Source organism: Bos indicus x Bos taurus, chromosome X (assembly GCF_003369695.1).
Source record: "Bos indicus x Bos taurus breed Angus x Brahman F1 hybrid chromosome X, Bos_hybrid_MaternalHap_v2.0, whole genome shotgun sequence".
NCBI lineage: Eukaryota > Metazoa > Chordata > Mammalia > Artiodactyla > Bovidae > Bos > Bos indicus x Bos taurus.
Window position 1 is genome coordinate 48172373 of NC_040105.1, and position 116182 is coordinate 48288554.

At 38.8% G+C, this 116182-nt stretch overlaps 1 protein-coding gene and 1 long non-coding RNA gene across 5 annotated transcripts; one reads left to right on the plus strand and one right to left on the minus strand.

The window, feature by feature from the left end:
* Window positions 1–32608: 32608 nt before the first annotated feature.
* Window positions 32609–38757, plus strand: LOC113887328. The gene is made up of 2 exons (XR_003509705.1): window positions 32609–35302; window positions 36853–38757. It is a non-coding gene; the product is annotated as an uncharacterized LOC113887328 (long non-coding RNA).
* Window positions 38758–39461: 704 nt separating this feature from the next.
* Window positions 39462–82998, minus strand: VSIG4 (V-set and immunoglobulin domain containing 4). 4 transcript variants are annotated; one of them, XM_027534422.1, is made up of 7 exons: window positions 82824–82998; window positions 77375–77731; window positions 46784–46846; window positions 46053–46127; window positions 43504–43608; window positions 40754–40775; window positions 39462–40414 (listed from the first exon to the last, which is right to left on the minus strand). In XM_027534422.1, exons 1-7 carry the CDS (start codon window positions 82876–82878, stop codon window positions 40177–40179), a joined length of 915 nt encoding a protein of 304 aa, XP_027390223.1. In that variant the 5' UTR covers window positions 82879–82998; the 3' UTR covers window positions 39462–40176. The 4 variants fall into 4 exon arrangements, with proteins under 4 accessions (XP_027390223.1, XP_027390222.1, XP_027390225.1 ...); XM_027534421.1 differs by having other exon boundaries at window positions 46053–46130; window positions 82824–82997; XM_027534424.1 differs by lacking the exon at window positions 77375–77731 and having other exon boundaries at window positions 46053–46130.
* Window positions 82999–116182: the final 33184 nt, after the last annotated feature.

Genomic DNA, 116182 nt, shown 5'->3' on the forward strand with positions numbered 1-116182 from the left:
TGTTGGGCATACACACTGAGGAAACCAGAATTGAAAGAGACACGTGTACCCAATGTTCATTGCCGCACTGTTTATAATAGCCAGGATATGGAAGAAATCTAGATGTCCATCAGCAGATGAATGGATAAGAAAGCTGTGGTACATATACACAGTGGAGTATTACTCAGCCATTAAAAAGGATACATTTGAATCAGTTCTAATGAGGTGGATGAAACTGGAGCCTATTATACAGAGTGAAGCAAGCCAGAAGGAAAAACACCAATACAGTATACTAACACATAAATATGGAATTTAGAAAGATGGTAATGATAACCCTGTATGCGAGACAGCAAAACAGACACAAATGTATAGAGCAGTCTTTTGGACTCTGTGGGAGGTGGAGGCGGGGGATGAATTGGGAGAATGGCATTGAAACATGTATAATATCATATAAGAAACGAATCACCAGTCCAGGTTTGATGCATGATACATGATGCTTGGGGCTGGTGCACTGGGATGACCCAGAGGGATGGTATGGGGAGTGAGGTGGGAGGGGGGTTCAGGATTGGGAACACGTGTACACCCGTGGTGGATTCATGTTGATGTATGGCAAATCCAATATTGTAAAGTAATTAGCCTCTAATTAAAATAAATAAATTAAAAAAAATCCCCACTAAAAAAAAAATTGAATCAATGGTCAATTAAATAATCAATTGCCTTATCAGGTAATCATCTCATGTTTATCAGAATATTAGCAAATCTGTTACAGTAGGCAGGTAGCTAGATATGAGCAGAGAAAGGGCGTCAGGGGACAGGTAGCAAGAAACCATGCATCTTGTAAACAACAGGGATCCATGGGCAGACAGAAGTAGGAACCTCCATATTGACAAGAAACCATACATTTTGGGTGATAAGTGTCCTAGAAGAAAGTCAGGAATCTCCTGTGTCAGAATGTAATCTGTTGTTCATTATACTCTCATTACAATAAAATTAGCCTTGCAGATAAGAAGTACCTACCAATTGTGCACCAACACAGGGAAGCCTGGTGGGCTACAGTCCATGGGGCACAAAGAGCTGGAAACAACTCAGTGACTGAGCATATACACAGGCTCACACAATCAGCCTACCAAAGAAACCCAGGGCAGCTACTCTCTGTCTGCCTGTTCTCCCTCTGAGAGCATATTTTTGCTTAAATAAATCCTCACTTTACTTTCTTGACTTCACTGTCTGGTCTCTAAGTTATTTCTGTGACAGGGCAAGAACCTAAAATTCACTGGAACAGATTGAGCTACGGTATTGAGTACATACTATGTGCCAAGTACTGAACTGGGAAATGTCACATACCCTTTTCATATAACTTTCACAACAGCCCTGAGAATAATTTCCCACTTACAGGATGAGATAATCCTTAAGACTTCCATACAAAATCATTGTTACATGCCAGAGCACTTCCCATGGAGGAGGGTCTCACCAAGGATCAATCTTTGATTAGAAATATCCAAAGCAGGGCAGAGTTGAATTTTCTGTATAGTGCCAGAGCTTTGTGCCCTTTTCTACCAAAAGGTCTACAGACTTAGTCAGTGCCTTATTATAAATTAGGACAAAGATAGGTAGGGAATCTTAGGGTAATCTCTTTAATGTGAAATCAGTAAAAGGGCTTGGGTTTTTAACAAAAGTGTTTTATAGTCAATTAGCTACCTATACCTTTATATATAAGAATATATACTATATATATCTATATGCGTGTTAGTCACTCAGTCATGTCTGACTCTGCAACCCCATGGACTGTAGTTCACCAGGATCCTCTGTCCATGGAATTCTCCAGGTAAGAATACTGAAGTGGATTACCATTCCCTTCTCCAGGGGATCTTCCCAACCCAGGGATCGAACCCAGGTCTCCTGCATTACAGGCAGATTCTTTACTCTCTGAGCCACCAGAGAAGAAACCAGCGAGGTCATATACATCTATATTTACATCTATATACATATTTACAGCTATATCTATATAGAGATGAGGATCCTTAAATATGAGGTTCATGTCCTTTGACTCTATATTTTCACTTCTAGGATTCTATCATAAGGAAGTAATCTGACAAAGATGTATGTACCAGAATATTCATTGCTGCAGAGGTTATATTTTTGCCAATTCAGCAGACTGGGGACTGGAGATAGAAATTCAGTTATAAAAAATAAAGTTATTTTTCCTACTTACACACATTTATGGATTTACTGAAATTCATGCTTGAATAAGTACTTGATAGATTTATAAATTGATATATAGATATCTATATCTAGATATCTATAGAGATGAATGTTTATAATGGGCCACGTTAAATGTTCCAGGGAATGTCTAAATAAGTATGATATAGCTATAAGAGATGCTATTTAACCATTAAAAGTCATGACTTTAAAGAATATTTAGTAAGATGGGAAAATGTCACTTTTTTGGTGTTAAGTGAATAAAAGAAGACAAAACACAGTTATGAAGCTTATAATCCCAATTAAGAAAATCAACCATTGCACACACACAGGAAAAAGGTAAAAAATGTCGTTAAAAAGTTAGCTGTGTTTACTTCTTGATTCTAAAATTGTGGATTTTTTTCCTCTGCATATATTTAATTCTCCACACTTTTAAAGTTTTCTATTCTGAACATGTTTTACTTTTATAATAACAAAGAAAAAGTGTTTTGCAAAAAAGAAGGTTTGTATGTGTATGTTTCCTTGGGAGTGGGGATAGAAGAACACCAATGGGAGATAAGGAAAATAAATGGTACTTTCAGCTAGGGGGACAAGGAGCTAGAAGAGAAGGAATGCAGTCAAGGTTAGGATAGCCTATTGAAAGATGGGTTTCGCTATTTAGAAGAATTGTTCTCCTTTGTTGGTGTTCAGAAGGAAATTAGAACCTGAAGTGTCTGTATTGGAAGCAAAAGTTCTGTGTTGATATGTTCTATAATGGTGGGAGTTGGAGGAGAGGGGTCATGTGCAAAGCAGTAGCAGTGGGAAGTAAAGTGAAGGAGTCTCAATTCAACCTTAGAGCAGGAATTTGGTTTTAGTCCTTCCACTCCCACTCCCAATCCCATGGCCCTGCAATAGACCTGACACAGAATAAACTGCTCAGTGTTTCAGTGTTTTTTGACTGGACTTCTGAGTGGCAGAGATCGAGGCCCTTCTACCTAAAGATTTCCATCTAGGCTTTTCTTTTACATCACTGACTTCTTTTGTTTTAAGGGAGCCTGCATCTTTATAAAGGCAAATTCAGTGGCTATCATAATTTATTTTTCAGCTTATTTTTTATTATATAAATATTATATATTTATTATAGACAAATGAAAAAATACAGGTAAGCAAATCCACAGAAGATGTAAAATAAAACTATCTAAATTTCCACCACCGCCACAACCACATAAAGATAACTGTGTAAACATTTCAGTGTACATCCTTCCAGACATTTTTCTCTGTGTATATTTACCCTTATAATTCAATTATGTGTTTTGTAACCATGTCTTTCCACTTAACAATTTAACACAAACCACTTTTCAGGTTATTTTTATTTTGGGATCTTTAAAAAAATTTTTTTTAGCTACTCACATAATATTTTAATGTATTGTTCTTTCAAAAATGTAAGTATATAAAATTTACAGGTAAGATTAATATCTTATTTAATCAGCAGTCCCATCTTATCTTAGTCTTGGTCCCCTCCCCCACCCCTCAGAAATAACCACTATTATCATAGTATGTATATCTTCTTACAGGTGGTTCTCTAAAGATTTATGTGTAAGACATTATTTTGGTGATATACATGGTGTTTATTATCAACATAAGTTGTGACATACTGTACATATTAGTCTGCAATTTACTTTTTTCACTCAAAATCATGACTTCAATATCTAAACACATCTCATTTCATTAAGCTGATGTGTGGTATCATGTAGTAGAGATGCACCATTGTTTATTCAACTATGTCACTTATTGATGTAAGTTTAAGTTGTTTTCAATCTTTCACTGTTACAAACAGCACTGAAATAAATATGCTTGGCAAGACTCCTTGTGCACATGTGTACAAATGTTCCTTTAGGATAGATATGAGGAGAGTAATTAGTATGTCATGGGATGCATAGCCCTCAGCTTCAATAATTAACACATGGCCAAACTTGTTTCATTTATTCTCCACTTCCCCATATATATTAGATTATTTTAAAGTGAATTATATAATTTGGATGCCTATTTTAACATTTAGTGTATGTTGAAAAATCCCTTCCAAAATGACTGAACCAATTTAGATTCTCATTAGCAGTGCATGAGATTATTTTCAACAAGTTTGCCAAACTTGAAATTATCAAACTTTATTTTTTGGTGATTAGAAGTAGTATTTTATTATTGTTTTAATTTGCATTTCCCTGATTAGTAGTAAAATTGCCCAATTTCAAGTTATCATATGAAATATCTTTTCATATATTTGTTGGTGTATTTAATGTTGTCCTAGAGGACTCTTGAACTATCATCATTTCTTACATTTTTTTCTTTTTTAAAAATTACTTATTTTTAATTGATTGATGATTGCTTTATAATATTGATTTGATTTCTGTTATACATCAGCATGAATTAACCATCTGTGTACACTCTTTTTTAAAATTCTGTTCCACTGCAGTGATTTCTTCCATTTTGTCTTCCAGCTTGTTCTTCATTTATTTTTATTTTATTTTTTTAGCTATCATTCCTTTTAGGATATTTTTCATTTTAGTTATGGTATTCTGCAACTATCTTTGTTTGTTCCTTATGTCTTCTAGCCCTTTGTTCGGAGAAGGCAATGGCACCCCACTCCAGTACTCTTGCCTGGAGAATTCCATGGATGGAGGAGTCCATTGGGCTGCCATCTATGGGGTCACACAGAGTTGGACACAACTGACGCGACTTAGCAGCAGCAGCAGCAGCCCTTTGTTAAACATTTCTCATATCTTCTCAGTCTGTGTATCCATCTTTTTCCAAGATCTTGAATCATCTTTATTATAATCACTCTGAATTCTTTTTCAGGTAGATTGCCTATCTCTACTTCACTTAGATATTCTTCTGGGGTATTATCTTATTCCTTCATCCATAACATATTCCTCTGCTGTCTCATTTTGTCTAACTTTCTGAGTTTTCAGTCCCAAGCTTCAGGATAATAGTTCCTCTTGCATCTGGTGTCTTCACTCCAGTGGATGAGACTGGTCTAAGAGGCTTGTGCAGGCCTCCTGGTTGGGAGGGACTGGTGCCTTCCCATTGGTGAGTGTAACTGGGTCTTTTCCCTCTGGTGGGAAGAGCCATGTCAAGTGGTGTTTAGAGAAAGCTGTGGGCTCAGGAAAACTTTAAGTAGCCTGTCTGATGATGAGTGGGGCTATATCCCTGCCCTGTTGATTGTTTGGCCTGAAGCACCCCAGCACTGGAGCTTAATGTCTAGTGTTAGTTGCTCAGTCATGCCTGACTCTTTGTGACCCCAGGGACTGTAGCCTGCCAGGTTTCTCTGTACATGAGATTCTTCAGGCAAGAATACTGGAGTGGGTTGCCATTTCCTTCTCCAGTGGATCTCCCTGACACAGGGATTGAATCAGGTCTCCTGCATTGCAAGCAGATTCTTTACTATATGAGCCACCAGGGAAGCCCTCAGCACTGGAACCTATAGGCTATTGGGTGGGACCAGGTCTAGGAATCAAAATGGCAGCCTCCAGGATAGCTCATGGCAGCAAGTACTCTCCAGTATCTCTGCCACCAGTGTCCTGGTCCCTTCAGTGAGCCACAGCTATCCCTACTCCCTAGGAAATCCTTCAAGTTCACCATGTAGGTCTGGCCAAGGATTTTACGAAGTCACTACTTTTCCCCTGGGTTTCAGTACACATGAGACATTGTGTGCACTCTCTGAGAGTGGAGTTTCTACTTGCCCAGTCCTGTTGAATTCCTGCTACCAAGCTTCACTGACCTTCAAAACCAAATGCTCTGGAAGCCCTTCCTCTTGATTTCAGACTCCCAGGTTGGGAAGCCTGATGTGGGGCTTAGAACTAATTCCTGTGGGAGAACTTCTGCAATAAGGTTCTTTTCCAGGTTGTGGGTCACCCACCCGGTGGGTATAAGATTTGACTGTTTCACAAATGAACCTCTCCTACCATCTCATTGTGGCTTCTTCTTTGTCTCTGAAAGAAGAATATCATTTTTGGTAGGTTCAAATATTTTTTGCTGAAGGTTGTTTTGCAGGTAGTTGTGATTTTGATGTTTTTGTGAGATAACGTGAGCTCAGGTTTTTCTACTCTACCATCTTGTCCTCAGACCTGGTGTCCCAAACTAGAACAGCACCATCCTGTTGATCATGGGTCTTCATGGGGTGCAGCCAAGACTGATCTTGATACCAAGGTCACAGTCTTGGAGAGGCATCCATCCTCAGGTCCAAGCCATAGCAGCCCCAGCAGATCTTCTATATATTCTATATATTTAACAAACACTTGTTTTTCCCTTTCTGTGAAATATCTATTCAAACCCTTTGTTGATATTTCCATTTGGATTTCTCTTTTTTTAAATCACATTTAAGGTTTATATATAAAACACCACTGAATAAATACTTAATGTGTTAGCATTTTGAATGTTAAGAGGCAAGTGAACTTTTCTTAGCATCTGTTGATTCTTTTTTTCAACTATTTCAGCTACTTTTTGAGAGCCTGTTATCTTTCAGTCTCTAGAATATATAATGTTGAACAAAAGAGGACATGGGAGCCTGGTCTTCTGTAGTCCATGGAGTTGCAAAGAGTTGAACAGGACTTAGTGACTGAACGGCAACAACAAAAGAGATAATTCCTGCCCCCATGAAAATTATGATTAGTTAAATGGGATAGATAAATATTAATTAAATGACCATACATGCACTCATGGTAAGTTGCTTCAGCTGTGTCCGACTTTTTGCAACCCCATGGATCATAGTCTGCCAGGCTCCTCTGTCGATGTGCTTGTGTGCTTAGTTACTCAGTCATGTCTGACTCTTTGAGATCCCATGGACTGTAGTTCACCAGGCTCCTCTGTCCATGGGGATTCTCCAGGCAAGAATACTGGAGTGGGTTGCCATTCCCTTCTCCAGGGGATCTTCACAACCCAGGGATCAAACCCAGGTCTCCTGCATTGCAGGCCGATTCTTTACCATCTGAGCCATGAGGGAAGCTCTGTCTATATATATATTGTTGCTGTTCCCTAAGTCATTGTCTGACTCTTTGCAACCCCATGGACTGCAGCATGCCAGACTTCCCTGTCCTTCACCATCTCCCAGAGTTTGCTCAAATTCATGTCCATTGAGTCAGTGATGCCATCCATCTGTCGTCCCCTTCTCCTCCTGCTTTCAATGTTTCCCAGCATCAGGGTCTTTTCCAATGAGTCAGCTCTTAGCATCAGTTGGCCAAAGTATTGGAGCTTCAGCTTCAGCATCTGTCCTTTCAATAAATATTTAGGGTTGATTTCCTTTAGGATTGACTGGTTTGATTTCTTTGCTTTCCAAGGGACTCTCAAAAGTCTTCTCCATCACAATTCAAAAGTATCAGTTCTTTGGCACTCAGCCTTCTTTATGGTCCAACTCTCATGTCCATACATGACTACTGGAAAAATCATATCTTGACTATATGGACCTTTATATAAATAGTTACAAATAATTATAAGTTCTATGAAAGAAAAGTACCTTGACTAAAAGGATTGAGGAATCCAAGCTGGTGGGCCACTGGATAGGCTGCAATAGAGAAATGATGAGTAGTAGTGCTCCCATTCAAGCAGCCAGGACCAATTGGAAAGGATCTCTCATCCCCTAAAGGCTATTCAGTCTGCTTGAAAAGTATTGCTTTTTGAAATATAGTTAACTATAAAAGCACTGCTGCTGCTGCTAAGTCGTGTCAATTATGTCTGACTCTGTGCGACCCCATGGACTGCAGCCCACCAGGCTCCTCTGTTCATGGGATTCTCCAGGCAAGAACACTGGAGTGGGTTGCCATTGCCTTCTCCGATAAAAGCCCTGGCTGAATAGATAATCTAGCACTTAATTATTAATCTTTGGTCAAAAATGAGGCAAAGACTATCCTCTGTATCCCCAGGACAAGTCCACTACCAAAATCCTTCTAGGAAAACCAGCAGAAATAGATGATAGGTAGATCAAGTATTTTCTGAAGAAACTAGGGAAACTATGAATTCCTACTTGTGGGAATCCAGTAGGACTGTGCACTCCATTATAGCATTATCAACATGAGCAAGACCAATAACAGTAGCAACATCAAAACTCAGAGCAATAGCAAGAATATCCAGATCCATGAAAACAAGTGCAACAATATAAACAAGAACAACATTAATCACATCAACAGGCAGTGTAAGGACAGAGAATAATAAGAACACCTCAGACTTTTTTGTACTTATTCTTTCAAGAAGACAGTAAGATCACGCTTAAGGATGCTTGCCTCTTCTGTATGCTCTGCAGTAAGAAACCACCTTCAGCCTCAAGAAACATGGAATGGAGGACTAAGTGTGGCCCCAGAGTGTGATCCATCAAACTCCAATGATCCATTTGAGGGACACCATCAACTCTGAGAAAAACCACAATCCTGAACAAGAAATACTCCTAACAGTTATATGAGCAAGTCCAAAAAGTTTGGAAAAGTAGTCCATTTTATCTGACCTATGTGCCCACATTTCCACCCTTTTGGTTTACTGAGAAACCCATCTAGGCTTGGGACCTAGGAAAGTCTTCCTAACACACAAAACAGTTTGTGTTATGGTAGGTGGCAGTGGACTAAATAGTTCTTATTTATGAAGTTTTATAACAAAATAGAATGATCTTTAGTTGAATTAACTCATGCCTTTAAAAGCCAAAAGCTTAAGAAGCTGATGAATGTAAGACTTCAAATTCTCCAGGACTTATGGCTCTCTGGCTGATGAAAGTTATATGATATGGCTTGAAGTTAGTCTGTGATCAGGGCTTGGCTATAGTGAGCTTGGAGGTTAGGGATGCTCCAGGGGAATGTTTAAACCAGTAGCTACTTCAGGGAAATATTGGGGCCTCAACTGTCTCAGTTTGTCAGTGTACCTCTCAGAGCATGGTGCCCATAAGGGAAAACATTCAGTGGTCTGAGGAGTGTTAAGTAGAACAAGACTGCCACCTCCCTTGTTCTGGACACTGTATTTTTGTAAATACAGCCAAAGCAGCTTTAGTTTTTGGCCACCACATTTCACAATTGATGCACACTGAGCTCACTGTCCACTGAAATCTCAAAGCTGTATTACACATGCTGTTTCTAAACCACGTCTCCTCAGTGGCCCTTAGTGGATAGTGCCAGTAGCACATCAACACATTCATTTGTTTTTATCTCCTCTTTCTCTAGCCTCTATGGAGACAATTCCCCTCAACCTCCTCCCTGTTGTCACAACACAACAGAAACTTCAGCCAAATTACACATAATTGAATAGGTTACGGTTTTCTATATACCAAATTCCATTTCTGCTGCATCTTCCTCATCACTAGACTTGGAACACAACCTGTTCTCTTGATTGAGACTTGGGACATGTTCAGTTTACTTTCATACCAGTAGTTTGTGTCCAAATTATTTTTTAGGCTCAATTCTTTCTGCAAAAGGCTAAGCTCATATGTTTCTTGCTGATTATATTTGGTTCATTTTCCAAACAGAATCAAATTTGGTCTAATCTGGCCTCTATATGAACAAGTAGAGGATGTGGAGTTGGAAGGAGGATGTGATCTTTGTGAGATATGGCACAGCTTCAGGATGACTGTCCAAAATTCAACTACTCCAGATTTAAAAATAATCAGCTCTTACATATCATTTCATTTAGTCATTATAAGAGTCCAGGAAGATACATGTTGCCACCTGTTTATTGATGAAAAAGCCAAGGTTTAGAGAGATTAAAAGTTGTGTTTAAGAGTTACATAACTAGTTATGAGCAGAGCTGAACACAGAAACTCTCTTAACTAAAAATGCAGGGATCTTCTACCTTTCCATTTGGCTTTATCTAAAAGCTGATGGTATCTCCAACCTATGCTACTCTTGCCATGACTATCCTGTATCTGACTATTTCTGGGGACCTCACAGATGGGGACAAAATATGCCAGTGACAAAATCGCTTGGTACCTTGACCAGACTTGAAGTAGAAAATACAGGAAACTGGATTCATTGCTTGGGTGATGCTGCTGATGAGGTGACCTGGTCATAGTGGTTAAAAGAGGAAGTGGCAGACTACTAAGAAGAACTTCCTTTTCCAGGGACTCATAATGTCATGAGGAAGGCATCAGTGGACAGTGGACACAAAAAATAAAATAAAATCAGTCTCTGCAGATTAGTTTTCTAGGGTTGCCGTAATAACACAGACTGGGTGACTGAAAAAAAAAAAGTTTTTTTCTTACAACTCAGAAAGCTAGAACTTTAAGATGTCAGCAGATTTGTTTTTTCCTGAGGCCTCTCTCTTGGCTTAGAGGTGGCTACCTTCTCACTGTCCTCACATGGTCTTTACTCCACATGTACACATTCCTGGTGTCTCTTTTAGTGTCTAAATTTCCTCTTCTTATAAGGACACCAGTCAGGTTGTATTAGGGCCCATATTAATGACCAAATTTTAAGTTAATTGCCTCATTAAAAGCCTTATATGCAAATACAATTATCACATTCTGAGATGGTGTGAGTTCAACATATGAATTTTTGAAGGACACAACTCAGCCCTTGACATTATACTCTGTTTTTCAGAGCTTGGACTGAATCTAGTTCTCCTTTTAGTTTTCAATAAATAGAGAACAGCTACATAAAGTGACACATAAATAGGATATTCTTGAGAAGAAGGATGTGTGGTGAGAGGAGTCGAGATATTGATTGTCATTTAATATCTGTATCTATTACCCCAGGTTCCAAATATTTCACTCCAGGCCTAGAATTTCAAGGTTTCTTGGCAATCCCTCATTGTTCTCTTGCTGGCACAATCTTATTTTCCTTGCTGAACTCTTTTCCCTTTTTTGGCTAATATTTGATCCTTTGAGAAAGTTTGGGCTCTTGGCTTTCTGGAAATAAGTATACAAAATTAAAATTTGGTCTATATTTATAGACCTTTGATCCACAAATGGACATTCTATCTTTAGGCAGTGATAATCATAAATGTGGTAGACATAGATTTCAGATTTTCCAGCATAGTTTAAGATCTAAAACTCTGGTCTTATTGCTCTCATAATTACATGTTCATTTGTTAGACTGTTTGAATCTGCATTCAGAAAATATACTTCAAAGAGTTGCTAAATAAATTTTTGTATTCCCTTCAATAAGTTTCCATTATTTGGGGAGCAGATTCTAAACTCAGCATAACATTCTAGGTCCCCAGTGATGTGGAACTGCACATCTATTCAGTTTCATCTCCTGCCATTCCTCAACATAAATTCTGTCATAAAACCACACAGAATTTTAATCACTCCAAATTACCTGTTTTATATATATGTCTGCACATGTATTTTAGGATGATTTTCTAGAATGCCTATGATGCCCTTCTTTCTACCACTATCTATAAACTTCCTGCTATCATCTTATTTATCTTTCTAGTCTCATTTAAATTATTTTCTGTGAAACTGCTTCTGCCCTCCTCAGAAAGTTTATCACTCATGTTTTGCCATTGTAGTTTATACATACTAAATTACTTATTATATCATATATACTATAGTATAGCTCATACATATTATATTACATGTAAAAACTATGCTATATATCGTAGTGATGAGCACTTTGGTCTAATTGAGTCAGTTTATTTGGCTATCTTTCTCACTAGACAGGTACCTGACTCAGAGTAAGTACTCATGTGTTTGTTAAATTAGTGAATAAAAAAATATGAAAAGGACATTGCCAAGGATGTGTGTCTCTGCTTTCCCACCCTCCAACATGATCAATATGATTTTTGTGATTAAGATAGTGATATGGAAGTGAGGTAGAACTAGGAATAGCTAAACTTAGGCTTTTAACCTGTTTACCAGTTATGGGATCTGCTCTGATCTAAGTGTTGGGCCCTAAGAAGACCAATCCAAGTTGTCAGATTAACCTAAACTCCAAAAGGTTGAGAAGAAAGCAGGATGGCCTGACAGATATGTTCCCTGACAGACCAGGTGTCATGCTGAGGGGTTCAGAAAACCTGATTCCTCCTACCTCCATCTCCTGAGGCCCCCAACCCAGGGTCCTTAAAACTCTGAGAAACCAGAATATTGCCACAGTAGTGGGGAAATATTAGCATGGAAATTGCCACACATAGGCTTTGGGGAGGTTAGGGTGGAGGAAGAATGGTACAGAGGGACTGATGCAAAAGCCAACTGCCATTCTTGAGCAACTGAGGAGGTATGGGTTAGAAGTCCAGACTGTTGTTTCTGGGACTTCCTTTTCACAATGACTCTGCAATGAGTAACCGCTGGGGAGGCAGTTACAGAGGCCACCTCAGGCAAAGCCTGGACTAGGGGTGGTGACTGATAAGCCACCCACTTTTGAGTTCCCACCCCATCCTACTTTCCTCTTTCACACCTATTATTACATCAGATCTGACAAAAGTCCTGCAATGTATGCAAGGCAAAGATTATGACCTTTGTTTTACATTTGAGGATGTTGCCATTGGTGTTTATATATACTGTATTACTTATTATATTATACATACTCTAATATAGCTTATACATATTGAATTAATGAGGACCAGAGAAGTGGTCCATTAAGTAGCCTCTTTCCCTATTAAACTGCTAAACTACACTCACCTAGGAGAAGGTGATGGCACCCCACTCCAGTACTCTTGCCTGGAAAATCCCATGGATGGAGGAGCCTGGTGGGCTACAGTCCATGGGGTCACGAGGAGTCAGACACAACTGAGCGACTTCCCTTTCACTTTTCACTTTCATGCATTGGAGAAGGAAATGGCAACCCACTCCAGTGTTCTTGCCTGGAGAATCCCAGGGATGGGGGAGCCTGGTGGGTTGCCATCTATGGGGTCACACAGAGTCAGACACGACTGAAGTGACTTAGCAAGCAAGCACACTCACCTAATGGTTCCTCCATCCAAGACCTTGAGCTCTGCTCTTGCTGGAGCCTTTTGTCTATCCAACTTAATAGCTCTTTGGAATTTCCTACCTTCAAAATCTCCAATTCAGCATAACCATAACACTAACACCAGTAATGTCAACTTCTTTCATCTTGACTTATGTTGTGTCAGGGACAACAGCCATTTATTCACCAAGTATTATTTGATATCTCCTACCATATGCCAGAAAACACCCTCTTCCAACAACACAAGAGATGGCTCTATACATGGATGTCACCAGATGGTCAATAGCAAAATCAGATTGATTATATTCTTTGCAGACAAAGATGGAGAAGTTCTATATGGTCAGCAAAAACGACAAGGAGCTGGCTGTGGCTCAGATCATGAACTCCTTATTGCCAAATTCAGACATAAATTGAAGAAAGTAGAGAAAATCACTAGGCCATTTAGGTATGACCTAAATCAAATTCCTTACAATTATACAGTGGAAGTGACAAATACATCCAAGGGATTAAATATGATAGAGTGCCTGAAGAACTATGGACAGAGATTTGTAACATTGTGCAGGAAGCAGTGATCAAAACCATCCCCAAGAAGAAGAAATGCAAAATGACAAAATCGTTGTCTGAGAAAGCTTTACAAGTAGCTGAGGAAAGAAGAGAAATGAAAGACAAAGGAGAAAAGGAAAGATATATCCATCTGAATGCAGAGTTTCAAAGAAGAGCAAGGAGAGATAAGGAAGCCCTCCTAAGTGATCAGTGCAAAGAAATAGAGGAAAACATTAGGATGAGAAAGACTAGAGATCTCCTCAAGAAAATTAGAGATACCAAGAGAATAATTCATGCCATGATGGGCACAATGAAGGGCAGAAATAATATGGACCTAACATAAGCAGAAGATTATAAGAAGGGGTGGCAAGAATAAACAGAAAAACTATACAAAAAAGATCTTAAATACCCAGATAACCATGACATACTTAGAGCCAGACATCCTGGAGTGTGAATTCAAGTGGGCCTTAGAAAGTATCACTATGAACAAAGCTACTGGAGGTGATGGAACTCCAGTTGAGCTATTTCCAATCCTAAAAGATGAGGCTGTTAAAGTGCTTCACTCAATATGCCAGGAAATTTGGAAAACTCAGCAGTGGCCACAAGACTGGAAATAGTCAGTTTTCTTACAGTTGCCCTCATTTCACATACTAGCAAGATAATGCTTAAAATCCTCCAAGTTAGCCTTCAAAAGTATGTGAACCAAGAACTTCCAGATATTCAAGCTGGACTCAGAAAAGGCAGAGGAACCAGAGATCAAATTGCCAACGTATACTGGATCATAGAAAAAGCAAGAGAATTCCAGAAAAACATCTACTTCTTCATTGACTACATTAAAGCCTTTGACTGTGTGGATCACAACAAACTGTTGAAAATTCTTCAAGAGATGGGAATACCAGACCACCTTACCTGCTTCCTGAGAAAAATGTATGCATGTCAAGAAGTAACAGTTAGAACCGGACATGGAGCAATGGACTGGTTCCAAACTGGGAAAGGAGCACATCAAGGCTGTATATTGTCACCCTGCTTATTTAACTTATTATATGCAGAGTACATTATGTAAAATGCTGGGAAGGATAAAGCACAAGCTGGAGTCAAGACTGCCGGGAGAAATTTCAATAACCTCAGGTATGCAGACAACACCACCCTTATAGCAGAAAGTGAGGAGGAACTAAAGAGCTTCTTGGTTAAAGTGAAAGAAGAGACTGAAAACGCTGTCTTAAAGTTCAACATTCAAAAAACTAAGATAATGGCTTCCAGTCTCATCACTTCATGGCAAATAGACGGGGAAACAATGGAAACAGAGACATACTTTATTTTCTTGGGCTCCAAAATCACTGAAGAAGGTGACTGCAGTCATGAAATTAAAAGATGCTTGCTCCTTTAAGAAAAGCTTTGACCAACCTTGGAGAAGGCAATCCCACCCCAGTCCAGTACTCTTGCCTGGAAAATCCCATGGATGGAGGAGCCTGGTAGACTGCAGTCCATGGGGTTGCTAGGAGTCGGACACGACTGAAGAAACTTAGCAGTAGCATGACCAACCAGGATATTAAAAAGCAGAGACATAACTTAACTGACAAAGGTCCGTCTAGTCAAAGCTATGATTTTTCCAGTAGTCAAGTATGGATGTGAGAGTTGGACCATAAAGAAAGTTGAACGCCAAAGAATTTATGCTTTTGAACTGTGGTGTTGGAGAAGACTCTTGAGAGTCCCTTGGACTGCAAGGAGATCCAACCAGTCCATCCTAAAGGAAATCAGTCCTGAATATTCATTGGAAAGACTGGTGCTGAAGCTGAAGCTCCAATACTTTGGCCACCTGATGTGAAGAATGGACTCATTTGAAAAGACCCTGGTGCTGGGAAAGATTGAAGGCAGGAGAAGGGAACGACAGAGGACGAGATGGTTGGATGGCATCACTCATGCGAAGGACATGAGTTTGAGCAAGCTTCGGGAGTTGGTGATAGACAGGGAAGCCTGACGTTCTTCAGTCTATGGAGTCACAAAGTGTCGGGCACAACTGAGTGACTGAGCTGACTGACATATGCCAGGACTTTCCTGGTGGCTCAGTCAGTAAAGAATCTGCCTGCAATGCTAGAGACCTGGGTTTGATCCCTATGTTGGGAAGATCCTCTGCAAAGGGGTATGGCAAACCACTCCAGTATTGTTGCCTGGAGAATCCTCATGGACAAAGGAGCCTGGTAACATGCAGTCTATGTGGTCACAAATAGTTGGACACAACTGTGTGACTAAGCACACACGCCATATGCCAGGTACTAAGCACTAGTTAATATATTAGTGAATAAAACACAGTTTCCTTTTTATCACAGAGCTTACAATCACAAAATGCAGTATCCCAAACCAGGGAGGTTATCAACAGTAAGCATGTAAATTGACCAAATATTAAATTATTCCAAATCAGTCACCTAGAGCCAGACATACTGGAGTGTGAAGTCAAGGGGACCTTAGGAAGCATTACTATGAACAAAGCTAGTAGGGGTAATTGAAATCCAGCTGAACTATTTCAAATGCTAAAGATGATGCTGTTAAAGTGCTGCACTCAATATGCCAGCAAATTTGGAAAACAGTGGCCACAGGACTGGAAAAGTCAATTTTCATTTTAATCTCAAAGAAGGGCAATGCCAAAGAATGTTCAAACTACCACACAATTGCACTCATTTCACATGCTAACAAAGTAATGCTTAAAATCCTCCAAGCTAGGCTTCAACACTGTGTGAACCAAGAAATTTCAGATGCACAAGCTGAATTTACAAAAGACAGGGAAACCAGAGATCAAATTTCCAACATCTGTTGGATCATAGAAAAAGCAAGAGAATTCCAGAAAAACATCTACTTCTGCTTCATTGACTATGCTAAAGCCTTTGACTGTGTGGTTCACAACAAACAGTTGAAAATTCTTCAAAAGGTGGGAATCCCAGACTACCTCACCTGCCTCCTGTGAAACCTATATTCAAGTCAAGAAGCAACAGTTAGAGCTGGATATGAAACAATGGACTGGTTCCAAATTTGGAAAGGGATACGTCAAGGCTGTATATTGTCACCCTGCTTATTTAACTTATATGCAGAGTACATCATGCAAAGTGTTGGGCTGGATGAAGCACAGGCTGGAATCAAGATTGCTGGAAGAAATATCAATAACCGCAGATATGCAGATGACCCTACCCTTATGGTAGAAAGTGAAGAGGAACCAAAAAGCCTTTTGATGAAGGTGAAAGAGGAGAGTGGAAAAAGGTGGCTTAAGACTCAACATTCAAAAAACGAATATCATGGCTTCCAGTCCCATCACTTCGTGGAAAATAGATGGGAAACAATGAAAACAGTGAGAGACTTTATTTTGGGGGATCCAAAATCACTGCAGATGGTGATTGCAATCAGGAAATTAAAAGACACTTGCTTCTTGGAAGAAAAGCTATGACAAACATAGACAGTGTATTGAAAAGCAAAGAAATTACTTTGCCTACAAAGGTCCATATAGTCAAAACTATGGTTTTTCCAATAGTCATATATGGATATAAGAGCTGGACCATAAATAAAGTTGAGCACTGAAGAATTGGTGTCTTCAAACTGTGATGCTGATGAAGAGTCTTAAGAGTCTCTTGGACAGCAAGAGTTCAAACTAGTCAATCCGAAAGGCAATCAACTCTAAATATTCATTGGAAGAACTGATGCTGGAGCTGAAGTTCCAATATTTTTTCCACCTCATGTGAAGAGCCCACCCTGATGCTGGGAAAGATTGAAGGCATAAGAAGATGGGGATGACAGAAGATGATATAGTTGGATGGCATCACCCACTCAATGGACATGAATTTGAGCAAACTCAGGGAGATGGTGGTAGAGAGAGAAGGCTGGCATGCTGCAGTCCATGGTGTTGCAAAGAGCTGGACATGAATGAGCAACTGAATAACAACAGCAACAGCAACAACTGTGAAGGAAGGGCTTTCTAAATGGTTCTAGTGGTAAAGAACACTCCTGTCAATGCAGGAGAGACAGGAGATGCCAGTTTGATCCCTGAGTGGGGAAGATCTCCTGGAGAAGGGCATGGCAAGGCACTCCAGTATTCCTGCCTGGAGAATCAAATGGAAAGAGGAACCAGGCAGGCTACAGTCCATAGTGTCAGAAAAAATCAGACAGGAGTGAAGCAATTTAGCATGCATGCAGACACTATGAAGGAAATCAGTAGGATTTTTAAGGTGTGAGAGCAAAAGCATAAGAACAGTTACTTTAGCTTGGATTGGAAGGGAGAACATTCCATGAAGAGGCTATTTCAAGTTAAGACCTTAGAGCCAGAGGTGTATATAGTCCATCTGACTAGGGTTAATAGCCATCTGGAGGCAAAATAATATGCAGGAATGACACTGGATGCAACCCGAGGAATCCCTTTTAAGTGGCACAGAAAGGAACTGGCATTTGCTAAGTGTCTATTATGTGCCAGGCAGGAGCTAATCTCTTTCCCATATGATTTTTTAAAAAATTTTGTTCAGTCTCAGTATTCTCATCTGTATAAAAAGGAAGTGAAGATATTTGTCCTCTAAAGGCTCTTAAAGATTGGAGATATTAACTAGTCCATGATGCCATCTTTTTGTTAGAAAGTGAAGCCTGTGGATATGGATCACTTTTGCCTCAGCTTGTCCGATGGATAAGTACATCATTCTTTAACTCTAGGTCTGATCAACTTGGGCTGAGACAGTCTTATATAAACTAAAATCTAAAAGGGCACTTCAGACTCTTGACACTGCCCAGGAAGAATATGTGCATGGGGGAACTCCAACTTGGATGCAGAGGGAGGAAGTCATCTGTGAGCCCATTTACAGTATGGTTTTACCTTTGGATGATAGCAAAGCTTTTTGTAGCGTCAGATGTTTCCAGGAAGAGAAAAAACTGCAGTTCAATGTTTTGTGTAGATAAAACTTATTCTGGTTGCGGCAGACTTATTGGAAGAAGGTTAGGTATTAAGTCCAAAATCTTAATGCTTTCATGAAAAGAGATCTGATGAAAATTTCAAATCTATTTTCATTTCTTTTCTATAGCTCTCTTTTCTTCTTTCTCCTCCTCTGCTTTTGCCTCCTCCTCCTCCTCCCCCTCATCCTTCTTCTTCTCCTCCTTCCCTCCTACCCCTCCCCCTCCCCCTCTTCTTCTGTCTGGAAGTCAAATACCCAATTATAACCTCAGTCTCCATTTTACATTAGCACTGGTCCTAATATCTGTCCCAACTCCCAGCTTGAGGGAGAGGATAGAAGAAGATAAAGGAGAAGAGAGAAGAAAAAAGGAAAAAGAAAAAAGGATGAGAAGATGGGAGAGGAATGAGTAGAAATAAAAAAAAAGTAGAGGAGTGCAGGGGAAAGAAGGAGAGGATAACTTCTTCTCTTTGACTAGTATGTCCACCAATTCTGTCTCATCATGAGAATAACTTCAATGAAGCCTAGGGTTTTCCCCATGAAATAGTATTTCATCTTAATAACAATGGGCTTCCCTGGTGGTAAAGAATCTGCCTGCAATACAGGAGACTTGCAGGAGACATAGGTTCATTCCCTGGATCGGGAAGATCCCCTGAAGAAGGAAATGGCAATGCACTCCAGTATTCTTGCCTGGAAAATCCCACAAATACAGGAGACTTCCAGGCTACAGTCCATGGGTCCATGCATTGCAAAAGAGTCAGACATGACTGAGTGACTGAGCAACAAACTTGATAACAATGCAACACTTTGGTTACAAATTTCTCAAATCAATAACCTCAACAGAAATAAAGTACATCTGAAAATTATTTCTTCCAGAGTCCCTTGAACTCACTCCAATTTCTATCATAGGAGAGGGTGTATCTCTTTGTGCATAGGAATATGGGCAAAGTGAGATCCTTTTCCTCTTTCCCTCTGCCCAAAGGGAAAATCTCTGCTCCTCTGAGATTTTGCCCAGTAAAATCAGCATGTAATAGATCACAGTAAAATCAGCATGTAATAGATTACATGGAAAAGTCTTTAAGGGGAGAGAGGCCCTCACTAATCCATGTAGGAAAGAACAGTGCCTAACAGAAATCAGAAACCTAACTAAGGTGGAATCTTAAGAAGTCTGAAAAGTGAAAGTTGTTCAGTCGTGTCCTACACTTTGTGACCCCATGGACCCCATTCAGTCCATGGAATTCTCCATACCAGAATGCTAGAGTGGGTATCCTTTCCCTTCTCCATGGGATCTTCCCAACCCTGGGATCAAACCCAGGTCTCCTTCATTGCAGGTGGATTCTTTACCAGCTGAGCTACAAGAGAAGCCCAAAAACTGCTGGAGTGGTTAGCCTATCCCTTTTCCAGCAAATCTTCCCAACTCAGGAATTGAACAGGGGTCTCCTGCATTACAGGTGGATTCTTTACAAACTGAGCTATCAGGGAAGCCCTAAGAGGTCTGATGGGATATTAAAAAGAGGATCAGGGTTACTCATTTCTTTTCTCTGTCCCTTAGACATTACTATGGATAAAATGACCACTTTCAGCTCTTGATTCTGTTTTTTTTTTTTTTTTTCCCCCAGTGTTCATACAGAATTTCCACTTACCCCTCTGGGTTATTTCTGCAGATGAGTTAATCCTGTTGACGATGGAAAAAATCAGCTATTTGGGGATTATATTTGCTCTAGAATTAAAAAATATAACAAACAAGCAAACACAAACCCCTTGTTAATACATCCATTCTCTGTGAGTTTGGTTTGCATGAGATAGTTACAGACTATAGTCAGATCAACTCCAGATGTTTTCTCGAAAATGGTGTTTAGAGGTCAGGCAAAACTGAACCTTGTGCCCCAAGATGAGAGATCTCTGCTTGAGAAGTGTATGTGGCTGTTCTCTTGCTCTCTGTACATCCCCAGCTTGACCACTGCCTGCTTTACCTACACCCTACTCATATGATTGACCTTCCTATATACTTGCCCCAGGTCCAAGCTAGTGATTATTCTTATCAAAGGGGCAGTGAGGGATGTGCCCCTATTCTAGTTTCCCTGGTAAATGATGAGCGAACCCGACATAAATTCCCCCTATAACTGGCCATCTCTCCTCCCCACTAGGAGTGAGCCTGAGACTCTGACCTGCCTACCTTCCACTCCATATGGTGGGGTGCTGCTCCACCACCTTACTTCAGACATGTAAGATCCTTCATCTATTAAGCCATTAATGTCTCTGTCGTTGACTCTGGGCTCTTTCTTTCGTCTTGAAACTGAACAAGCACAGAGGCTTGTAGGCCTGTGGAGTGTAATCTAACAAGAAGAAAGACCTTATCCTTGCAGAGCATTTTTACCTCATTCTATAATGTCAAGAAACCAATTTATTTATTTTGAAGATAAGGAAAATGGAGCCCAGAGAGGGTAAGAATCTTGCCCAAGTGGGTCAATGACACAGCCAGGATCTAGGTTTAGGTCATAACCTTGTTCTACATAGGCTCTTGTCCTATTACAGTCTATGTCTGCATTCTGTAATCTCTCTCTTACCCTGTAAATAAGAATCAGGAGTTCTGTGAAATCTCAGAAAAGTAATCATTGAGTCAATTGAACCTAGTTACTTTTCTATTAAGTGGCCAAGAGAGAGAAATCTATTTATAGATTTTCTCCTTTTATCTTTATATGATAGATCTTTTCCTTCTCCTCTCCACTACGGTTTCCTTTTCTTTTGGATTTTAATTTCCTTATCTTCCTTACTTAAGGTGACAGAAATGTAACCCTGATTGTAACTTTGTTCATTTCTTTTCAAATTTTCTATCAGTATGTTCATAGAAAGAAAGTAGAGATTTGCAAGAAAACCCAATAGCTGTACAATTTTATCTTCACCTTGAGCCAGAATATGATTCTAGGTCTTTCATTAAGAGCCTACTGTGTGCTAGGTGTGGAGCCTATGAAAAGAGATAACCCTGCTATCTGAAGAGATTTTTGACTGGGGTAGGATTGGAGTTGGCAACTGAACCTGTGTGGAAAGGATCTTTCAATAGGTATTTTAATCAGATTTAACAAGAATTTACAGAAAGTCTGCTTCATGCAGACTTACCCTAAGGTTCTGGGAATCCCAAAGCAAATAAACCAAGGTCCCTGCCTGATTTCATCCTAGGTATGTTAACAGATAACTTAAATGCAATGTAATCAGGCAATAACTGCAAGATCAAACCAGTCAATCCTAAAGGAAAACAACCATTAATATTCTTTGGAAGGACTGATGCTGAGGTTGAAGCTCCAATACCATGGCCACAAGATGCAAAGAGATTACTCATTGGAAAAAACCCTGATGCTGGGAAAGTTTGAAGGCAAAAGGAGAAGAGGCAGCAGACAAACTCTGGGAGATAATGAAGGACAGGAGAGGCTGGTGTAATGCAGTTCATGGGGTTGCAAAGAGTCAGACATGATTTAGTGACTGAACAAAAATATGTAGTGTAGGACACTTTGTCTATGAAGCTAAGAGTGGTTTCCTAAAGATGATAATTGAGCTGAGCCTGAAGAACAAACACAAGGCCACCTTTCAGGATATATGTGAGGGGGCCAGGAAACTTTCCACATCTATAGAGAGGCATATAGACAGGTCAGAGATGTACTACTAGAGTATAAGGGATGTGATGTTGTAGTTAGAATACAGAATAGGTGGATAAGGATGAAGACATAGGTTGTGGACAAGTTGTGAAGGGTCCTGGCTAACTGGTTGAGTAATTTTCAACTTTCAGCTTCAGGCAATGGAGAGCCACTGATCCTTTTTAAGCACTAGAGTAAAAGACCATCCTGACGATAAATTCCAAACTTTAAAGAGAAACACATCATTGACTGAAAATAAGCATCATATTCATATGTATATTTTCATTTTCATCTTAATCATTAAGAACAAGATTATCCTCCCCCTTAAACAGGCACTATGGGAGCTAACCTCATTACTAGGTAACATTTCCTAAATAGTAACTTATTTTGTGCCTCAAACTGAGGATATAGAAATTATCCAAGAGACTCTTGTCCTTGAGGGAACTCCAGGCTATAATGAGAGAAAGTCAGGGGTATGAAATGTCATGATGAAAAGAAGTGTTCTAATGAGTATTAATAAAAATTTATAATTGTAGTCAAAGATGACTGATCTCTCTATCTCGGATTCCCTTTCATAGGGATGTGGATTCCCTTCAGGATTATTAAAAGGTTTGAGGTATAGGGTCAGGGATATGAGGACTTTGACATTCAGGGGGATATGCTCAGTATTCAATTGAATCTACAGATGTGAGTCTGAGTGAACTCCGGGAGTTGGTGATGGACAGGGAGGCCTGGTGTGCTGCGATTCATGGGGTCACAAAGAGTCGGACATGACTGAGCAACTGAACTGAACTGAATATGGAAGTGGGGGGCGGATATAGAGTGAACAAGCTGTAGACACAAGCACATACACACAGAGAAAGATACAGCACTCAAGAAAACAGTTAACATGTAATAAGGAGCAGGAAAAGAAAAGAATTCATAAAGAAAACCAAAAAGAGTGGTCAGGAAGATAAACAAATCAGAGAAAAGTAGGCACGCCAATTCAACTACTCTCATTGAATACTACTCTGGATTGGGTGCTGTGTTAGGCAGTAGGGAAACAAATGAAGAGGACAGTTCCTGCCATAAGCTATGATCTTCTGGCAGAAAGTTGATTTTTATATCTCATCTGAACCATGCTTGTGTGACTTTGATGACAGAATTCATTTTGAAGAGGGAGGTTAACTTATAAACCACAGGAATTTGAGAAAAAAGGAATGGATGACAGCATCATCAATTGCAGAGACAATGAAGGGAATGGGAGCTGGTAGGGAGGCTTTTGGTTTTGTTGAGAAAGAATTCATGCTAATTTGGTGACATCAGATAACAGGGTCAGTGCAGAGATGGGGACAGAAAAGAAAAAGCTTAAGTTATGGTGAATAAGGAAGATAAAAAATGAGACAATTTTTAAAAACTACTTAAACTTTGTGTAAAATGAAGAATGATGAGGTGAGCATTTTTTAAAAGTTGACTGTGATCAACATATGAAACACCAAATAGAATGACATCTGAGAAGAGGCCATTGGGTTGGTAAGCTTTGTGTAAGCAGAGCCAGTGGAGTAATGGAAGCAGGTGAAGTGAGAGTGGCCTTAACCTGAGTTCAGAAACCACTTTGTGTGGCTTAGGAGTAAAAGTGGGAGGTTCAAAATGGCATAAGAAGTTGGAGGCTTGCAACACAGGGACACATATTTGGAGGAGAAGTAGGATAAGGGGAGAGGAAGTTGACTTAAACCACAACAGGCATGGTTCAGATGAGATGAGAGGATCAACTTCCTGCCAGTGGAGCATAGCTCATGGCAAGAGAAGTGAGAGAAACTCTATATTTCCAATCCCCTCCCCAAATTTATAAATAATTCTCCCTATACTTTGCAATAAAAATTGTTACTATCCAGCCTGGAGGCAGTGGAAGTTACAGAAGTTACTAAAATGACTCTTTCAAGTGGCATTTGGTATAGAAGAAAGTAAGAGAATTGCTCAGCTGCTACTGAATGACTTGACATGAATCATTTTGAGCACTCTGAATTTCATTTTTCTCATTTGTAGAAAAGGAAGAACAACTCCTACCTTCTAGAATGATTGTGAAGGTTACTTGAGAGGATGTGCATAAAAGCATCCAGCACAGCGCCTGAGACATAACAGCCATTAGCCAACTGTTAGCTCCCTTCCCCCACTTCCTTTGTTTCCCTAGTCCTATCAACACAATGCTGGAGTCTCCAGATGTTGCTCCCCCTTTCTTCTCCCTATTTATACTTAATAGATAATGAAAATATGAGAAAACCTGTGGATGCTGGGAATCCATGCCACAATGTACAAGAGCTGAGGATGTCTTGGATAGAGTCAAACTATCCAGAGGAGCCCACAGAGCACCCCTCAACCTACCTCCTTTACCAAGCACTGAGTCAAACCAGGCAGCTTTCCAAGATGTCTGATAGCATCAGTGGGTCAGAGAAGTGGGCCTAACTAGTAGTTAGAGACTCTTAGGCTTCTGAATAGGTCTTTGCCTGTCAGACAGATGGCATTTGCTTTACACTACTAAAAGTAAGAGAAGATCCCCCTACAAGTCTCAGGGAGACTCAGGTTCAGCCTCAGGTTCAGCCTCAAAGGGTCTTAGAGTAAAGTCTCAAAACAGGTCTAGAGAAATCCCCAGCCACATGAAAAATGTCATCCTTCACATTCATAGTATCATTTTACAGTTTAGAAAACTTATTTCACATGTTAGGTTAGGATTTATGTGTATATGTTTGTGTTTAATATAAATATTGTTTATAATAAAATTTTAAATTATATAATAAATACATATAGTAAAGAATACAATATATACACAAAATAATTAATTTTAATGTATATGTGTATATTAAACAAGGACTTCCCAGGGGGCTCAGTGGTAAAAGAATCCTCCTGCCAATGCAGTAGACACAAGAGCTGCCAGTTTGATCCCTGGGTCAGGAAGATCCCCTAGTGGAGGAAATGGCACTCCATTCCAGTATTCTTGCCTGGAGAATCTCCTGGACAGAGGAGTCTGGCAGGCTACAGTCCACAGGGTTGCAAAGAGTCAGATATGACTGAACAGCTGAACACATACACACATATATATTAAATAAACAAAACCCAGAGAACTTTACTTAGTCTAGGTCATCCTCGAGATCTCAGTTTTAGACAGTTTGGAAGGAAGACTTACCTAAACTCATGCAAAATTAGATTTACTATTATTTTCTCTTATAAGGCTCTATATTTATCCTACATAAATCTTTATTTTTTATTGTAAGATTGTTTGGTGAGTGCCTATTTCTCTCACTAGAGCAAGAAATCTGGGAGTGTAGTGTCCTGGTCAATTGTATTATCTTTGATATCTCTATCACTCAGAGCATTTGAAAAATTCATAAATGAGAAAAGAGGGTTCTTGAAAACCATCTGTGCTTAGTTGCTCAGCCATGCCAGACTTTTTGTGACCCTGTGGACTGTAGCCCACCAGGCTCCTCTGTTCATGGGAATTCTCCAAGCAAGAATACTAGAGTGGGTTGCCATGCCCTCCTCCAGGGGATCGTCCCAACCCAGGGATCAAACCCAGGTCTCCAGCATGGCAGGCAGATTCTTTACTGACTGAGCCACCATGAAAGCCCTGAAGATAATCTAGTCTGCCAAATTTATAAACAAGAGCAAAGAAGGGAATTCCCTAAGTTCATACTATAAGCCATGGCATAGTTGAGCCTGGAACTCAGCTCTGCTGCCACTGTGTCCAGGACTTTCTTCAATGAATCTTTAATCTTGATTAATTAAGATCCCAGGTCATTAGGAACCAAGGTCAAGGGATGGTCAAGGCACTCAGTATTTACATGTCACCTCATTTTCAGGCCTATACAACATTAATAATTATTTTTCATTAACAAATATTTATTGAACGTTTACTATAAGCAAAGCACTAGAGTTATAGCTGTGAATAAGTTAAAATCACTGCCCTCCTGGAGTTTGGTAGAAGACACATACAATGAACAAAAACATGAAATGTTAGAAGGAAGGTCAAAAGACAAATGCTAAACTATTGACATTTGCAATTCTTATTACATACAAAGGGAGAAATCTAATATATAAAGAACTCTCAATCACAGGAAAAATAAATCAGCAACTTTATAGAAAAGTGGATATTACAGAGATGGTTCTTGACCTCATGGAACTTGTAATGTACTGGGAGAAACCCCTTTTCTCAAAGGTTAGGGAGAGTGGCTGGACTGCATGGTTTTAAGAGACCAAAGGAGATGGTGAGCTTTGAGTAGCCCTTCTCATGCTTTCTTAGGTGCACAGCTAATAAGAGTCTAAATCTCAGCTCTGTCACTTACTAAATATGTGACTCTAAGGGAAATTGCTTAATTTTTTTGAGCTTCTGTGTCTTCATTTTGTGAACAGGGAATAATTCTAATCCTACAAGTTTATTGAGAGGAGTGATAAAATAGATGTGAGAGTATGAAGTATATAATAAGCACTCAACAATACTTTTTTCCTTTCCATTTCCCACATCTCATTCTGCCTAGAACTGAGAATAGAGGAGCAGTGCCTTTTCTTCCATGAATATTTATCTTCTTTTTCTTCTTAACTTGTAATGTCTGGCCTTGAAGGAATTCTCAGCTATGTCATTCTGCTGAGTCCCATGAAGTACCTATTTATTAGTTTCATTTTGAGATGGGGAAATGCATAGTCAGAAACATTAGTAGTTTACCTACAGCTGTAAAGTGGCAAACTGAAGTTCAAATTCAGGTCTTTGAACTACAAACTCAATGCTCTTGTCACTATAATATAAGGCCTTAGGTGACAATCTTCAATGTCTGCCACCAATCAAGTGCCCACTTTTAGCATCTTTGTTGTCACTTAATCTAACTGTAACACTATTAGCAAGAGACATTTGACCATCTACATTATAACACCTTCTTAGGGGTTAGAAAAGTTCAGGATATTCATTGGAGATTCTGAACTACCTGTTATACTAATTGCTGACACTCCTTAGATAAGCCTGTGGAAACTAACTTGCCAATACGGGACAGGAACATTAACGAAAAGAGTTCATTCATCGTGATTATTAGCTGTGGTGTAAGCACAAAGGTTTGGCCTAAATTCTTTTTTTGTCCACAAAAATGCACCATTCTTGCCCTTTGTTTAGTCAGAGGAAACACTAGGAAGATGAAAATGGGGTGAACATGGTTTGCATGCCAAGTCAGTGATACCAGGGGCACCCATCTCAGTCTGAATTTAGAGATTATATATTTTAAAGAAATGCAATTTCATTCCTTCCAAATATATGCAATGGGCTATGACAAGTTTTTCCTCCTTCCTTCCTTCACTGTCCACAACTGTTGCCTATGGGGTTTACCTTTAGGTGAACCATTGTAGGAGTATTTGGCTAGTTTCTTCAGTTAGTTCTGTCATAAATGGAAGCTTCTGAAGAACTCTGATTGGTGGTAAGGTATCATCACAATAATGTAAAGTAATTATTGACCAATTAAATAAATTTTAAAAAGAAGAAGTGAAGAGTACAACCAACTTGCTTTTCTAAGTCTTAAACAACTCTCTAGAACTCCTATCTTATTTACTCTTTTTGACTGCACTGCGTGACTTGTGGAGTCTTAGTTTCCTTTTCAGGCATCGAACCTGCACCCTAGTCAGTGAAAGCATGCAGTCCTAACCACCAAACCACCAGGGAATTCCCATTCACACATATAATTTTTTCTTTCCAAGAAACTAAGCAAAGGTCAGCTCAGACCCTCTAATAGTCATAAATTGGAAATTAATTGAGATTTTTCTGGATATGACTACCCTTGTAGACTGAGATGATAACTGACTTGAGTTTGCTGTTTGTTAACCAGAGCCATATTAAATATTTTTGTATATTGCTTTAAAAATCTAACCCTTCATAAATTGTTGCATAGCCTTTGGGCAAATGACACGACCTCCTTGAACTTCAGCTCTTCATATGTCATATGAGGTTAATTTTAGTATCTTCCTCATAAGGTTGTTGTGAGGATATTGCATAAACTAATACATACAAAGGGCTTTAGACAGTGCCTGGCACTTAGTAAATTTTCTTGGTAAGTACAAGGCCTTTGCCTTGTTTCTCCCAGAACACGTTTGATGAGTTGGACAGGCTTTGGGGCTGCTCTTATTCTAGTATATCTATAGATATTCAAAGATATTCTTGGGCTATATTTACCCTGTTATATCAGTGGTCCCTCCATTCATACAAGCTCACCATGCTCTTTTTTACCTCTGCAATTTTACTTTTGTTCTTCTTTCTGCCTGGAATGTCCTTTTCTGACTATTAATCTTAATTATCTTTCAAGGCTGTTTTTAAATGCTGCCACTTCTGTGAAGTCTCCAAGCAGTTGGAATTAATTTTTCTTTCCACACCCTTGACTCCAGAGTTGCTTGTATTGAAGATGAAAGAGTATTGAACTACCTGCACCTTCTCTGGTTTCTCATGTCTCATTGGATAAATTTCAAACTCTCAACAGTATACAAGGGCTTCTTCAGTTTGATCTCTTTACTTCTCTTACATTGCTTTGAGCTATTCTTTCCTTTCCTTACTCTATTCTAGACCACATCAACCTCCTTATCTTCTTGGAATATGCCACATATTTTCCCACTTTAGAGATTTTACATAAGCTGTTTCTTCTGTCTAGAATAGCTTTTCACAATTATTTGCTTGGCTCATTCCTTCTTATTCTTCAGTCTCATTTCAAAATTTACTTCCTCTGAGGGGTTTTCTCGACCTATCCAAGCCTTGTGGATTAGGTTCCCTGTGTCCTAACTTTCTGAGATTCCCCCTTTCTTGTCATATTTACCTGTAACTATTTGTTCAATGACTATTTTTCACCACATTGAAAGTGCCAAGAAGGGAGGCATCTTATGTGTCTTGTTCTCTGTACTCCGAGTGCCTCACATCATGCCTGATATTAAAAAAAAAAAAAAAATTGTTGAGTGAATGCATCTATTCCAGCCTCGTTTTAGATATGGCTCATAGAGGGAGAGGGTTTTACTCAAAGTCACATAAAGAATCAGTGGCAGAGAAGACTGTAGTCTATGTCTCCTGACTTCAGGTGCAGTGCTCTTTTCCTTATATTCACTCCACTATAGTACTTGTTCTTCGTATTAATCTGGGTCCTAGGATAGGCTGTAAATTCCTTGAGAGCAGGGACTACATCTTGTACTTTTGCTGTCCAATTGTGGTAGCTACTAGCTACATGTGGTGATTGAATATTGTCATGAACTGTAGGTTTAAAATACACACAACATTTTAGAGTGTAGAATACCTCATTAAAACATGTTTTCATTGCTTACTGGTTAGGAAAACGTCTTGGATGCATTGGGTTAAATAAAATATACTATCAAAATTGCTTTCATCTATTTATTTTTTCAAATTTCTAATGTGGTTATTAGAAAATTTTTGGCTTATGTTACATTTCTATTAGATGTATACTACTGCTCTGTTGTGTGTGTGTGTGTGTGTGTGTGTGTGTATATATATATATATATATATATATATATATATATGTATTTTCCCCTTGGTACCACCTATAGAGCTTCGCAGCTGATAAGTACTCGACACACACATGTTGAATAAACTTGAGCTATAGTTGGTATATTAATTACTGCCATGTTGCTTGTTACTCTCACTGGGTTTTGGGGAACCTCACAGTGAACCATCTGCCCTCAAGCTTATGAGTACATGAAATTCTTCGATCTTGGCCTGAGGGTGCCCTATGCATTGCATCAGTCTTTGGGTTTCCTTTTGCAGGAAGCCCCAGTGCAATCATATACACAACAATCACCAAAGTTGAGGTGGAGTGTGTGGACACTGGCTTCTTGCACAGGAAGTGGCCTTAGCATTGCAATTGTTCCTGGGGCCTTTTCTTGACAGGCTTCCTATAGTGGGTGGGGGTAAATGAGCAGGGAGTTGAACTCAGTGTTGAGAGGGGCTTCTCATTTCTTTTATGGGGGTGAGGTAGGCTAAGGAATGTGGGGATCTTGGGCTCCTTCATTTGATTATGCACTGATGCATTCACTTATTCAACTCACAGTTATAGAGCAACTATTTCATTCTTGGTCCTGTGAAGAAAGGAAGGGATCAGGCACAGTCTCTATTTAGCAGTTTTTGGTCTGGCAAAGAGGCAGGCAAAGCCAGGAGCAATTAATTTTGTCAAGAGTGGGTGGTCACAGAAGGCTTTCCAAGGACAGTAATCATCATTACTTTCTCTATCCATCTTTAAAAATATAGGTTTTTACCTATTTTTTTTATCTTTTTTTATTTTATTTTATTTTTAAACTTTACATAATTGTATTAGTTTTGCCAAATATCGAAATGAATCTTTATCCTTCTTTTTCTAAGAACCTTTCTAATCACCACCACCTTCTTACTCTCTGCCCTGGAAGAATCATGGCTTTCTCACTCTTCTGATAGCATTTTGTACCTTCATCAAATCACTTGTCTCACACTGTAGAAATATTTATTTCCTTGGATGTATGCCTACATCCCTCTCCTCTTTAGCTTGAGAATTCCTTGATATGATGTGGTGGCTGGTGCTCAAACAAGCTGTGCATGATTTTTCAAAGACATAATTAATCAGTTTCAGAGATGGATCTATAACCCAGGGGCTATAACACAGTATCTAAGACATAAGAATTCTGACTCAAAATTTAGTGTTTTTTATTTTTTCATTTCAACACTGAGTGAATAAATGAATGCATCTACAGTGTGAGACTCCAGCACCTTCTGCCTGCTCCCTTTATCCACCTCACTTCCCCCATATCTTGTCTCATAAGTACAGTCAAGCCAAAGAACATCCAAAGTGAAAGAATTCTATGTCTTTTGGTTGGACAACAGACCTAAAGGAAAAGTCCCTTTTGTGTATTGCTGCAAATTTGGCCCTTCCCAGCATGCTTTGTGTTTATGAGGTAAAAAGAGGCTCTGATTTACTGTAGTTCAGACCTTTTGCACAGTAGGCATGAGTTGTAGATCCTCCTGACTCTAAACACTCTTTTTTCACGGACCTACTATGAAGCTCAAATTTGCCATCATGCAGAGTACATCATATGGAATTACAGGCTGGATGAATCTAAAGCTGAAATCAAGATTGCTGGGAGAAATATCAACAACCTCAGACATGTAGATGATATCACGCTAATATTAGAAAGTGAAGAGGAACCAAAGAGCATCTTGATGAGGGTGAAAGCGGAGAGTGAAAAAGTTGGCTTAAAACTCAACATTCAAAAAACTAACATTATGGCATCCAGTCCTATCACGTCATGGCAAATATAAGGGATAAAAGTGGAAGCAGTGACAGATTTTATTTTCTTAGCCTCCAAAATTACTGTGGATGGTGACTACAACCAGGAAATTAAAAGACATTTTCTCCTTGGAAAGAAAGCTATAACAAACCTAGACAGCATTAAAAAGCAGAGACAACTCCTTGCCAACAAAGGTCTGTATAGTCAAAGCTCTGGTTTTCCCAGTAGTCATGTATGGAAGTGAAGAGTTGGACCATAAAGAAGGTTGAATACTGAAGAATTGATGCTTTCAAATTGTGGTGCTGGAGAAGACTCTCTAGAGTCCCTTGGGCATCAAGGAGATCAAACCAGTCAATAGTAAAGAAAATCAACCCTGAATATTCATTGGAAAGGCTGATGCTGAAGCTGACGCTCTAATACTTTGACCACCTGATGTGAAGAGCTGACTCCTTGGAAAAGTCTCTGATGGGAAAGAATGAAGGCAAAAGAAGAGGGGGACAGTAGAGGATGAGATGGTTAGATAGCATCACCGACTCAATGGACATGAATCTGAGCAAACTACAAGAGATAGTGAAGGGCAGGGAAGCCTGTCATGCTGCAGTTCATCGGACAGAAAAGAGTCAAACATGAGTTAGCAACTCAGTAACAACAATTGCTACTTTAATTGAAGATGTTGTTTCCAGAGGGTCCCTGTTAAAAATCTAGGAGAGTACCTTAACTGATAAATGAGAAAAAAAAAAAAAAATAAAATAAAAGTGGGTAGCTGAAATTACTCAATCTCTAGGATATAAGAAGAGAGGAAGGGTCCCTCCCTAGGACAGTGCTCAAGGGACAACCCTGACTCCACCCCAAGTTTTAGTAAGAAACAACAACAACAACAACAAAAAAGGAACTGAATCTTTCTAGAAGATAGATCTGGGGAAACTAGTCTCAAGGACTAAGTCAATAAATTATTCTGGTAGAAGAAAGTTTTCTACAGAGCAGTGTGAATGTGAGTGAATCCCTATTCAAGCTATCCCCTACAGCCTCTAAGCCCTGCATATGCAGAGAAGACCATAGTGAGAGAGTGGCAGTGATGGAAGGGTTAAAAAGTAACCAGGGAATATTTGAGTTGGAGAGGCCACCAAGATCATCTAGTTCAATCTCTGTTGGCTAAATGGGAAAGTAAGATTAAGGGAGGGAATAGAGCTGACAGATCTGGGAGTAGGACACAAAACTCCTGGCTTCCAGGATGTTTTTTTTTTTTTTTTTTTTTTCTCTTGAACCTGAATTTATACTACTGTATGTGTCTTGGATAGATTATTCACTGAGTCTTGAGTACTGCAAAGAGTCCTATTTCTGCTCTATAGACTAAGGACTGAGACTTGGGCATTGCAATCATTGACAGTGATCATGCAAATATAGCCTGAAAGCATAGTAGGAATTGCCTCTATGACATGCCATCTGCCATGTCATCAGGTTTCATGATGTAGTGCCTGCATAGTGGGAATTCAGTCTTCCTGGCTGTGAATGGAAACTGCCCAAGGATTGCAAACAACAGGATCTAGGAAATCATTTACTTTCTTATATCTGTCATGTTCCTCATGAATCCTGAAGGTCATAGTTGAATTTAAGGGTCTGGCATTATCTTTTCCTTCTTAAGGTCAATTACTTTCTTTGTAATCAAAATGAGAGAGTAGAAAAAGCCTAATATTTGGAATCAGAAAGACCTGAGCACAAATTCTGCCTTCTCAATTATTTCCCAGTTTTGTTTCTTTAGAAAAGCCACTTTACTTCTATGTGTCTCAGTTTCTTCACCTATAAATAGGAAAAATGATAGTACCATACTAAATGGTTGTTGATTAAATAACACATGTAAAACACGTAATAAAAGCATTATGCAAAACATATAATAAATGCTTTGTAGGTATGACATTTCTTTTTTCATTCTGTCTTAAGTTCCCTAGATGCCAGAATGCAACCTGTGGGCAGAACTGTGCTACCAAGGCCAGCTTCAAAGGTATGTGATCTGTAAAGTTTCACAGGTCTTCATGCTTAAAAAAGACCCCAAATTTAGCTTAATGTTCTGCTGTCACCATCTTGATTTTCTTTTCTTTTTTTTTTTACAAGGATCCCTTCATTTTGTACCTGTAAATTTACTCCTGTAAATTATATTTTGTGCCAATGGACTTAAAATGAATGTTTTAGGAACAGGAAACATTCCGACAGGATGAGAGAACACATGAATTTGGAGTTGACAGAAATAGATTCAAGTTCTATGTATGCCACTATTTTGCTTTTTTATATCAGGCATTTCCTTTTATCCTTGAGAAGATCAGTTTCTAAATTTTGACAATTTTTGTTTGACAATGTCTTAGCTTTGACATTTCAGGACTCTTTCAATAATTCTAAGGAAACCTCTCTGGCCATAGGCAGAACCTAGGGCAGCCAGAGCTCTCTACTTCAACTTTATGAAGCTTGGGGAATTAGTTCCTGGTGGAGTTCAGTGGCAGTGGGCAAGGGCATAGCAGTGGGGACTGTTGCTGCAGTAGGAGACCCTTTCACAACGGCACTGTTTTGTCATTTTGCACTCAGATTTCCGTTGGCTAACCTCAGCCTTATCTTCCTCATTTCTGTTTCCTCTTGAAGACACCAAAGGCCCTTCAAAACATAGGACCTTCCTGCTCAAAGCATAAAGCCCAGTTCCCTTTGACTTCTGCAGGATGGCGCATCACCAGGGAACCTATGCCTCCTACAAGACGAAGGCACCAATTCAGTAACAGGTATAGTATCCACTTGCCCTCTCTGTTTGGGTTCCCAAACTAGGGCAGTGTCTATGGCTACTAAAGGTGGCTTGGATCTACTCATCTCATTCTCTTTGGACACTTATGAATCCTGGATCAAGGGTGGGGGAGAAGAAGGGTCCCATTGGTCCCCTTCTGTCCTGAATCCTAAAATGGTAATAACAGACAGTTTAGGAGACAGTCAAATGGGAGTGGAAAGTTCTCTGGAACCAGAAGTCAGGATATTTGAATAGCAGTTCTGGTTTTGCTGTTTACCCATTATGTATCTTTGAACAAGTCCTTTCTCTATTCTAGGACATATATTTTTGGCCTTTTCTGCAAAAAATGGGAGGGGAAAGATTAGATGAATTGTATCCAGAGACTCTTTTAATTTTTATATTTCTTATTTTGAAGGTTGTCAGCCCTCTGTTGAGAAGGGATGTGAAAGTGATGCTGAGTAAATATCTCTGGGTGAGGCTGAGCAGGGGGTTTAACTATGCCTAAAAAAAAAAAAAAAAAAAATCCATACTGCTCCCAGTGTGAGGATGCACAACTGGGTCAGTTGCAGGGCAAGTCTTACTACTTGGTATATTAGACCTCCCAGGGCAGGCAGAGAACAGATGATATTTTATGTAGTGTAACAGACCAAGAGAAAAGCTTTCAGTGTCCCTCAATACCGCTCCATGTAGATATCCACCTCTTCTTCCTATGGGTTTGGCTAGCTTTTCTCAGCTAAACTTGCTTTCATTATACTCTATGGGAGAGGCATGGACTAGAACATCAAAAGTGGAAATAAAACCAGTGTAGTTTCAGCTCAACTACTGACTCCATTAATACTGGGACGAAATGGTCTATAAGGCTCTTAAGTTTCATGTACTAAAAAAGAATCTTTAACCTCTTCAAATCTCTCTTCCTTTTTGATGAAGTCAGAAAGGGTGTTCAGAAGGCTGTGGGCACATCCAGTTTATCCAGGTCTTCTCACAAAAGCTGGTAGTCAATAACACTGATAATAGAAGAAAGGCATCAGTACAGTTCTCTCTCTCTGGCCACCCTGAACTCAAACTGTATTAATCAGCTTCCTTGGCTGGCTTCTCCAGGGACCGAGCTAAGGTGTCCGTGAACTCCTATATGAAAGGCTCTGGAAAGGTCACCAGACCCTTTTACAACAATTTTGCCAGGTAAGTTTTCTTGTTACCATTTCCAGGGGAGACAACTGAAGCTCAAAGGACAACTGAAACCTAAGGGAAAACTTTCCCAAAGCCACGGTTGGCTAATCGGTGCCCACAGCAACATTAGAAAAGTCTGTATAAAAGTTTGTCTTTGTTCTAAATCAGACAAAGTTTGTCTGATTCTTTCCACTATGGCCTATCTGGTGATCATGATTGTTGCTTTGGCTGAAAAAGCCACACTTCTGGGTCACTTGGAATGGATTGGATAGGTAGAGAGGGAAATGATTGGATAGGTAGAGAGGCAGAGGGTGGAAAATACTGTTTAGAGCTTTAAGTTTGAAGTTCCTCTCAGATATCAAATTGGAGGAGCATGTCACCCCTTTGAGGCTTCCTGGTGGTGCTAGTGGTAAAGAACCTGCCTGCCAATGCAGGAGACATGAAATGCAGGTTCAAACCATGGGGTGGGATGATCCCCTGGAGGAGGGCATGGCAACCCACTCCAGTATTATTGCCTGGAAAATCCCATGGACAGAGGAGCCTGGTGAGTTACAGTCCACAGGATTGCAAAGAGTCAGATTCAACTGAAGCAACATAGCACGCATGCACACACATCACCCCCTTACCAACATATATTCAACTGAAAGAGTTAAGGTTTATTTATTTTTTACAAAAATACACTCTGCTGTTTCATTGACAGAGAAGTCCCTCTGCCTTGTCTTATCTAGGATAAGGCCTTCTCACCTCATGGGGCAGTTTTATATTCTTTGGAATGTTTGCAATTTTCATGCCAGTATTTAATATAAGCCAGTTACTTTCTCATATATCAACTATCACACTTGGGGAGAGGAAGAATTTGACACAGACAACCCGGAACTTTTAGGAACAGGATTTGGGCATTGCTAAGGGAATTCTCTCAGAAGTTCCAGGCATGCATGATCATGCTCCTGGTAGCTTCTTTATTTTTCACATGACTGCATTGAATGATCCCAGTAACTGACTGCCAAGTCCACTGCCAACAATACTTACACCCATTTTGTGGATGTGGAAAACTAGAGTTCAAAGAGATGGAATGATTTATCCAAGATTTCTCAACTACTTAATAGAAGAGCCAGAATTCATGCCCAAGCTTAGCCTAAAAGCCTTTGTTCACAGTCATAACACTGTAAGAACATAACGTACTGAGTAGCACACATAGCACACATAGCATAGAACACTGTGTGAACTGTGAGAACACTGTGAGAACCATAGGAAGGCGAGACATGGACATTAACTCTGGGACCTGGTCTTTTCCTGCACAGAGAACCTCACTGTAGCTAAGGACCCCTAGAAATGCCATAGCTATAGGACTCAGGCCTGAGAACCCCCCAACTGGGCATTGGGACTTCACCTGCAGTATCAACTGGGCCTTCCACATATACCATAAAGATCCTTCTTCTTGTTAAAAGCCTTATTGCCTATTTCATTCACTTCCTTATTTTGATGATTCACCTAGTCCCTACAGCCTCTGCAGTTTCCCTGGTGCTCAGGGTGTGACTCCTTTCTCTCTCTTTCCCTCCAAGGTCACATCTTCCAGGATGATCTCGCCTCCCCACTGAAGCCCCTGGCCCAGCCTCCTGCAGTGCCATGCTCCGTGTATTTGACAAGCTGAGTTGGACACTCCATGTAGTAGTGTCAGTTTGTCAAATACCCCAAGTGTGGCATATGCCTAGCAGCTCCAGGCCGAGACACTTGAGATACAACAGAAGAGAGACAGTTGGATACAAGAACACTCAGCAAATACCAACTAAATTCTCAGAAGTTATTTTTGGTGACTTTGAGGGAAATAAACCATTATACATGAAGGTGTGGGGGAAAAATGAAGCAGCTCTGCTACACACAGTGGGAGCCCTAGGGGGACACAATAGTCTTGAAAAGGCATTTGGGCATTTTCAAGGGATGTAAACGTTCTTTGATTCATACTTTCTTCCTTCACACTCCCCTCCCAGAGTCACAGAGCAAGGACATCAGGACTTAGGAACCCAATTTCTTGACACTTTATCTTGACTTCTAAACACACTCTGACCTTACTTATCTCTCTCCTTTTCCTCATGCTGTTTCTCCTTCTGGGAATACCTTCTTTATTTCTCTCTTCTCAACTAATTCTTTCCCATAATTCCTGGCCCAGCCAAAGTCCAGCATCTCCAAAGACTTGAAAGTTAACTTATATTCTTTCCTGCTTCATTCTTCAACACACTCCTTGCCTGGGTGCTTGTATGTACCCATTTATCTCTTACTGGCCAATGGTACCTTTTGAATTGTTAGTGAACTTATTTCTGTTTTTTTTGGTTTGTCTTGTTTATTATTATTATTTTTTTAATGGCCGAATTCTCAACAACAACCTTGAAGGAGTTCTTAAACAAATTCAAGCTTTTCTGACACTCAATAATGGATATATTCTAAAGTCATATATTTTGGACAAAGTTTTCTAACAATATTTCAAATATTTCGTAATTTCTTTTTTAAATTTAAATTTATTTATTTTAATTAGAGGCTAATTACTTTACAATATTGTGTTGGTTTTGCCATACATCAACATGAATCCTAAGGGAAGTATTTTTTTAGTTCCCCACTAGATTGTGAACTCCTAGAGAACAATATTCTTTCCGTGATTGCTCTCTCCCCATTCCATCCCTACTCTAACCTCAGCACAGTGCTCTAGTTACAGAAAATACTTAATAAATTCTTATTGATAGAAAAATTTTCCACTAGTACCTTAACTTTGGACCTTTGGGTCAAATGCTACCCAGGAACTTTGTGAAAAACCAATTTTGGTAACTACAATGCTATAGGGTGTGTGAGGTAACTGCCAACATGGAGGGTTTTATCCCTGAGAAATAGGGTCAAGAGTCAGAGGATGAGAGCAAAAAAGTAGACTCAGAGAGCAAGTAAGTTTTGGAATTACTTGATAGCAAAAAGTTATATAGATACTTTATTGGAGGATTTTTCAGAGACTTTAATATTGAAATATTGCTTTGGAAATCTCCGAGAGAGAGCCATAGAGTGAAACATTTCCCATGCTTATCTGATTATGGAATTTTTTTCTGTGGTCCATTTCCTGGGTCTTGAATTTCATGGAACAAAATTTGAGAAACTACCTTAGAGGAACTTTATATTTTTCATCTTTTCTGGAGATCTTGTCTTTTTACCAAACAGCTACTTGCCTAAGACAGGTCCAATGTTATCGCATCATTTTTGTTTACTCTATACTGTATATTTGGACTAGGTCTATACTTAGGACTTTCTTACTGACTTATTTTATATGTAAAAAATTATCAGGTTTTGGACAGAGATGATCTCTGGAAGTTTCCTGCTGTAATATATATATGATCCTAGGTCTGTAACTTTATCTTTTGTGTGACATTTAATCAACTTGTAGCATCCATGTTAACTGGCATCATTAAAATAATTTAAATGTTTGCTTTCAATTTTTTCTACTCTGGAACAATTTATGTAGCAACAAAAAAATGCATACAGGCCCTGGTGATGGAAGTACTCCTTGATTCATTACTTTCATTCCTATAAAACAAAGGGCTCCTTGCTCACTTTTGTGTATAATTTTGACTTTTGTAATCAGTGTATGGGGGGCAGCTGTTGGTTAAATCTGAAATGACCTTGGAATTGCATTGTAATCAAAAGTGGTGCATATCAGCTTCCATAGAGGGTGAAGAAGTTGATTTGACATGAATTACCTGAGGAAAAGTTGAACTTGCCCAGAGCAGGTCTTCACTGAGGAGAATGATTTAAAAAGTACATTGCATGCACACATATTCAGAAAGATAAACACACACACACACACACACACACACACACACTCAGACTCCTAGTATCTATTCTGCTTGAGAAGAAAGACTTCCATGCTGTGACCTTTACCCCACATTATAAGAAGGGGTCAGGAGATAAAGATGACCTATGAAAAGTATAACTTTTCCAAAGATGTTATGAATCTAGGAAGTAAAAATCTGAGGGTGATGCATCTATAGTTTGGAAAGAAGGAGAGCTCTTTATCTGTCGACCCACAGTCCCTGAGACAGAAGAAAGACTCCTTTTTTTATGGTTTCCAATTAACCTGGGTAGAGTCACCCAGGTGGAGCTGGAAGGATGATTAAGAGAAGAATAGAAGGCAGTTGAGTACTCTTTTACCAAAGGTTTATTGTGTTTCAGTGAGCTCACTGCTGAAATGAAGTAAGGATAGCATGGGTGCAAGGGAAGAAAAAACAAAAAAGAAAAGGTTCTATCCATACTCCCAGGGCCTCAATCATCTCAACTAGTCTTACTTTAATCACTCTTGGTAGGTACTTGAGAGAGGACCAATATGACCAATGTTGTTATTATGCTTAGATATTTATTGAGCATCAAAAGAATATTAGAGCACTAGGCTCATAGTACAGGAGCAGATCTGATCCCTGGTCTGTTTCATGATAATCTTGATTCAGAGTTATCTGGCACTAGGGAAAGGGAAGTGACCTGAACCTAACTCATCCTCTGAGCTGGCAGAGCTGAGCCTCTCTCTGGTCGTTCAGTGGTAAGAGGACAAAGTTGAGTGGCATCTGGAGGCATGGTGACCAAGTCCTAGTGCTACGGGCACTTTTTTCTGATGTTTGGAGAAAAGCAATGGAAGCTGTAGGCAGGACAACTAGAAGGGTCTAGGGCATGGCCCAGCAGCAGGCTTGCTTGAGGTACATATGGCAACTTCTTAGGCAAAACCAATTACTCTTAGGAACCCCATTGTTGGCAAGGAAGACATGTTGGACTAACCAGGAAGAAACAGCAGGGAAAGGGGCCATGTAGAATTCCTGGGCTGAATAGGCAATTATGTCAATAGACATCACCTCAGTAGGACATTTTTAGCAGACATTCTTGACCTTGGTGGCTAGAAGCTCATAATCCAGGGAATCTGTATGCAGCAGATGAGCATAGTCACTGTTGATCTGGGTGATGATCTGGTACTCCTGGCCCAGGCAAGGCTCGTCAGAGTAGTCATTGCCCAGAGTCTGGGAAGCTGGCTCTTCATCGGAGCAGCCACTTGTGAAGAGGGCCACCCTCATTGTTTCACCAGAGTCACTGGCCTCCCTGGCATGAAACCTGTGGTCCAAGAGCCCACCACCCATGAGAAGAAACTTGAATCTGGTACCTTGGTTTCCCACTTTTCTGCCCCAATTATTGACAACTGACCATCAGGCACCTGCCACCCAAGGATTCTTGGAACAGAGGTCTAATGGACTTGGGTTATTTTGTGTGTTCACTGGGTCAGGACAGTACCACAGGAGGTGCTTCTGAGAGGGAAGAAAGTTGTGCCCTGACCTTGAAGGCCTCTGGGCTTAATATTGGGTCTGTACCAAACCCCCTTGCCTCTATGCCAATAATCAACAAACTTGAGGACAAGGAACAGGTCAGAAGATAGAAGATGAGAAGCTATCTTACCTGGCCACTTCATAGACATGATCTAGAAAAAAAAAAAGAAGAATCAAGTCAGAAGTCTCCATAGGGAATGGGTAAGGGCCAAATGCAAGTCCTTGTGAAAATAAAAGGGAAGAAGAGACAGAAAGGGGGAATCACAATATGTCTCAGCCTTCCAACAAATAGAAGCTGTTAGGAAGGTGGGTTGAAATACAGATTTACCTGTTTTTCAACAGATGCAGATTTATCTGGGAAAGGAAGAGGAAGCACACTTGATCACTGTCATCTTTGGCACAGTCTGACTCTGGACATTGGGCTAGAGCTTGGTGTGATGGGGGATGGACACTGGAACTGGATCCACTCTCCACCCAGGAGTCTTGCCAAATATCCTTCAGGGAGTCTTTATGAAAAACTTGGCAGCCATTCAGACCCCAGACAAAAGGGCCTGAATTATCAGTCTGATGCCCGAGACTATAGCTTGAGTCATTCGCAAGTGCATTTATCCCCATCCTGCAACCAGGAAGGATCTTGGAATAAATCACCATTGCCCCCTAGTGTCTGTGGAGAAGAAGTATCTACATTCCACGTAGGCTTAAAAGCTCTCTAAGTGAGTAAGTGAAGTCGCTCAGTTGTGTTCGACTCTTTGCAACCCCATGGACTGTAGCCTACCAGGCTTCTCTGCTCATGAGATTCTCCAGGCAAGAATCCTGGAGTGGGTTGCCATTTCCTTCTCCAGGGCATCTTCCCAACCCAGGGATCAAACCCAGTTCTCCCGCATTGCAGGAAGACACTTTAACCTCTGAGCCACCAGGGAAGCTCTATAGCCTGGTACAAAGATGGATGTACTGCCCTCTAGGTGCTTGTAATCTTTCAGAGATGCAACTGGAAATGTAAGCATTAAACCACAACAAAGCAAAAACAGAATGCTGCAGATCTTTTGTTTGGTGATAAAGCCTTAAATTTCCATGTCTTACCTCCCTGATTGGCTCTGCAGCTTTCATACTGTAGGATCTTTTTCATTTTTATATGCCTAGTGCATGGTACATAGTAGGTACTCAGAAGCTACATGTTAAATTGAGATGATGCCCTGAGGCTGTCTCCCTTATACAGAGATAGTATGCAGGAATTCTGGAAAGGCAATCTAGGGAGGAAAAAGTATAAAGACATGAGGTGTGTCACCTATTTGCCTGTTTGACTTCAGTGACTTGGAATGAAATTAGGTCTAAGAGAATGGTGGGGGTTGACAAGATAGGCCAGAGCCACATTACAGAGGGCCTTCAATGGGATGCTACATTTTGACCTCTGTCCTCTGAGTCATGGGGAGCCCTGGACTGTTTTTGAAAGGGAAATAATCTAGTATTGTTACAGTTTATACTTAGTCTTATTGAGACTATAATGAATGTTTTCCTTTTAGTACACCTAGGATTTGTGGCAAATTAAGATATCTCCACTTCCAAGTTTAGCTTCACGGATCATAGCCACGGTAATTGGCCAAGACAAGAGTTTTTACTTCAAACCCAGGACAAGGAGAAACCCAAGGCTTCCTCCTCTTTTTGGGTTGGAGAGACCTATGGTAGAAATCAGACTATTAGGGAGTAGGAGCTACTTCAAAGGAAGAGACACATAAATGCTAGTTAAAATGACTAGTGCAAAAGGAATTGAGATGTAGTTAGGCTTTACTTAGAAGTAAACATTAAGAGTCTCTTTTTCTTCTGTTGGCAAACAGATGTTAAATGACCCTGACAACTACAGTGTAATCATGTCACTGCCTGGCTTAAATTTTTTAAGTGATTTTTAATGCAAGGCTTAGAGAAGAAATTCCAAATTCCTTAACCTGTCATCCAAGACTTTCTAGAATCAGGAATGAACTTATCTTTTCCTTTGTATTTCTCTATTGCTTGGCTACATGAATTTTCTCTATTGATGACTCCACTCATATTTATCTTTTACAATTTCACCCCTTTATTCATGTAATTTCTTGTATTTGTAGAATATTGTCCCCTATCAATGGCTTTCATCCTCCAAGGCATGGTCTAAGTCCTGCCTCCTCCTGAAAGCCCTTGATAATTATTCTACCCCTAACTGATTCTCCTATCCTTTGGATCTTTTTAGCATTGATTATCTTCTCCAAGCTTTGAGTTCACAACCTTTATAGCTAGGTATTGTTATTGATAAACTCCATGACTCTACCTTGATTCCATTAATTAAACTGTAAATAACTTGAAGCAATAATTGTTACTTCTCCTTCTCTTGCATCCTCATTAAAAATCCACTATGTAGATGCTGTGCCAGGTTGAGTAAAAAGATTTGTGAATTAACTTTCATATGTTGTACTCTTATTGCATGTCTGTCTCCATGGATTTCCTATCCTCACTTTCAGGATAGGCTGGGGACCCTTTGAAGTGCCTAACATAGTGCTTGATGCAGAGTTTATGCTGGGGTTTCTTTGGAAGGAATGATGCTAAAGCTGAAACTCCAGTACTTTGGCCACCTCATGCGAAGAGTTGACTCATTGGAAAAGACTCTGATGCTGGGAGGGATTGGGGGCAAGAGGAGAAGGGGACGACAGAGGATGAGATGGCTGGATGGCATCACTGACTCGATGGACGTGAGTCTGAGTGAACTCCGGGAGTTGGTGATGGACAGGGAGGCCTGGTGTGCTGCGATTCATGGGGTCACAAAGAGTCGGACACGACTGAGTGACTGATCTGATCTGATCTGTACTGCTGAATGAAAGAATAAGCAAAAGCCACCCATTCATATTCATCACTCACCCTGTTGGGATGTCTTCCTGCAGACCATGATATAAGTCATGGTGATGAACACTATACAGCACAAGGAGATGATGAGAATTATGGCAAAGATAGACAGGCCTTTTCCTAGGGGGCAAAACAAGACCAAGTGGTATCTGGTTGAAAACAGTCCAGAAACAGAGACTCCAAGGATCAGTCTAGACTAGCTCACAGTTCTTTCTTTTCCATCTTCTCCTAACTTATTTAGCTAGCCAGAGAGACAAACAAAACCCTGGATCCATGAAAAAGACTTGAAAGAAGCTAGAGACTCCATGTACATGCAAGTTATTTCAGGTCCACTCATTGATGGCTGATTGGCCTGGACATTTGAACCAGTACTCCATGCTTTCCATGGGGCCAAGACAAGAGGTTTCTCACATTTTCTTAGGAGAAAGTGCTTCCCAGCTTCACAAAAATACTACCGTATTGAGATTATGATCAATTACTTCTCTGTCCAAGTATTCAGGTTTCTTAATCCTCAAAACATATTTCCACTGTCTCCTGGGTTACCTATCTAAATCATGAAGGAAACCCCTGGACTAGGCTTCTGGTCCTGGGTCTGTTATTTATTTGCTGTATGACTGTAGTAGGCAGAATAAGGGTCCTCCAAAGATGCTCATATTCATATCCCCAGTATGTTAGTTTACATTGTAGGGAAGAATTAAGATTGCAGATATATTTAAGATTGTTAATTCATTGACTTTGAAGTGGGGAGATTATCTTGAAATATCTGGGTGGGCTCAATGGAATCTCAAGGGTCTCCCCAAAGTGGAAGAAGGAAACAGAAGAGGGGATGATAGTGAGATATTTGAAGATACTACATTGCTAGTTTTGAAACTGGTGGAAGGCAATCAGAAGCCAAAGAAAGAAGGTAACCTCTAGGAACTGAAAGGAGGACAAAGAAACTGATTATCCCCAGTATCCAAAAATAACACAGCCCAATTATACCTTGATTTTAGCCCAGTATGTCAGACTTCTGATGTCCAGAAGTATAGGATAATACATTTGTGTTATTTTAAAGTGCTAAGTATGGGGTACTTTTTCAGTAGTCCTAGAAGGCTAAATACATAGAAGTCATAGAAGAATAAATACAGTGACTTTAATCAGATTTTTTTACTAATACCTTAGTTTCCCCATAAGTTCAATGAAAATATTGGATGATGTCTAATGCACTTGTAGCTATAATATTCTGAATCTAGGGAGTGAGGTCAGGGGATATGGATGGAGAGGGAAAGGAATCCCAGTGTCCTTAGGATTTACTGCTGCAACTGACTTTGTTTTCTCTAGATCCCAAAATATTATATCTTAGACATCTGGTATTTGTGGTCTTTAGAGCTCTGATTGGAGTTGAGAGAACCTAAGCTATAAAATGATACAGATCAAGGGAAGGTTCCTCATTGGAGAGAGTAAAGTTGTAAAATAATTAATAGAGGATGTAGGGCATAAACTCCAAATCTTAGAGTATCCAGTCTTCCAAAAGTTATTTTCCCATCTTCTCAAATCAACTGTCTTAAGAAGTATCTTCTAGCTCCCCTTCTTCTATGGATATTGCCATAGGAGAGACATGGAACTATGGAAGTCTTCAAGCCAAAAGTGACAACACAGAAATGGAACACAAAACAAGCTTAAGCTGTGACCTGAGACAACCAAGAAACTCTGCAACCAGGAGGGCAGAAGTACAGAGGCATTAAGAAGTCCACCATCAATGACACACAACCAGAGGGTAAGACCAGGAGTGATAGTCATTGAACTATTATGTACTTATCAATCAAAACAGATACCTACTGTAGACCTGGAGTCTTAGAGGTCTCCAGGCATCAACACTTTTGTTGCCGGACCATGGGGGTGGTCTAGAGAGTTCTGAGGGATGGGCCAAGGCAGCCAAGGTGATAATGGGAAACAGTGGTTAAGAGAAACATCTAGCATCAACTAGTATTGTTGATAAAATAAAATGATATAAAATATAAGTATTTCATTGTTTTAATAATCAATGTATTCAAACCACTGCATACCAGCTATTAGCTCCAGGTGAAAACCCAAAGAACTTATATTTGGGGTTTGCATCTCTGAGACTTTGACTTAGGGATCCTTGAAACTTTGAAGGAATCAGAAATCAGCTACAAGCTGCTTGGTGACCTCTGAAGAATAACTCAAGTAATGAAGCCTTGCCACTACCCTTACCTGGTCCAATGCCTGTCTCCCTGGGAGAGATGGCTGAAATCATAGTCCAATTCCAATTCTTACATAGAATGTTTAGGAAGTACATTATCATGCCAAAAGAGAAATAAGAACAAAGATATCACTACCCTTAAACCCATTCTGACTTTGAACATCCCTGTATCTGTATCTTTCCCTATCCTTTCTCCATTCTATCCATCTCATCTGTCTCTAGGACCTTTGATCATAGCCTGGAACATAGGAGGTAACAGTTTGCAGAGTAGAATGGCATAGAATAGTGTGTATAGTGGAAACTTTTTGTTGCAAAGTTAAGAGCCAAAAAGGAAGAATAGAAGTGTTAACATTTCCCTTACCTGGTCCAGCACTTGTCTTTCCAATATCACCATCCATTTCAGTTATTCTGCCCCAGGATATATTCACTGTGTATGTTGCTATAACAACAGGATTATTAGGGTCAGAGATCTCTCTTCCAGATAGGAAATTTCAAGATGGAGGGTGGCTACAAAGATTGCAGTTCTTCTATGGGTATCTGTGCTAAGATTTCCAGAATTCCTGGCCATGTCATTGACCACTATTATTGGGTTAGCCAAAAAGTTCATTTGGGTTTTTCCATAATATCTTACAGAAAAACTTGATTGAACTTTTTGGCCAATTCAATACAATAATGTGATAGCTTATTTTATTTTTTTACTGTTGGTGGGAAGAAGGCCCATAGAGGAGAGAAAATATACCTGAAGTCCCATAGCAATTCAGACTAGGAGCAGAGCAGAAGTCAGTTTTCTTTTTCCACTTTTCCTATAGGGTTATTCAAATTCTCTCCTTCTTTTTGCCTCAGACATTTTTACAGAGAAAAAAAAATTATATATATATATATATATATATATATATATATATATATATATATAGATGATTCACTTCTTCATGACCCTTAGGTCTTTTTATTTCCATGTCTTTATTACCATGTTCCTTCTGAAGAACCCAGTGACCTCTTATGACCTGTCTAATGGTATTGAGCCTCCTCCCTTGGCTTCCATGACACCATTTCAGACCTTCCCTATTCCCACAGAACCCCAGTAAAACTCACCTTCCAAGGGGGTTTGCATGGTTGGAAGTGACTTAGTCTTGGTCTCAAGTGGCTTTGAGGAATCTGCAAGGAAAAGGGAGTCCATTCAAGGGCCCTGGCACCCCTGAGTGAACAGTTGAATGTTTTAGGAAAAAATGGGAAATAAGTAATGGCCAGTCAGATACTTAATTAATCTGGATGGGGAAAATATTTTGTTTTGACTAACTTCCAGTTGAAATTTAGCTACTTATTCTCTTGAGAGGGTCTTAGAAGTATTACAAAGAAGGTGGCTGTAGTGAGTTAGTAAAGATAATAGAGTAATAACCTCCAAACACTTACTTCTTCACAAAAGCAGTGAAATGACTGACAATTTTTTTAACTTTTTTTTCTTTAAGATTTTGGAAAAATAGCCAAAGATTTGAATCAACCCGGGTAGCATTTATGGAAGAAAAACACTCCAATCTTGTTAAGTACAGCAAGTATTGTTGCATTTTAATTTACCCCAGCTTTATTACCCTGTCCCAGGCCAGTAGTAGCCTTGAAAATAAGCCTTGTTCAAGGTGCTAGACTGAACAGAACAGATTTAATTCCCCCCAAAATTGTCATTATTTGACTTCTGTGGCAGTTCCCTGAAAGACCTGATTCAAAAGGCTTATCTTCATTGATCATCTAGTGTTAAAACTCTTGCTAGGGAAGGGGTGTATTTGTCAGACAGATGCCTGGAGCATTAAACAACAACTAAGGTAAACAAGAGACTTGCCAAAAAGCTTTAAAAAAAAAGTAATTAAAAGTTCAGAGACTTTGAAAATCTCTGACACATTCATGAAATCTGGAAAGCCAAGACATGAATAGTATTGTGTGCATGCTCAGGAAAGACATGAGAATGTCATATGTTCTTATCTCTGACTAGCCTTGAGGCTCTGCATTAGCAGGAAATGAAGGCTACAGCATAGTTATAAACTTCCTGGGTAAGCATTGAAAACAGTTAAACAAGCAACAGAACCCTTGGAGTTTTATTGATTCCAACTATTTAAAGAAATATCTGTCCAATAAATATTTGACCACAAAATTGATCAGAGACTTAAGTGGCAATCCATGACAAAGAATAAAAGAGACTACATAGAATTAGCTCAGACAGTTATTGAACAAATAAATAGCAATTAATACAGAAAGCAGCAACAAAAGCAAGCCCTGGAGAGAGACAGAGACTCAGAATTCTAAATTTGTCACACTATATTATTTAAAAAGTCAAATTTTCAACAAAATATGAGACATGCAAAGAAACTAGAAAGTATGGAGCTTCTGGTTAAAGATGGCAGAGTAGAGCACCATCTCCTTCTGCGAGAAAACCAAAATTGAAACTAGCTATTGAACAATCATCAACAGGAGAATGTTGCAACCTACCAAAATAAGACACCCCACATCCAAAGACAAAGAAGCCATAGCAAGATAGGAGGAGGGGTACAATCACAATAAAATCAAATCCCTTTCCCACCGGGTGGGTGACCCACAATCTGGAGAAAAATCATACCAAAGAAGTTTTCCCACTGTTGTTAAGGTTCTGAACCCCATGTCAGGCTCCCCAGCCTGGGGACCCAACAAACAGACTGGGAATATACAGGGAATCTGACCTTGAAGGCCAGCAGTATTTGATCATAGGACTTCCACAGGACTGGGAGAAACAGAAACTCCAGTCTTAGAGGGCACAAACAAAAGCTTGTGTGCACTAAGCCTCAGAGGAAGGGAGCAGTGAGACCACAGGAGACTGAATCAAAACTACTTGCTAGTGTTGGAGGGTCTCCTGTGGAGGCATGTGTCTGCAGGGGATTACCACAGGGATGGGGACACTGGCAACATCAGTCTGGGAAGGTCCCCCTTGGTGTAAATCCTCTTGGGTTGCCATTAGCCAGACCACAGAACCTGTAGACCCAAGGGCTGGGTCACCTCTGGCCAAAAAACTACCAGGAAGGGAGTGCAACACCACTCATCAGCAGATAATTGGATTAAAACTTTACTGAGCAAGGCTCTGCCCACCAGAGCAAGACCCAGTTTTTCCCACCACCAGTCCCTCCCATCAGGAGGCTTACACAAGCCTCTTATAATCCTCCATCAGAGGGCAAACAGAGAAGAGAGAAGAGGCACAGTCTGACGGTGACCAAATTACAGAAAGTTAATCATCATGAAAAAAAATAGAAAGTTATGTCCCAGATGAAGGAACAAGATAAAACCCCAGAAAAACAGCTAAATGAAGTGGAGATAGGCAAACTTTCAGGAAAATAATTCAGAGTAATGATAGTGAAGATGATTCAGGATCTCAGGAAAAGAATGGAGGCAAAGATTGAGAAGATGCAAGAAATGTTTACCAAAGACCTACAAGAACTGAAGAACAAACAGGTGAATAATACACTAGAAGAAATCCATAGCAGAATAACTGAGGCAGAAGAACAGATAACTGGCCTGGAGGACAGAAAGGTGAAAATCACTGCAGGAGAACAGAATATAGAGAAAAGAATGAAAAGAAATGAAGATAGACAGACAAAAAAAAAATAAATAAAAGATATTTGCAATGTCAAGCCATAATGGGAACATGATTAGCCTAATAATATAAAATAATTACATACAACTCAGGGGGGAGGATCAAGCAGAGTGATAAGTGGAAGTACATACATGCACATATTTTCATCTACTCAGCCAGTCTATGTCTTTTGTTTGGTTCATTTAATTCATTTGCATTTAAGTGCAAAACTACAGTTTTCGTGTTTTAGGTTCATTTTCTGTAGATAGATCTTTTCCTTCTTTTGCTTCCTGCTTGGAGAAGTTCCTTTAGCATTTGTTGTAAAGTTGGTTTGGTGGTGATGAACTCTCTTAACTTTTGCTTGTCTGGAAAGCTTTTGATTACTCCATCAAATCTTAAGGAGAGAGTCTTGCTGGGTAGAGTATTCAGTTTTTCCCACCACCAGTCCCTCCCATCAGGAGGCTTGCACAACTGTAAATAATATGTATATATATTTTAGAAAACTTGAACTTTTGCCTAACTAAAAAAATGTGTGAGTTTGATTCCACTTATTTGATTTAGTATGAATAGAATGTTAGATTTGTAATTTAAGAAAATAGATAGGCAAGAAGCAGCAAAGGTTTACTATGTAGCAGAGGGAAATATAGTCAATATCTTATATTACCCTATAATGGAAAATAATTTCAAAGATAATATATGAATATATGCATAACTGAATCACACAAAATTTCTACATTTTGAAATTTAGTATTGTTTACCAGTTTTTCTAAATGTCCTATGGACATCTAATAGCAACATAAGAGATATAAAATTTTAAATACATTTTGTAGGATATAAAATTAATGTAAATGTATATAAATAGAAATCAATTGTATTTAAATTATTGACATCATCAAGATGCTCCTATTCTTATTTTTTTCTGCATTTGATAAAATATTCTCAGAGAAATGTTAATATGTCTCACTATGATTATATATTTTTTCTTTTCCCTTATATTTCTTCTGAGATTTTTGCTTTATGTATTTTTGTTTCTTTTCTGTTAGGTACCTCATGGTTTATGATATCTATCTTTGTGAATTGTACTTATCTTTAAAAATATTCATCTTTGTTTAATTTAAAAATAAATAAATTTATAAATTAAAAAAAATAAACTAGAAAATATAGTCCATAAACTTATTTAAAAAAGCAATGAATAGAAACTTTCTCTGAGGAAGTACAGATACTGGACTCATTAGAAAAAAATACTTTAAATCAACTAAATTTGTTATTAAAAAAAAAAAGAAACAAATCAAAGGAAACTATGTCCAAAAAACTAAAATAATGAGGGCAATTCAAACCAAGTTGTTCTGTCACTCAGTTGTGTCTGACTCTTTGTAAACCCATGGGCTGCAGCACACCAAATTTCCCTGTCCTTCACTATCTCCCAGGGTTTGCTCAAATTCATGTCCATTGAGTCAGTGATGCTATCTAACCATCTCATCTGTTGAAATGCTCTTCTTTTCTCTTCAAATTTTCCCCAGCATCAGGGTCTTTTCCAATGAGTTTGCTCTTTGTATCAGATAGCCAAAGTACTAGAGCTTCAGCGTCAGTCCTTCCAATGAATATTCCCATTACTTTAAGAATTTTCCACACTTTGTGGTGATGCACACAGTCAAAGGCTTTAGTGTAGTCAATGAAGCAGAAGTAGATATTTTCATGGAATTCCTTTGCTTTCTCTGTGATCCAACAAATGTTGGCAGTTTGATCTCTGGTTACTCTGCCTTTTCTAAACCCAGCTTGTGCATCTGGATATTATCAATTCAAGTACTGCTGAAGTCTAGCTTGAAGGATTTTGAGCATAACCTTACTAGTATGTGAAATGAGTGCAACTGTATGGTAGTTTGAACATTCTTTGTTATTGCCCTTCTTTGGGATTGGAATGAAAACTGGCCTTTCCTGTCCTGTGGCCACTGCTGAGTTTTCTATATTTGCTGACATATTGAGTGCAGAACTTTTACAGCATCATCTTTTAGGATTTTAAATAACTCAGCTAGAATCCCATCATATTCATTAGCTGTGTCTGTGGTCATGTTCTTAAGGCGACTTGACTTCACACTCCAGAATGTCTGGCTCTAGGTGAGTGACCACACCATCATAGTTATCTGGGTCATTAAGACCTCTTTTGTAGAGTTCTGCCACTTCTTAATTTATTCTGCTTCTGTTAACTTCCTACCGTTTATGTCATATATCATGCCAAACCTTGCAAGAAATGTTCCTTTGATCTCTCTGATTTTCTTGAAGAAATCTTAAGTCTTTCCCATTCTACTGTCATCTTATACTTCTTTGCATTGTTCTTAAGAAGACCTTCTTATGTCTCCGTGCTATTCTCTGGAACTCTGCATTCAGCTGGGTATATCTTTCCCTGTATCCCATGCCTTTCAGTTCTCTTCTTCCCTCAGCTATTTGGAAAGCCTCCTCAGACAAACATTTTGCCTTCTTGCATTTTTTTTTCTTTGGGATAGTTTTGGTTACATCTTCCTGTGCAATGTTACAAACTTCAAACCAAGTAGAAAATGTCAGTAAACAAAAATTATAAAACAGGAAAAAACTAGAAATCCTGGAGATGAAAGATACAACAACTGAACAAAATGCATGCATGCTAAGTTGCTTCAGTCATGTATGACGCTTTGCAATCTTATGGACTGTGGCCTGCCAGGTTCTTCCCTCCATGAGGTTTTCCATGCAAGAATACTGGAGTGGGTAAGCATGCCCTCCTTCAGGGGCTCTTCCTGATCCAGTAATCAAACTGGCATCTCTTATGTTTCCTGCATTAACAGTTGGGTTCTTTACCACTTCTGACATCTGAGAAGCCCCAACTGAAAGAATAAAACCCACTAAAAAGAAGAATTCACTAAAACAGATTTAAACAGGCATAATAAAGAATGAGTAAAACTGGTGTCAATTGAAATTAGCAGATTAGAGAAACAGAAAGGAAAGTGAATGAAGAAAAATGACCAGCACCTCAGAGAACTGCAGGTCATCTTCAAGTGTACCAATATACACATAATGGAAGTTACAGAAGAGGATAGAAAAGCACAAACAAAATATTTTAAAATGCTATGTAATGTCAAAAATTTTTTGACGTTTTTATTTTTATTGACATTTTTATTTTTATTACTTTTTTATTCCTGTTTAGTTGTGTCTGACTCTTTGCAATCCCATTGACTGCAGCTCCATCTGACTCTTTGCAACCCCATTGACTTTAGCACACAAGGCTTCCCTGTTCTTCACTATCTCCCTGAGCTTGCTAAAACTCATGTCCATTAAGTCCATGATGTCATCCAAACATCCCATCCTCTGTCAGCCCTTTCTCCTTCTGCTCTCAACCTTTCTCAGCATCAGGGTCTTTTCCAATGAGTCTTCTTGGCCAAAGTATTGGAGCTTCAGCTTCAGCACCAGTCCTTCCAATGAATATTTGGGACGAATTTCCTTTGGGATTGAATGGTTTGATCTCCTTGCTGTTTAAAGAATTCTCAAGAGTCTTTTACAACACAATAGTTCAAAAGCATCAATTCTTCAGTGCTCAGTCTTCTTTATGGTCCAACTCTCATATTTGTACATGACTATTGGAAAGCTTTTTAGCTTTGACTAAAAAGACTTTTGTAGGCAAAGTAATGTCTCTGCTTTTTAATACACTGTTTGGGTTTGTCAGAGCTTTCCTTCAAAGGAGAGAATGTCTTAATTTCATGACAGCAGTCACCATCCACAGTGATTTTGAAGCCTGAGAAAATAAAATCTGTCACTGTTTCCATTGCTTGCCCATCTATTTGCCATGAAGTAGTGGGACTGGATGTCATGATTTTCATTTTTTTTTTTAAATACTGAGTTTTAAGCTAGCTCTGTCACTCTCCTCTTTAATCTTCATCAAGAGGCTCTTTATTTCCTGTTTGGTTTCTGGCATTAGGGTGATATTGCTTGCATATTTGAGGTTGTTGATATTTCTCCTGGCAATCTTGATTTCAGTTTGTTATTCATCCAGCCTGGCATTTCACATGATGTACTCTGCATAGAAGTTAAATAAATACACATATAATGTGTTAAAATGCAGATACAACACTATACTTACAAAGGTGATACCACTGTAATGGCAGAAAGCAAAGAGGGACTAAAAAGCCTCTTGATGAAGATGAAAGAGAAGAATGAAAAAGCTGGCTTAATACTCATCATTCAAAGAACAAAGATCATGGCATCTGGTCCCATACTTCATGGCAATTAGAAAGGAAAAAAAGAGAAGCAGTTGCAGCTTTCATTTTCTTGGGTTCCAAAATTACTGGTGATGATGACTGCAGCCATGAAATTAAAAGACACTAGCTCCTTGGAAGGAAAGCTATGACAAACCTAGAGAACATATTAAAAAGTAGAGACTCCAGTTTGCCGACAAAGTTCTGTACAGTCAAAACTATTGTTTTTCCCGTAGTCATGTACAAATATGAAAGTTGAACCATAAAGAATGCTGAGCACTGAAAAATTGATGCTTTCAAATTGTGATACTGGAGAAGACTCTTGAGAGTCCCTAGGACTGCAAGGTGATAAAACCAGTCAATCTGAAAGGAAATCAGCTCTGAATATTCATTGGAATGACTGACGCTTAAATTGAAGCTCCAATACTTTGCCCACCCCATGTGAAAAGATGACTCATTGGAAAGACTCAGATGCTGGGAAAGATTGAAGGCAAAAAGAGAAGCGAGTGGCTGAGGGTGAGATGGTTAGATAGCACCACCGATCCGATGGACATGAGTTTGAGCAAACTCCAGGTGATAGTGAAGGACCGGGGAGACTGGTATTACGCAGTTCATGGGGTCTCATCGCAAAGGTTCAGACATGACTTAGCAAGTGAACAACAACATAGCAGTATTATTTTCCATCTGTCTCCTAAAACAAAAGAAGCAAAAATAAACAAATGGGACCTAATTAAATCCTTTTGTACAGCAAAACAAACAAACAAAAATCAATGAAACAAAAGACTGCTTACTGAATGAGAGAAAATATTTGCAACTAAGAATGATAAAGTGTTAATGCCTAAAATATAGAGAGCTCATATAACTCAATATAACAACAAAAAAATAACTTGATTTGAAAATGGTCAATTCAGTTCAGTCGCTCAGTCAAGTCTGACTCTGTGCAACCTCATAGACTGCAGCAAGCCAGGCCTCCCTGTCCATCACCAATCCCTGGAGTTCACTCAAACTCATGTACTCTGTGTCCGTGATGCCATCCAATCATCTCATCTTCTGTCGTCCCCTTCTCCTTCCACCTTCAATCTCTCCCAGCATCAGGGTCTTTTCATATGAGTCAGTTCTTCACATAAGGTGGCCAAAGGATTGGAGTTTCAGCTTCAGGATCAGTCCTTCCAATGAATATTCAGGACTGATTTCCTATAGGATGGACTGGTTGGAACTCCTTGAAGTCCAAGGGATTCTCAAGAATCTTCTTCAACATCACAGTTCAAAAGCATCAGTTATTCGGTGATCAGCTTTCTTTGTAGTCAAACTTCCGTATCCATACATGTCTACTGGAAAAACCGTAGCTTTGACTACATGGAACTTTGTTGGCAAAGTAATGTCTCTGCTTTTTTTTTTTTTTTTTGTCTCTGCTTTTTAATATGCTGTCTAGGTTGGTCATAACTTTTCTTCCAAAGAGAAAGTGGGACATATACTCATTTGAATGTAGAGTTCCAAAGAATAGCAGGGAGAGAAAAGAAAGCCTTTCTCAGTGATCAGTTCAAAGAAATAGAGGAAAACAATAGAATGGGAAAGACTAGAGGTCTCTTCAAGATTGCTGGGAGAAATATCAATAGCCTCAGATATGCAGATGACACCACCCTTATGACAGAAAGTGAAGAGGAATTAAATAGCCTCTTGACGAAAGTGAAAGTGGAGAGTGAAAAAGTTGGCTTAAAGCTCAACATTCAGAAAACGAAGATCATGGCATCCAGTCCCATCACTTCACGGGAAATAGATGGGGAAACAGTGGAAACAGTGTCAGACTTTATTTTTCTGGTCTCCAAAATCACTGCAGATTGTGACTGCAGCCATGAAATTAAAAGACGCTTACTCCTTGGAAGGAAAGTTATGACCAACCTAAATAGCATATTCAAAAGCAGAGACATTACTTGGCCAACAAAGGTTCATCTAGTCAAGGCTATGGTTTTTCCTGTGGTCATGTATGGATGTGAGAGTTGGACTGTGAAGAAGGCTGAGCGCCGAAGAATTGATGCTTTTGAACTGTGGTGTTGAAGAAGACTCTTGAGAGTCCCTTGGACTGCAAGGAGATCCAACCAGTCCATTCTGAAGGAGATCAGCCCTGGGATTTCTTTGGAAGGAATGATGCTAAAGCTGAAACTCCAGTACTTTGGCCACCTCATGTGAAGAGTTGACTCATTGGAAAAGACGCTGATGCTGGGAGGGATTGGGGGCAAGAGGAGAAGGGGACGACAGAGGATGAGATGGCTGGATGGCATCACTGACTCGATGGACGTGAGTCTCAGTGAACTCCGGGAGTTGGTGATGGACAGGGAGGCCTGGCGTGCTGCGATTCATGGGGTCGCAAAGAGTCGGACACAACTGAGCGACTGATCTGATCTGATCTGATCTGATGCTTCTTAAGGCCCACTTGACTTCACATTCCAGGATGTCTGGCTGTAGGTGAGTGATCACACCATCGTGATTATCTGGGACGTGAAGATCTTTTTTGTATAGGTGTTGTGTGCCTACTTGCCACCTCTTCTTAGTATCTTCTGCTTCTGTTATGTCCATACCATTTCTGTCCTTTTTGTGCCCATCTTTGTATGAAATGTTCCCTTGGTAATGTTAATTTTCTTGAAGAGACCTTTAGTCTTTCCCATTCTATTGTTTTCCTCTATTTCTTTGAACTGATCACTGAGAAAGGCTTTCTTTTCTCTCCCTGCTATTCTTTGGAACTCTACATTCAAATGAGTATATGTCCCATTTTCTCCTTTGCCTTTAACTTCTTTTCACAGCTATTTGTAACGCCTCCTCAGACAACGGTTTTGCCTTTGTGTATTTCTTTTCCTTGGGGTTGGTCTTGATCACTGCCTCCTGTACAATTTCATGAATCTCCGTCCATAGTTCTTCAGGCACTCCGTCTAACAGATCTAGTCCATTGAACCTATTTGCCACTTCCACTGTATAATCGTAAGGGATTTGATTTAGGTCATAACTGAATGGTCTAATGGCTTTTTCTACTTTCTTCAATGTAAGTCTGAATTTGTCAATAAAGAGTGCATGGTCTTAGCTTTTTTTTTTTTGTCTCTGCTTTTTAATATGCTGTCTAGGTTGGTCATAACTTTTCTTCCAAAGAGAAAGTGTCTTTTAATTTCATGGTTGCAGTCACCATCGGCAGTGATTTTGGAGCCCACAAAAATAAAGTTTCTCACTGTTTCAACTGTTGCAGAATCTGTTTGCCATGAAGTGATGGGACCAGATGCCATGATCTTCGTTTTCTGAATGTTGAGCTTTAAGCCAACTTTTTCACTCTCCTCTTTCACTTTCATCGAAAGGCTCTTAGTCCTTCACTTTCTGCCATATGGGTGGTGCCATCTGCATATCAGAGCTCATTGATATTCTACTGGCAATCTTGACCCCAGCTTGTGCTTCATCCAGCCCAGCGTTTCTCATGATCTACTCTGCATATGTTAAATGAACAGGGTGACAATATACAGCCTTGATGTACTCCTTTCCCGATTTGGAACCAGTCTGTTGTTCCATGTTCTGTTCTAACTGTTGCTTCCTGACCTGCATACAAAATTAACATTACCACCCATATGGCTTTATTTTTGTGGGCTCCAAAATCACTGCCGATGGTGACTGCAACATTTTCTCCTTTGCCTTTAACTTCTTTTCACAGCTATTTGTAAGGCCTCCTCAGACAACGGTTTTGCCTTTGTGTATTTCTTTTCCTTGGGGTTGGTCTTGATCACTGCCTCCTGTACAATTTCATGAATCTCCGTCCATAGTTCTTCAGGCACTCCGTCTAGCAGATCTAGTCCATTGAACCTATTTGCCACTTCCACTGTATAATCGTAAGGGATTTGATTTAGGTCATAACTGAATGGTCTAATGGCTTTTTCTACTTTCTTCAATGTAAGTCTGAATTTGTCAATAAAGAGTGCATGGTCTTAGCCACAGTAAACTCCTGGTCTTATTTTTGCTGACTGTATAGAACTTCTCCATCTTTAGCTGCAAAGAATATAATCAATCTGATTTTGGTATTGACCATCTGGTGATGTCCACTTGTAGAGTCTTCTCTTGTGTTGTTGGAAGAGAGTGTTTGCTATGACCAGTGCATTCTCTTGGCAAAACTCTATTAGCCTTTTCCCTGCTTCATTCTGCCCTCCAAGGCCAAATTTGCCTGTTACTCCAGGTATGTCTTGACTTCCTACTTTTGCATTCCAGTCCCCTATAAAGAAAAGGACATCTTTTTTGGGTATTAGTTCTAGAAGGTCTTGTAAGTCTTCATAGATCCCTTCAACTTCAGCTTCTTCAGCATTACTGGTCAGAGCATAGACTTGGATTTCTGTGACATTGAATGATTTGCCTTGGAAATGAAAAGAGATCGTTCTGTCATTTTTGAGATTGCTTCCAAGTACTGTATTTCAGACTCTTGTTGACTATCATCACTACTCCATTTCTTCTAAGGGATTCTTGCCCACAGTAGTAGATATAATGGTCATCTGAGTTAAATTCACCCATTCCAGTCCATTTTAGTTTGCTGATTCTAGGTGAAAAACAGCTTTCAGAATGGGAGGAAATAATAGGAAATGAAGCAACAGACAAAGAATTAATCTCAAAAATATACAAGCAACTCCTACAGCTCAATTCCAGAAAAACAAAAGACCCAATCAAAAAGTGGGCCGAAGAACTAAACAGACATTTCTCAAGAAAAGACATACAGATGGCTAACAAACACATGAAAAGATGCTCATCACTCATTATCAGATAAATGCAAATAAAACCACAATGAGGTACCATTTCATGCCAGTCAGAATGGCTGCTATCTTTGGGTTCAAGTCTACAAGCAATAAATTCTGGAGAGGGTGTGGAGAAAAGGGAGCCCTCTTACACTGTTGGTGGGAATGCAAACTAGTACAGCCATTATGGAGAACAGTGAGGAGATTCCTTAAAAAAAAAACTCAAAATAGAACCACCATATGACCCACCAATCCCACTGCTGGCATACACACTGAGGAAACCAGAATCGAAAGCGACTTGTGTACCCCAATGTTCATCACAGCCCTGTTTATAATAGCCAGGACATGGAAGCAACCTAGATGTCCATCAGCAGATGAATGGCTAAGAAAGTTGTGGTACATATACACAATGGAGTATTACTCAGCCATTAAAAAGAATACATTTGAATCAGTTCTAATGAGGTGGATGAAACTGGAGCCTATTATACAGAGTGAAGTAAGCCAGAAGGAAAAACACCAATACAGTATACTAATGCATATATATGGAATTTAGAAAGAAGGTAATGATAACCCTGTATGTGAGACAGCAAAAGAGACACAGATGTATAGAACAGTCTTTTGGACTCTGTGGGAGAGGGTGAGGGTGGGATTATATGGGAGAATGGCATTGAAACATGTAAAATATCATATGTGAAACGAATCGCCAGTCCAGGTTTGATGCATGATACAGGGTGCTCAGGGCTTGTGCACTGGGATGACCCAGAGGGATGGGATGGGGAGGGAGGAGGGAAGAGGTTCAGGATGGGGAACACATGTACACTCATGGAGGATTCAAGTTAATGTATGGCAAAACCAATACAATATTGTAAAGTAAAATAAATAAATTAATTAAATAAAAGAAATGTCAGTGCTCACTCTTGCCATCTCCTGTTTGACCACTGCCAGTTGGCCTTGATTCATGGATCTAACATTCCAAGTTCCTCTGCAATATTGCTCTTTACAGCATCAGACTTTACTTCCATCACCAGTCATATCCACAACTGGGTGCTGTTTTCGCTTTGGCTCCATTTCTTCATTCTTTCTGGAGTTGTTTCTCCACTCTTCTCCTGTAGCACATTGGCACCTACCTACTGAGTTAATCTTTCAGTGTCCTGTCTTTTTGCCTTTTCATACTGTTCATGGGTTTCTCAAGGAAAGAATACTAGTGGTTTTCCATTTCAGAAGATCTGAAAGGTCATTTCTTTCCAAAGAAGTGTACAGATGACTAACAGTCCCATGAAAAGTTGCTCAGCATCTTTAATCATCTAAGAAATGGAAATTAGAAGCACAATTTGATATCACTTCACACCTATCAGAATGGGTATTCTCAAGAAGATCACAAATAGCAAGTGTTGATGATGGTATGGAGAAAGGGGCACTGTAGCACACTTTTTAAGGGAATGTAAAAGTGTTACAGCCACTGTGGAAAACTGCATGGATGTTTCTCAAAAAAACTAAAAATAAAACTATCATATGACTCAACAATTCCACTCCTGGGCATTTATTTGAAAAAAAGAAAAATCGCACTCCAATTTTTATTGCAGCACCATTTATGATTGGCAAGATATGGAAAGACCCTAAATGACCATCATCAGATAAATGGATTAAAGAATATGTGAATGGGGAGAGGAAAGGGCAAGAAGGGGTAGATAATTAAGAGTTACAAGCTATTATGTATAAAATGAATAAGCTACAAGGATACATGGTAGAACCCCAAATATATAGCCACTATTTCATAGCAACTGTAAAGGGAGTATAACCTTTAAATTTTGTGAATCACGACATTGTACACCCACCAGAAGCTTAATATTGTACACCAACCATACCACAATAAAATCAATGCAAAAATCCTAAATAAAATATTAGCAACCATAAAAAAAAATCAGTAGCTGATTTCTTATTGAAAACAATGGAGGTCATGAGGCAGAGGGCTTACATATTCAAAGTATGTGCATGCTAAGTTGCTTCAGTTGTGTCCAGTTTTTTTGCCATCCTGTGGACAGTAGCTCACCAGGCTTTTCTGTCCATGGGAGTCTACAGGCAGAAATACTGAAGTGGGTTGCAATGCTCTCCTCCAGGAAATCTTCCCAACCCAGAGATCTAACTCTCATCTCTTATGTCTCCTGAATTGGCAGGCAGGTTTTTTTTTTTTTTTTTTTTTTACCACTAGTGCCAACTGAGAAGCCCCATTCAAAGTACATATTATATCAATCAATAGTTCTATATTTAGCAAAATTGTCCTTCAAAAATGAAGCAGAATTAAAACATTCCAAGACAATGGGGAGAATGTGTCACCAGCAAATTTGTACTGTGGGAAATCCTGAAGGGATTCTTCAGGGTGAAATGTAAGGACAGTGAATGGTAACTTGAATCAAAGCTAAGAAATAAAGCACAAATAAAGGTAATTTATCTAACTAAACGTAGAAAGAGTATAAATGTATTTTTTGTTGTAACCCCTTTTTTCTATCTGATTTAAAAGACAAATACAGGAGCAATAATTAAAAGCCTATGCTGATATGGTTATAATACATAAAGATGTAATTTGTTATAATAACAGCATAAAGAGGGAGAATGGAATTATGTAGAAACAAAGTTGTATATGCTATTGAAATTAAGTTAGCAATAATTCAAACTAGATTGTATTAAATTAAGAATTAATAGTAATCCCCATGACAACCACCAAGAAAGTTACAAAATATATATGGGAGAAACAACAAAAGGAATTGCATAGTACACTATATTATATCTATTTAATACCCAAAACAGAAGTAATGAAGGAATAAAAGAATGAGAAAAGACAAGATATATAGCACATTGGCAAACATAAACCCTATCTTATCAGCACTTACATTAAACATAAACAGATTAAATTATCAAATTTAAAGGCAGAGATTCACAGAATGGATAAGGAACATAATTCAACTAAAAGCTATGTATATTTAGGATTCAAAAGACACAAGTGATTTGTTATTAAAAGAATGAAAAAAATATACCATGTAAACAGTAAACAAAACAGAGCCAGAGTACCTATACTACTATCAAACAAAATATACTTAGCAGCAAAAAATTGTTATTAGAGACAAAGAATCACATTTTATAATTATGAAAGGATCAGTCAATCAATGACACTACAATTATAAACATGTATGCTCTTAACAACAAAGCCCCCCAAAACATGAATCAAACAGTGAGTGCATTTTAAGGAGAAGTAGTTGATTAAAAAGTAACAGCTTGAGATTTAAATACTACATTTTCAACTGTGGATAGAATACCTAGCTGAAAGATCAGCAAGGACATCAAAGACTTGAAAAATACTGTTAACCAATGGACCCAAAGACATGTACAGGACACTCCACAATACAACAGCAGAATACACATCCTGTTTAAGTGCACATGGAACATTATCCAGAATATACCATATATGTTAAGCCATAAAATAAGTCTCAATAAATTTGAAGCAATTGTAATAATGTACCATAATACAATAAAATTAGAAAAAAAATAGCAGAAGGAAATTAGGGAGATGCAAACATATGTAAAAGTCAAACATTTCTAAGTAATCAATGGGTTAAATAAGAAATCATTAAGAAATTATAAAATACTTGCAAATTATTGAAGATAAAAACACAGCATATCAAAACTTATTGGACACAGTGAAAATAGTATTTTGGTACTACTTAGGTACTATAGCTAATAGTACTTAGCTATAAATACCTACACCAAAAAATTAAAAAAAATTCTGATTAATAACTTAATCTTTCACCTTAAAAAGAAAATTAAAAATAGAAGAGAAAACTAAGCAGAAAATAAGCATATTGAAGAAATCAAATATTTAGCAGAGATAAATGAAACAGAAAATTGAGATAAATGAAATAGAAAATTGAAATAAATAAAATCAACAAAACCAAAGTTGGATTATTGAAAAAGATCAACATAATTGGCAAGCCTTTAGCAAGACCAAACTAAAAAGAAAGAAAGAAGGCTCAAATTATTAAAATCTTTGATGAAAATGGAGACATATCTACTAACTTTATAGAAGTAAAAAGAATGACAAGAGAATACTATGAATAACTGTATGACAATGGATTAACTAAGACACAAACAGTAAATTCCTAGAAATTCACAATCTACTGAAACTGAGTACAGAAGAAATATTAAATCAAAAAATACAGATTTTTAATGAGTGAAAAGATTGGATTGCTAATCAAACAACTTTATATAAAGTAAAGATTAAGCCCAGGTGTGGTTTCACTGGTGAATTCTATAAACCTCCCCCCCCTTTTTTTTTTAAATAATGCCAACTCTTCACAAATTCTTTCAAAAAATGGGTATGGTAGCACCTCCTAGCTCAGTATATGAGATCATTTTTATCATTCACTTGGAATTGTATAATGACATAAAAACAAAAGAAAACTAAGAACCAATATTCTTTATGAATATAGATGCAAAACTCCATAACAAAATACTAGCAAACCAAATCTAGCAGCATATTAAAAGGATTCTGTACCATGATCAATTTATCCCAGGAATGCAAGATTGCTTCAGCATTTGAAAATGAGTCAAGATAATACACTCTCTTAATAAAATAAAGAAGGCAAGAAATACACAATCATTTCAATAGACACAGAACATGACTTGACATGATTCAATACCTTTTGATTATAAAAGCACTCAAAAAGCTAGGAATAAGGAAATGTTCTCAACCCAAGCAACATTTACCAAAATAAAGGCATCTGTCATCATATTTAATGTTGAAAGAAAGAATATTTCTTGTAAGATCACAAAGAAGGCAATGATTCCCATTCTTGCCATGCTTTTTTCACCACTGAACCGTGGGTACTAGCCAGAGAAATTGTGCCAGAATAACAAATAAAAGGCATCTAAATTGGAAAGAAAGGAATAAAATTATTTCTACTTTTAGATGACAAAATCATATATACAAAAACCTAAAGAATCCACAAAACAATGATTAGAGCAAATAAATGTTTAGCAAAATTGTAGGATATAAGATCAATATACAAATATCAGTTGTACTTCTGTACCCTAGCAATGAACAACCCAAAAATAAAATTAAGGAAAGAATTTTGAAAATAAAAAGGTACCCAAATTGGAAAGGAAGAAGTAAAATTCTCACTATTTGAAAAGAGACATGATACTGTATAAAGATAGTCCTAAAGACCACCAAAAATTTTTAAAATTAATAAATGAATTCAGTAAAATAATAAAATATAAAATCAATATACAGAAATGTGTGGTATTTTATATAACTCTCAGAAAGATAAGTGAAGAAAATAATCCAATTTATAATTGTATCAAAATTAAAATACTTAGTAATATATTTAGCCAAGATGTTAAAAGACATGTACAATGAAAACTGTAAGACACTGACAAAAGAAATTGAAAACACAACTAAATAAGGAGATACCCCATTTTTCTGGATCAGAAAAATTAATGTTTTTAAAATATCTATACTACTCAAAATAATCTACAGATTAAATACTATCCTTGTCCAAATTCCAATGGTACATTTCAAAGAACTGAAACAATTCTAAAATTTATGTGGGGGGAGGAGCCAAGATGGCGGAGGAGTAGGATGGGAGAACACTTTCTCCCCCACAAATTCATCAAAAGAGCATTTAAACGTCGAGTAAATTCCACAAAACAACTTCTGAATGCTGGCAGAGGACATCAGGCACCCAGAAAAGCAACCCAACTCTTCGAAAGGAGGTAGGAAAAAATATTAAAAACAAACAAAAAAAAGAGACAAAAGAGGGAGGGATGGAGTTCCGTCCCGGGAAGGGAATCTTAAAAAGAGAGAAGTTTCCAAACACCAGGAAACCTTCTCACTGCCGAATCTGTGCTGAGCTTTGGAAGCACAGAGGGCAACATAACAGGGAGAAAAAATAAATAAACAATTAAAACTCACAGATTGCGAGCCCTACGGTAACTCCCCCAGTGGAGAAGCAGCGCAGACGCCTGCATCCACCATTAGCAAGCCGGGGCTGGGCAGGGAGGCGCGGCGTGGGCTGCATCGCTGAGAGTAAGAATCTGGCCTGAATACCCTGAGCGCTATCTGAGCGAAATAATTTGGGCTAGCAAACCAGACTGTGGGATATCTACCACGCGAAAAGCCAGCCCTAACCTAAGACCGCCAGGCCCGCGCACGGAACAAAGGACTGAACAGAGATAGCCGGCTGCAGACCTTCCCCCTCCGGTGACAGGCAGCCAGAGCCGGAAGGGGGCAATCGCAGCCCCAGAGAGACATTATCTATAAAACTGTAAGCAGGCTTCTTTGCTAACTAAAACTTCTTGGGGGTCTGGACGGTCAACATCTGCCTGAGAAGGTGCACCGGTTTTACACCCAGATAACCGAGTGGCGGGGAGGCGATAAGTCGCAGCATTGGCGCTCGCCAAACACCTCATCACCTGAGCTGCTCGGACCTGGGAAGAGCACAAAACGCAGGCCCAACTGAGTCTGCGCCTCTGAGGACTACCCGAGTGCCTGAACCTGAGCGGCTTGGACCTGGGAGGTGCATGCAGCCCAGGGCCGGCCTCGGATTGTTCCCGGCGGAACAACCTCGAGTCCGAGTAGTGTGGACAGGGAGGCTACACGTGCCGTGAGCGGGGGCAGACCCAGGGTGGCTGAGGCACTGAGAGCCCACGCCAGTGTTATTTGTTTGCAGCATCCCTCCCTCCCTCCCCACAGCGCGACTGAACAAGTAAGCCTAAAAAAAAAAAAAAAAAAAAAGTGTCCTCCACCGTGCCCTTTGTGTCAGGGCGGAAACCAGATACTGAAGAGACTAGCAAACAGAAGAAGATATAACAGAGGGAAACGCCTTGGAAGCTACAGGCAATAGATCAAAACCCTGTGGTTACTACGAACTACATAGGAAGGGACCTATAGATCTTGAGAAATATAAATCTGACCAAGGAACTAGCCAAAAATGAACTGAACCCACAACACCCACAAAAAAAAAAAAAAAGTCCTAGATATATTTTTATTATTTTTACGATCATTCTTTCTTTCTTTCTTTTTTTAATTAAAAAAAAATTTTTTAAGTCCTCTATTGTTCCTTTAATTTTCACTTTTATAACCTATTACTTTGCAAAAAAAAAAATACCCTATTTTTTTCTTCTTCAGCAAACTTCATATATATATATTTTATAATTTTTTGACCTTGTTTTGTTTTTTTTTGTTTTTGTTTTTTTCTTCTTTTCTTTAACATTGTATTTTTGAAATTCCAAACTCTACTCTAGATTTTTAATTTTTGCTTTTTGGTATATGTTATCAATTTTGTACCTATAGTTTTTTTATATAATTTCTGTGACTTTTTTTTTCCTTCTTCTCTGTTTCTTTCTCTTCTTCTTTTATATAACATTGTATATCTGAAATTTCAAACTTTACTCTAGATTTTTAATTTATGCTTTTTGGTATTTGATATCAATTTTGTACCTGTATTTTCTTTATAATTTTTGTGACATTGTTCGTATTTGTTTGTTTGTTTTCTCTCTTTATTTTTCTTCTTCTTCTTCTTTTTTTTTTTAACATTGTATTTTTGAAATTCCAAACTCTACTCTAGATTTTTAATTTTCGCTTTTTGGTATATGTTATCAATTTTGTACCTATAGTTTTTTTTATATAATTTCTGTGACTTTTTTTTTCTTCTTCTCTGTTTCTTTCTCTTCTTCTTTTATATAACATTGTATATCTGAAATTTCAAACTTTACTCTAGATTTTTAATTTATGCTTTTTGGTATTTGATATCAATTTTGTACCTGTATTTTCTTTATAATTTTGTGACATTGTTCGTATTTGTTTGTTTGTTTTCTCTCTTTATTTTCTTCTTCTTCTTCTTTTTTTTTTTAACATTGTATTTTTGAAATTCCAAACTCTACTCTAGATTTTTTAATTTTTGCTTTCTGGTATTAGTTATCAATTTTGTACCTGTACTTTCTTTATAATTTTCGCGACCTTGTTTGTTTTTGTTTGTTCGTTTTTTCTCTCTTTTCCTTCTTCTTTTCTTTAACATCGTATTTTTGAAATTCCAAACTCTACTCTAGATTTTTAATTTTTGCTTTTATGTATTTGTTACCAATTTTGTACCTTTAAGGACCCAATCTTCAGGACCCATTTTTCACTAGGGAGTGAGATTACTGGCTTGACTGCTCTCTCTCCCTTTGGACTCTCCTTTTTCTCCACCAGGTCGCCTGTGTCTCCTCCCTAACCCCTCTCTACTCTACCCAACTCTGAATTTCTGTGTGTTCCAGACGGTGGAGAACACTTAGGGAACTGATTACTGGCTGGATCTGTCTCCCTCCTTTTCATTCCCCCCTTTTATCCTTCTGGCCACCTCTGTTACCTTCCTCTTTCTTCTCTTCTCTGTATAACCCCGTGAACATCTCTGAGTGGTCCAGTTGTGGAGTGCACATAAGGAAGTGACTACTGGCTAGCCCACTCTCTCCACTCTTGATTCACCTCATCTCATTTGGGTTACCTCTAACTCCCTCCTCCCTCTTCTCTTCTCCATGTAACCCTGTGAACCTCTCTGAGTGACCCTCACTGTAGAGAAACTTTTCATCTTTAATGTAGACATTTTATCAATGGTGCTGTATAGAAGGAGAAGTTTTGAAACTACTGTAAAAATAAGACCAATAACCGGAAGCAGGAGACTTAAGTCCAAACCCTGACTCCAGGGAACTCCTGACTCCAAGGAACATTAATTGACAGGAGCTCATCAAATGCCTCCATACCGACACTGAAACCAAGCACCACACAAGGGCCAATAAGTTCCAGGGCAAGACATACCAAGCAAATTCTCCAGCAACAAAGGAACACAGCCCTGAGCTTCAAGATACAGGCTGCCCAAAGTCACCCCAAAACTATAGACATCTCATAACTCATTACTGGACATTTCATTGCACTCCAGAGAGAAGAAATACAGCTCCACCCACCAGAACACCGACACAAGCTTCCCTAACCAGGAAACCTTGACAAGCCACCTGTACAAACCCACACACAGTGAGGAAACGCCACAATAAAGAGAACTCCACAAACTGCCAGAATACAGAAAGGACACCCCAAACTCAGCAATTTAAACAAGATGAAGAGACAGAGGAATACCCAGCAGATAAAGGAACAGAATAAATGCCCACCAAACCAAATAAAAGAGGAAGAGATAGGGAATCTACCTGATAAAGAATTCCGAATAATGATAGTGAAATTGATCCAAAATCTTGAAACTAAAATGGAATCACAGATAAATAGCCTGGAGACAAGGATTGAGAAGATGCAAGAAAGGTTTAACAAGGACCTAGAAGAAATAAAAAAGAGTCAATATATAATGAATAATGCAATAAGTGAAATTAAAAACACTCTGGAGGCAACAAATAGTAGAATAACAGAGGCAGAAGACAGGATTAGTGAATTAGAAGATAGAATGGTAGAAATAAATGAATCAGAGAGGATAAAAGAAAAACGAATTAAAAGAAATGAGGACAATCTCAGAGACCTTCAGGACAATATTAAACGCTACAACATTCGAATCATAGGGGTTCCAGAAGAAGAAGACAAAAAGAAAGACCATGAGAAAATACTTGAGGAGATAATAGTGGAAAACTTCCCTAAAATGGGGAAGGAAATAATCACCCAAGTACAAGAAACCCAGAGAGTCCCAAACAGGATAAACCCAAGGCGAAACACCCCAAGACACATATTAATCAAATGAACAAAGATCAAACACAAAGAACAAATATTAAAAGCAGCAAGGGAAAAACAACAAATAACACACAAGGGAATTCCCATAAGGATAACAGCTGATCTTTCAATAGAAACTCTTCAAGCCAGGAGGGAATGGCAAGACATACTTAAAGTGATGAAAGAAAATAACCTACAGCCCAGATTATTGTACCCAGCAAGGATCTCATTCAAGTATGAAGGAGAAATCAAAAGCTTTTCAGAGAAGCAAAAGCTGAGAGAATTCTGCACCACCAAACCAGCTCTCCAACAAATACTAAAGGATATTCTCTAGACAGGAAACACAAAAACGGTGTATAAACTCGAACCCAAAACAATAAAGTAAATGGCAACGGGATCATACTTATCAGTAATTACCTTAAACGTAAATGGGTTGAATGCCCCAACCAAAAGACAAAGACTGGCTGAATGGATACAAAAACGCGACCCCTACATATGTTGTCTACAAGAGACCCACCTCAAAACAGGGGACACATACAGACTGAAAGTGAAGGGCTGGAAAAAGATTTTCCATGCAAATAGGGACCAAAAGAAAGCAGGAGTAGCAATACTCATATCACATAAAATAGACTTTAAAACAAAGGCTGTGAAAAGAGACAAAGATGGTCACTACATAATGATCAAAGGATCAATCCAAGAAGAAGATATAACAATTATAAATATATATGCACCCAACACGGGAGCACCACAGTATGTAAGACAAATGCTAACAAGTATGAAAGGAGAAATTAACAATAACACAATAATAGTGGGAGACTTTAATACCACACTCACACCTATGGATAGATCAACTAAACAGAAAATTAACAAGGAAACACAAACTTTAAACAATACAATAGACCAGTTAGACCTAATTGATATCTATAGGACATTTCATCCCAAAACAATGAATTTCACCTTTTTCTCAAGCGCACATGGAACCTTCTCCAGGATAGATCACATCCTGGGCCATAAAGCTAGCCTTGGTAAGTTCAAAAAAATAGAAATCATTCCAAGCATTTTTTCTGACCACAATGCAGTAAGATTAGATCTCAATTACAGGAGAAAAACTATTAAAAATTCCAACATATGGAGGATGAACAACACGCTGCTGAATAACCAACAAATCACAGAAGAAATCAAAAAAGAAATCAAAATTTGCATAGAAACGAATGAAAATGAAAACACAACAACCCAAAACCTGTGGGACACGGTAAAAGCAGTCCTAAGGGGAAAGTTCATAGCAATACAGGCACACCTCAAGAAACAAGAAAAAAGTCAAATAAATAACCTAACTCTACACCTAAAGCAACTAGAAAAGGAAGAAATGAAGAACCCCAGGGTTAGTAGCAGGAAAGAAATCTTAAAAATTAGAGCAGAAATAAATGCAAAAGAAACAAAAGAGACCATAGCAAAAATCAACAAAGCCAAAAGCTGGTTCTTTGAAAGGATGAATAAAATTGACAAACCATTAGCCAGACTCATCAAGAAACAAAGGGAGAAAAATCAAATCAACAAAATTAGAAACGAAAATGGAGAGATCACAACAGACAACACAGAAATACAAAGGATCATAAGAGACTACTATCAACAATTATATGCCAATAAAATGGACAACGTGGAAGAAATGGACAAATTCTTAGAAAAGTACAACTTTCCAAAACTGGACCAGGAAGAAATAGAAAATCTTAACAGACCCATCACAAGCATGGGAATTGAAACTGTAATCAAAAATCTTCCAGCAAACAAAAGCCCCAGTCCAGACGGCTTCACAGCTGAATTCTACCAAAAATTTAGAGAAGAGCTAACACCTATCCTGCTCAAACTCTTCCAGAAAATTGCAGAGGAAGGTAAACTTCCAAACTCATTCTATGAGGCCACCATCACCCTAATACCAAAACCTGACAAAGATGCCATAAAAAAAGAAAACTACAGGCCAATATCACTGATGAACATAGATGCAAAAATCCTTAACAAAATTCTAGCAATCAGAGTCCAACAACACATTAAAAAGATCATACACCATGATCAAATGGGCTTTATCCCAGGGATGCAAGGATTCTTCAATATCCACAAATCAATCAATGTAATACACCACATTAACAAACTGAAAAATAAAAACCATATGATTTTCTCAATATATGCAGAGAAAGCCTTTGACAAAATTCAACATCCATTTATGACAAAAACTCTCCAGAAAGCAGGAATAGAAGGAACATACCTCAACATAATAAAAGCTATATATGACAAACCCACAGCAAACATTATCCTCAATGGTGAAAAATTGAAAGCATTTCCTCTAAAGTCAGGAACAAGACAAGGGTGCCCACTTTCACCATTACTATTCAACATAGTTTTGCAAGTTTTGGCCACAGCAATCAGAGCAGAAAAAGAAATAAAAGGAATCCAAATTGGAAAAGAAGAAGTAAAACTCTCACTATTTGCAGATGACATGATCCTCTACATAGAAAACCCTAAAGATTCCACCAGAAAATTACTAGAAATAATCAATGACTATAGTAAAGTTGCAGGATATAAAATCAACACACAGAAATCCCTTGCATTCCTATACACTAATAATGAGAAAACAGAAAGAGATATTAAGGAAACAATTCCATTCACCATTGCAATGGAAAGAATAAAATACTTAGGAATATATCTACCTAAAGAAACTAAAGACCTATATATAGAAAACTATAAAACTCTGGTGAAAGAAATCAAAGAGGACACTAATAGATGGAGAAATATACCATGTTCATGGATTGGAAGAATCAATATAGTGAAAATGAGTATACTACCCAAAGCAATTTATAGATTCAACGCAATCCCTATCAAGCTACCAACAGTATTCTTCACAGAGCTAGAAAAAATAATTTCACAATTTGTATGGAAATACAAAAAACCTCGAATAGCCAAAGCGATCTTGAGAAAGAAGAATGGAACTGGAGGAATCAACCTACCTGACTTCAGGCTCTACTACAAAGCCACAGTTATCAAGACAGTATGGTACTGGCACAAAGACAGAAATATTGATCAATGGAATAAAATAGAAAGCCTAGAGATAAATCCACGCACCTATGGACACCTTATCTTTGACAAAGGAAGCAAGAATATACAATGGATTAAAGACAATCTCTTTAACAAGTGGTGCTGGGAAATCTGGTCAACCACTTGTAAAAGAATGAAACTGGACCACTTTCTAACACCATACACAAAAATAAACTCAAAATGGATTAAAGATCTAAACGTAAGAGCAGAAACTATAAAACTCCTAGAGGAGAACATAGGCAAAACACTCTCCGACATACATCACAACAGGATCCTCTATGACCCACCTCCCAGAATATTGGAAATAAAAGCAAAAATAAACAAATGGGACCTAATTAACCTTAAAAGCTTCTGCACATCAAAGGAAACTATTAGCAAGGTGAAAAGACAGCCTTCAGAATGGGAGAAAATAATAGCAAATGAAGCAACCGACAAACAACTAATCTCAAAAATATACAAGCAACTCCTACAGCTCAACTCCAGAAAAATAAACGACCCAATCAAAAAATGGGCCAAAGAACTAAATAGACATTTCTCCAAAGAAGACATACAGATGGCTAACAAACACATGAAAAGATGCTCAACATCACTCATTATCAGAGAAATGCAAATCAAGACCACTATGAGGTACCATTTCACACCAGTCAGAATGGCTGCAATCCAAAAGTCTACAAATAATAAATGCTGGAGAGGGTGTGGAGAAAAGGGAACCCTCTTACACTGTTGGTGGGAATGCAAACTAGTACAGCCACTATGGAGAACAGTGTGGAGATTCCTTTAAAAACTGGAAATAGAACTGCCTTATGATCCAGCAACCCCATTGCTGGGCATACACACTGAGGAAACCAGAAGGGAAAGAGACACGTGTACCCCAATGTTCATCGCAGCACTGTTTATAATCGCCAAGACATGGAAGCAACCTAGATGTCCATCAGCAGATGAATGGATAAGAAAGCTGTGGTACATATACACAATGGAGTATTACTCAGCCATTAAAAAGAATACATTTGAATCATTTCTAATGAGGTGGATGAAACTGGAGCCTATTATACAGAGTGAAGTAAGCCAGAAGGAAAAACATAAATACGGTATACTAATGCATATATATGGAATTTAGAAAGATGGTGACAATAACCCTGTGTATGAGACAGCAAAAGACACTGATGTATAGAAGTCTTATGGACTCTGTGGGAGAGGGAGAGGGTGGGAAGATTTGGGAGAATGACATTGAAACATGTAAAATATCATGTAGGAAACGAGTTGCCAGTCCAGGTTCGATGCACGATGCTGGATGCTTGGGGCTGGTGCACTGGGACGGCCCAGAGGGATGGTATGGGGAGGGAGGAGGGAGGAGGGTTCGGGATGGGGAACACATGTATACCTGTGGCAGATTCATTTTGATATTTGGCAAAACTAATACAATTATGTAAAGTTTAAAAATAAAATAAAATTAGAAAAAAAAATTTATGTGGAACCACAAAAAAATGCAGAATAACCTAAAACAATCTTGAGAAAGAAGAATAAAGCTGGAGGCATCATGTTCTCTGATTTTAAACTATACTTCAAAACTATAGTAATCAAAACAGTATGATACTGGCACAAGAACAGACACACAGATCAATGAAACAAAACTGAGAGCCTAGAAATAAGCTCACACTTACATGGACAATTAATTTATGACAAAGGAGCAATGATGTGAATAGAGAGGAGGAGCAAAGATGTGAAATTGGAGATTTGGAAGTAAGTGATGACTCCAGTTTACAAAGTTATATTGGGGTAAATAAGGAGGGACAGATAATAAAAACTACCTGTTTTAGTAGGTCGGTAGTGGCCACAGCCGAGAGATGGGGTGGCAGATGTAAAGTTTTATTTAATGACACATATGTTGAAATGAAAGTGTTAGTCACTCAGTCGTGTCCAACTCTTTGTAACCCCATGGATTGTAGCCAGCCAGGTTCCTCTGTCCATGGGATTTTCCAGGCAAGAATACTGGAGTGGGTTCCAATGCCCTCTTTCAGGGGATCTTCCCAACCCAGGGATTGAACCCAGGTCTCTCTGTCAGATTCTTTACCATCTGAGCCACTGTGGATGTTATTTACATATATATGTACATTAGGCTTGCATAATACACCCCACTCCAGTACTCTTGCCTGGAAAATCCAATGGACGGAGGAGCCTGGTAAGCTGCAGTCCATGGGGTCGCTAAGAATCAGACACGACTGAACGACTTCACTTTCACTTTTCACTTTCCTGCATTGGAGAAGGAAATGGCAGCCCACTCCAGTGTTCTTGCCTGGAGAATCCCAGGGACGGGGGCGGGGGAGCCTCGTGGGCTGCCGTCTCTGGGGTCGCACAGAGTTGGACACGACTGGAGCAACTTAGCAGCATATATATATATATATTATATATATGGCTATATATAATAATATATATATATATATATATATATATATATATATATATATATTAGGCTTAGGTAGAGGATAATGGATGAAGCATGGAGTTAGAGTAGTTGAGGTTAAGAGCTGAGGTAAAGGATTTTTCTGTGGAGAAAAAGATATATCTTACACTGAGCCAAGAGGGAATGAACAAGGGAATGTCGAAGCAGAGAGGGTGCTTGATAGAGTTCACATCTGATGGTGGGGATCTGGGTCTTCTCAAGTTAAGGAGAAGGTGACCTCATCTTCTGGGAGCAGGGCTGAAACATGAAATAAGTCAGAAATTGTTCTGAATAGCTGCTATAAGGAATAGGACATAGATAAGCAAATTGATTGACAAACAGCATAAGGACAGGCAGTAGATGACACAGAGTATGAAACTAAAGTGGGGCCAATGCATCTCTGTACTTTTTCCAGAATTGGGGAATAACACAGAGTGTGAAGTGTATGTAGGACAGAGATGAATCAGGTGACCAGACTTAAGGAACTATGTTGAGGTGGAAGAGAAGGCAGGTAGAGGAAGCCAAGAGAAAGTAACTTGGATCAGAGAGCAGGAAAGGATGTAACTTCTCTGGGCCTCAATTTCCTTATCCGTCAGTAGAGGTCAGTTGTGAGCACTGCCTAACAGTTTTATTGTCTGTCAACATGGACTGGAAAAGGAATAGGCAGGCTGATTGGTTGTGAGCAAGGTCATGCTCAAATGGGCTAGAAACACACTTATAGAAAGATGAGAATGTTCAACTTGTCTCTTTATGAAGCACACTTTTTTTTTTTGCTTTCTGGCCATGTCTTTCTCTGCTTGACCAGATTGTCATCTCTCAAAGAACTGGACCAGTGTCCATAAATTTCTTTCAGGATGAGACTCCCCTTATTCCTTCCTAAACTAACAGACCAAAACTTACAGCACACACATCCTCACTACATCTAAACTTTGGCAAACAAATCCCTTCAGGCCAAACAGGAGTCTCAAACCAATATCAACCACCTAATGGGAAGTAGATGGAGAAACAGTGGAAGCAGTGTCAGATTTTATTTTTTTGGCCTCCAAAATCACTGCAGATGGTGATTGCAGCCAGGAAATTAAAAGATGCTTACTCCTTGCAAGGAAAGTTATGACCAACCTAGATAGCATATTCAAAAGCAGAGACATTACTTTGCCAACAAAGGTCCATCTAGTCAAGGCTATGGTTTTTCCAGTGGTCATGTATGGATGTGAGAGTTGGACTGTGAAGAAAGCGGAGCACCAAAGAATTGATGCTTTTGAACTGTGGTGTTGGAGAAGACTCTTGAGAGTCCCTTGGACTGCAAGGAGATTCAACCATTCCATTCTAAAGATCAGTCCTGGGTGTTCATTGGAAAGTGAAAGTGAACTCGCTCAGTCATGTCTGACTCTTTGCAACCCCATGGACTGTAGCCCACAAGGCTCCTCTGTCCATGGGATTCTCCAGGCAAGAATACTGGAGTGGGTTGCCATTTCCTTTGCCAGGGGCTCTTCCCACCCCAGGGATCGAACCTGGGTCTCCCGCACTGTAGGCAGACGCTTTAACCTCTGAGCTACCAGGGAAACTCATTGGAAGGACTGATGCTAAAGCTGAAACTCCAATATTTTGGCCATCTCATGCGAAGAGTTGACTCATTGGAAAAGACTCTGATGCTGGGAGGAATTGGGGGCAAGAGGAGAAGGGGTCAACAGAGGATGAGATAGCTGGATGGCATCACTGACTCAATGGACATGAGTCTGAGTAAACTCTGGGAATTGGTGATGGACAGGGAGGCCTGGCATGCTGCAGTTCATGGGGTCACAAAGAGTCAGACACGACTGAGCGACTGAACTGAACTGAACCCAAGTGGAAGGAGACAGTTTGCTTACTTTTGTTACACAGAGATATCCTCTGAGGATAATAATTTTCAGGAGACTCTGAGGGTAATCTCCTAAAGGAAGTTAGCCCTCAACTTGTTTTGGGAAATAAAAACCATCTTGGAATAAGTATCTTCCCTTCCAAGGAGATTTCTTTAAGGGCAACAAGATTCATTTGGCCATATCAGTGCTGGGCTGTTCATTTAAATTCCAGTCTACAATCATTATGTACACAGTTTGCAGTGTTTCCAAATAATTCTGTAATAAACATTCAGACCTTGATTAGACTTCAACCAGAATTTGCATTTGGCTTTAGGGAAAAAGAGGGGAGATTTAAAGAAATTGTGCAGAGATCTGGGCTTTATTTCATAAAGCAAAACTGAACAATCAACCAACAAAATAAAAATAACAGCAAAAAAAAAAAAAAATCGAAGCACAACAAAAACAAACCAATAAAAAGTATCCCAAAAGGTGCCCAGAAACTGGTGTAGGTTCAATCACGAGAGGCAATCAGACATAGTGGGAGAACATGAAACCTGAGTACAAATCCTGCCTTGAACTTCCAAACAGTAAGCCCCTGGACAAGTAGATTTCCCTTTCTGATGTGTAGTTTCTTCTTCTGTAAAATAAGGGTAATGATAGCTATCTCATGAGATAATTGTGAGATTCAATGAGAAAACATGTGCCAACTTCTTGTGCATTGTATATGGCAAAAAAGGGTACTTAGTAACTATTACTTTTCCCTTTACCATCTTCATCTACTTAACCTACAACACGACAGGAAATGTCTCCAGTGTTATTGTGCCAGTCCAGAATTTTTCCTTAGTAATTGAACAACCAAGGACTCCCTCCCCACTCTGCCCAATTGATTTTCTCTGGGATGAGGGCATTATGTTGATATATGTCTCTGGAGCAAGGTAGTCCACTGAGATTCTCATCAAGAAAGAATGTTGCTCACCTTTGACCACAAATTTCACAGTGTGACTGTGCTGCTCAGAGCCTTACCAGCCCTTGACAGTACAGAAATAGGAACCTGAGTCATCTACCACTGCAGACTTCAAAAGTAAGATACTGAAGATTCCTACTTTGATGGGTACTTGGTTGTTAGTCTATTCCTTGTATCAAACATAATTAATGGGGGGAGATCCCCAAGCCTGGCATTGAAGGCTAATCCTCATTCCTTTGGGTACTGTGAAGCCATAGCCACTGCCAGTCATCACTGTGGGTTTAGAAACAGATACTGCAAAGGGAAGACAAAAGAGGAGGCTCTGGGAAGTTACAAGGATATGAAAACACAAGGCTGTCACCCATGTTGAGTCTAGGCTTATAAATATCTCTGCAAAGGGAAAAAAAGGGCTGCTGATGTGGGGAACAAAAGGGAATAAGATGACTTAAATAAAAATAATTTCCTTGGAAAGAATAAGTATCATTTTGTATTATTTGGGGATGTGTGCTATCTGTAGTTTAAAAAATAAACTGACTAAAACAAAGCCCAAACAGCTTTTTTGTTTTGGTTTCGTTTTTCATTTTGCTTTGTTTGCTTGTTTTTGTTCAGAGTTTTTGGTTTATCTGAAGTTTTGGATGACCAGGGGTCAGATTTTTGTAAAATTGTCAAGCCAGCTAAGCTTATTTTTACTAATCCATGCATACTCTTCCCCAGAGTTTCTCTGCCAACACTTTTACATTCTCTGATAACCTGATCAGATATACTTATTTTTATGAGTTTTAAGAGAGTCCAAGGGTACAATCAGGCTGTGGGTGCTGGAATTTCTGGAACATGTGAAGGGGTAGAGATTTGAAGGCCAGAAAGCCTTCCCAACATTTATTAAATTCTGCCACGAGAGTGATAACCCTGAGAATATCCTGTTCACTACCTCTGATTAGCACATATAACTGAAGAGAGACTATGTAGAGGTAAACTAAGGTCTCTGGGTTTCTTAGGACTTTCTAGGATTGCAGTCCTTTATTGGGTCTTTGCTTACCAGTACTTTCTTAACGCCCATAGTGACTCACGTTTCTGGACTCGGAGTTCAACGATTTTATCTCTCACAACTTGGTTGCCATCAGGAGTCTGCCAAGTGACTTCACATGTGTAGTGGCTCCGGTCATCCATCTCCAGGGTATTCAGTTGGAGGGACACATCTCCTGGAACCTCATGATTTACATGCAGGCGGCCCCGGTACTTTGCTTGCTGAATATGGTCTCCAGAGGGGTCACGTAGAAAAATGGTGACTGAGTCAGATCCACGTTCTACCAGCCACTTTACTAAGACTTGTGTATACCCTTGCAGAGGACCATAGGTACAGGGAATATTTACATCCCCTTTCCAAGGCCCAGTCACACTCTCAGGCACTTCCAGGATGGGATGTCCTGAAGAGGAGGGAAGAGAAGAAGGGAGAAGACACAGATGGTACACTCATCTGAGAGCTAAGATGGCAGTGGCAGGCTTCAAGAGGTTTCTGAGAAACACACCCTTAACTCATACGTTCAGATTTCCCATGGTCTTTTCTTCTCTGCCAGCTCTCTCATCAATCAGAACCAGTCCTTAGAAGGAAAGCCCTAAAGTTTTTTGTTTTTGTTTGTTTGTTTGTTTAGCACTTGTGAGTTTCAAGTTCTTTTCCTATCACTTCCTTTCTTTGAATTGATCCTGTGTAAGTCAATTTACACCATGTTGGACCTATTTTTTTCATATATTATATAGAAATTCTGAGGGGAATGATCTCTAAGGATCCTACAAACTCTAATATTCTGTAAATCCATGGAAAAAACCTCTTTCAACATTTTCCAAAAGAAGTATGGGAGCAAATGCTGAGCAATTGGGTCTGAGCTATTTTACTGCATGTAATTATGCACTTGGAGAAATGTGGTGGCTTCAGGTTTCAGAAAGAAAAGACTATCTACCCTGCTTATTCCTCACTGCTCCCTGAGAAAGGCTCAGTGATTGGGTCCTTGCACTAAAATTATTTTCTGGAAGGGAAGAAAGAGGCAGGCAAAGGACAATTCTCAGGGTGGAAACTTGTATAAGATGCATTTCTGTTTAGCAAAATCATCAGCTATTGTTAAATGTTGAAAACATGCAATTTGTAAGCTTGATATTTTTTCTGATTTCTATCCTTTCTTTATCTTCCTTTTTGTTTCTCTGAGTTCTCAGCAAAAGTACATTGGAAAATTTCATCCTGAGGAGGAATGGAGAGGAAAATATCTGGAAGGGAAAAGGTTCTGAGTATAATTCTAGAGCTGACTGGTAGGAATGGTGATAGGGCCAAAGGGTGATTATTTTTTGGCTTGCTGAGAAAGGAAACTAAGGGGGAAAAGTTGGGGATGTTGAGAGAGATACCACCTTCCATCAACAATTTCCATCCATAAGCTCATATCTTGAGAATTTTATGTTTTATTTAACTGGAGTCAGGAACCAGGGATTGTATTTAGATATGATTTTATTCTCTCTTAGGAGAGGTAGTTTCAAAGTGTAGAAAGTAAAAGAGTTAGTCGCTCAGTTATATCTGACTCTTTTCAACTCTATGGAGTGTAGCCCACCACAATCCTCTGTCCATAGAATTCTCCAGATAAGGATCCTGGAGTGGGTAGCCATTCCCTTTTCCAGGGGATGCTCCTGACCCAGGGATCAAACCCAAGTCTCCTGCATTGCAGATAGATTCTTTACCATCTGAGCCACCAGGGAAACCCTTATCAAATAAAAGATTTTTATATAGCCTAAGATTCCCAGGCTTTAATCAAACAGATGAAAGATAGAGTGGGGGCATGTGTTCTAGCTCTCAGAATGCATTGCCAAATACCAGGGCTTCTGTCAATGGGAATGCTAAAGTCTAGCCTTTGGCCTGTGCCCTCAACAGAGACTCTAGTACATCTCCTTTACAACCTGCTGGGACCTATCGAGTTATGAACAGGTAATAGGTCATCCCTTGGTTGTAGGGAAACTAGAGAGGACACTTGAGCAACAAGGCAGCTTGGCAGCCAATGTGAAATGTAAGTCAAATTAAGAAATACTCATCACTTTCGGGAAAATCTATTTCAGGAAATTCCCAACACTTGGGGAGACACTTTGCCCATTATGGATCCTTGCAAACCACCAAATGGTGAGGTACTTGGTGCAACAGGGTTTGAAGTACCAGGCAGGGTGGAATTTGGAGGCTTCCAGCATGGCATAGCTAGAAGGGCTTTTAGAATCCACCTAGACACATTCCCTCATGGTACATATGGACAAGCTGAGGCTCAGTGAAAGAAAGATGCTTACTCAAAGTCATACAGAAAGTAAGGGCACAGCCAGGCCTGGAGGACTAGAATGAAGTCTTTCAGATGCCACACTGCCTCCATACTTTTTAACCTGATTAATCTACCAGCCACAACTGAAACCAGAACCTTCTTATCTGGATCTATTTGATATGGTTTAACAGTGGCATCTGGTCCCATCACTTCATGGGAAATAGATGGGGAAACAGTGGAAACAGTGTCAGACTTTATTTTGGGGGGCTCCAAAATCACTGCAGATGGTGACTGCAGCCATGAAATTAAAAGACACTTACTCCTTGGAAGAAAAGTTATGAGCAACCTAGATAGCATATTCAAAAGCAGAGACATTACTTTGCCAACAAAGTCCCATCTAGTCAAGGCTATGGTTTTTTCCAGTGGTCATGTATGGATGTAAGAGTTGGACTGTGAAGAAAGCTGAGCACTGAAGAATTGATGATTTGAACTGTGGTGTTGGAGAAGACTCTTGAGAGTCTCTTGGACTGCAAGGAGATCCAACCAGTCCATTCTGAAGGAGATCAGCCCTGGGATTTCTTTGGAAGGAATGATGCTAAGGCTGAAACTCCAGTACTTTGGCCACCTCATACGAAGAGTTGACTCATTGGAAAAGACTCTGATGCTGGGAGGGATTGGGGGCAGGAGGAGAAGGGGATGACAGAGGATGAGATGGCTGGATGGCATCACTGACTCAATGGACGTGAGTCTGAGTGAACTCCAGGAGTTGGTGATGGACAGGGAGGCCTGGCGTGCTGCGATTCATGGGTTTGCAAAAAGTCAGACACGACTGAGTGACTGAACTGAACTGAACTGAACAGTGCTATCCTAGGACTGGAAAATATCCTCTTGACAGCCTAAAAAATAATTCTCTCATCTGCCAACTGCTTTCTGAGAAATCTTTCCCAGAACTTCAGAGCTTAGCTCTCCTCCCTCAGGAGACTGAATATTATTCAACTATTTCATCCCTTCAGAAGAAAGAAAAGGGCTGGGCATTGACTCAAAGGGCTTTGTTGGAAAGTGTTTTGACTTGAGAAAGAAGGGCTAGTACTGAGGCCCACACTATTCCTGGGACCTGGACTTTAAAAAGTAAAGAGATCTGTGGCTTGTGTGATGATCCTAAGCAAGGAAAGGCCGGGTTTGGGTGGTTATGAGATCCATTATGGGCTCCATTTAAACTTTTCATCCTCATATCATCAAACAGGCAATCACATCTTCTGATGACCCTGAACATCTGTGTCTGGCCTCTCTCCCCCTATTATAATGCCCACTCAATAGAGGATTAGTTTACATAATAGATATTTGAAAAAATTTTATAGTGTTTATAAAATGCAAATGTTAGGATTTATTTTTATTATTTAAACATATGTCTTAAATCGAGAGACTTTTTAGAAGTGAAGCCACAGTCCTCCAGAGCTTTCCACCTGGCAGGGTGTTTTGAGATCAGTCAAACTGATCTCCTCACTATACAAATGAGCTGGGGACACTGAGATTAAGGGAGAAGGAAAGTGTTATCGGCCAGTTTGTTCCCAGTCTCAGGTCTGTGGTGTTAGACTCTCTACACAAATGATAGACCTACTTCTAGGTCTAAATAACCTCCACAGGCTGTGGAGGGAACAACACACACACACACACACACACACACACACACACGTGATTTAAATTTAACATTTGCAAAATGGTCCTCTGAGCTCCAGTCCTGTCTCTTTAATTCCCAACTCAAATCAACTGATTTGGAGAAAGTAGAGAGGTGCACTCTAAAATGTATTAGAGAGTGAAAATATTGTAGTTGTAGAAAGAACAATAATTTTTAGGAGCATTAACTCTGTTGCTGATGCTCTGTGACCTGGAAAAAATTATTTTCCTTCTTTGGTGACTTAATTCAGTGTCTCTTCTAACTCTGAGGTTCTAGAATTTGATGGATGACAGAGCCCCAGGACAAGGTGATTTAATCTGAGTCAGTTATGGAAAGTTGGATTCTTTCTAACAACATAAATAGCACCAAGTTAGCACTCATCTCGTCTCTCCCTCTAAGGATATGGAATAAGCAGGGACGAATCAAGGATCCTTTTACCTTATCGTGAGTTTCACTTAGCTATTACTCAGGCTTAGTTTCTTAAAGGGAGAAGGGAATGGCAACCCAAGGCAGTATTCTTGTCAAGAGAATCCCATGGACAGAGGAGCCCGGAGGGCTGCTGTCCATGGAATCGCAGAGTCGGGAACGACTGAAGCAACTTAGCATGCATTGGAGAGGGAAATGGCAACCCCCTCCAGTATTCTTGCCTGGATAATCCCATGGACTGAGGAGTTTGGCGGGCTGTTGTCCATGGGGTCACACAGAGTCAAGCACAACTGAAGTGACTTAGCATGCATGCATGTATTGGAGAGGAAAATGACAACCCACTCCAGTATCCTGGAGAATCCTAGGTACAGAGGAGTCTGGTGGGCTGCCATCTATGGGGTCACACAGAGTCAGACATGACTGAAGTGTCTTAGCAGCAGCAGCATCAGTTTCCTAAAAGGCTATTTCAGTTCTCAAGGGTATAAATGAAGATACAGTAGGATTTCAGAAAATAATGCTGCTATGAGATAGTCAATCCTCTTTTGGTATATAAGTCCAGCATTCAATTGGACAAATTACCCCAGACAAATTGGGCCATGTCCACAGGGAAGTGAGTCATCCTAGGAAATGATAAGAAATCAAGTCTTGTGAAGAACAGTTGAAGGAGCTAAAGCTGTTTAACTTGGAGAAAGATGAATCAAAGGAACATTGTTTCTGTCCACAGCATTCTAAAGACCTGTCACAACATTGAGAAGATATATTTTTTGTGTCTCCAAGAAACAGGGCTGGGATCCTTTGATAGAAGCCACAAAGGAATTGATTTAGTTCAACACAAGGAAGTTAGGAACCTTTTTAGTGTCCCTGAGATACAACAAATACTAGAAAATAATGTGTATGTTTTACAGGGGAGGATCCTTTCCAGCTTCTACCCAAACTTATCTCCTGGCTTCTTCAATAACCTTCAACCACTTCCCTCCCTTCTGCCCAAAGCTGATAGAATCTGGATCATTGGCTGAGAACAATCACTCATTTAGCAGGAGTAGGCTTTCCTCAGTAGGCATTCAATCCCACCTCTCCCCACTCCCCCATTTTTGCCTGTGCCAAAAGTGGCAGCCAGGCCCCCTTTTGCTACTTTACCATAGATGACCACCAGTAGGTGGCTCAGGAGCAGCAGGCCCAGTAAGAGCCCCATCACAGCCAGAGCCACTTCTGTCCTTTCTTCTAGCCTCCTGATATTAAAAAGATGAACTCCTGATGGCTTCCAGAGTCTGCGCTTGCTTACTTCCCTTTCTTCCTTATATCTCTCACACGGACTCCAAGTCTCATCTAACATTCCCCTTCCTTCCCTATTTCAGTACAAGTCACATGAGCACCCCCTCCCTACCCTGCCTGGGGTTGGAGTTTTAACTGTGAGTGAAGCAATTCTTCCCCTTGCTAAAGTATTGCCTTGACTTTCCCTGGAGCCAATAGGAGTTTCTGGCCTTTGATTTCCCAAGCTGTGTTTATTTTGTGTTTCCTCAACAAGATGAGGTTGAGGAATAACTTTGGGATGAGTGTGCTCCCTCCACTATGGAAGTATTTTCCTTCCTGGTGTGCCCAGGTAGAATAGATCAACTTTGCTGGACTATGCAATATTCAGCAGTCTTACTGTTAACCCGTGTCTATTCAGTCTATGCAAATAAACAAAGGGTTGGAGATGGGTGTCTATGGGCCTCAGAATGCAGGAGATTAAGTTTGTGAAAGATATTTTTATATATCAGTGTTTAAATAATTTGTAAGCCCATGAATAATGCTGTTATGGGGGAATATACCCCCACATCTCCTATAGGGAAAGCTTTCTCTGATAGCTCTGCCTCTTTGGTGGTAAGGGTAAAGTTTCCATTACTGCTCACAAGGAATCTTTTATTTATTTGTTTAGTTGGAAAGTTAGGTCTGGCATTCAGTGTACTTGCCAATTGATTTGACAGTGGTATGCTCTATTAGATTGACCTTTTAAATGGTTTTACACTGATACATACACCTGACCCGTAAGAGTTATATTAAGCCTTATGAGAAGCTTAATTACTTCTCTTCATAAGCCTCAGGGTGACTTTTAAGTCCACCAGAAGTCTAACTCTAGGTTTGGCACTGCTAACAGTTCACTAATCTTTGAAAATATAAACACTTCCAAGAGGAAAATACACCCAACAAATTCACACTGCAGTGGGTCTCCAAAGAGAGACATCATCTCCTCCACTCCTGTGTGTAACCACCTCTAGTGCCTGTCAAGGAGTGGTTACATACAAATGAGTTGAGGCTGGACAAGGGCTAAGAGGCGACTCTAGCATTTCAGATTCTGCCATTATCACATGGGATTCTCTCAAGTCCCTCTGGCTTCCAAATTCAGTCTCCCTTGTATGGCTGTCCCTTGCTTTTTGGTCACTTCATTTAGTCTACCTCACTGGAACTTTTAGTCATTCTTTCCCATCAGGTCATCACTCAGGGAACCCTGAACTTTGGAAAACCCTCCTTTTGTATTTTCCAACCAACATCCTACTACCATCACCACCATTCACACACACACACACACACACACACACACACACACACCTCTTCACCTAGACAGTCTTTGCCTGATGAAGAGCTGGAACCCCATGCCCCCTTGGACTGGTGTCAATTTCTGTCTGGCCTGGTGATTGCATTATTGAACTGCCTCTTGCCTCTTGTTATGATCTCCTAGATCTGAACATAAATAAAGGTCCTCAAGAGCATGCACAACATTTCTCTGGAGAAGACTTACAGTCCTGAAGTAGGTTCAGTAACTCTGTTGAGAAAGAAGAACATTGAAGGGAAAGTTAGAAATTCCATTGAAGGTGAAGTTAGAAATCCTAGAGACAGACCTGACTCTGCATCTTTCTGAGACTTTAAACAAGTTAAATCTCTCTGTACCTCAACTTCCCCAGTTGTAACATGAGCACCGCTAAACTTGATATTTGTATCTTTTCTGATATTTAAAAATCAAACTATAATATACTTAGAATAACAAGTATAACAATGACAGCTACTATTTCTTAATCATTTGCTTTTCCAGGCACTGTACTAAGCACTTAGTGCAGATTATTTCATTTGGTATCTACAATCTCCTAGGTAGGTATTATGGTATTATTGTACTCACGCTTGTGTCTCTTTTGTCACTCTATTCTTCCTTATGCTATTATTCTTTTTCTTTCTAGAACTTGTCACTACTTGGCAGATTGTATATTTACTGGTTTATTTGTTTGCTGTCTGTCCTCCACTCTAGAATGTAAACACTATGAAGACATGTTTGATACGATATCCCCAGTGCCTAGAACAGTGACTAACATATAATAGATACTCAAAAGATTTTTCATGAATGAATTGCACAAGTCACCATTTTAAAAATGAGACGGAAGCCCAAAATACTGAAATCAGTTACCTGTATAGAGCTACCTAGACAAGATTCAAATGAATATCTGTATATCTCCAAAAATGATATTGTTAAGCACAGTGTGTATGAGTACCTTGGGTTTGACTGAGCTGGAAGGAAGCAGTGGTGCAAAAAGGAAATTCACACAGGTCTTGCTCAAGAACATGCATACATACAAACCCATAAACCCATAAATATCATATACAAACATAGATGAATATACATAAGGACAAATACATATATACATGTATAAATATGTGTGTGTGCTAAGCTGTTTCATTTGTGGCCAACGCTTTGTGGAACTATGGTCTGTAGCCCACCAAACTTCTCTGTCCATGGGGATTCTCCAGACAAGAATACTGAAGTGGGTTGCCATGCCCTCCTTTAGGGGATCTTCCTGACCCAGGGATCAAACTGGCAACTCTTAGGTTTCCTGCATTGGCAGACAGATTCTTTAGCACTAGTACCACATCAATTCACTTCAGTTCAGTCGCTCAGTCTTGTCCAACTCTTTGAGACCCCATGGATTGCAGCACACCAGACCACCCTGTCTATCACCAACTCCTGGGGTTTACTCAAACTCATGTCCATGAGTTGGTGATGCCATCCAATCATCTCATCTTCTGTCGTCCCTTTCTCCTTCCACCTTCAAACTTTGCCAGCATCAGGGTCTTTTCAAATGAGTCAACTCTTCGCATCAGGTGGCCAAAGTACTGGAGTTTCATCCCTCTCGTGAATGGACTTTCAAATTAATCCCAATTCATTTCACTAAGGTGTTTGATTACTGACTTATGTCAGGTCTGTCTTAGGTTCCTTATATTGATTATGTCCCTTATTTAACCCTTAAACCTTAAGGTTATGAGGAAGGTACTGCTGCTGCTGCTGCTGCTAAGTTGCTTCAGCCGTGTCCGACTCTGTGCGACCCCATAGACAGCAGCCCACCAGGCTCCCCCATCCCTGGGATTCTCCAGGGAAGAACACTGGAGTGGGTTGCCATTTCCTTCTCCAATGCATGAAAGTGGAAAGTGAAAGTGAAGTCGCTCAGTCGTGTCCAACTCTAGGGATCCCATGGACTGCAGCCCACCAGGCTCTTCCGTCCATGGAATTTTCCAGGCAAGAATACTGGAGTGGGGTGCCATTGCCTTCTCCAGAGGAAGATACTAATTTTATTCATATTTTACAGGTGATCAGGGTAATATATCTACATTATGGAATGTAGATGGCTTTCTTGAGGCTTTATACCTAATTTTAATCAGAGTTGGGAATTGAACCTATGCAGTCTGTAGTCAGAGTCCGTATTTTGAGTTACTCCTATCAATACTGTATCTTGTACTATGAGGTTTTTTTTAAGTTTATTTATTTTTAACTGAAAGATAATTGCTTTACAATATTGTGTTGATTTCTGCTGTATTTTAACATGAATCAGGCATAGGTGTACATATGTATCCTCCCTCTTGAATCTATATAATTCTGGGCCCAGCCAAGCTCCTGGTATGTACCAGATGCTTAGTGTCTGATAGGTTTAACAAAATTGAACTTAGAAGGTGCTATAACTAAGAGTTTAAAATATTATAAAGTCATAGCAGAGTGAATAGTTAAATTCCCAAAAGATTATGAAAACTTTTGAGCAGAATGTGTTGACATTTGAAATGAACTTTGAAGATGTGATGGATCTTCTATAAGAAGAATTGGGGAGAATGGTGGTTTCTTCAAGCTCAAGTTCAGGGTGGAACAGGGCCACTTTTGCATGGATGGATGACTTCCTCTTAAGCACTTATACCCTTGACTAACATGCTAGATTTTGGCCTTCACATATGAGAAGCTATTTTGCCTTCAGACAGGATTTGACCTATGACACATCAAAAGCTACATAATTGCACACCATGTGATAACATTTCTACTGTGCCAAGCATAAGTTTACATTCCCCAAACACACATCATCTGGAGGATTTTAAGAAAATATCTGTACCCATATTAGTAGGTAGAAACAAATAAGTCATTATTAAAATTTCATTAACAGATAGTACAATATACAGAGTCAGTAGATAGATTTAGTTGTTGCCTAGGACTGGGAGATAGGGTAAGGGATAAGGAGCGACTGCTAATAGGTAAAGTTTTCTTTTGGGAGTTATGAAATATTCTAAAATTGATTAAGATCATGATTATACTACTCGGTGAATATATTAAAATGATTAAATTGTATACTCTGAATACGTAAACTTTATAGTTTGTAAAATATATATCAATAAAGCTGTAAAAAAGTTCATTACAGTTTTGGAGAAATTTTTAAAGGTTTAGGAAAAAATTTATAATCTAATATTAAGCAATGAAGTGTAGTATGAAACTATACATGTTATGATCTTAATTAGATTAAATATATGATGTACTTGCTTATAATACTTCAAAAAAAACTTTAAAGTTTTTTTTAAAATTTTCCCATTTTTCCCAATGATCATATATTTTCTTTAATAATTTCTTTTTGTAATTATATTAAGTGGAAAATAAGCATCAAATATTAATATGTGCTTTTAGTTGGCAGGCTTAAATAAGTTTTCTTTTGTACTTGTTACTCTTCATAATTTTCTGAAATTAAAATACATTATTTTAATAAACAGATTTAAAAAGCATTTTAAAAAACTGTAAGATATCCATTGTATATAATAATATATACCAATAAATAAAAATTATTTGAGTTACAGCAGCTTTAAAGGTGGAGCCATTGTCACTCTGAACTTTAGAGTTTAAGGTTCTGCTCATATCATTAGAAGTCAGTACAGTAAGTTTTCACCCATTAGTAAACTTAAGAGCTTCAGGCACTAGCAAACCAATAGAAGCTACAGGCTTTAGGTGAGGCCCTTGGGGTTGTGTCATCACGAGGCCATACCTTTTTTTCAGTAACAAATAGATTAAATTCTAACCCTGTGGGTGCTTAAAGCAGGAGCTTATAAGAGAGCAGCTTGAAGAGTCTTAAAAGCCTTTTGAGTCTCTCATGACAAAACCAGCTTATCAGTCTTGGCCTGCTGAGTTTCAGTTAGAAGTGTATATAAAAGCGAGAGAAGTTCCCCATAATCTGGAATCCAAATACAGCAATAGACTATAAAGTCCAATAATCCTATTAGTAGTCTTGAAGTCATAGGTAGAGGATTATTTAGTATAGGCTTAACTCTAGAAAACATCCTTCAAATCAATGACTGAAAAATATTTGGTTCATTCAGGACTTTCAGACAGTAAAGTATAAGGATTAGGCACTTATTATTCATATATCTTGAACAAGTCTCCACTTAGCATTTGACTTTTTTATAGCCAAAGTAGGAGTGTTGCATGGACTGTTACAGGGAATTAATAGCCCTTGTGCTTTTAAATTTTCAATGATTGGAGAAAGAAATGGCAACCCACTCCAGTATTCATGCCTGGAAAATCCCATGGACCATGGAGCCTAGTGTGCTACAGTCCATGGGATTGCAAAGAGTCGGACATGACTGAGCGACTTCACTTCTTCATATACTCTATACCCAGAGGGATGGTATGGGGAGGGAGGAGGGAGGAGGGTTCGGGATGGGGAACACATGTATACCTGTGGCGGATTCATTTTGATATTTGGCAAAACTAATACAATTATGTAAAGTTTAAAAATAAAATAAAATTGGAAGAATAAAAAAAAAATTTTGTTAACTGATTTTTAAATAAAACTTATGAATAACGCAAAAACAAAACAAAACAAAAAAAAAATTTTCAATGATGAGTTTTAACCCTTCCTAAACCTTGGGCTTTAGTGGATACTGCTTTTGATGTGGAAATAGGTGAGGGTTTTTGAACTTGATAACCACAGGAACAGCATTTTGTGCTCGACCCATAGTTTTTCCATCAGTTGACGCTCTAGGATTTACATTTTGTTCAATTAATGGGAGAAAGAGTAGGCTCCATATTCATGAAGACAGAGGCGTAAACCTTGCTCAGTATATCCCTCCACAGAAGGAGTGAGGGAGACTCTGGCAAGATGAGAAACTCGTGAGAAAACAGCACAGAGTCCAAGTTGCAGCTTAGAGGAAAACTGAAATAATAACGTTTGGCTTATCCAAACAGCCCAATTACGGTAGTGTGTCAGGAGAAAAGTGGACCAGGGGCTTCACTGAGGGCAGAAAAGGTTGCTCCAGTGTCCAAAAGGAAATCAACTGATTGCTTCTTCCCCCACAGTTATTAATACCCAGGGTTCCTCAGGTGTAATTAGGATTGTAGCTTGTGTCCAGACACCCAGCCAGCTTTAGTCCTGATTTCCTTGAGAGTCCGACCCCTGGGGCCTATGCTCAGCTATGTTTTTTCCAGTAGTTATGTATGGATGTGAGAGTTGGACCATAAAGAAAGCTGAGGGCTGAAGAATTGATGGTTTTGAACTGTGGTGTTGGAGAAGACTCTTGAGAGTCCCTTGGACTGCAAGGAGATCCAACCAGTCAATCCTAAAGGAAATCAGTCCTGAATATTCATTGGAAGGACTGATGCTAAAGCTGAAGCTCCAATACTTCGGCCGCCTGATGTGAAGAACTGACTCCTTGGAAAAGACCCTGATGTTGGGAAAGATTGAAGGCAGGAGGAGAAGGTGATGACAAAGGATGAGATGGTTGGTTGGCATCACTGACTCGATCAACATGAGTTTAAGCAAACTTCAGGAGCTGGTGATAGACAGAGAAGCTTGACATGCTGCAATCCATGGGGTTGCAAAATGTTGGACATAACTGAGCAATTGAACTGATATGAACCAATGAAAATTTTAGCAATCGTTAGATGACAAATTCACAAGAAGTAATACATTTGGCTAGCTAACACATGGAAATATGCTAAACCTCACCTGTAATAGACAGAAGATAAAAGCAGTTGTTATTGTCCATTGTTGGTGGAGGTGTGGGGAAAGATGCAGTCTCCCATGAGGATGGCCAGAGTGTAGATGTGTGCCACCATTTTGGAAGACAATATGGGCAATATCTATCAGTATTAAATAAGCATATTTACTGAGCTATTGAATTTTTAAAATTAATTTTAAGACATCATTGTACAGAAACATTTAGACATGATACAATGAAATACAAAAAGGATATTTATTGCATCATTCCTTATAAAGGGAAAATTAGAAGGAGCAAATCAATATAGAAGTGAATATGTCCATTGATACAAACTATAATTTAGAATTATTTAAATAATTTAATATAATTTAAATAAATTGCAGTTTATCAATATAATAAAGAATACATGAGGAAAGGGGGAGATAAAGATATCTCCACATAGCAGTGTTTAATACTTAATAATGAACACAATGCTTATTTGCTCATATTTACACTTCTAAAGCAAATATCTAGGGATCTAAATTTCAAATAACAAAAGTATACTATTCACACACTCCGCTGAACACAGGGTAGGTAAGGCTCAAGCTAAGAGGTTGGAAGACGATTCAAGGAACCGTAGGAAATGCAGAGACATTTATCCTCTCCTGGCTGGCATGGCAGCCATAACACAGCCTCTTTCCTTGCTGATGCAGCAGCTGTAGCAGCAGTCATAACATAAGCATAATGTAGCTATTGTGTAACCTCACATAACATAACCATGGTGTCACTCTAATGTAGCTCTAATGCAGCAGCAAAACCTTCCCAGATGGTGCCCATATAAGTGTACCACACAAAGTAGCCCATGTATAAGTGTACTGCACAAAGAAGCCCACGACCAAGTGAGTACCTTGTGATGCACATGTGCAGTGCTATATGTGATCTCAGCTGTTACAAAGTCATTGTTTACAGAACATGGGGCTAGAGGGTGTGAGAATGTGGGGAAAGAGAGCCTGACTGATGCTATCTTGTTAATTTCTCCCCACCTAATAGCTAAAAAAATAATAAAATGAAAGGGGTCCACCTATAGGCACAGATACAGAAAGGTCTACAATATATTTTTAACTGAATAAAGAGCAAATTTTAAAAGAGAATGTATGAGTTCTTTTATGTATTACATACATGTATATACATGGGGGGCAAATTTTAAACTGTAATCTATAGGGTGGATTTACAGGAGACTTTCACTTTATATGAAGGAGGAGGATTGAGTTTTAATCCTAGATATTCTACTTACTAAGGCCTAGGACCTTATGCAAATCACTTCATCTCTCTAAGATCAGTTTTCTCATATGTAATAGAGAGCTAAAATTTGTGCATATTTCATAAGGCTGTGTTGAAGATAAAATGGAAATGCATATAAATGCTCAATAAATATCAGCTATTTCTGCTTTGTATTATTCTGATTTTTAATAATTTCATGCATTGTTGCTGATATCAGAGAAAATGGTGAAGAAAAAAATAGACAACCTACATTCATATAATGGTTTGGTGGCTTTATCAGAGTAGCCAGTAAAGTCAGTAGAAATATAAAATCCTCCCTATGAGGAAGAGTATCTGGTAACCTACAAAAGTGCATACTAGATGGAAAAGCCTTAGATCTATATTCTTAAGGATTATTGGAAACTGAAGTATTTTTACATCATTATCCAAACTCTATCTGTTGTTATTATCACTCTATATGATACAGAGCCTCTTAAATTTAGTATCTTGGTCAGGGTCAAACATAGTGGAACCAGGAATCTAAACCTGTTCTTTGTGCCTCCAAGTTTGTGCTGTTTCATATCATATAACACTGTCCAGATTAGTTCAAGTGGAGAGCAAGTAAACTTTCCCTGGTGTATCCCCTTAGTCCCTTGCACAGCCATCAACTTTCACACACCAAGACTATTTCTTTGCTTTAGGGACTAGAAGGTGGAAGTAGAACTCCCTATGTTCTGTTTTGGGACATTTCTCAACTGAGCCAAGCATGTGTCCTACTAGGTCATGGGCTTTCACTGACCACAGAAGTTGAGAACTCTTGAGCAAATCAGTTTATTCTGTCTCACTGGTTTGAAAGCAAAGCAGAAATAGCAAAAGCTGACAAAGCTCAGCTGGAGCACAGATGTTGAAATGGACAAAAATAACATGCCCTCATGAACATGATCAACAGAAATGTTCTAAACAATTATTTTCCAATGCTTATACTTAATATTTTATCCCTAATCTTAGAGGTAGCAGGTACTCTTCCTTTTTCTTTCCTCTGCTTTTCCAGGTGCCTCATGGTGTTGCTCTCACCCTTTTATCCTTATGGTCAAATTTGTTATTGAGGTTCTGTGTAGCTCACTGTTGGACTCTTAACAGTTTCTCCTCATGGACATAGCTATTTCAAATTTATCTTTAAATCTACAAGAAAAAACTTTTTACTATCTTTTCTCAGTCTGCAAAGCTCCTCACCAATTTCTCCTCCTCATCTGGCTTTTATTATTCAAGTCCTTAAATATAAATTTAATTATTGCACATATTCGAGCAGAAGGCAGGTGTTGGACACTCAGTCATGTCGACTCTTTGCAACCCCATGGACTATAGTCTGCCAAGCTCCTAGGTCCATAGAATTCGCCAGGCAAGAATACTAGAGTGGGTTGCCATTCCCTTTTCCAGGGTATTTTCCCAACCCAGGGATTGAACCAGGATCTCTTTGTCTCCTACATTGACAGGTAGATTCTAAATTTTATTATGTGCTAGAATGTGAACTCCCTGAGGCAGGGATACTGTGTATTATATTTACTGATTTCATAAGTTCCTAAAATAGAAACACTCAGGGTTAATAAATATTTGTTGAGTGAGTAAATGTTTGAATATTCTAAGATCTTGTTCATTCTCTTCCTGGTTCAAACATGAATCAAACCTGTATCTAAAGCATTTATTGTTGTTTAGTCACTAAGTCCGGAGAAGGCAATGGCACCTCAGTCCAGTACTCTTGCCTGGAAAATCCCATGGATGGAGGAGCCTGGTAGGCTGTAGTCCATGGGGTCGCTAAGAGTCAGACACGATTGAGCGACTTCCGTTTCACTTTTCACTTTCATGCATTGGAGAAGGAAATGGCAACCCACTCCAGTGTTCTTGCCTGGAGAATCCCAGGGTCGGGGGAGCCTGGTGGGCTTCTGTCTATGGGGTCACACAGAGTAGGACATGACTGAGGCAACTTAGCAGCAGCAGCAGCAGCAGTCACTAAGTCATGTCTGACTCTTTTGTGATCCCATGTATTGTAGCCTGCCAGATTCCTCTGTTCATGGGATTTCCCAGGCAAGAATACTGGAGTGGCTTGGCATTTCCTTCCTGAGTTGATCTTTCTGACCCAGGAACTGAAACTGGGTCTCTTGCATCTCCTGCATTGGCAAGTGGATTCTTTAGCACTGAGCCACCAGGGAAGCCCACAGAGGCTATATATTCTAAGGAATAAGACTCTATATTTTTCTCAAAAACTATTCACTGCTGGATTTTGTTCTCCTGTCCATGTACTCATTCAGTTCTTGAGTACCTACCATGTGCCTGAACCTAAGCTGGTGACAGAATTACAAAAGTGAGTAAAAAGTATTCATATTTTCAGGAAACAGAGAATATAAAATAAGACATAGACACAAAGACCAACTAGAGGTCTAGTTCAGTTCAGTTGCTCAGTCGTGTCAAACTCTTTGTGACCCCATGAATTGCAGCACACCAGGCTTCCCTGTCCACCACCAAATCCCAGGACTTGCTCAAACTCATGTCCATCAAATCAGTGATGACATCTAACCATCTCATCCTCCATCATCCCCTTCTTCTCCTGCCTTCAGTCTTTCCTAGCATCAGGGTCTTTTCAAATGAGTCAGTTCTTCACATCAGGTAGCCAAAATATTGGAGCTTCAGCTTCAGTATGAGTCCTTCCAATGAATATTCAGGACTGATTTCTTTTAGGATTGACTGGTTTGATCTCCTTGCAGTCCAAGGGACTCTCAAGAGTCTTCTCCAACACCACAGTTCAAAAAATCAATTCTTTGGTGCTCAGCTTTATTTATGGTCCAACTCTTACATCTGTACATGACTACTGGAAAAACCATAGCTTTGACTATATGGACTTTTTTCAACAAAGTAATGTCTCTGCTTTTTAATATACTGTCTAGGTTTGTTGTAGCTTTTCTTCCATGCAGCAAGTGTATTTTAATTTCATGGCTGCAGTCACCATCTGCAGTGATTTTGGAGCCCAAGAAAATAAAGTCTGTCACTGTTTCCATTGTTTACCCATCTATTTGCCATGAAGTGATGGGACTGGATATCAAGATCTTAGTTTTCTGAATGTTTGGTTTTAATGCAGCTTTTTCACTCTCCTCTTTCAATTTCATCAAGTGGCTCTTTAGTTCCTCTTCACTCTCTGACAAAAGGATGGTGTTATCTGCATATCTGAGGTTATTGCTATTTCTCTCGGCAATTTTGATTCCATCTTATGCTTCATTGGACCCACATTTTGCATAATGTACTCGTATATAAGTTAAATAAGCAGGGTGACAATATACAGCCTTGACGTAATCCTTTCCCAATTTGTAACCAGTCCGTTGCTCCACGTCCGGTTGTAACTGTTGCTTCTTGACCTGCATACAGATTTCTCAGGAGGCAGGTAAGGTGTTCTGGTATTTCCATGTCATGAAGAATTTTCCACAGTTTGTTGTGATCTACACAGTCAAAGACTTTAGCGTAAAGAAGTAGATGTTTTTCCGGAATTCACTTGCTTTTCCTATGTGACAACGGATGTTGGTAATTTGAGCTCTGGTTCTTCTACTTTTTCTAAATTCAGCTTGAACATCTGGAAATTCTCAGTTCATGTAATGTTGAAACCTACCTTGGAGAATATTGAGCATTATTTTGCTAGCATGTGAGATGAGTGGAATAGTGAGGTAGTCTGTACATTCTTTGGCTTTGCCTTTCTTTGGAATTGCAGTGAAAACTGACCTTTTCCAGTCCTGTGGCCACTGCTGAGTTTTCCAAATTTTCTGGCATAATGAGTGCAGCACTTTTACACCATCATCTTTTAGGATTTGAAATAGCCCAACTGGAATCCCATCACCTCCACTAGCTTTGTTTGTAATGATGCTTCCTAAGGCCCACTTGACTTTGCACTCCAGGATGTTTGGCTTTAGGTGAGTGATCACACCATGGTAGTTATCTGGGTCATTAAGATCTTTTTTGTATAGTTCTTCTGTGTACTGCCACCTTTTCTTAATATATTCTGCTTCTGTTAGGTCCATAGTGTTTCTCTCCTTTATTGTGCACATTTTTGCCTGAAATGTTCCCTTGGCATCTCTACTTTTCTTGAATATATCGCTAGTCTTTCCCATTTTATTTTTTTCCTCTGTTTCCTTGCATTGATCACTTAGGAAGGCTTTCTTAACACTCCTTGCTATTCTTTGGAACTCTGCATTCAGATGGATTTATCTTTCGTTTTCTCGTTTGCCTTTTGCTTTTCTTTTCTCAGCTATTTGTAAGCCCTCCTCAAACAACCATTTTACCTTTTTGCATTTTGTTTTCTCGTTTTTGATCAAAACCTCCTGTAAAATGTTTTGAACCTCCATCCATAGTTCTTCAAGCACTCTATCAGATATAATCCCTTGAATTTTTTTGTCACTTCCAGTGTATAATCATAAGGGATTTAACTTAGATTGTACCTGTATGATCTAGTGGTTTTCCCTACTTTCTTCAATTTAAGTCTCAATTTGGTAATAAGGAGTTCATGATCTGAGTCATAGTTAGCTCCTGGTCTTTTTCTTTTTTTGCTGACTGTATAGAGCTTCTCCATCTTTTGCTGCAAAGAATATAATAAATCTGATTTCAGTATTGACCATCTGGCTATATTCATGTGTAGAGTCGTCTCTTGTCTTGTTGGAAGGGGTTTTTTGCTATGACCAGTGCATTCACTTGAAAAACTCTGCCATCTTTTGACCTGCATCATTTTGTACTCCAAGGCCAAGCTTTCCTGTTACTCTAGATATCTCTTGACTTCCTACTTCTGCATGCCAGTCCCCTGTGATGAAAAAGACATGTTTATTTTTTGGTGTTAGTTCTAGAAGGGTTTGTAGGTCCTCATACAATTGTTCAAGTTCAGTTTCTTCAGCATTAGTGATTGGGGCATAGACTTGGATAACTGCAATACTGAATAGTTTTCCTTGGAAACGTACAGAGATCATCCTGTCATTTTTGAGACTGCACCCAAGTACTGCATTTCAGGCTCTTTTGTTGACTATGAGGGCCACTCCATTTCTTCTAAGGGATGGAAATGGGTAAATTTAATTTAGATGACCATTATGTCTACTACTGTGGGCAAGAATCCCTTATAAGAAATGGAGTACCCCTCATAGTCAAAAGAAGAGTCTGAAATGCAGTACTTGACTGTAGTCTCAAAAATGACAGGGTGATCTATGTTCATTTTCAAGGAAAACCATTCAATATCAAAGCAATTCAAATCTATGTCCCAACCACTAATGCTGAAGTTGGAGAAGGGAATGGAAAACCACTTCAGTATTCTTGCCTTGAGAACCTCATGCATAGTATGAAGAGACTATATATATATATATATATATGACATTGAAAGATGAACCCCCCAGGTCAGTAGGTGCCCAACATGCTACTGGAGAAGAATGGAGAATTAATTCCAGAAAGAATTAAGGGATGGAGCCAAAGGGAGAACAATGCCCAATTGTGGATGTGACTGACGATGTATGTAAAATCTGATGCTGTAAAGAAAAATATTGCATAGGAACACGGAATATAAGGTCCACGAATCGAGGTAAATTGGAAGTCTTCAAACAAGAGATGTCAAGAGTGAACACTGACTTTTTAAAAATCAGTGAACTAAAATGGACTAGACTTTTAGGCTGCATGCATACTAGCACCATGTTATATATACTCAGACTAGTCTGAGAGCGGAAAAGTGGAGAGATCACTTTTAATTCTGTCCATTAATATCACCTTTAAATCCAGTACAGGATATGTTTTGTATGGCAGCTTAAACCAACTAAATATTAACAGAAAAATGGATTAAAGATCTAAACGTAAGACCAGAAACTATAAAACTCCTAGAGGAGAACATAGGCAAAACACTCTCTGACATACATCACAGCAGGATCCTCTATGACCCACCTCCCAGAATATTGTAAATAAAAGCAAAATAAAAAATTGGGACCTAATTAACCTTAAAAGCTTCTGCACATCAAAGGAAACTATTAACAAGGTGAAAAGACAGCCTTCAGAATGGGAGAAAATAATAGCAAATGAAGCAACCGACAAACAACTAATCTCAAAAATATACAAGCAACTCCTACAGCTCAACTCCAGAAAAATAAATGACCCAATCAAAAAATGGGCCAAAGAACTAAATAGACATTTCTCCAAAGAAGACATACAGATGGCTAACAAACACATGAAAAGATGCTCAACATCACTCATTATCAGAGAAATGCAAATCAAGACCACTATGAGGTACCATTTCACACCAGTCAGAATGGCTGCGATCCAAAAGTCTACAAATAATAAATGCTGGAGAGGGTGTGGAGAAAAGGGAACCCTCTTACACTGTTGGTGGGAATGCAAACTAGTACAGCCACTATGGAGAACAGTGTGGAGATTCCTTTAAAAACTGGAAATAGAACTGCCTTATGATCCAGCAATGCCACTGCTGGGCATTCACACTGAGGAAACCAGAAGGGAAAGAGACACGTGTACCCCAATGTTCATCACAGCACTGTTTATAATAGCCAGGACATGGAAGCAACCTAGATGCCCATCAGCAGATGAATGGATAAGAAAGCTGTGGTACATATACACAATGGAGTATTACTCAGCCATTAAAAAGAATACATTTGAATCAGTTCTAATGAGGTGGATGAAACTGGAGCCTATTATACAGAGTGAAGTAAGCCAGAAGGAAAAACACCAATACAGTATACTAATGCAGATATATGGAATTTAGAAAGAGGGTAACAATAACCCTGTGTACGAGACAGCAAAAGAGACACTGATGTACAGAACAGTCTTATGGAGTTTGTGGGAGAGGGAGAGGGTGGGAAGATTTGGGAGAATTGCATTGAAACATGTAAAATATCATGTATGAAACGAGACGCCAGTCCAGGTTCAATGCACGATACTGGATGCTTGGGGCTAGTGCACTGGGACGACCCAGAGGGATGGTATGGGGAGGGAGGAGGGAGGAGGGTTCAGGATGGGGAACACATGTATACCTGTGGTGGATTCATTTTCATATTTGGCAAAACTAATACAATTATGTAAAGTTTAAAAATAAAATAAAATTTAAAAAAAAAGAAAAAAAAAAGAAAAATAGGTAGGTGCCATTAGCATAAATTTCCATGACTAACTAAAATGTCCCCTTCCCTTAATACTCCTCCCAGACTTTTCTTCTCTATAATATAAAATCCCAGTTCTATTTACCTTGTTTCATAGGTCATTATCTCATGACCTCAGCACTTTCTTAAGGTTATTATCAGAATTTCTTCTTAGGGACTATTCCAGTAACTATGATAGTCAACCTCATGACTGAGAAGTTGGGAAATTAAAGGATTCTCATTGGTGCTGCCCGAGATGGAGAAATGCCCTTGATGACCTAATAGTGAAATTAGTCTTGCATTCTCATAGATCATCAAGCAACTGGGATGATGTAGCAACAAGGTGGGGTTGAGAGACAGATGTAGCAAGTGAAAGAAACTACAAAGATAGAATTAAACAGAGTCACCAGAATGCATGGAGTTCAAGAGGTCACCATCCTCACTTGCACTTCCTTGATTGGCTTTTTCACTGTCACCTAAAGGAAAAGTGCTTATATTAAATTTATTATTATGTTACTTTGTAAAGCAGTTCCTGGCTGGTACTACTGAAGATGATTTACAAACAGATCTAAAAGCCCAGCTACCTGTGGCAAAGCTGGGTCAATGGAACTATATACCACTGCTGCATCACATAAGTGTCCAACAGTAGTACCATAGTACTACAACAGCAGATGCTGCTTTATTCAATATACATGGACCACCTAGCTCAAACACAGCTGTTGCCCATCTTGACTTTCAAAGCTGTTACAAGGAAATAGAGCTTTACAGTTAATCATACTTCTATTTGTTTGTCTCCCTTTAATTTTTATTATCTCTCAAAATGACAGTTATATCAATATATAACTGAGATATGAAAAAGACATTGTAAATAGCAATTTATTTTCCCAAAAACTTGATAAATATTTTATATCTTTCAGGTATTAGGAAGAAGTATTTGTGTATACTTCTCATACTATTTGGGGACACATAGCCATGTTGCTGTGGTTGAAAACGCTTCAAGGGTTAAATTGGTTCTAATTACTCAGGGTAAATTCCAAACTTTATAGATTCAGAAAGTTACTCTTATCAACTTTGATGAATGATATAAAATTAATCAAATACATAAAGCAGAGTTTTTCAGTGTGTTTATATCTCAGAATCACCGGGGGGGGGGGGGGCGGTTAAAATACCAGTGCCCAGATATTACTTCGGAGAAGGCAATGGCAACCCACTCCAGTACTCTTGCCTGGAAAATCCCATGGATGGAGGAGCCTGGTAGGCTGCAGTCCATTGGGGTCGTTAAGAGTCAGACACGACAGAGTGACCTCAGTTTCACTTTTCACTTTCATGCACTGGAGAAGGAAATGGCAACCCACTCCAGTGTCCTTGCTTTTCGAGTCCCAGGGACAGGGGAGCCTGGTGGGCTGCTGTCTATGGGGTCGCACAGAGTCAGAGACGACTGAAGTGACTTAGCAGCAGCAGCAGGAGCAGCAATTACCTCAGAGAAGTTAAATTGGAGTCTTTTGACATGAGTCTCAGACACCAGTAGTTTGTAAACTTCCCAGCTGATTCCAATATGCCTCCAAGTTTGAGAACCATTGCATTAGAGAGCGGAGAAGGCAATGGCACCCCACTCCAGTACTCTTGCCTGGAAAATCCCATGGACGGAGGAGCCTGGTAGGCTGCAGTCCATGGGGTCACTAAGAGTCTGACACGACTGAGCGACTTCACTTTCACTTTTCACTTTTATGCATTGGAGAAGAAAATGGCAACCCACTCCAGTGTTCTTGCCTGGAGAATCCCAGGGACGGGGGAGCCTGGTGGGCTGCTGTCTATGGGGTCACACAGAGTCGGACATGATTGAAGTGACCTAGCAGTAGCAGCAGCAGCATTAGAAAGACCACTGTGTAAATCCGAATGTCATTTGAGTTACTGTGATGACAGTAAGATACAACCAGGGATTACCATTTCTTCTTTCTTCCCCCTTTTTGGTATGGACATTAATAAATACTACCCTGAGAAATCAAGCTAAGTACTATCCTTCATGGGCATGTGATCAAAGTGTAGAATCAGGATCTCACCAGTTGTGGGATGAATTTTATAATTTGGGAAAGTACATACATAAAATAAAGGGTAAGGTGAGATCCTGGAATTAGATAACAGATAACACATATCCTTCTATATCAGCAAGCCTTAGAACTACTATTACATAATACTATCCTATATGTAAAGGGTACAACCATATCAATTCTTTGGTAAGTTTCCTACTCTATAATTTCCTATTGTAATTTATTTGTTTAATGTAAACCAATGTGACTTAAAATTTTATTTTAGCAAGCTCATTTCCTTTTCAATTTGTTGGAATACATATGCCATAAAACAAGCAATAACTGCACTTACCATGATAAGATAAAAATAATTAGAACAGGAAACTTCTTGGAGTATTTAGATTGAGTCTTCACAGCAGTGTGAAAGAAATACAATTTTTTTAAATAAATGAGTATTGAATGATAGAAAAATGAAAGGAAGTAAAATGGCTAAAAGCATTTCAATCACAGAAACAAAGGCAGAATCCTTGCCCAGTATGCAGATATATTCCACAATGAAATAGCCTCTTGCTTTATTTCAAGCACTTTCTCCAGGCACATTTCTCAATTCTAAGTGGAATGATCCAGACTGAGCATCCGATTTTATTGGATGTTTAGGCAATTATTGTCACAAGACCTTATGGTCCTGTCCAAGCACTATGAGATGGTTCTCTGCTCAACATAGAGCTTGTTTGATGGCTTATTCATTTAGGCACTCAAAATACTTATTGAGAGCCTACTGTGTTCTAGGTCCTGGGGAGAGTGGAGAAAACAAGATAAAGTCCCTGCTCTTAGAGCATACAGTGTAGTGAGGAGGGCTAAACAAGAAACATGTAAGCAAATAGAATGGCTGTCCTTTTAACTATCATCAAAGCTTGTATAGAGGGAACATATTTCAAAATAATAATAATTATTATAAAAAAACCATTTATGACAAATCTACAGCTAACATCATACTCAATGGTGAAAAACTAAAAATCTTTCCTCTAAAATCAGGAACAAGACAAGAAGGCTCTCTTGCCACTTCCATTTAACATAGTATTAGAAGTCCTAACCATAGCAATCAGACATGAAAAAGAAGTAAAATGTATCCAAATTGGAAGGGAAGAAGTTAAACTGTCACTTTGAATATGACATGATACTATATATAGAAATCCCTAAAATCTCCACCAAAAATTATAGGAACTAATAATAAATAAATTCTGTAAAGTTGTAGGTTGCAATATTAATATGCAGAAATATATTGCTTTTGTATATGTTAGCGATGAAATATTGGAAAGTGAAAGCAAAAAATCCGGTTTAAAACTGCTTCATAAATAATAAAATACTTAGGAATAAACTTATCCAAGTGAAAGAACACTATAAAAAAGAAAACACTAACGAAGGAAATCAAAGATGATACAAATAAATGGAAAGATATCACACATTTTAGGACTGAAAGATTTAATATTGTTAACATGGACATATTACCCAAAGCAATATACAGATTTAATGCAATCTTTATCTAAATACCCATGATATTTTTCATGGAACTAGAACAAATATTCCCAATATTAATATATAATCACACAAAAAACACAATATGCTAAAGCACTAAAGAAAAATAAAAGATAAAATCTGGCAATATCATGTTCCCAGATTTCAGAGTATGGCACAAATCCTCACTAATCAAAACAGCATGGCATTGACACAAAAATAGACACATAGATCAATGGAAAAGATTAGAGAGTCCAGAAATAAAGCCATGCATCATGGTCAATTAATCTATGACAAAAGAGGCAAGAATATACAATAGAGAAAATACAGTTTCTTCAGTAAGTGTTACTGGAAAAACTGGACAGCTAAATGAAAAAGAATGACATTAGGACATTCTTTAACACCGTACACAAAAATAAACTCAAAATTGATTAAAAGCCTAAATGTAAGACTAGAAACCATAAAAATCTAAAAGAGATCAGAAACAGAAGAGCCCTTGACATAAATTATAAAATGATTTTTTGAATCTGTGACCTAAAGCAAAGATATATAATCAAAATTAAACAAATGGGGCATAATTAAACCTAAAATCTTTAACACAGCAAAGGAAACCATTGACAAAAAGATAACCTACTGAATGAAACAAAATATTTGCAAATGATATATTCAATATCCAAAATATATAAACAATCTATAACATTCAATATCAAAAAGCAAACAGCCCAATTAAAAATGGGCAGAAGACCTGATAAACATTTTTCCAAAGAAGACACTCAATTGGCTAAGAGCCATATTAAAATATGCTCAACATCACTAACCATTACAGAAATGAAAATCAAAACCAGAATAAGATGCGATCTTACAGCTATCAGGCTATCATCAAAAAGTATACAAATAATAAATATTGGTAAGGATGGGGATAAAAAGAAACGCTTATATGCTGTTAGTGATAATGTGAATTGGTGCATTTACTTCATAAAACCATATGGAAGTTTCTTTTAAAAAGCTTAAAATAGAAATACCATATTATCCAGCAATTCCACTCCTGGGTATACATCAGGGAAAAAAAAAAAAACATTAATTCAGAAAGATACAATGTTTATAGCAGCATTATTTACAATGGTGAAGATACAGAAGTAATCTAAACATTGAGATGAATGAGCAAAGAAAATTATATATATATATGTGTGTGTGTGTGTGTGTGTATAAAACCCGGTCATATGTATTATCCAGTCATATGTGTGATTAGTGTGACTCCCCTAATGGACTAGGCTCCAAGAAGGCTGAGGTTCTGCCTTGCTTACCACTATATCCCCAGGTCTTGATACAGAGTAAGCAGTCAATAAAAATTTGTTAAATGAAAAGACTCATAGCAATAGAAAAGAAAGTGGTGGTTAACAGCTTTTAATCAGTGAGCTTTACTACTTTGTTCATCCTACTCTGTTTTTAATCAATATTTCCATCTTTTAATATTATTTTTTAAAATCGTGCTCACAAAAATAGTTCTAATTGCCCCAGGAAACCCTGGAATTATACAACTCATTTGCTATAAATAAGATCAAACTACATAGATTTGTTAATTATTTAGAAAATTGCCATACTTCGTGGTATTTAAAGTTTCTATTCTAGAAAATAATAAGATGTTTGGAAGAATGTTGGGAAACTAAAAAATAAACTTTGCTATCAGTTCCACTCTGACTTTGATGTAGTCTGTATCTTTTCTGTGTGGCCTGAATTTCTTTCTAGATATTAAATCTTGAGAGCCCCAAGAATAGTATGAAAAGGCAAAAATATATGACACTGAAATATGAAGCCCCCAGATGAATAGGTGTCCGACATGCTACCGGGGAAGAGCAGAAAATGAGTTACACAAGGAATGAAGAAGCTGAGTCAAAGTGGAAACAGCGTCCAGTTGTGGGTGTGTCTGGTGGTAAGACTAAAGTCCGATGCTATAAAGAAAAATTCTGCATAGGAACCTGGAATATTAGGTCCCTGAATCAAGGTAAATTGGAAGTATTCAAACAGGAGATGACAAGAGTGAACATTTTAGGAATCAGTGAACTAAAATAGAAGGGAATGGGCAAATTTAATTTAGGTGGTCAATATATTTACTACTGTGGCCAAGAATCCCTTAGAAGAAATGGAGTAGCTCTCATAATCAACAAGAGTTTGAAACGCAGTACGTGGGTGCAATCTCAAAAATGACAGAATGATTTCAGCTTGTTTCCAAGACAAACATAAACATCACACTAATCCAAGTCTTTGCCACTAATGCTGAAGAAGATGAAGCTGAACAGTTTTTTGAATACCTACAAGACCTTCTAGAACTAACACCCCCCCCAAAAAAATGTGTCCTTTTCATCACAGGGAACTGAAATGCAAAAGTAGGAAGTCAAGAGATACATGGAGTAACAGGCAAGTTTGGCCTTGGAGTACAAAATGAAGCAGGGCAAAGGCTAACAGAGTTTGGCCAAGATAATTCACTGGTCATAGCAAAAACCCTCTTCCAACAACACAAGAGATGACTCTACACTTGGACATCACCAGATGGTCAATACATAAATCAGATTGATTATATTCTTTACAGCTGAAGATGGAGAAGCTCTATCCAGTTAGCAAAAACAAGGCTGGGAGCTGACTGTGGCTCATATCATGAGCTTCGTGTTGCAAAGTCCAGACTTAAATTGAAGACAGTAGGGAAAACCACTAAGCCATTCAGGTATAACCTAAATCAAATCCCTTGTGATTATACAGTGGAAGTGACAAATAAAGGGATTAGATATGATAGTGTGCCTAAAGAACTATGGACTAACATTGTACAGGATGTGGTGACCAAAACCATCCCCAAGAAAAGTAAGTGCAAGAAGGGAAAATGGTTGTCTGAGGGGGCCTTACAAATAGCTGAGAAAAGAAGAGAAGCAAAAGGCAAATGAGAAAAGGAAAGATATATCCATCTGAATGCAGAGTTCCAAAGAATAGCAAGGAGAGACAAGAAAGCCTTCCTAGGTGATCAATGGAAAGAAATAGAGGAAAACAATAGAATGGGCAAGCCTAATGTTCTCTTCAAGAAAGTGAGAGATACCAAGGAAACACTTCATGTAAAGATGGGCACAATAAAAGATAGAAAAATTAAGGGTATAACAGAAGCAGAAGATATTAAAAAGAGGTGGCAAGAATACACAAAAAAACTATACAAAAAAATTCTCAATGACCCAGATAACCTCAGTGGTGTGATCACTCACCTAGAGCCAGACATACTGGAGTGTGAATTCAAATGGGCCTTAGGAAGCATTACTATGAACAAAGCTAGTAGAGGTGATGGAATTCCAGCTGAGCTATTTATAACCCTTATAGATGATACTGTTAAAGTGCTGCACTAAATATGCCAGCAAATTTGGAAAATTCAGCAGTGGCCACAGGACTGGAAAAGGTCAATTTTCATTCCAATCCCAAAGAAGGGCAATGACAAAAAATGTTCAAACTACCATACAACTGTGCTCATTTCACTTGCTAGTAAGATGATGCTCAAACCCTCTGAGTTATTCTTCAATAATACATGAATCAATAATTTCAAGATGCACAAACTTGGTTTGGAAAAGGCAAAGACACAAGAGACCAAATTGCCAATATCAATTGGATCATAGAAAAAGCAAGGACATTCCAGAAAAACATCTACTTCTGCTTCACTGACTATACTATAATCTTTGACTCTGTAGATCATGACAAAGTTTGGAAAACACTTAAAGAACTGGGAATGCCAGAACACCTAACCTGCCTCCTGAGAAACCTTTATGCAGGTCAAGAAGCAATAGTTAGAACTGGACATAGAACAACAGAATGGTTCAAAATTGGGAAAGGAGTACTTCAAGGGTGTATATTGTCACCCTGCTTCTTTAACTTCTGTGCAGAGTACAACATGTGAAGTGCCAAGACTGCTGGGAGAAATATCAATAACCTCAGATATGCAGAGGACACCACCCTCATTGAAGAAAGTGAAGAACTAAAGATCCTCTTGATGACAGTGAAAGAGGAGAGTGAAAAAGCTAGCTTAAAACACAACAGTCAAAAAACTAAGATCATGACATCCCGTACCATCACTTCATGGCAAATAGATGGGGAAAAAAATGGAAACAGTGGCAGACTTCATTTTCTTGGGTTCAGAAATCACTGCGGAGTGTGGCTGCAGCCATGACATTAAAAGATGCTTGCTCCTTGAAAGAAAAGCTATGACAAACTTAGATGGCATATTAAAAAGCAGAGATATCACTTTTCTGACCAAGGTTCATATTGTCAAAGCTCTGGTTTTTCCAGTAGTCTTGTATGGATGTGAGAGTTGGACCAAAAAAATAAGCTGAGTGGTGAAGAATTGATGCTTTTGAGCTATGGTATTGAAGAAGACTCTTGAGAGTCTCTTGAACAGCAAGGATATCAAACCAGTCAATCCTAAAGGATATCCATCCTGAATATTCATTGGAACTACTGATGCTGCAGCTGAAGCTCCAATATTTTGGCCACATAATGTGAAGAGCTGACTCATTGGAAGAGACTACAATACTGGGAAATATTGAGAACAGGAGAAGAGGGCAACGGAGAATGAGATGATTGGATGGCATCATCAACACAGTGGACATGAGTTTTCAAACTCGAGGAGTAAATGAAGGACAGAGATGACTGGTGTGCTGTAGTCCATGGAATCATAAAGAACCAGACCTGAACTGAACAACTGAACAACAACAACAACTGAACAGTGAAGTACCAAGAGATAACAATTTTAACTACATTTTGTAATTACTGTAGTTAAGAGATAATAGAAAAAAACATTAGATAGCCAAAGATAAAGGGACCCTTGTCTATTTTCCAGCATTATTTCTACAAAAGAATTTCTTGGGGAAGGAGCCAAGATGGCGGAGGAGTAGGATGGGGAGAACACTTTCTCCCCCACAAATTTATCAAAAGAGCATTTAAACGTCGAGTAAATTCCACAAAACAACTACTGAATGCCGGCAGAGGACATCAGGCACCCAGAAAAGCAAACCAACTCTTCTAAAGGAGGTAGGAAAAAATATAAAGGACAAAAAGGGAGACAAAAGAGGGAGGGATGGAGCTCCGTCCTGGAAGGGAGTCTTAAAAAGAGAGAAGTTTCCAAACACCAGGAAACCTTCTCACTGCCGAATCTGTGCTGAGCTTTGGAAGCACAGAGGGCAACATAACACGGAGAAAAAATAAATAAACAATTAAAACTTGCAGATTGCGAGCCCTACGGTAACTCCCCAGCGGAGAGGCAGTGCAGACGCCTGCACACGCCATTGGCAAGCAGGGGCTGGGCAGGGAGGCACGGCACGGGCTGCATCGCTCAGAGTAAGATTCTGGCCTGAATACCCTGAGCACTATCTGAGCAAAATAATTTGGGCTAGCAAACCAGACTGGGGGATATCTACCACATGAAAAGCCAGCCCCAACCTAAGACACGGCCAGACCCGTGCACGAAACAAAGGACAGAACAGAGATAGCCGGCTGCAGACCTTCCCCCTCGGGGGACAGGCAGCCAGAGCCGGAAGGGGGCAATCGCAGCCCCAGAGAGACATTATCTATAAAACTGTAAGCAGGCTTCTTTGTTAACTAAAACTTCTTGGGGGTCTGGATGGTCAACACTTGCCTGAGAAGGTGCGCCAGTCTTACACCCAGATAACCGAGTGGCGGGGAGGCGATAAGTCGCAGCATTGGCGCTCGCCAAACACCACATTACCTGAGCTGCTCGGACCTGGGAAGAGCACAAAACGCAGGCCCAACTGAGTTTGCACCTCTGATGACTACCAGAGTGCCTGAACCTGAGCGGCTTGGACCTGGGAGGTGCATGCAGCCCAGGGCCGGCCTTGGATTGTTCCCGGCGGAACAACCTAGAGCCTGAGCAGTGTGGGCAGGGAGGCTACACGCGCCATGAGCGGGGGCAGACCCAGTGTGGCTGAGGCACTGCCAGCGCATGCCAATGTTATTTGTTTGCAGCATCCCTCCCTCCCTCCCCACAGCACGACTGAACAAGTGAGCCTAAAAAAAAAAAAAAAAGTTTCCCCCACCGTCCCCTTTGTGTCAGGGCGGTAACCAGACACTGAAGAGACCAGCAAACAGAAGAAGCTATAACAGCTACAGGCAATAGATTAAAACCCTGTGGTTACTACCGACTACATAGGAAGGGGCCTATAGATCTTGAGAAATATAAGTCAGACCAAGGAACTAGCCAAAAATGAACTGAACCCACAATACTCACAATAAAACCAGAAAAAGTCCTAGATATATTTTTTACTATTTTTACGATCATTCTTTCTTTCTTTCTTTCTTTCTTTCTTTTTTTTTAATTTTTAGGGGAAAAAAAATTTTTTTTAAGTCCTCTATTGTTCCTTTAATTTTCACTTTTATAACCTATTACTTCGCAAAAAAAAGACACTATTTTTTTTCTTCTTCAGCAAACTTCATATATATATATATATATTTTATAATTTTTTGACCTTGTTTTTTTTTTTTTCTTCTTCTTTTCTTTAACATTGTATTTTTGAAATTCCAAACTCTACTCTAGTTTTTTAATTTTAGCTTTTTGGTATATGTTATCAATTTTGTACCTATAGTTTTTTTTATAATATCTGTGACTTTTTTTTTTTTTCTGTTTCTTTCTCTTCTTCTTTTATATAACATTGTATATCTGAAATTCCAAACTCTACTCTAGATTTTTAATTTATGCTTTTTGGTATTTGATATTAATTTTGTACCTGTATTTTCTTTATAATTTTTGCGACATTGTTTGTTTTTGTTTGTTTGTTTGTTTTCTCTCTTTATGTCTCTTCTTCATTTTTTTTAATATTGTATTTTTGAAATTCCAAACTCTACTCTAGATTTTTAATTTTTGCTTTTTGGTATTAGTTATCAATTTTGTACCTGTATTTTCTTTATAATTTTCACGACCTTGTTTGTTTTTCTTTGTTCGTTTTTTCTCTCTTTCTTTTCCTTCTTCTTTTCTTTAACATCGTATTTTTTAAATTCCAAACTCTACTCTAGATTTTTAATTTTTGCTTTTATGTATTTGTTACCAATTTTGTACCTTTAAGAACCCAATCCTCAGGACCCATTTTTCACTACGGAGCGAGATTACTGACTTGACTGCTCTCCCTCCCTCTGGACTCTCCTTTTTCTCCACCAGATCGCCTGTGTCTCCTCCCTAACCCCTCTCTACTCTACCCAACTCTGTGAGTTTCTGTGTGTTCCAGATGGTGGAGAACACTTAGGGAACTGATTACTGGCTGGATCTGTCTCCCTCCTTTTCATTCCCCCCTTTTATCCTTCTGGCCACCTCTGTCTCCTTCCTCCTTCTTCTCTTCTCTGTATAACTCCGTGAACATCTCTGAGTGGTCCAGTTGTGGAGTGCACATAAGGAAGTGACTACTGGCTACCCCACTGTCTCCACTATTGATTCCACCTCATCTCATTTGGGTTACCTCTAACTCCCTCCTCCCTCTTCTCTTCTCCATGTAACGCTGTGAACCTCTCTGAGTGACCCTCACAGTAGAGAAACTTTTCATCTTTAATGTAGATGTTTTATCAATGGTGCTGTATAGAAGGATAAGTTTTGAAACTACTGTAAAAATAAGACCAATAACCGGAAGCAGGAGGCTTAAGTCCAAACCCTGACTCCAGGGAACTCCTGACTCCAAGGAACATTAATAGACAGGAGCTCACCAAACGTCTCCATACCGACACTGAAACCAAGCACCACACAAGGGCCAACAAGTTCCAGGGCAAGACATACCAAGCAAATTCTCCAGCAACAAAGGAACACAGCCCTGAGCTTCAAGATACAAGCTGCCCAAAGTCACCCCCAAAACATAGACATCTCATAACTCATTACTGGACATTTCATTGCACTCCAGAGAGAAGAAATACAGCTCCACCCACCAGAACACCGACACAAGCTTCCCTAACCAGGAAACCTTGACAAGCCACCTGTACAAACCCACACACAGCGAGGAAAAGCCACAATAAAGAGAACTCCATAAACTGCCAGAATACAGAAAGGACACCCCAAACTCAGCAATTTACAAGATGAAGAGACAGAGGAATACCCAGCAGATAAAGGAACAGGATAAATGCCCACCAAACCAAACGAAAGAGGAAGAGTTGGGAATCTACCTGATAAAGAATTCTGAATAATGATACTGAAATTGATCCAAAATCTTTAAATTAAAATGGAATCACAGATAAATGGCCTGGAGACAAGGATTGAGAAGATGCAAGAAAGGTTTAACAAGGACCTAGAAGAAATAAAAAAGAGTCAATATATAATGAATAATGCAATAAATGAGATAAAAAACACTCTGGAGGCAACAAATAGTAGAATAACAGAGTCAGAAGATAGGATTAGTGAATTAGAAGATAGAATGGTAGAAATAAATGAATCAGAGAGGATAAAAGAAAAACGAATTAAAAGAAATGAGGACAATCTCAGAGACCTCCAGGACAATATTAAACGCTACAACATTCGAATCATAGGGGTTCCAGAAGAAGACAAAAAGAAAGACCATGAGAAAATACTTGAGGAGATAATAGTGGAAAACTTCCCTAAACTGGGGAAGGAAATAATCACCCAAGTCCAAGAAACCCAGAGAATCCCAAACAGGATAAACCCAAGGCGAAACACCCCAAGACACATATTAATCAAATGAACAAAGATCAAACACAAAGAACAAATATTAAAAGCAGCAAGGGAAAAACAACAAATAACACACAAGGGAATTCCCATAAGGAAAACAGCTGATCTTTCAATAGAAACTCTTCAAGCCAGGAGGAAATGGCAAGACATAGTTAAAATGATGAAAGAAAATAACCTACAGCCCAGATTATTGTACCCAGCAAGGATTTCATCCAAGTATGAAGGAGAAATCAAAAGCTTTTCAGACAAGCAAAAGCTGAGAGAATTCTGCACCACCAAACCAGCTCTCCAACAAATACTAAAGGATATTCTCTAGACAGGAAACACAAAAACAGTGTATAAAATCGAACCCAAAACAATAAAGTAAATGGCAATGGGATCATACTTATCAGTAATTACCTTAAACGTAAATGGGTTGAATGCCCCAACCAAAAGACAAAGACTGGCTGAATGGATACAAAAACAAGACCTCTACATATGTTGTCTACAAGAGACCCACCTCAAAATAGGGGACACATACAGACTGAAAGTCAAGGGCTGGAAAAAGATTTTCCATGCAAATAGGGACCAAAAGAAAGCAGGAGTAGCAATACTCATATCATATAAAATAGACTTTAAAACAAAGGCTGTGAAAAGAGACAAAGATGGTCACTACATAATGATCAAAGGATCAATCCAAGAAGAAGATATAACAATTATAAATATATATGCACCCAACACGGGAGCACCACAGTATGTAAGACAAATGCTAACAAGTATGAAAGGAGAAATTAACAATAACACAATAATAGTGGGAGACTTTAATACCCCATTCACACCTATGGATAGATCAACTAAACAGAAAATTAACAAGGAAACACAAACTTTAAATGATACAATAGACCATTTAGACCTAATTGATATCTATAGGACATTTCATCCCAAAACAATGAATTTCACCTTTTTCTCAAGCGCGCATGGAACCTTCTCCAGGATAGATCACATCCTGGGCCATAAAGCTAGCTTTGGTAAATTCAAAAAAATAGAAATCATTCCAAGCATCTTTTCTGACCACAATGCAGTAAGATTAGATCTCAATTACAGGAGAAAAACTATTAAAAATTTCAACATATGGAGGCTGAACAACACGCTGCTGAATAACCAACAAATCACAGAAGAAATCAAAAAAGAAATCAAAATTTGCATAGAAACGAATGAAAATGAAAACACAACAACCCAAAACCTGTGGGACACGGTAAAAGCAGTCCTAAGGGGAAAGTTCATAGCAATACAGGCACACCTCAAGAAACAAGAAAAAAGTCAAATAAATAACCTAACTCTACACCTAAAGTAACTAGAAAAGGAAGAAATGAAGAACCCCAGGGTTAGTAGAAGGAAAGAAATCTTAAAAATTAGAGCAGGAATAAATGCAAAAGAAACAAAAGAGACCATAGCAAAAATCAACAAAGCCAAAAGCTGGTTCTTTGAAAGGATAAATAAAATTGAGAAACCATTAGCCAGACTCATCAAGAAACAAAGGGAGAAAAATCAAATCAATAAAATTAGAAATGAAAATGGAGAGATCACAACAGACAACACAGAAATACAAAGGATCGTAGGAGACTACTATCAACAATTATAGGCCAATAAAATGGACAACGTGGAAGAAGTGGACAAATTCTTAGAAAAATACAACTTTCCAAAACTCGACCAGGAAGAAATAGAAAATCTTAACAGACCCATCACAAGCACGGAAATTGAAACTGTAATCAAAAATCTTCCAGCAAACAAAAGCCCAGGTCCAGACGGCTTCACAGCTGAATTCTACCAAAAATTTAGAGAAGAGCTAACACCTATCCTGCTCAAACTCTTCCAGAAAATTGCAGAGGAAGGTAAACTTCCAAACTCATTCTATGAGGCCACCATCACCCTAATACCAAAACCTGACAAAGATCCCACAAAAAAAGAAAACAAGGGCCAATATCACTGATGAACATAGATGCAAAAATCCTTAACAAAATTCTAGCAATCAGAGTCCAACAACACATTAAAAAGATCATACACCATGACCAAGTGGGCTTTATCCCAGGGATGCAAGGATTCTTCAATATCTGCAAATCAATCAATGTAATAAACCACATTAACAAATTGAAAAATAAAAATCATATGATTATCTCAATAGATGCAGAGAAAGCCTTTGACAAAATTCAACACCCATTTATGATAAAAACTCTCCAGAAAGCAGGAATAGAAGGAACATACCTCAACATAATAAAAGCTATATATGACAAACCCACAGCAAACATTATCCTCAATGGTGAAAAATTGAAAGCATTTCTTCTAAAGTCAGGAACAAGACAAGGGTGCCCACTTTCACCATTACTATTCAACATAGTTTTGGAAGTTCTGGCCACAGCAATCAGAGCAGAAAAAGAAATAAAAGGAATCCAACTTGGAAAAGAAGAAGTAAAACTCTCACTATTTGCAGATGACATGATCCTCTACATAGAAAACCCTAAAGACTCCACCAGAAAATTACTAGAACTAATCAATAACTATAGTAAAGTTGCAGGATATAAAATCAACACACAGAAATCCCTTGCATTCCTATACACTAATAATGAGAAAACAGAAAGAGAAATTAAGGAAACAATTCCATTCACCATTGCAATGGAAAGAATAAAATACTTAGGAATATATCTACCTAAAGAAACTAAAGACCTATATATAGAAAACTATAAAACACTGGTGAAAGAAATCAAAGAGGACACTAATAGATGGAGAAATATACCATGTTCATGGATTGTAAGAATCAATATAGTGAAAATGAGTATACTACCCAAAGCAATTTATAGATTCAATGCAATCCCTATCAAGCTACCAACAGTATTCTTCACAGAGCTAGAACAAATAATTTCACAATTTGTATGGAAATACAAAAAACCTCGAATAGCCAAAGCCATCCTGAGAAAGAAGAATATAACTGGAGGAATCAACCTACCTGACTTCAGACTCTACTACAAAGCCACAGTTATGAAGACAGTATGGTACTGGCACAAAGACAGAAATATAGATCAATGGAACAAAATAGAAAGTCCAGAGATAAATCCACGCACATATGGACACCTTATCTTTGACAAAGGAGGCAAGAATATACAATGGATTAAAGACAATCTCTTTAACAAGTGGTGCTGGGAAATCTGGTCAACCACTTGTAAAAGAATGAAACTAGAACACTTTCTAACACCATACACAAAAACAAACTCAAAATGGATTAAAGATCTAAATTTAAGACCAGAAACTATAAAATTCCTAGAGGAGAACATAGACACTCTCTGACATACATCACAGCAGGATCCTCTATGACCCACCTCCCAGAATATTGGAAATAAAAGCAAAAATAAACAAATGGGACCTAATTAACCTTAAAACCTTCTGCACATCAAAGGAAACTATTAGCAAAGTGAAAAGACAGCCTTCAGAATGGGAGAAAATAATAGCAAATGAAGCAACTGACAAACAACTAATCTCAAAAATATACACGCAACTCCTACAGCTCAACTCCAGAAAAATAAATGACCCAATCAAAAAATGGGCCAAAGAACTAAATAGGCATTTCTCCAAAGAAGACATACAGATGGCTAACAAACACATGAAAAGATGCTCAACATCACTCACTAACAGAAAAATGCAAATCAAAACCTCTATGAGGTACCATTTCACACCAGTCAGAATGGCTGCGATCCAAATGTCTACAAATAATAAATGCTGGAGAGAGTGTGGAGAAAAGGGAACCCTCTTACACTGTTGGTGGGAGTGCAAACTAGTACAGCCACTATGGAGAACAGTGTGGAGATTCCTTAAAAAACTGGAAATAGAACTGCCTTATAATCCAGCAATCCCACTGCTGGGCATACACACTGAGGAAACCAGAAGGGAAAGAGACACACGTACCCCAATGTTCATCGCAGCACTGTTTATAATAGCCAGGACATGGAAGCAACCTAGATGCCCATCAGCAGATGAATGGATAAGAAAGCTGTGGTACATATACACAATGGAGTATTACTCAGCCATTAAAAAGAATACATTTGAATCAGTTCTAATGAGGTGGATGAAACTGGAGCCTATTATACAGAGTGAAGTAAGCCAGAAGGAAAAACACCAATACAGTATACTAACGCAGATATATGGAATTTAGAAAGATGGTAACAATAACCCTGTGTACGAGACAGCAAGAGAGACAGTGTTGTATAGAACAGTCTTATGGACTCTGTGGGAGAGGGAGAGGGTGGGAAGATTTGAGAGAATGGCATTGAAACATGTAAAATATCATGTATGAAACGAGATGCCAGTCCAGGTTCGATGCACGATACTGGATGCTTGGGGCTAGTGCACTGGGACGACCCAGAGGGATGGTATGGGGAGGGAGGAGGGAGGAGGGTTCAGGATGGGGAACACATGTATACCTGTGGTGGATTCATTTTGATATTTGGCAATACTAATACAATCATGTAAAATTTAAAAATTAAATAAAATTTAAAAAAAAAGAAAAAAAAGACAAAATTTGACAAAAAAAAAAAAAGAATTTCTTGGAAATCATGCAAAGTAATAGTGCATCCCTTTGATAATATTGCTTACATTACTTTGCTGTCAGATCAGAAACATCATATTTTCTGTTAAGTTTACGTAGCAGTTTTCAGGGTTCTTTCATATAGATTTTTCATTTGATAGTCACAAGAACTTATGAAGCAAGAAAAGTAAGTTATTATCTTTTGTTTACACAAGAGTAAACTCAAGTTTAAAGAATTTGAATGATTTTCCCAGAGTCATCTAAACAGTCCTAAGACCAAAACATAAGTTTTCTAATCCTTCTACAAACATGCTTTCATATTTTTTTTTCAATTAACTCCATGTGGACTTATCCTTCCTTAATTTTTCATTAAACCTAATATCTAGATAGAAAGAAAAAGCACTGGCATATTTAACAACCAATCTTTAGAGATGATGTTAATACATTGACCGATTAACAAAACTGAGGGGAAGATATTTCCATTTATTTTCTAAAGATTATAGTTTTCTTCGCTAACTGTTCTTTAGATAGGAGGGAGAAAAATCAATTGATGGTGCAGTAAGAATCAACTGTATGATGTAGGCCCAAGTGTTTGAACTAATATCTACCCATATTTATCTGCCAAGACAGAAATTAATATAGAAAATATCAAATTTGAACCTGAATTTTTGAACCCGAATATTAAGGCTCATCAAACATATCTAGTCTGTCTGGCAGAAAGAAAACTTCTTTCAAGTCATCTTGGCTAAATAATACAGCAAGAACCAATGGATATCAGAGTTTATTTAGTTTCATTAATTATTGGTCAATGACCAAAAAAATAGTTTGCATCTAGAGATCTTCCTGTGCTTCCCTGGTGGCTCAGATGGTAACGAATCTGCTGGCAATGAAGGAGACCAGGGTTCGATCCGTGTTGGGAAGATCCCCTGGAGATGGAAATGACTACCCACTCCAGTATTCTTGCCTGGAGCATTCCATGGACAGAGGAGCCTGGTGGGCTATAGTCCATGGGGTCACAAAGAGTCAGACATAACTGACTCACACACACAAACACAGATCTT

Coding starts and splice junctions, on each gene's coding strand:
- VSIG4 (XM_027534421.1), bottom strand. CDS start 82,878: ATGGGGCTCTTACTGGGCCTGCTGCTCCTGAGCCACCTACTGGTGGTC. Junction 77,732..82,823: donor CCTACTGGTGGTCATCTATG/GTAAAGTAGCAA, acceptor CCTCCTCTTCAG/GACATCCCATCCTGGAAGTG. Junction 46,131..46,783: donor CATGCAAACCCCCTTGGAAG/GTGAGTTTTACT, acceptor CTGTTGTTATAG/CAACATACACAGTGAATATA.